A 144,179-nucleotide genomic window follows, 5' to 3' on the forward strand; every position below is an offset into this window, starting at 1 on the left:
AGACTTTAAAACTATTCTAATGGGAAAATAGCACATTGATCCATGCTACCTAAATCGTTTTTGGAGCGATTAAAACCATACTAGATTTATTATGATCCAAAACTAAATCAGTGTCGGACAAAACTGGCACTTTACCAATACCTTTTTAGTTCATTCATAAAATCATTGAGTACATTGGTGTACATACCAGCACAATAGAGCTACTATTTAGAAAGAGTCGACAATGCAAACAACCCCCGGCTTCTGTCGAAAAGGTAAACATGTTCAACCCACGCGAACATTCTACCCGAGTTTACTTACTAGGCAGGTAATATTCCTTAGTACATCCGGTATTTTTTCAGTGTATGGGATAATGTTTCATATTTAACCAAATATCAGTTTACAATACTGCAAGATCAAAAAGCTTTAAGTAAGTAAAAAACAGAGATATACAATGACAGGTCTCCCACGTAACAACTTTGTCGCCATCGTCCGGAACGTAGTGGCTTTTACAGCGACAACAGATTTCTGGTGTTCCGATTGTGACTGTGTATGTCTTTTAAAGAACGTTTGTAAATCTGTTGAATTAAGATAAAGTATCGCTGTTGTTATCAGCTGAATAATTACATCGTGTACAAAGTAAAATGCCTTTCAAGTTAAGCGCGACCGAATTTTGTAAAGAAATTATTTAAAGAACTTATCGAGAAAGATAGGAAACAGCATAACTTTGGTGGAAACACACTATTTTCATAAATATGAAATATCGGTAGAGGGACATGTCTGTCAAGTGAAGAGCAGTATTAAAATCACAAATATTTCCCGAAGCGTCATCCTCCCCCCACCCCCCCCCCACCCACCCACCATCTCTTTCTCCTACACCACTGCTTTTGCCCAGTCGTGTTATGTACACCTTGTTAGTTGTACATTTTACCCGTGATTAGACTGAGAATAGTCTTAATTATAGATTGTGATGTTTCTATATATATACGCGTATCCATTTCAGGACCATAATGGTTAAATCGTGATCAGCTTGTTGTTTGACATAAAACATCTGTTTCAGTACTGTTAACGATTTGGCTATTAATCACTGACGAGTGACGTCATTCCAATGAACCAACAGCCGATTTTTGTATTGTTTTCTTCTCGTCTATCTTCCTACGAAAGAATATCTGGACGTTAAAACGTCGGGTTTTCTCTCATTATACGATTCTAGAAGTGATTGGATGATTTCATAAATGGTAGATCAGTTATTGGTTGATTGAATGGTTTCAATTCTACCGATTTTTAAGGAATCGATATATCGAGAAATAGTGTTTCCTCAAGGTGGTGAGTGGCAGTTTCTTAAATGGCAATGTTTATCTGAAGGAGGTAATTTTCCGATCAACGCGATGCATGCCATCTAGACATCTTGCTAATATATACAGAAATCACGAGACAGGGAAAGTAACATGTGCTTGTGTGATTCTCCTATATCGATTCCTTAGTTCATACCAGCCACGTTAAAGAGCCCTAAAGTGTCCGACACAATATCCTGTTATCGGTCAATAAAACAGTCATGGTGCACGCATGCGTAAACTTATTGTTGTCCAGTTGGAGGATGAAACGACGCAGAAAGATATCGATAGTGGAAATTCCTGATCTGTGCAGTACGTCATCCACAATTTACCAGGGGTCAGTAAGGACGCTAGCGCTGTGGCAGAAGCTGAATCGACATGTTGCGAAAGGACTCCGTGATGTCAGCGTAGTTTAAGAATAGATCGTGACCATTTTGATAGAGCTGTCTGCATTTCTTTGATATGGTATGATTCAGTAACGCGGGTTAGTGATGAATAGCACGCATACGACCCTCCCGATGTTTGTATAGTCTTAGACGATCGAGTGAGGAGGGAGGGCAATATCAGTTCCACGTGTTTTTCGGACAATGGCACAGTTTGCTTATCACCAATGCGTGTACCGGAATCAAGGTTGCCTCACTTGTTTCTGCCACTGATCGTTTGATATAAACCTCCATTATTAAACGATCGTTACAGCATTACGCAGCTACCTACAGACATAACTTAGATATGTATAGACGTATTAATTTGAGGAAATATACCCTTATTATTAATCCTTATATATAGTTGATTTTAAATTACATGGACATTTATTCTTATTTTTATCATTCAAATTCGATATCTGATTATTTTAAAAAGATTAAATAATACGGTGGTCGATCAAACCGTTAAGTAACATCAAGCTCACAGTCTTTGGTTTCCCCCACAACTCGTTTAGTCATTCATGAATCTGTCTAATACACGAATACAAATAAAACCAAACAAGGAGATATTAGCCAATGTCATCTGATATCCTCTTTTCAATCGAACGCACTCCAGCAGACTGTGTTGGTCATGCCAGTCACGTACCATGTAGTGTTATGGAACATATACGTCTATAGATACGTATCTATTGTTCCGGATACACGATTCATTCACAAACCAATATCAAGGAGAAATATTACGAAATTCTGCCACTGTGATTCATGAAACTCTGTCCGTGTTATTTTACGGGTCAAAGTTTACGTCCTTTATCGGATCTGTATAAATAGGCATTGCGAAAGGTAAAATTTACTACCTGTATGATGTCACGATAGCCTCGCTTGTCGACATAGTGAAGGACAAAGTTAAACTCGTGGTATTACCGTATCTATATATGTAAGCGCACGTGTTTCCAGCATGCCTTAAAACCAACAAACCACGAGGACATAGAATGGGATGTCTGTGTCAGACCAACTGTCACAAAACCATAAAACAGGACGTGCCATATCAACTCATATCTATTGTCTTAAAACCATGAAACACAAGGCACATGACATATCTATTGTCACAAAACCCTAAAACACAAGACATGTATTATATATATTGTAACAAAATAATAGAACACAAGACATGTGTCATATCTATTGTCACAAAACTATATACGAAAAAAATTGTCATATTTATTGTCACAAAACAATAGAACATAAAACATGTGTCATATCTTCTGTCAAAAAAGCATATATCAAAAGACGTGTGTGTCATATCTTTTGTCAAAAAAGCATATATCAAAAGACATGTGTGTCATATATATTGTCAAAAACATATATCAAAAGGCATGTGTGTCATATCTATTGTCACAAAACATTTACCAAAAGACATGTGTGTCATATCTATTGTCACAAAACATATACCAAAAGACATGTGCGTCATATCTGTTGTTACAAAACATATACCAAAAGACATGTGTGTCATATCTGTTGTTACAAAACATATACCAAAAGACATGTGCGTCATATCTGTTGTTACAAAACCATAGAACAGAGTATGGTGGTATGTATTGTCGTAAACTCATAAAAATCAAGGTCATAAATTATATCGATTGTAAAAAAGACACATGATACAATATAGGTTCTCTCTAATGCCAGGATAAAGAACACCTTTCTAGTTCAAGAATGTTTTTAATAGGAACTAATATATTTAACTGAAACATTTATTTGCTATCCTTTTTAGGTAAAAAGAAAACGTACTGACCCCGCATGTGGTGTATTAAATCGTCTCGTTGTGAGATATGTAATCGGTCTGATATATAAAAAAAATATTCTGTTCAATGTTTCATTGCTCACACCAGAATAACTTAATAAAGTGACCGTTTCACCTACCGTATGATGGAAGTAAGTATAAGAGATATGACATCTTTTTGCTCCAGTTAACAAAAAAGCAATTTAAAATATGTTTACGTAAAGTACACACTGCCAAATTCTTAAGCATCACTTCACTTGGGAGAAATTTTCGTAAATTAAGGTTTATCATAAAATTGACATGGAAATAATTATTCGGTTTAAAATGACATAGATACAGTCTGCCCACGGATTTTCGAGGTAATAAGTATTTTATTGAGCGGAACAAAAAGCACTCACATAACCCTCTGTTTGTCGTACAAGGAGCATCGATTACCGCGACCTTGACACTCTACAAAACATATGTAAATGAGAGCTCCACTTCCGTTTTACGTGGGCGAATCAGCTGCTCGTAGTATCTGTGCGTTTCATTCATAAACACCCCTAGCGTTATTTCGTAATACAAAACACTTTAAATCAGATTATTCCGTTTAGATACACGATATGGATAGGCAAATATCGCGCATTCCCATTGAGTTCAAACTCGACTGGAGTTCTTGAAGGTGCGGGTGTAATAATCTAGGCATTAGTTTTCAGTTTATGAGTTATCGGATAGCTGTTTTCCCTGATGTTTATGTATCCATTTGTAATACTTCTGTCTAATATTTCTTTTTGGCAATGTATGTACATTAGTTAAATGATCTGAAAATGAAACGAGTTGAGGAACGTCAAAACAATTCTACAGTCATTCGGTGCTACTGTACTCATGAACAAGGGTCATGCTTAACAAACGAATTGTATATTGTATAAAATTGTCGCTAAATAAGGCCCGAGACGACAGTACTTTAACTGTTTTCCGATCATGCCGAGTAGTGAATGACATTAATCACCGATCTAGTTATGATCAAACCTTTTTTCAAACAATGGTTTCACTTTACATACGTTATTTTGTCACACGGTTACATATATGGGATATCTATACGAGTGCACTGCTATCACTATACACAACTGTACTGTTGTCACTGTACACACCGTGTACCTATATAACTGTAATGTTGTCACTGTAAACACCGTGTACCTATATAACTGTACTGTTGTCACTGTACACACCGTGTACCTATATAACGGTACTGTTGTCACTGTACACAGATATACACCGTGTACCTATATAACTGTAATGTTGTCACTGTACACACCGTGTACCTATATAACTGTACTGTTGTTACTGTACACACCGTGTACCTATATAACTGTACTGTTGTTACTGTACACAGATATACACCGTGTACCTATATAACTGTACTGTTGTCACTGTACACACCGTGTACCTATATAACTGTACTGTTGTTACTGTACACACCGTGTACCTATATAACTGTACTGTTGTTACTGTACACAGATATACACCGTGTACCTATATAACTGTACTGTTGTCACTGTACACAGATACACACCGTGTACCTATATAACTGTACTGTTGTCACTGTACACAGATATACACCGTGTACCTATATATCTGTACTGTTGTCACTGTACACAGATATACACCGTGTACCTGTATAACTGTACTGTTGTCACTGTACACACCGTGTACCTATATAACTGTATTGTTGTCACTGTACACACCGGGTACCTATATAACTGTACTGTTGTCACTGTACACAGATATACACCGTGTACCTATATAACTGTACTGTTGTCACTGTACACACCGTGTACCTATATAACTGTACTGTTGTCACTGTACACAGATACACACCGTGTACCTATATAACTGTACTGTTGTCACTGTACACAGATATACACCGTGTACCTATATATCTGTACTGTTGTCACTGTACACAGATATACACCGTGTACCTGTATAACTGTACTGTTGTCACTGTACACACCGTGTACCTATATAACTGTATTGTTGTCACTGTACACACCGGGTACCTATATAACTGTACTGTTGTCACTGTACACAGATATACACCGGGTACCTATATAACTGTACTGTTGTCACTGTACACACCGGGTACCTATATAACTGTACTGTTGTCACTGTACACACCGGGTACCTATATAACTGTACTGTTGTCACTGTACACAGATACATACCGGGTACCTATATAACTGTACTGTTGTCACTGTACACAGATATACACCGTGTACCTGTATAACTGTACTGTTGTCACTGTACACAAAGGGTACCTATATCACTGTACTGTTGTCACTGTACACAAAGGGTACCTATATTACTGTACTGTTGTCACTGTACACAAAGGGTACCTATATAACTGTACTGTTGTCACTGTACACAAAGGGTACCTATATAACTGTACTGTTGTCACTGTACACAAAGGGTACCTATATAACTGTACTGTTGTCACTGTACACACCGGGTACCTATATAACTGTACTGTTGTCACTGTACACACCGGGTACCTATATAACTGTACTGTTGTCACTGTACACAGATATAAACCGTGTACCTATATAACTGTACTGTTGTCACTGTACACAGATACACACCGTATACCTATATAACTGTACTGTTGTCACTGTACACACCGGGTACCTATATAACTGTACTGTTGTCACTGTACACAGATATAAACCGTGTACCTATATAACTGTACTGTTGTCACTGTACACAGATACACACCGGGTACCTATATAACTGTACTGTTGTCACTGTACACACCGGGTACCTATATAACTGTACTGTTGTCACTGTACACACCGGGTACCTATATAACTGTACTGTTGTCACTGTACACACCGTGTACCTATATAACTGTACTGTTGTCGCTGTACACAGATACATACCGGGTACCTATATAACTGTACTGTTGTCACTGTACACACTGGGTACCTACATAACTGTACTGTTGTCACTGTACACAGATATACACCGGGTACCTATATAACTGTACTGTTGTCACTGTACACAGATACACACCTGGTACCTATATAACTGTACTGTTGTCACTGTACACAGATATACACCTGGTACCTATATAACTGTACTGTTGTCACTGTACACAGATATACACCGTGTACCTATATAACTGTACTGTTGTCACTGTACACAGATATACACCGGGTACCTATATAACTGTACTGTTGTCACTGTACACTGATATATACCGTGTACCTATATAACTGTACTGTTGTCACTATGGAGATATATGTATATTTGATATACATGGCATAAACAATAGTGATATTTAAGGTAGCTGAACACTGATATGCTTATCTCAATTATTTACTTTCTGATATGTTTAATGTTTTCTTTTAATTTTGTTTTCGATGAATGGTGTTTCCTTCTATTTTTACTATTAATTGATTTTAATTGAACATTATTAATTCACATCCAGGTTAGTTTCATTGGTCATCTTCTGCCGATGTATTGTATTCAAACCGTGCAGGTCGTAAATTCCGTAATTTGAATGTCACGACGAATTGTCTGTGGAGGTAAGCCATTCAGCAATGTATAAGAAAATTTCTTCGAGAACGTTTCAATTAGGAAAGGCAATTTTTCTTCGGTGAAACAGAAAGAATATTGAGGATTACTGCTAAAAATCACCTCTTGATTGGAAACAGTAGATGAATCACAGAAGATCTTTAGATCTTGACAGGAACGTTTTCAAAAATGTGCGCAATTGCCAAGGAAGTGAGTATAACCATTTTTTCGCTATTGCAACTTGATTAATACGTTCAAGAAAGTGTTATATTTTTTATACAACTAATTTAAAACGTCACAGAAATTAGGAAATAATTTCACTTTTAGATGAGTGTCGATGACGGAATAGGACGAGGGATATGAGTACATGTAACCGAGGCGAATCCTCTCTGATTTCTATGGCCACCATAACTATACATCGTGCTAACTGTAGCCGTTTCTCTGGATATTTTGACTTTCTGTCTATCTCTTTTCATAAAAGTCTTGAGTCGATGAACAAGCCAGAATGGATAGATTGGACAATTCGTTATAGGCGACATTGATAGCCTGCAAAATGGTTAAATAAATCACTCGAAATACGCACCAAAGAAAAAGAACAAAGTTTTGAAACTTTCAAATGAAAATTAGAAAAAAAGACAGTGTAGTAGTTTAAAACGACTATATATTGTAAAAGTTTACATCGCCGTTACTATTACCTGCACATATTAAACAGGTTTCGTCCAGGTTTGTCAAATGCGAGTGTTCCACAGACAGTTTTGTTCATGATAACCTTATAAGGTTAACCTGTTTTAGAACAGACGTCACAGCTGTTGAATTGGAGACAGGTATATATAAAAACCTGATCGAAATTATCCACGTCTGTGGCTAGGCCGGGAATCATTTTACAGCCCGTTAACATGTCAATAAGAGTCTCAGTGAACTGTATCTCTGGAGTAATATGTTTTAAGGACATACAGCACGCTATTTACACTCTCAGATCACACAATATGACTTACGTAACAACGCTGTCCAAAGAATATAATATGATTGTTCGAATACAATTATAATGTTATGTAACACTACTAATCTGATAGTTCGAGTTACTGGCGCAGGATTTCGATCTGGATGTCTGTTAACGGGAGCACATATTATCATTACAAATGTGCATACATTCCAGCGCACAGAACTACTGCAATTGTTTCGTACAGTTTTTGCATTTCATGATCCACATCATATCCACAATTAATATCTATTGTTTTCCGTAAATAAAATATAGTAAAAAGCTAAGCAAAATTCAAAACTAGGACTGCAATCGTGCTTGTAAATTCCGCAATTTAAACATATGTCATTAATCAAAGACCAAACATATTTAAATATATCCTATCTACCCCAACCGAATCTAAAACTGACAAACCATAAAACGACCAACAGCAATGTGGAACAGATTCCAACATGGCCGCATGTCGCTATAGCATCTATTAATGAACTGACCATTGCTTCCGATACGAAACCTGTAAGGTCTACCTACTTCGGGTTACGGCATACTTACTCCATGCCAGACAACTGTCTTCGCTTAAGGTTAGCCATTAGTTGTGATATAAACGATAAAAGATATCCTCTCCAAATAAACTTTGTAAGTTTTAGGTCATTCACCTGTTACGAGAACACAGCCCAAACCAAACATTGTTAGTGTCTAGTTCACTCACCTGTTACGAGAACACAGCCCAAACCAAACATTGTTAGTGTCTAGTTCACTCACCTGTTACGAGAACACAGCCCAAACCAAACATTGTTAGTGTCTAGTTCACTCACCTGTTACGAGAACACAACCCCCACCAAACATTGTAAGTGTTTAGTTCACTCACCTGTTACGATAACACAACCCGACCAAACATTGTTAGTGTTTAGTTCAATCACCTGTTACGATAACACAACCCCCACCAAACATTGTAAGTGTTTAGTTCACTCACCTGTTACGATAACACAACCCGACCAAACATTGTTAGTGTTTAGTTCAATCACCTGTTACGATAACACAACCCGACCAGACATTGTTAATGCCTAGCTCCATCAACTATTACGATCACACAGCAATGCCTAGATCCATCCACTATTACGATAACACAACCTCAACCAGACATTGTTAATGCCTAGCTCCATCAACTATTATGATAACACAGCCCCAACCAGACATTGTTAATGTCTAGCACCATCAACTATTACGATAACACAGCCCCCACCAGACATTGTTAATGTCTAGCACAATCAACTATTACGATAACACAACCCCCACCAGACATTGTAAGTGTCTAGCACCATCAATTATTACGATAACACAACCCCCACCAGACATTATTAATGTCTAGCACCATCAACTATTAAAATAACAGAGCCCCCACCAGACATTGTTAATGCCTAGCTCCATCAACTATTACGATTACACAACCCCCACCAGACATTGTTAATGCCTAGCTCCATCAACTATTACGATAACACAGCCCCCACCAGACATTGTTAATGCCTAGCACCATCAACTATTACGATAACACAGCCCCCACCAGACATTGTAAGTGTCTAGCTCCATCAACTATTACGATAACACAGCCCCCACCAGACATTAGTACAGGGAAGTTTTATCAACAATGTCAGTGCATCGATCTTCATTGTGTTATGCATAACTTGTGTATAGTGTAAATATGTGTAATTGATGAAGAAACTAGTTCGGACTAATATTCCCAGCCTACACTGTTTACATACGTAAGCACCCTCAAGAGGTAGTTGATACCACTTGTCAATGACCTTTTAATAGTTATAACACTTGCACTTCCAAGAAGACCACGAGGAAGAAAAAATCAGCTTAACATTAATGTCCCTACATGGATTGGCTGACTATCGGATTGGAACATTCCACTTCCTGGCTACACAAGGAACTCACAGTAATGTGTTCTACATACACCTGAGGTGAAAGGGTTGACCCCCCCCCCTCAATCTGTGGACTATAAAATGACGACTTTATCAATTGTGTAATAAATACATATGTATAACTGGGTTATTTGAATACCTTTACAATCCAATATTCTTCTGATTTTTTAACACAATTTGACAACTGGATCTCATTGTTGCACAAATTGTTAGGTCTCAACATCATGGAACGATAGATGAGATAGCCTAGGGGATAAACAAACAAAACGAGTATTGACGGATGTGGCAAAGTAAATTTCTATATATCTATTTCAGTTTAGTTGATTCATTTAGTCAAGCAGTTGGTAACAGAAGTTATCTTTTCCTGGTTCTTGGAACCATAATAAGAGCATGTGATCTGAGGTAAATTCATGTACACTAGCCATATATTCATTTTGTCAGTTATTGAATAATGTCTTCTGCTCTCGGGCAAAAACTTTTTGAAGTTTTGAAGAACATAATAATCACAGATTTTGAAATATTGCATTCAAGACGGACATGGACATAGACAAGTTTGTGAAAAAGTGACTTTGTAGCCTTTCCTGCCAACCTAGAGTCTGCAACTCGTAAGTAGACATAAGGAACTAACTGAAATACTTCCTTATTGTATCTATTGAAACACTTATGATGCCTATCTGATCCCGAATCTCGACATTAACTATTTTGTTGCTGTGTCGCCCTTGAAAGTAACACGACCAGTACGTGGACATGTTTACGACTCTTCGCTAAGCTGTTGTAAATATCGACTTCACATTGTTACAGTGATGCACTAAATGTTTTAAGTATTATATTGTTGTTACTCTAGAGAACGCCTATTGTAGATATGTCCTCTAGAGTCTATCGAGAGAACAGCGTCGTCTTGCAGTCCTCTAAAGTACACACTGCAGGCTACACAGGAACCACCTCTTGTAAAAAGCATCACCTTGTAATTCCTTTAAAGGGTGTCTCCTTATTCAAGTCCCTTCTGACGACACCTTATTGTTCCTGTCGCAAGTTCCGCTAGAGGTTATGTTGTCAGTCTCATTGAAAGTTCTCTTGAAGACAGTCTCTTGTTACAAGTCCTCTTTGAGGACACTGTCTTCTTCATCTGAGTCAATTCCCTCTGGAAGGCACTAGATTGCTGTCTTTCCAGAAGACATCTTCTATTTGAAGGTCCCTCTGAAGGATAGATCTAGTTCTAAGTATATGTGCATCTAAAGAACAGTCTTGCAAGTCCATCTAGAGGACGCTCTTTTTTTTGTAAATCAAAAATAGAGGACTCTCTTGATGTACATCCATGTAGTGGAAGCTTTTAATTTTTTGGTAGTATCTTTTGAGCACATGCATTTGTATATGTATCTCTGGAAGTCAACCCCTTGATCAAAGTCTCTGTAGAGGACATTACTTGTAAGTCCCTCTAAAGGACATGGTCTTGTTGTAAGTCCCTTTAAATGACATGGTCTTGTTGTAAGTCCCTTTAGAGGACCCTTTGGGTCTGCTGACCTAAAAAAAAATTGCAATTTGCCATATTGATACAAACTTTCATGCACTCCTCCAAAAGATGCTTCTGATGAAATTTGGTGAAAAATAGTTCAGTTGATCAAGACTAGTAAGGATTTTCAATAAAAAGTTGATAAATGCTGGATGCCTAATTGATGATGGGATGCCATTTCCTTTTACACATATATAGTCAATAGTATCAGTTTGAGACACATTATTAAAGCAAGTTTTCATATTTGACTCGCAACAGCAGATGTCTTTTCACAGAATTCACAGTTTTGTGGTTATATTTCAACTATAGTATAAATTAACACATACTAAATGTGTAAAGTGGCCATCTGCCTTATTATGGGAGTATTTCAGACTTTCATAATAACAAATATTTTGAATGGTTGTAGAAAACATCTTCATGAAAGTGTACCTGTGATGAGAAGGTGAGAAGTGTAGGTATAACTCATTAACCTGTCATATAGAACCTAATTTAACGAATAGAAAAGTTCTAATTTTGAACATTGCAATCCAGGGATAAATAGGTATGTAAATGTAGAATTTGGAAATGTTTTAAGGTCCTTCCATTAGACTGGGATAAATGTTTTTTAACTAGTGTCTAATCTTTGTCGTAAGATTACATGGTAAATAAGACACAACTTATTTAAGTGTCTGTACTTAATGGCAAAAATATGTTATGGTCAAATTTAGGCATTCAAAGTTTTGACACCAAATGATGAAATTTGCACACGGCAAAATAAACTTGTTATACAATAAGAACATATATTTATGTCTATAGATATAAATTGGAGGTTTTAATACGGCCTCCAAGAATTGAATTTTGGATGCTGCATAAAAACAATCAAACGCCTAAATATATTTTCATTTTATTGATGACACCAACATCTTTGGATCTTTTTGTTTTTGTTGAAAGCTTTGCAACTTAATCAGAGACAAGGCATACAATCCATGTAAAAGAACAATACAAATATAGAAGTATACATGTATATAATATACAAACACAATTACACACGTCTTGACAATAGAGCTCATCCAAAACATCCACTGGACCCAATCATGGAGTCATCACTGTTATAAAGTCACTGGTGTCATAACAAAAATAATTTCTTAACCAAGACATTAAGTGAATAGCTTTACCTGCTTATAACATCAATACTGATTTCTTTAATGCATATCGCCATTTCTGACCTATAATGATAGCTCATTTCACACCATTGCTCAATTTTCACTGTAAAACTGTTACGCTTTCCCTGTCTCTTGTATTATATTCATTTTGTTTCTACATTAAACGACTTGCTCTGTTTTAAATTTCTAAGGTTTAAACCAATCCTTCAAACTTATTTTCCATTCCATTGGAAAAAAAGCACATTATTTAAAGTAATAGTTTGTTAGTATGAAATGCCACAGTAAGTTCACCAAGCAACATGTAGCATACAAAACTGTAAAATACAAAGGCATCTGATACGACTGCTATATCTGTTGTAGACTGGTAGATCTTTGATCACAAAGGCAGTGAAAGAGAGATGACAAATAACGTGATTGCACATGGCTTCTCCCAAAACATGGTGCTCGTATATATAAGATTTGGCGGTCAACTGAGTTTACATCCTGGAAGCATCATATTAATGTTGGACAACATCATGACAAAAAGTATTCCTCTAGGAATGTTACAACGAAGGGAGAGGTCAAGGTTATGACCTCAATCACTCTGTTTGGACAAGGCCATCAAAGTAAAGTTGACCTCTGTAGGGTCACGTTCCATGAACTTCTTTACAACAACGACAGCATCCTGAAAATAGAAAAATAGACAACTTATGTCTGGATACTAGTTGAAGACTTTTAATGGCCATTAATACAAAGAAGAGATCCCTTTTAAAAAGATGATTTCCAACATTTTAAAAATATTTATGTCTCTCAACAGTAAATAAATAATACACAAACAATCAACATAGCCTCAAACCAATGTAATAATGACTGTATGGAATTGTTAAGTACTATGTTGTTACATAATGAAGAAATTTGGGATCAAATTCTTATGTTAAACAAGATATCTCCATAGGAACTTTGAGCCCACCAAAGTTTCACCTTTATTTCTAAAATGTGGAATTTTTCCTGCCTTGTCTATTCTTTCCTGTGTTCTTGCTCCTAGGTGTAAGAAATTTGAAAATTCCTCTAAAGAAATAATGATAATGATATTTAATTGTCAAATCCATGGGTGTCAGCCATTTTGTTTTTCTGATCAGTCCCAAAACCAAACAGTACAACATGGGACCAAGGCACACCTACATACGATACCTGAGAAAGATCCATTTTGTATGTCTCCAAAATTAGGATACAACAAACCTTTATCGTAAACATCCAAGGTAGCTATCAGTTCACTTTTTCTGTTTTCCTGATCAGCCCCAAAATTATAAGGACATAACTAAGTATGGACCATGTGGAACGTACATTAGAAATTTGAGAAAGATCCATCTCATCTTTCTGAAGAAATAATGAGAATTGTTTATGGATGAACTAGGGACGAAAGGTGTTTTGAATAGCCCAACATCATCCACCATCAGATATGGTGGGCTAAACAGAATTATATGGAAAATAAAGAGGCATTTTCAAGTTATTAATGGGATGAAAGTATATACATTGTATATACTTTATTTCTTGATTAAATACCATATATTTCATTGAGCAGAGTGGAAACTGCAAAATATTTATAAAAAAATAAAATAAAAGAAAACTACCCAAAGCAATGAAATATAAATATTATTCATCAAGAAACAAGGAATATTTGATATTTAAAACATTTTTCTCACCTTTCACTGATGAAAGATTGAATATGCTTTATTGAGTGTGCTTACAATACATTGCAGTCTAACACACTCTAATAGTTCAACAGTGGGCTGGATCAGAACAATGAAGTTATCTTCCATATCAAATGGCTAAAATTTCACGATCTCTACCAGAGTTGTTGTTTCTGAAAAGTACCCTGATGCACGTTGGGAGAAATTGATATCTTTGTTACAAGTACTATTATCTAATTGGTCAAAAATAAATAATCTTTTCTTTTTCACTCATTGAAAATATCACTTATATCTTTTCCTAGAAACCTTTTATTTCATTGTGAAAAAAGTACAACATATTTCACTATTGATAATAAAAGATCAGATCAAGACAATACGACATTTTTTTTTTCATTATTACGTAATTATATCTTCACCATATTTCAAGGCTGTTTTTATAGATCATTAATTCAGTGTGTCCAATACTATGTTATCAGTAGGCACAGTAATCTGACATCTCAGAATCCTGGGGATCACATTCACTGACTGATTAGATAAGATCATAAGGGATTCATTAGTTTACCTAATGTTATTTAGAGGCTTTTGGTGGTTATCAAGACACAAATATTACATAAATTACATCACATACATAGAACATGAAACAAATATAAAGTTATAAACTTAAATTAAGAAAATGGTGGTGTAAATTTAGTTGTCTTGGTAATCCCTTTGAACGATGAATATATGCAAAGATTTGGTTTTCAACATCACCATTTTGACAGGTATTGTAATTGTGTTGTCACTGGTGTAAATTATCATGTGGGTGTATTCAGTGTAAAACATGGAGATCATTTGATAAAATGCAAATGTTTTACACAATAAATAGCCAATGTCTGGGGCAACATGTATATGTATAAGCATATCCTTAATTTCCATCACGTTTCCTAGAATTTGAATTTTAACCGAGACAGAGGTCAGGAGAAACACCTGAGCTACACAACAATAGCTGAGGTCATAACAATACTCTCTATTCTATCCTATACATTTTTTAAAAATAAGAGTTGTGTAAAATGAAATCTGAAATGTAATATTTATAAAGAAAAAGCACAAAGAAACAAGTTATCTTAAATCACAAAGAAACAAAGGAATTAAAAAAAAAAAACCTCTTTGAGTAGAAAGTGCATATGTCAGTCAACAGTGTGCCTTATAGTCAGTTACATAACAAACTGTATCACTTTCATGTGAACTTTTAAAGTACAGCCAATCATGTTGTAACTGATAATAAAAACTGACTAGCCATGTTGTTCAATAAACTGTCTTGCACCGGCTTATTCATTTCCATTATCCAAAAATAGTTTACACTACATTATAGTTTCAAGCTTGAATGAACTGAACTTTATGGGGTATAAAATTGTTGGCATTTTCACCTGGATAGTTTTATGTATAACACAATGTCCATTTACCCATTTACCCTTGTAACAAGACATTACTAATATCAATTGTATTGTTGAAATCCCATTCAGCAGAAATCCAATACTTATGTCAGGTATATAATTTAAAGTATGAATTACTTTTGCATGAACAAACAATATAAGTTACTGGTATATTCTCATATTTCCCCAAATCCTATGACCTTAATAATTATCATGATTCACATGACAAGAAGTCCCTTCACCAATGACTAAGGATCAATGTATTATGAAGACAACTTATTAAATTAAATCCGTTATTTGGAATTTTGGGTTACTATAATTAGGGGGATAATTTGCTTTTAGAATACCCCCCAGTGAGTTCTCAGAGAACTAGTTCACCTTGAAGTTGTTTTGAACATTTGGCTAAAGTTTGATATTTAGTTGGTATAAACAGCATATTTGTGGTTTGGAACAGGAAATAGAAACCACAGCTCCGTCAAGGCCTGCTAGTTCCCAGGGCTTGGGACAAAGAAATCCCTGGTTGTCAGGGGGTCCTTGTCATCTGCAAATCTCCCTTGCTTACAAACGAAGTATTACTGATAGCCTGGTCAACAATTTGATAACATAAATTACACTGATTTAAATGTGATTTGATGGCAGCTGTACACTGCTGGAACTATAGATAAATGTAAATTAGAGTTGGAATCTAAGTGGATTTTATGGATAAACTGATGTGACATATAAGGACCTGGTTTTTCCAGAATTTTTTAAACACAGGAAAGATTTTATAAATAGCTTCAGGTGATAGGTGTTCTATAAGGAACAATGAGTAGCTCACCGACTTTAGTTATCTGTAAGAGCCTTGTGAGGTACAAACCTACTCTGTGGTTTTTAATATTCATAAGATCATAAAATAACCTTAAGGACATTTTTAACAATGATATCTATAATGTAGTTGTACTATTGTACAACACCCCATACACCTGGTGCAAGTTGTCAGGAAAAATTCTTTGGTAAAGTTCATCATTTGTTATACAAATACTAAAAACTCAACACTTTATTTCATCACATCATCTTTGAAAACTGTTTAGAACAATACGTTCATATTTTTAATTGGAAATATTTATAATTTTATGACACACTGGATTTGATTAGAAATGAAAACTTTTGTGAGTGGAAGCACAATTTTTGATGGATGGGTTTGTTTTTCTAGAGTTTAATGACCCGTAAACAATCTAATTTGCCCAAGGTGAAATACCAATGGTATATCAACAGACCCATATGTTGAACACTATTTAAAAAAGCCTGCCTGAACTAGTCATAATAATCACCACCATGTAAATTCCAATCTCAGAAAATTATCCTTCAAAAATGACAAAATTGCACATTTCCAACCCCGGAACTCAATAAATGCTTCTTATAGGCTTAAGTTATGCTTTAGCGCTAACAATAGGAAATTTAGGCATTTCAAGTCACGGGTATTCTACAGATCAATATTTTGTAACCTGTAGCTATCTTTTTACTGATAAAAACATGTATGTAAACTTAACTTACAAAAATTGCGTAACAAGCAGGGCAACATGCATAAAAATGTAGAAGTCATTGCCCTTATCTTGTCAATCATTTTTTATCTTTATTTTCCATATGAAAGACTTGCTATCATTTAATCCATCCAGACAGAAAAAAAACAGGTACCATTGTATATAATATGGCCAACTCAGACATGCAAAAACAGTATGTAATGATATACGACCAAGTCCATGTAAAATGCATGCCTGTACATTGTGTATGAGATCGACAAACACTTTGGAATTTCCTGTTCTAGACATTTCTGTTCTTTAGAGACATATTGCTGATCCATCACATTCCTACAAGTCAACCCTTTTAAAAGCTTATTGTGATCTATTTTTACCACAGATGAGTGTACTGGTATACTGCACAGACATGGTTATATTGAAATCCTTTACTATAAATAGTCAAAGTGCCCATAATCTTCACCATGAAGTAGTAGACACAGCTTCTCTTTGATAGCGATTCATGCTCTAAACATTGTGGAGACAAATACTTTTCTTCTATGCAACATGCACCAATAAGAAATAGAAGTCTTGCTTGTATGATAAAGCAAAACAAAATTTAATGTTGTTGAAAGGTTTAAACAAGTGATCCTAAAGGGATCTGGGCACCCACCATTGTTTGATCTTTATTTTGTCTTTAAATATTGGATATTTCCCTTTTTTTCTACCTAATCTTTACTTTGTCTTTGCTCTTAATTACATAAAATTTTAAAATTCCTCTTAAGTAATAATTGGAACTGTTATCTTAAGGATAACTAATACCACCCCCACCCCTTGCCCCTTCAGATGCAAAGATCTCAAATTTCAACCAGTAAGAGGCCGCAATTTGCTTGGTATAGTTGTCATGACAATAAAATCTATACATTGATGTTTGACATCCCCTAATTAGCCTATCAATCACTTACAGAAAAAATTAGAGAATATGAAAATTTCAGCTACTCAGTGGCCACCATTTGCCTTAACATGGTTGTCATGGCAACTAAAAAAAAGGTATTTTTCGTCCCTTTATACCCCTATACATCAATTTTAGTCAAAATTAGATAATCTCTAAATTTTGACCAATCAGAGGCTAGTATTGTGTAGCAATAGTAACTGTTTCTCCCACACCTAATGTAACTATAGGTTGAAATCAGTTATACCATTTGACCATAGTCAAATAACAAAATCTGTTGAATGACCAATGAGTAATAGCCATTTATAGTAAACCTGTTCAGTTATCAGTAACCAAGGCAACCAAAATTTCTTGACAAAAATGCCAGGAAAAAAATCCCTGTATTTCATAATATATGTAAATATTCAACGAAAGTTTGAACCAATTTTCAAGTCAATTGGATGCCTGGAAAACACCTATTTCTCAAAATACACAGCTGGACAAAAAATTATGTTTATTTAATATATGAAAGGGGGATTATACTCTCTGAAAAGAGGGAAAAATGCAAAGTCACTTCGGGTGGGGACACATCTCCATATATGTACTGGCCATCCCTACAAAATTTAAAAACTGACTTGTAAAATTAGCCAATGCATAGCTGGACAAAGTTTGTCAACAGACAGATGAACAAGCTGATTCCAGTATTAAGCCTTCCAACTTCAATGACAGACCATGGACAAAGGACAATTTGAACAGATGGTCTGCTAAAAATGTCGAACACCACATGTAAGCAAGAAAAAAAAGCGATGTTCTGCTTGATTTGTGAAATACATTTGTGGATAAGCATCCATATAGATTCACAGTCACTATAAATGTAGACAGTCAGTAGAACAATCTGTTGTTTGTTAAACACCTTTATAGTTGTTAATGAATCAAGCTGTGAAATCTCCCTCCTCTGGTGTTTTCAATGTGGGAGATTTCCTGTGACATTCTCTTCAGGCATCTATTGTTTTCATTTACTCATTTTATAGAACAATTTTTTTTTGCTTTCTGTACCATCATTAAAGTTTACATAATTGAATTTATGTTGAGGTAACTTCATCTTGCTTCATAGAAAGTCTCTAGAGGAATGATGCAACACATTAAGAATTGATATGACACCATACAAAGCACTCCTGATATTCTTCAATGCTTTTAAGAGTGAAACCTTTCTAACCTGTTAGTTCATGGTGACAATTTATATCTAGCTTGCTTCCAAAAAAAAACAATAACAAAGGATGGGCATTGGTTATGATATTACTCAGCAGGTTTGTGAATAAGTGAGTCTGGTGTTTTCTTGATTATTTAGATAGCTTTCACTACAAAACACTACTGCTTCAACGCCCTGTGAAATTTAAATAAAAAGAAAAGAGAGACAAACACGAGAAAAATATCCTTACAAAAAATGTCTACTATCACACATGTAATCTCTTCTTATTGCAGGTAAAATTTACAAACACATCTAAAAGGAGAGATCTAAATAACTGGCATGTAAATGACAAACTCATTTTACCAACTGGAGCCAAAAATATTCAAAGATGAAGTCCGAAACGAAGCTGTAATTCCCAACAAATGACTTAAACCTATGGAAGTATTAATCAAGAAACAACTTGGAATGGTGAAGTTTAGAATTGTACCAGCCAAGAACATATAATTTCTCAAGGCCACTAATTAATGGAGAGGCATTGGAACAGCGACCAGTAACTGAGAACAATTCAATAGATAAACTAAGACAGGAGCTGACATTCAGTGATGCATCCTCTGACAGTATGTCCACCAGAAGTATGAGCAACACTAAATTATCAGAAAATAATTGTGGACTACAGGAAGCTGGCTCACACTTCAGAATCCAATGCCACAATATGCTTCAATGAGAAACAGTATTGAACATTCATATAAGAAACAAAAAAACTATTTTGATTAATTTCCATAAACTTGGACTTTTGAATTATGATTGATATTATTTTGCATATAAGAACACTGATATTATAATGATAAACTTTGTTTATTCTAAAACAATTGCAACGCAAGTTTTTCTACCTTGCATTAATCAGTCTTGTTGTCCTGGATGGAAGCGCGCAAGGGTCTTAATGTGGGAGGAAATTGGAATGCCCGTGGAAAACCCACCTGGTCGGGCAGGTAACCCCATACCTTTTCACTTCCTTTCTGGGAACTGAACCCTGGACGCCTAGGTGAAAGACAAGTGTGTTACCACTGTGCCACGCGACCACTCACTTGATATTTATCACATTTAAGAAACTATAATAATGTTACCTTCATGGGGTTTATCTGCCCTTACTACATAATCAATTTATAATAAGTTACAATAAAAATTGAACCCTAAAAGAGTACTTCAGGGATATGTAAAACCTATGCAAAATTGTCCTGATGAAGCCTGGACTGAAGGCAAAACTATTCGATGATAAAGTTGAGCGTTACACTGATTGGTGACACATGACCTGTAGCGATTACCTTTACCTTTCATAAATTTATACATTTTGTTAATTGCCCTGCATACCTTTTGGGTATCCAAGTTCATGTGCAGTGCCCAACTGAAGAACACACCCATCTGGTAACTGACCTTGGCTTTATATTCTAGTTTAATCCCTTGTCATTATGTTATATTTGTCATACACAACTGAAAAGTGTCAAATTCTACAAATGTCTAAAAGAGCTTGGCAGCAAACTGATCACATTAACATGACATTTTTGTCTTGAAGTTTTCCTCTCTAAATAACTTGTACTTACAGCTTACACTTTTCAATGTCTATCAAAAGTTTTCTCTCTTTAATCTTTTGCAATCTTTAAGTAATTTCATCTAAGCCAGAAAACCATCCAAAGCAAATGATTTCTGTGTAGCTGGCACTATTTACAGACAAGAATTCCATGGAATTGCCTGCCCAGAAAAGTTCCTGGAGATGAGTTTTATGGAACAATAAATTGTCAATTTGTTTGAGATGTGATGAGTAAACTTGCAGATAAATGTATAGTGGTCGAAGGGAACTGAATTCTGAGGATAGATTTTCCTTATTAATACAACATATAATGTTTTTATTTTAATTCTAATTTCTAAAGATAGCGAAAGATATGAAAATATTAATTTGCAATGATTTCCATGTACAGCGTATCAATATTTGTAATGTGAAGATGAGCATTTGCTATACATGTTAAATTAAATGTATAAAGCAAGGAAATAAATGTCATTTGCAGTACATTGTACATAGATTTCTCCAAATATTGACCAAACTCTGTATTAAAACTACATATAATGTTATGCAGAAAAAAAAACATTTTGAGGATTTGATTTTTATTTCTTCAAGGGGGTACTTACAAAAACCAAAAATGAATGCAGAACATGCATTATATTTAGATAAGAATTATTATAGTACAAATTAAAACCAAATGCAAACTTTGCATCGAACTGTTGACAAGCTTACTATTATTCCACTGGGTATTCATAAACCAGGGATATGAATTTACAGGTGAATGATATTGTATCCATTTTATTTTACTCTCTGCAGACTCATCTGATGACTACCTAGATCTATAAACCTCAAATGCAATTCCATGGAAGTGCTTTTGGTAAGGAAGAAATGTATAAAGTTTGATGTTGATTGGCCAAAAGGAACTGAAGTTATCAAAATAAAAACAATCCTATTCAAAGCACCAGTGACCTTGACCTTTGGACCTGCAAAGCAATCCCATGCAAGCACATTTGGTAAGGAAGCACTGTATGAAGTTTGAAATTGATCTGCCAAGGGGTACTGAAGTTATTATGAAAAAACTAATTTTCTATTTATAGTAACAGTGACCTTTAACTTCAACCTTTGGAACTGGAAAACAAATCCAAGCCAGAACTTTTAGTAATGAAGCATGATAAGATAAAGTTATCCTGAGAAAACTTTGTAAGGATGACAGCACTGATGCCACCACAGTCTTACCTATATGTTGCCTTTGGCAGACAGATGACACAAAAATGTTTTTTCCCTTAGGTTGTCTGAGCTAAAATCATGGCTTTGCAGGATACAGAAGGCAGACAATGTCCATTACGAGTGACATCACATCTCATGCGGCACGAGAAATGCTTTCACCTGAGGGCATTAAATCATACAACTCTATCTCCCACAATGTGAGAAGTGGCAATCATTCTTCTTGGAGACAGATAAGATAACATGTAAAACACATGTTGCATGTCTATGATATTCCTGGAATATTATTGCGATGAATTTTAACTGTATTTCAACACAACATTTAAAAAAAATTTCTACATGGTACGATATGGGCACTACTTCTTGACTACCAAATCGTAATTTGTAAGTTTTGTTTGTGTGTTGGGTTTATTGCCCCGTGACCAGCCAGGATCATTTTGAGGCAGTCTCCTTGAAGAAACTAATTATCTCACTAAACTAAACACAGAGGAGGACCATAACATGCCATCAACAGCAATTAGGATAAAGTATCCCAGCCAAGGCAAACTATGTCGTGCATCAATTTTATCTATAATTAATCATTTATCTTCAAACTATTTTTTTTTTAAATTTAAGGAACGTTAGAATATAAATAAAAGACCAATGTGTATCAAAATGTTGATATGCATTTCCATCCATCTGACACCATCAAAGAAATATATTTAACATGAATGTGAATTTGATGATGGATTGACATATTCTAGCAGAGATTAATCTAGAAAAATTTTACTACTAGAAAAGAGTTAGTGCATGTATTTCCCAAGTGGTATGTTTTCCTCACTTATAAACAGATTCCCTCTAAGAAAACATACTGAAAACACAGGGAAATTTTCCCCAAATCAGAGCTAATTAGAGTGTTTACTTAAACATAATTTCAAATCATGAAAAATACCACTCTAGCCTTGACATTGTCTTATATCATTCATTAATTTTCTTTTATGTCATGTATATTAAGTGTATTTTTCTTTTTTAAATTCTGACCAGAAGGGCTGTCAGAAATTTCCCATTTCTCAAAATTGGCCCAAAATTCCCGTTTTCCACAATGGGTAGTGTTCCCCATATTCTAGATTAACCCTTTCGGCACCAAATATCTCTCACAATGTACAGCTCAGCGCCAAATATCTCTCACAATGTACGGCTCAGCGCCAAATATCTCTCACAATGTACGGCTCAGCGCCAAATATCTCTCACAATGTACGGCTCAGCGCCAAATATCTCTCACAATGTACAGCTCAGCGCCAAATATCTCTCACAATGTACAGCTCAGCGCCAAATATCTCTCACAATGTACAGCTCAGCGCCAAATATCTCTCACAATGTACAGCTCAGCACCTAATATTATAAAAAATATATATAATAAAGATATAAAAATTGTCGACCAAAGTCGTCTATGGCGGCCTGTCTGCATGTCGACTTTAGTCGCCTGCAGCGGCCTGTCTGCATGTCGACTTTAGTCGCCTGCAGCGGCCTGTCTGCATGTCGACTTTAGTCGCCTATGGCGTCGAAAGGGTTAATCCATGTGTATGTGAGGAAAATGCTAGAAACAAAAGTCACCCAAAAGTTTATAAGGAATTTATTTCTAAGGCACTTCAGGCTCTGGGTGCAACCTTGTATGGGTTTTACTCATTTTCTAACAGCCGATCTGACCTCAAGGAATTAGGAATGTGGATGACCAGTTGATTAACCTATATATGGGAACATTCTTAAGGTCAGGAAATTAACTAACTGACCAAAACTATGCATGGAGGGGGTGCTATTGTAAACAACTAGAGGGGAAGTGATGGGACCTTGACCTCTTCTGACTGTCCAGATGCCAACATCCATTCTACGTGGGTGGAGATGGTCTTCTCCCATACTCACTAAATAACTTGTAGATTTCAGAAATGTTTGTGAAAGCTGACCAAATTCCATCCAATGGTGTTCAAATCGAAGTTTAGCTTGAAGCAATTCACTCTGCCATCACTATCCTTAAGGTAACTTCATCTACTACTACACTAAAGTACAAATGTATCTCTCATTCCCTGCCTAAATCAAGGAATGCTCAAATCAACCACAGAAAAATTATTCTTTCTTGTTTTGTGTTTCATATAATCACCGATAGATTGAGACATAGAAAACTGACATGCAGCTTAGGTTTGAAGCAGGACCAGGAAGTCAGAGAAGATGTTTCTCATACCTAGATAATATTGGTAATGAATGGTTATCTTTCTTTTCTCTAAGTTCAAATACTCTTTTTTCTAGCTAATAAAATTGCATCTTTATTTTTAGAATACATGTAATTTTTCTTATCAACTTTTTGAAAAAACGTGATAAAATAATGTGCATTGCCTGATCATAAAATTTCTGTCTGTAGTTTATTCTGGCTCAAAGCTGACAAAATGTTCTACTTGTACCAAACGTACCTCATAATTGGAAACAAAAGTGCCAAATAATGACATAGATATGGGGTTAGTATCGGTTACGATTCTGGCAAGTATGGCATTCTGTATCAAGTACACCTCTTAGCATGTATGACTCACAGATCATAATCACAAAATCACCCAAAAAACATGTAGAATTCTCCTCTCAGCTGGGACCTGAAATGTTGGGTTTTTCCAATTTGGCGTACATACGTAGAATCATGCTTGTTGATAACTATAAGAGTTCCAACACTCTTTGAAGTTTACTTAACCACATTCTTTTACATGTTGGAAAACCATAAAATAATAAAGTTCTTAATCATCCAAGAATGGGATTTGAAGTCAATACAGAAGTTTCATAATAAAAAGTGTGATGAATATGTTACATTTTTTGACTGCTGATGCTGGTTATATACAGGTCAATGAGTGTAGAAAGCTCAAGCTTGGCAAAGCATGTATTTCTACTTATAAATATTATTCATCATCTTGATAACTAATTTGAAACATAAAAAAACAGTTACTTTTTTTTATAAAATTTAAGTATTCATTTGAGTGGTTAGATTCTGGGCAATTAGTAATCTTGAAGACAGGAGAATTCTTATGAGTCAGATTCACCATTACTCCAGGGACGGAACCAACTGATACCATTTATCTTATTAAACTGAAGACTCAGTTCTTCAAAAGTAAACCTACAACTTAATTCTATTGTTTCTACTGTGACCTCAGATTTCAACACAAACTATAGCTGACTAATTATCTCTAACAAGTGAATTCAGCACAAATATTATTGAAGTGGTTGTAAGAAATTAAAACTCAAAGGAGTTGAGATCCTATCTAAGGGTGATGTCTTCCGTTTTACAGACATAATTGAAGGAGTTGAAGACGACTTATTTCCAACTATAGGCAATCTGTGACTGGTACAATCTATACCTTTCTATCAATTAAGTGCTTCTCAATAGGACAACTTACACTACAAACACTAACACATTAACAATGCAACAGATGATGTCACCAACATAAACGCAGCTAAATATGAACATGCAGCATTTTGTTAAGTATGTAATAATCAACACTGCTTCAATCTAAATAAAATGATGAGAAATAAGCAACATTCACCAGCCAAATAGCTCCCTGTAGAAATGTTACAGTGTGAAACAGTGTTTCATATACAGTGGACTCTGTCTTAACCGAACTATGTGCAAACCAGATATCTGTCTTATCTGGTCAAATAATTAAGTCCAAATTCCAGCAATATTATAAAAATGTACTCTCTATAATCTGGTACTCTCTACAAACTGGCCAAATTATTCAGTCACAAAGGTGTCCGGTTTAGACAGATTCCACTGTATATTGGACATGCATCTAGGTTGAACCCAAACATCAACAAGTATGTCAGACAGCACTTTTGCATATTGCATTGTGTACAAATAAGACATGATTACTCTATCAGTTCTGGATCTTTAAATGTTGTTTAAGACATTAGCCTCCTTCAATAGCAGGTCTAGACTTGATCAGGTCCATCCAACGAGAAACTACATATGTATAAGTAAGCAATATAAATTTAAGATTTTTGAGTCTCAATATTGAATCTTGACAAAAGATTACATTTTTATATAAATAATCTGATAATTTTTACCTGCTAGCTGAAGATAGTATTAAATACATTTTTCCCTTCCTGTCTTCTTTTCTAAATTATGAATGTTACAAAATGTATTTATAAACATCTATTCAAAACAAGTCAAACAAGATGGGTTATGCTCCCCAAATGGGACAGAATTGAAGTATGAATATGACAAAGGGCAATAACTCCTAAATCATGCAAAAGAGAGTGATGCACTGCACATCTCCTTTTTGAGATCCATCTACCTATGAAGTTTTATGTTGATATCTCTTAAAGTTTTTGTGTTAACCTTCGGAAAAAATTTATGATGGACTGACAATCGGACGGACAAACAGATGGACTGATGGATGGACAAAACGGTAACAAAACATAACAAAGCATAACAAAATAATGAAACTAAATGATGAAATAATTGATAGCAGATATTATGATTTTGCTGAGGAATTTGCAATAAATGAATCAATCAGTATTAATGTAATAATCTACAATACATGACTTTGTAATTTGTACTTGGTTTTTAACCCACTATCACAAAGAATGATATCACACATCACTGGTACACATGTTCAGTTGTAATTGTATTATATGTTATTATATATTGTGCTTCAAAATGATCTTGGAAGTCTTATATGTCTCTTTGGTTAGAATTTAATATGTTTTATATAAATCTTACTATTCAATATACTGTGCATGTACAATATTCAAGTTCCTGATAAGCTGTATGAAAAAAGATTTTCCTCAGCAATTCTTGAAATGAAAATCTTGATCAAATGATGTTTTACTTGATAAAATCTCTGGTTCATGATTCCATACATAAATACGTTATCATGCTTTATAAAGTGATTTAATTTTGTTTAATATAGAACATTCATTGATGACTTGTGGTACTCCCACTATTCTGGCAAAATTGTGCGTCACCAACATCGGATCGTGGGTCATGAAGTGCAAAGTTTAACTATAAAACTCCAATGAAAGGGAGCAAACTCTTATGTCTGTATTATTTACAATACAACAAATTAATAAACTTTCTTAACACCAGTTTCTATAATACCGAGAATCTGGGGTAATATATGCCTTGAATTTGATGTTTGATTTTCAAACCTACTTCATTGATTAGATTTTTTTTTTAAATAAGTGAAAAAAGGAAATTTTTCATTTGATATACAAGCTTATGGTGGAAATATTGGATATATGTAACCCTCTCTAATTACTTTTCAAATATTATCAGTATCAACATAATTCCAGAAGAAAATCTGGACAAAGTATTGTAGAAATGCTCAATTTTTGCAATCAGACTGCATTGATAATTCATCACATGATGGTTTTGCAAAGAAAAACCAGAATACTGATGTCTGATCCAAGAAGCAGTAACATAATGTATGATATGGAAAAAGACCAAATTCTCTCATTAGACTTTTAAAACAGGTACAACACATATACTGCAGTTTTACTGAAAAGTAGTTTGTTACTAAATTACATTATAAAGACTGAATCCAGTAAATAAACATATTTGTCTTGAATTGCACAGATACAAGCTTGCGATGCATTGAGGACCATTTTGTAAATCAATCAAGCTAGACCCATTAAGAATTCCTACAATTCAAAGATCACAAATTGCTTATTGTGTCCGATTGTAAGTGTCCTTAACATGAGTAGATATCATTGTATAAAACAAATTGCTTTTTGTGTCTGATTTTAAGTGTTCTTAACATGAGTAGATATTTGTATAACAAAATCTTAATTTGTCTGGAATATCTCTGTAAAGAAAGAAGGCACTGTTTTTGTAAGGCAGCAGTCCCATTGAAATCCTCAAAGTTTTTTACAACACAATTGTGTATACACATGTAAAAGAAGAATCCCTGAAGAAATCCTTTTTTAATTCAACTGGGTTCCATATTTCAAGCTAGTGCTCCTAGCTAAATGCCATCGTTGGACTCCTAAGGGATACATTCCTGTTTTTAACACATGGAAAGACCTTAATTGGTACCATTTTCTTCTCAATTCAATCTACAGAGACAATTGCCTAAGGCTGTAATTGAAAAAATGCAGTTTCTCCACTGTTAGATTGCATTTATAGCCACAATGGACTCCAAAGGACACCAGAACCATATTCCAAATAATGCACAACTGGAGACTTCTCTACAGAAGGGAAATGTCCTATCACAGGCACCAGAGGATATCTTACTAGTATCCGTCTGGTAAAATTCAGTGTGTGTGAAACAGAAAAAGTCGAAAATTCCACCTGTGCCATATTGAATATAACATTCTTGTATGTATTTTGCAATTTTGTTTGTGAATACTGTATATTATCTTCTTGACCATATGTAAGATGAACGTATTGCTCAACATGTTATCAAGAATACCGTGGTAGATAAGCCAATTATTATCATTATTACTAATATAAATCATTATTCATGAAACTTTACGATATTTCAATATTATAATTTGATAATGTTTCAATGCATCCATGAAACACAATTTTGTTCTGAAACCTCTGCTCTTGTAATAATAGAATCCTTGCTTGATTTCATTTGAATTCTAAACATTGTTTGGATATTTCACAGTAATAAAGAAACCAAGCATTCTGATATCCAATGACCAATGTAAGGTTCAGTTGTTATGCTATGGTCAGCAGTTTTACAAGACAATTTTTCTTACTTTATATCTAAAATAAAAAACAGCTTTCATCATGGCTTGGATCTGTTATGGTCACTATCAGATTGTTTCATTGACCAACTTAATAAGAATATGTAGATGATTGTTAACATTACATGGAAACTGGCTTTAACTCCTTTAATCATTACCGGTAGTACCCCCTACACCCAAAATTGGCATTACTTAATAAAGATATTACCATGCCAAGATATACCCTCACTTGTGGTATTGATTAATTAATTACATGAAACAATCGTTCAGATATGCTATGGAAACCTGTATTATACTGTTTACAGTCAAGGTCAATAGCCAGTTAGAGGTCAACATTGATCACATATCACATTCTTATGCTCTATTGAATTCTAGATTTTATGTACATACTGGAAACAGTGACTGAGATTTGCTAGAAGAGGTTGCAGTGACCTACTTTAGTATACAAACTGGATTTCTTAGCTAGTCAAGCTTTGATGTTATGAAGTTCAAGGGACTACCAAAAACATTTTGATACATCAAAACTTTTAATCATTTGTGAAGGGTTATATTGACGTTTTCATGTTCATAGCCATAGTTGACGTCAAAATGTTTCTACCTAAACAAACTCAATAAATACCAAAACACAAGTTTAAATGAATAGATGTATTTTTATCTTAAAGCATTTTCATTCATGGGAAAATAAAAACAAAACTTTTAATAGAAATCAATGAGACATCAACAATGCGTGCTTACTTTTACATTTTTGCTTTCATGTCACATAGTGTATGTATTTTACGGATTGATTTTCAATGAAACGACGCCCAGCAATATAGTGGTCGTCATGTGTAACAGTGATTATTTTAAGACTGGAACATACACATTATAGGCATAAATGAATTTAAAAGAAAGCAAATTAATGTCATAATGTATTCTGTCCAGAAATGACAGCACTAACATCACACATCTTTGGTCGCAGAAATTACAAGAGTGTTTGCCGACAACTAGTCTGAATCAAAAGAACGCATGATTTACAGATAAATCACCATGTTTCTAATGCTTTTATGCTTAAAACTGAAAGGTGACGCTTTGGGAATGAGTGAAATCATCATACAAGTGATCGGATTGCCTCCGATTGTTTTCACAGTCTGATAAATCAGTCTAAGTTACATGCCATTACTGCAATGGGGGCAGTGAACATCACACAATGTCCCATTGTCTTTGATTAAATGTCATAACTTGTAAGTAAGCAATCAAACTTTAATCTGTGTCCTGTCATTACTTAACAGTACTACTTACTTACGGTAACTCACAAGAAATAATATGGGACTTATAAGAATTTTGTCACCAGGCAAGGGCCTTCGCTAATATTTAACAGTACAGAGACTGATGGAGAAATTTAGTAAACCACACATAACGTCAGGCCCTACATCTGTGCGTAGACAATCTCTGAAGGCTCCCAAGCCAAAGAAGTTAAATAATTGCTTTCTTAGGTTTTTGGAACACCTCAGTAAAATAAAGAATTATCTGTGTATAATTCATTTGCAAACTGATGATCTTAACAAAATGCCTTCCAAACTTTGGTCAACATAACCGTTACCACATCATAAGGAAGCGCTGCTTATTTTTCTGTGCAGCTAATTTGTGGATCAAATTGAAAAAAAAAAGTTAAAATGTTAAAAATTGGCTCTGCAGCACATATATCAGTGCAATTTATAACCCGAATACTGTAAGTGTCCTGGATGTAGCATGCTGACTTTTCTGTAAATGTTACTAATGTGGTATCCTGGTACTATCCTGTCTTACCTGTAACTGTCCTAGTGGTAGTATCCTTGTACTATCCTGTCTTACCTGTAACAGTCCTGGTGGTAGTATCCTGGTACTATCCTGTCTTACCTGTAACAGTCCTGGTGGTAGTATCCTGGTACTATCCTGTCTTACCTGTAACTGTCCTAGTGGTAGTATCCTTGTACTATCCTGTCTTACCTGTAACAGTCCTGGTGGTAGTATCCTGGTACTATCCTGTCTTACCTGTAACAGTCCTGGTGGTAGTATCCTGGTACTATCCTGTCTTACCTGTAACTGTCCTGGTGGTAGTATCCTGGTACTATCCTGTCTTACCTGTAACAGTCCTGGTGGTAGTATCCTGGTACTACCCTGTCTTACCTGTAACTTGTCCTGGTGGTAGTATCCTGGTACTATCCTGTCTTACCTGTAACTGTCCTGGTGGTAGTATCCTGGTACTACCCTGTCTTACCTGTAACTGTCCTGGTGGTAGTATCCTGGTACTATCCTGTCTTACCTGTAACTTGTCCTTGGTGTGATATTCTGATAGTATCCTGATTAACCTGTAACAGTGTTTCAGTTGTGGTTTCCTTACAGTCAAAAGTAAAATGACTTACCTGTAACAGTGTTTCAGTTGTGGTTTCCTTACAGTCAAAAGTAAAATGACTTACCTGTAACAGTGTTTCAGGTGTGGTTTCCTTACAGTCAAAAGTAAAATGACTTACCTGTAACAGTGTTTCAGGTGTGGTATCCTGATGGAAAATTGGCCCATCACAACTTCCATCTATAAAAACAAATATAGACAAAGATAAGAATTTTACTTAATCATTGACTTACAGACAGGTATTACTGTATACAGGACCTAAGAAAAATGTTCAATTAATAGTGATAATTCTGCTGTACCGGTAAAAATTCCGTTCTTGTAGCCATTCTCCATTATAAACCCCATGAGGGTGAACATCTGTGAAAATATGTAATACAATCTTACTATATTTTCCTCCATACATTTGATTTTTGAAATGTAAATCAAATAGCAGTTTCTGTCAAAACAATACTGTTTATATAATACACCTAATACACCTTATATAAAAACCTAAGTGGTCTTTTTTTCTCAGGTGTTGGAAAAACAATGTACACAATGCTTGGGAAAATATCTGAAGTTTAATTGAATTTATACCTTTTATTGTACATGGAAATCTGATTGGATGACTAGACAGTCACTGTATAACATGCTAGGTACTTGTATCAAAATATACACCATCCTTAACATTGTGGATCTAGCAAGGGTTTCCATTCATAGAAGATCTATGAAATGAGTCATAGAATTTTTCATTTTACCATGCCTCTGGTAAAAAAAATAATGGTTAAGTAACACATTTTTTTCATTGGATAGTTTTCATGATCTAACCATGGTATGCTCATGATTTTTGCCGCTAGCCAAAGATGGCAACCATCTTTCTGGTTGAGGCAGATGATTGATATCAATGTTGGAAAAATTTATTAAAACAACGTTCTAAAATGTCACAGAAATGTGAGGGAAGAGTATGAAAATGATAATCTTTGTGACATATTCCAATTCATTTTTCTCTGCTTCCAGTGAGTTTGAAGGTAGGCCTAATGTCAGAATGTTGATAAAGACGAAAGTCATTAAAGTTGGTGATATTCTTAATCTAGGGTTCAATTTCAGTTAATAATGTCGCAACGAAATGAGAAATATGAGATGAGCATTTCATATTATATGAAATAAAAAAAAGATGACATTCTCAATCTAAGCTTCCTGTTATGGTGACAATGTATTCATGCATATGACACAATAAAGCAACATGGCATTACAATGGACCTAATGGAACATAGTTCAGCCAATCAGAATTGTGCTAAGTGAAATTACATGTGTCATAGAAGTTCATGTACCAAGGTAATGGGTGATATTAAACTGATGACAGGGTAATGACTAAAACAGAACAAATACTGTGTATTTGATTAACAGTCATTAACCATATTTAAAACTTAATGTTTTAGAGAACATATTTAAACTAATTTATGTTGAATGATGAAGGAGAAAAATATAATACTGAATTGGAACATGAGTCACTGATCCCTCTTGTGACCATTATTAGAGTTCTGATGTATTAACATGTACCAGGAAGTAACATGTACTTCTATAACCTTTATGCTCTCGTCTAGGTTACTAAATTTAGTACACAGTACTACACACCTGCCCCATTCTCAGGAGTATTCAAAATAATCTTTTACCTTGTACAAATGTCATGTCATTAGTATCTACAACTTTGATAGTGATACAGTTCAGAAAATACACATGTATTTATTGCTGTATTAAGATTATTGAGATAAATGAAAAATTATGAAATTTATAAAATCATCAGTTTATATGTTGTGATCATTCCGATCCAGATTTTAATTTTTCTTTCAATCACTTTAGATTTTCCTCATTAGTCACCTAGGCTTTGAAATGCAGCCCTTAATGCACTGACGAGTCCTTGAAAAGACAAAAAAGCTGTATGTTATTTAATTCCATGTTTGACTCTACTGTATCTAACTCTAAATTATGACTCCCAGTACACACTCACTGCACCACAAGACTATAATAGATTAACAATCTCCTTCAACAGCACAGTAAATTGTTCTAATTGTAATTTCAAGTTTTTCTAAAACAAATATATTTATGATTTTTTTATCTTATAGATTTTTTAAACCACAGATTTAGTGTTGAAACAGTGATAGTTTCTGGACATGTTGTGTTGCTATCAATGACTGTGATTTTGGTGTTTCTTGGATAACGTTCTTGACTCTTTCTTAATTAGGTCTTAATTTAGAAGTCACTGATGAATTTTCTGTGTGGGAAACGAAATAGTAAGATTTTCATGATTATAACCGTGGCAGTTCATATTACAGATTTTCAAATATGCTTTACTTTTTCTTTTCCTTTTAAATCCACTACTCAACAGGTACGTGGTTGTGCCCTATATTTAAGGATTAGAGGTGCTATCACGACAGTGGTAAAGACCTCTAACCTCATCTACAAGTTTAGAAGGCAAATGATCTTTGTCAAGGACATGTCCTGATAAAGAGACAATATCTGTTTACAAATCAGGTCAGAAACAGGTAAGCAAACATGATATGTTCTACATTCATAAATTTGGTCAGATCAAATACATAGATGATATCAGAAATTTGATCATCGATAAATGAATACTCACATGGAAGTGTTTGTTTTAATTATCAGTCTTTAAGATTGTACTACTCCCAGGTTATATATATTTATAGCTACAGAAACTAAGTTTTTTAATATTGCATTACATTATTGTAACTTGGTTCAAGCTATCACACATATAAGTTAATTTAACCTCCCCTCTCCCCTGATGTAACAATGATACAACTGTGAGTAAATGTTTTTGGACTATTGTAATGTTCTTACTAAACAGTTATGGTAAACCTTTGGTCAGTAAGAACAAAATTAAATAGATATTGTTGAATTTGTTTGAATTGAAGAAAAGTATCCTTGTGTTTGAACTACCACTGATTCAAACTGACCGGAGGTTAACAGGTTATGTATTAAAGCACACATTAATAAATTAATCAATCAATCAATCAAGATGTGTTAAGAATTACTTGACATTTCCACAAATTTGAACAATTCTGACTCATTATTATCTTATTAATTATAACAGAATGTCTCCTGACATTAAGGCTTGTAGAAACTGTTTGAGGATTGTAGCACCTCTCTGACAATACTGTTGTCTGCTGAGCTTTACAATTTCTTGCGCCATTATGATATCCAGGTCAAAACATTCGTATCAGTATCGATAGTCAAACCTGTTGTCACAGATACCTTGAAACAAAGGCTACATGCCTATAAAGGACACTTTTTTGGTTTCCTAGATAATGCAATTCAATTAGGTATAGAACCTCTCAGTAAAGCCAACTATTCACTGCCCCCCTGAGAATGAAGCCTTCTACAGACAGGTTGACTGTATTCAGACAAATTGATATAAGGTTTCATATTTCAGGTAACCATTTTTTTTTATCAATTCAATATTTAATTTGAATTAGAATATAGAAGTGCACATATAATTTGATATGATCCTTAATACTTAAGAGAGACTGAGACATCAAATATTGAGATAAATCATATCAGTCACCTTATACATCAGAACCACTCTACATTACTGCATCGGATATGAATTTCCACACTTGTCGAATAAGCATCTATGAACTCATCAGTACATTTTTAATTGTCAAGATTTAAACATTAGATCAATGGAAATTAAATAAAGAAGTAGTCATTTATTGAAAAAAAAAAAAGTGTAAAAACAATTCTGGTGGAAGATTACTTTAAAATGAAAATCTGCTTGTTTCAAACCCAAACATTTACTGTTGAACTATGAATAAGAGGTATAATAGATATCAACTATAATAATTATGAATAATGAAGAAAAGGTTGGTGCACACAAGACCCTTATTTTGACCCTTTCAAACTTCAGCTGGCCATGACCTGATATTTCACTCTGAAATAAACTGTTAAGAACAGGTACACATACTCATGGTAGATGTACCTGTTAAGGGCAGAGACAGGTACTCTCTGTACATGTACATGTTAAGGGCAGAGACAGGTACTCTCTGTACATGTACATGTTAAGGGCAGAGACAGGTACTCTCTGTACATGTACATGTTAAGGGCAGAGACAGGTACTCTCTGTACAGGTACCTGTTAAGGGCAGAGACAGGTACTCTCTGTACATGTACATGTTAAGGGCAGAGACAGGTACTCTCTGTACATGTACATGTTAAGGGCAGAGACAGGTACTCTCTGTACATGTACCTGTTTAGAGCAGAGACAGGTACTCTCTGTACATGTACATGTTAAGAGCAGAGACAGGTACTCTCTGTACATGTACCTGTTTAGAGCAGAGACAGGTACTCTCTGTACATGTACCTGTTAAGAGCAGAGACAGGTACTCTCTGTACAGGTACCTGTTAAGAACAGAGACAGGTACTCCTTGTACATGTACCTGTTAAGGGCAGAGACAGGTACTCTCTGTACATGTACCTGTTAAGAGCAGAGACCGGTACTCTCTGTACAGGTACCTGTTAAGGGCAGAGACAGGTACTTTCTGTACATTGTACCTGTTAAGAGCAGAGACAGGTTTTCTCTGTACATGTACCATTTAGGGTAGAGACAGGTACTCTCTGTACATTTACCTGTTAAGAGCAGAGACAGGTACTCTCTGTACATGTACCTGTTAAGGGCAGAGACAGGTACTCTTTGTACATGTACCTGTTAAGGGCAGAGACAGGTACTCTCTGTACATGTACCTGATAGAATAGAGACAGGTATTCTCTGTACATGTACCTGTTAAGGGCAGAGACAGGTACTCTCTGTACATGTACCAGTTCTAGTAGAGACAGGTACTCTCTGTACATGTACCTGTTAAGAGCAGAGACAGGTACTCTGTACATGTACCTGTTAAGGGCAGAGACAGGTACTCTCTGTACATGTACCTGTTAAGGGCAGAGACAGGTACTCTCTGTACAGGTACCTGTTAAGAACAGAGACAGGTACTCCTTGTACATGTACCTGTTAAGGGCAGAGACAGGTACTCTCTGTACATGTACCTGTTAAGGGCAGAGACAGGTACTCTCTGTACATGTACATGTTAAGGGCAGAGACAGGTACTCTCTGTACATGTACCTGTTAAGGGCAGAGACAGGTACTCTCTGTACATGTACCTGTTAAGGGCAGAGACAGTTTTTCTCTGTACATGTACCAGTTAGAGTAGAGACAGGTACTATCTGTACATGTACCTGTTAAGAACAGAGACAGGTACTCTCTGTACATGTACCTGTTAAGGGCAGAGACAGGTACTCTCTGTACATGTATCTGTTAAGAGCAGAGACAGGTACTCTCTGTACAGGTACCTGTTAAGGGCAGAGACAGGTACTCTCTGTACATGTACCTGTTAAGAGCAGAGACAGGTACTCTCTGTACAGGTACCTGTTAAGTGTAGAGACAGGTATTCTCTGTACATGTTCCTGTTAAGGGCATGTACATGTTAAGGGCAGAGACAGGTACTCTCTGTACATGTACCTGTTAAGGGCAGAGACAGGTACTCTCTGTACATGTACCTGTTAGAATAGAGACAGGTACTCTCTGTACATGTACCAGTTAGAGTAGAGACAGGTACTCTCTGTACATGTATCTGTTAAGAGCAGAGACAGGTACTCTCTGTACAGGTACCTGTTAAGGGCAGAGACAGGTACTCTCTGTACATGTACCTGTTAAGAGCAGAGACAGGTACTCTCTGTACAGGTACCTGTTAAGTGTAGAGACAGGTATTCTCTGTACATGTACCTGTTAAGAGCAGAGACAGGTACTCTGTACATGTACCTGTTAAGGGCAGAGACAGATACTGTAAATTTGCGGGTATAGTGCGCATTCGGGTATAGTGCGCAGGTACTTTTTTGGGGCGAGATTAAAAAAAAATTATATATTTTCTACAGAAAGATTAATTGATTACTGGTTACCGCGATGATTCAGTTGTGGTTTGATCCATTGATATTAGGAAACCACAATTATCGTGACCCTGACATATTTAATTACCTTATGTAAACAAATTAACACAGGTGCCTGACTTAACAAGCATGAAAGGCTTGGCTTATTGGATAATTAACGGTTCTTACCAGGTAACAAACACGTTGAGTATGAGGAGATTGATGACACCCGGCTTCGGCTGTATGCGTACTATTGCTCAGAAAACGATGTTGATTTAAATGTCTGAAAAGTTTCAATCATACCTTGTCCCCATATCTGTACCTACCGCACTATCCGAAGGTACTTAATTATAGATTATTTACACCGACTTCGACATGGGGAAACAGCGAACGCCATTGACTACGCCGAGAGACTTGAGTTTCGTGCCGCTGGTTGCCACTTCGACATTTCAGAGTGAAATATCAAGGCACAGAAGAAAAAAAAGACCGTCTAAAGTCCCAACCACTGACCAGAAGGGCTGACATAGGTGGGACAAGGAATCACCCAGAGATGGAGAGAGAGCTGTCCAACTTTGTATGCGATCGCCGAGATGCCGGCATTGCTGTCAGTGCAACAGAACTGCGTGTGCGGGTCATGCAGATCAAGAGAGGTCATGGGGTCGCCAATGCCCAAAAACTTCCGCACTCATTGAATTCCATTGATACATCAACAAAATGAGGCAGAAATTAGGACACTACTATAGCCCCGACCAATAGCAAGACCGTCACTATTCCAACGACGGGAAACGAAAAAAAAAAACAAAAAAAACAATTCACCGTAATGCTAGCATGAATGGCTGATGATTAAAACATTCGAAATTTATTTTATTTTATTTATTTTTTGTTGTTTTTATCTCCTAACTATCATATATGACTGACGACTTTTACATGTAACTATGTGAAGGGAGGTAATCCAATATGGCGGACGCAGAACTCGGGAATGATAACCCCAAGAATGGCATGTTCCTGCGTATAATGCGCACCCCCTTTTTGACACGACAGTTTTAGCTTGAAAAAGTGTGCACTATACACGAAAATTAAGGGTACTCTCTGTACAGATACCTGTTAAGAGCAGAGACAGGTACTCTCTGTACAGATACCTGTTAAGAGCAGAGACAGGTACTCTCTGTACATGTACCTGTTAAGGGCAGAGACAGGTACTCTCTGTACATGTATCTGTTAAGAGCAGAGACAGGTACTCTCTGTACAGGTACCTGTTAAGGGCAGAGACAGGTACTCTCTGTACATGTACCTGTTAAGAGCAGAGACAGGTACTCTCTGTACAGGTACCTGTTAAGTGTAGAGACAGGTATTCTCTGTACATGTTCCTGTTAAGAGCAGAGACAGGTACTCTGTACATGTACCTGTTAAGGGCAGAGACAGGTACTCTCTGTACATGTACATGTTAAGGGCAGAGACAGGTACTCTCTGTACATGTACCTGTTAGAATAGAGACAGGTACTCTCTGTACATGTACCAGTTAGAGTAGAGACAGGTACTCTCTGTACATGTATCTGTTAAGAGCAGAGACAGGTACTCTCTGTACAGGTACCTGTTAAGGGCAGAGACAGGTACTCTCTGTACATGTACCTGTTAAGAGCAGAGACAGGTACTCTCTGTACAGGTACCTGTTAAGTGTAGAGACAGGTATTCTCTGTACATGTACCTGTTAAGAGCAGAGACAGGTACTCTGTACATGTACCTGTTAAGGGCAGAGACAGATACTGTAAATTTGCGGGTATAGTGCGCATTCGGGTATAGTGCGCAGGTACTTTTTTGGGGCGAGATTAAAAAAAAATTATATATTTTCTACAGAAAGATTAATTGATTACTGGTTACCGCGATGATTCAGTTGTGGTTTGATCCATTGATATTAGGAAACCACAATTATCGTGACCCTGACATATTTAATTACCTTATGTAAACAAATTAACACAGGTGCCTGACTTAACAAGCATGAAAGGCTTGGCTTATTGGATAATTAACGGTTCTTACCAGGTAACAAACACGTTGAGTATGAGGAGATTGATGACACCCGGCTTCGGCTGTATGCGTACTATTGCTCAGAAAACGATGTTGATTTAAATGTCTGAAAAGTTTCAATCATACCTTGTCCCCATATCTGTACCTACCGCACTATCCGAAGGTACTTAATTATAGATTATTTACACCGACTTCGACATGGGGAAACAGCGAACGCCATTGACTACGCCGAGAGACTTGAGTTTCGTGCCGCTGGTTGCCACTTCGACATTTCAGAGTGAAATATCAAGGCACAGAAGAAAAAAAAGACCGTCTAAAGTCCCAACCACTGACCAGAAGGGCTGACATAGGTGGGACAAGGAATCACCCAGAGATGGAGAGAGAGCTGTCCAACTTTGTATGCGATCGCCGAGATGCCGGCATTGCTGTCAGTGCAACAGAACTGCGTGTGCGGGTCATGCAGATCAAGAGAGGTCATGGGGTCGCCAATGCCCAAAAACTTCCGCACTCATTGAATTCCATTGATACATCAACAAAATGAGGCAGAAATTAGGACACTACTATAGCCCCGACCAATAGCAAGACCGTCACTATTCCAACGACGGGAAACGAAAAAAAAAACAAAAAAAACAATTCACCGTAATGCTAGCATGAATGGCTGATGATTAAAACATTCGAAATTTATTTTATTTTATTTATTTTTTGTTGTTTTTATCTCCTAACTATCATATATGACTGACGACTTTTACATGTAACTATGTGAAGGGAGGTAATCCAATATGGCGGACGCAGAACTCGGGAATGATAACCCCAAGAATGGCATGTTCCTGCGTATAATGCGCACCCCCTTTTTGACACGACAGTTTTAGCTTGAAAAAGTGTGCACTATACACGAAAATTAAGGGTACTCTCTGTACAGATACCTGTTAAGAGCAGAGACAGGTACTCTCTGTACAGATACCTGTTAAGAGCAGAGACAGGTACTCTCTGTACATGTACCTGTTAAGGGCAGAGACAGGTACTCATTGTATGTGTACCTGTTATGAACAGAGACAGGTATACATACTCCCTGTTCAGGTACCTGTTCAGAGCAGAGACAAATACTATCTGTACATTGTACCTGTTAAGAGCAGAGACAGGTACTCCTTGTACATGTACCTGTTAAGAGCAGACAGATACTATCTGTACATGTACCTGTTAAGAGCACTGACAGGTACTCTCTGTACATGTACCTGTTCAGAGCAGAGACAGATACTATCAGTACATGTACCTGTTAAGAGCAGAGACAGATACTATCTGTACATGTACCTGTTCAGAGCAGAGACAGATACTATCTGTACATGTACCTGTTCAGAGCAGAGACAGATACTATCTGTACATGTACCTGTTCAGAGCACTGACAGGTACTCTCTGTACATGTACCTGTTCAGAGCAGAGACAGATACTATCTGTACATGTATCTGTTAAGAGCAGAGACAGATACTATCTGTACATGTACCTGTTCAGAGCAGAGACAGATACTATCTGTACATGTACCTGTTCAGAGCAGAGACAGATACTATCTGTACATGTACCTGTTAAGGGCAGAGACAGGTAACCCTTGTACATGTACCTGTTAAGGGCAGAGACAGGTACTCTGTAGATGTACCTGCTAAGAGCAGAGACAGGTAACCCTTGTACAAGCACCTGTAAGAGCAGAGACAGGTACTCCTTGTACATGTACCTGTTAAGGGCAGAGACAGGTACTCCTTGTACATGTACCTGTTAAGGGCAGAGACAGGTACTCTCTGTACATGTACCAGTTCTAGTAGAGACAGGTACTCTGTAGATGTACCTGCTAAGAGCAGAGACAGGTAACCCTTGTACAAGCACCTGTTAGAGGAGAGACAGGTAACCATTGTACAAGCACCTGTTAGAGCAGAGACAGCTTTTCCCTGTACATGTACCTGTTGCTTTCAGGTACTTTAATGTACATGAACCTATACATTTACCTATCAACCCAAAACAGCTTTTGTTGGTCACATAATCAATTTCAACATATTCAGAAGACACAAAAAATCAATTACACATGCAGGATAAATTGAGGTAACATCATGTTATTCTATTTTAGAGTTATTAAACTTGTAAGGATGTAGCCAATGTTTTTTAAGTTTATATTATCATTAGGTAAAGCTTTGGTTACCCAAGCACATTCTACTATAGATGAATGCAATATATCCAGTGATTGCCCAGTGAAATGAACCCACTATGTACCTATATAGAGACTTAATCAACAGAATGTCTTTTCAATCAAATAACAGATCTTTTGTGTTCTGCTTTCTTTTAAGTTATCTTTGGCAATGCTTGTAATTTGAGTCCACTTCTTTTTCATGTGATCTTAGAAACAGAAACTCTGTCTGTGGAGTGAACTGAATGGTTAACCATACATTAAATTCAGACTAACTATACTTACTCATTTCATAAAGTTTGTTGTTTTTACATACAAATGCCACAAAATGTGTATTGACTTTTTCATCTGCAGAAGGAGCCTGAAAAGAAAAGAAATGAACACATTATTCCAGAACTATTGACTTTTGATGGCAAAACTTCCAAGGTTTTGTTAATAATAAATGACAAAGAGGACACGAATTATATCAAAAGCCTTGCTGTTACCACATGAAAATTGAAATGAATGTCCCTTTTTTCCCCCAAGATAGCGAAGAGTCAAAATGAGAAAACAAAACCAAGATGCAAAATATCATTGTCAGGGCTTACTTATATTAAAGATTAAGAGAAATTGGACATTTATAAGCTACATTTCAACATCAGGACATAAACTTAGAAATGATCTGCATGAAAGAAAACACAAAAACACTGATGTTGAACTTTCAAAGGCGTAGAGGTCAATCACAACAGGCGAAGATTCATAAATTTATTTGTTGACCGGTTTCGCCCCTTATTGGGGCTTCTTCGGGACAACATAACAGTGATTTTGGGCACCTAATGTACATAAAATGTGGGGACATCTTCAATTGTCTACTTGTGACGTATGCTCAAGCGGCATAACGCCATCATGGTTATAAGTATGCAATGATGACATAACTGTTTGTTGTATATACAATATATATATATATTATGTTATAGATAATTATTAAATTATTAAATTAATCGAAGTCTATGTTATTTGTATGACTAGTGTAATAAAATGTCTATACACGTTCATCTAAAGTCCACCCATGTACTACCACTGGGTTCCAAGTAGTTCGCCTGTAGATGAAGTTGAACTTTGTGTTAATTTTGGTACATGTAAGTTTCAGTGAAATTGGTCTCTGAATCTGTATAGCAGGAAACTTTGGTCTAGAAGTACTTCTTAGAAATGTATTGATGTCATAATTTATTTTTCTTAACCATGTAAGCAGTGCCCTGAGGATGGCCTGCCCTTAGGTTGAAACATGTCAGCTACCAGCACAGTAGATGGAAGATGTGAGTGCATGAAACCTGGCTTCAAGAATTGCTCCTTTTCTTTACTATCATATATATTACATGCTTATTCAACAACATTAAGGTGGTTCTGTACACCACAAAGTATCTTCTGGAAACTACAACATCTAATAATTTCACCTTTCTGATTTGGTAACAAAACGGCCATGATAAGGAAAAGACGAAATTACAACCTGCCATTAAAAATGAGTGAAGTAGAGGAAAAGTATAACCCCAACGATTTCAGAGGAAAAATCTGGAATACAATTGACATATCATGAGGTATTTTATAAAACTGCATTTACAAGTCAATATTGACAAATGTTGGACATTCTAATCTACTTTTGGAAAAGTTCACATGATTTAGCAAGACTAGGAATGGTTTTCCCTAACAATTAGGCTATATTTGGAAAACTGAATTGACACCAGAGGTTCCATAGAGACCAATGTACATAAATGAACATTCCTGGGAAGTGTTTTAGTACCTTTTTTGTGACCTACATTTGTTTAATCATGACATTCCTCTGGGAGGGATTACCTTGCTTGTATGTCACAGGGGCACAATGCTGGAGCACTGTAACTACGTACTGGAAAATCAATATCTTACTTTGCAATTGTGTATAACTTGGGAAAGTTGTAGAATCGAATTTACATTAGTTCTATTCGTAACTTAAATTAAACTTCCTCTGAAATTAGACTACATTTCCTTTAAATTTTGAACAAGAACAAGCCAGAAAAGGACTCAATAAATTTTGTTATATGATCAGGTATGTAATTAATCACTGCCATTTTTTAATAGAAACCACATGTTTTTAATCAAATCTACAAAGAAGAGCTGATATAATACAACTCAACAGTGACCTACATCTGCATCTTTAATCACCTAAACGCATCTTCTTGTGTAACAAGAGCCAACTGGTTTTAAAACTAAATGGTATATCTTATTGTCTCCAGGAAAATCATCAATGATTTATAAGAAACTAGTTTCTTCCTGCGAATCTGATGCAAGACATGACATTTGAAATTTCCCTGGATGGCCTTGAACTTTGGAAAGTTAATTTCATTTTTATTTTCAGTTCTGATAATTTTTTTTTGTTAAAGCGACTATAATGATAAAAAACACTACGAGAAATATATAAAACTTTCTATTTTCTATTTTTCTGTTAATTACTAAAATAAAAAGTCACTGCAACCACTTTTTATTGATATCTAAAAAATAAAGAATGTAAACATTGCGGTCCTGATCTAATTTATATATTATCGCCCATAACCCTGATACTGCACATGCGTATAAGCCTAGAAAGAAGCAATATGGTGGACGAAATACGAAAAGGTGACACGGACCTAAAAGTTACCTTACAGAAAGTGCCAGAAAGCATGAGAGGAAGGAGTCAGACCAGAAAAGAGGACAGACAAGAATTTATATAAGACAGGAGCCCATAACCCTGATACTGCACATGCGTATAAGCCTAGAAAGAAGCAATATGGTGGACGAAATACGAAAAGGTGACGCGGACCTAAAAGTTACCTTACAGAAAGTGCAGAAAGCATAAGAGGAAGGAGTCAGACCAGAAAAAAGGACAGACAAGAATTTATATAAGACAGGAGATCGGTAGATGGTGAAAGTTGAAGGAGGATCTTGGACTGAATACAAATTCGGAATTTTCAAAAGCTGCTGCTTGACTGGTTAGCTAAATGTTAGCTTGTATTTACTATCGACAACGCGTGTTTGTTGTTGACTGTAAGATGGGGCCCAATTGGGGGTTTTCTTTCTAAGTGTAAAAATATGACGGTACTGGTGTTATTGTAAGAATAACAACCGCGATGATAAACATAGCCTTCATAATAAACAGTGCAATATCTATTAATGTGTACAGACAAAGTATCAATTCCTGTGCATTTCTGCACAAATGAGTTTTTTTCTTTTCCGATTGTATTTACCCCTTCTGGGGCCCCACTAATTTAGCGCCTGCGATTGACATTGATAATTCTCACACGACAAAGCCAAAACAAAAAGAATTACTAAGATTGATTGTTAAAAATCATATATTATAACATTATAGAATCATTTACTGCAAACAAGAATTAGCAGAAAGGCACAAAAGCAAGTGTCATACATAAGACATGTGGGTTTGTTTACCCCGTAATCCATTTTTTCTTTGCTGTGGATGAAAAGGACTTCGTCACGTGACTAGCTTTGTGACCCACTCGGTCATAATAAGACATGTGCGGCTCTCTTCATAATAAACCGAACGTGAACATGTTTATAAACAATAATCAAGATAAACAATGTTCTGATGCCAAAAATATGTACAAAAACAACGAGTGTATCGCTGTATTATGGACATATTTTATCATTCAGAAGCCAAATTCTCCATTTCCCATGTTGAGATCTAAGGTAACAGCCAATTTAAAGTGTAATAGTTAAAATACTTTTCTTTGTAATACAAGCAAACTTTGACCTTGGCATAAATTACCTAAACAAACGGACATCCGTTAGGCTACTTGACTGAAATGTTTTCAATTCAAGTGATAAATCTGACCTTGACCTTTCATCTAATGACCAAGTGCAATAGTAAGCTAAATCTTATTTTACTCCAATCATTTTTGTTTCACAACATGACAGCAATGATCATGGACCTCAGGAGGATATCTGTGCATTAATACAGCATTGTATTGAATATATTGAAATGAATTGACAGCGTGACCCAGTGCTCCAGATAACTTTTTGACATGTGGGGTTTTCACTCCTACCTTTATAAATTGAGGGGTTTTTTCACCCCTGCCTTCAACAAGTGTATGGGTTTTTCCATATTAGGGTAACACTGAATTTGTAAACATTTTTGACAGCGCCATATTTGCTATGCGACTGGTTTATAATCACGATCAAGAAAGCGCTTGTTACGAGTTTCGTTTACTTGATAAGTGTCTGTTTGACTTAGATTATTGAGTTTTCTAACTACGTAATATTGGAGCCGGACATTGACGCAGAGTCCGGATTTCGCACGGGTTAATGACGCAAATCTTATTTTTTTCCTAGGGTGAAATTAGAAATATTGTGCGTGAAAACGCATTCACGCAGGCTATCTGGAGCACTGGTGACCCATGTAACACTCTACAGTAACCCTCTCCAACCTTTAATCAGAGTTGGTATCTGAACACTGCGATACAGGAAAGTGTTCACATTGGACCATACGCTTTCATGAAATATGAAATGCTAACACTGAGACAACAGAAAACAAGTACTTTGTAATGTTAAAAAAAAATTTGATCATGTGATTCTTTCATTGAAGAAATTTGATCATCATAATATGGTTCTATTTAGTTTGTTTATATGACTTGTTTAGAAAGAACAGAATTTGTTTCACAACTCTAATAAGGAACAGATTTCTTTAACGAATTATGCAATACCCGTAGTCCTTCTTCATCCTCTATCAGTGATATTTTATAATCAAACCACAAGAATTTCCATGTCATACTGTAGCAGCGATATTTTAAAGTCTTGCATAGAAATCTCACTGACAATATATACAGATGTGAGAGGTGAAGGTCGCAATGATCACTTTTGCACCTTTGCACAATGTCTTTTACATGAGGCAGCTAGCTTTGTGCGGTGTTTTATTCATTACGATCATTAAGACCTCAGTAACATTACCATGTAAAGATAGATATCTTAGCCATATCTTAGGTAGGAACCTGATAATTAACCTAATAACAAGCACTAAACAATTATTATACAGTGAACATCTGTGTCACCCATCTAAATATGTGTACCGTGTGATAGCTCACATTGATTTTCTATGTATTTTTAGCTTCAGTATTGCTAGAGACTAACTTACACTGACACTCTTTTGCCCAGATTGTTCCGAGAGGGAAGGGCTGAGATCATCACTCTGGAGAGGGAAGGGCTGAGATTATCATTTTGTAAGTCAAATGTCAGCCGTTTTATTTCCCAGGTGGTATAAACAAAAAAAATCAAAAATGCCTGGTACCATGATGTTGGAATATATTGAAAAATAGAAGAGACTTAAAGGGAATATTCTGTATCAGATTACCTTGGTAGAGTGACAATTCTCAGCAACATACTGGACTAAAGACACATAAAATGTAATTCTAAACAGGTTTTAGAATCCAATCTTCATAATGCCTGGTATTATCTACTGAATGATAACTCAAAATGTATGTAAATAGACTTACTTTTTATGTTAGCTGTTTAACATCTGACCAACTGCTATAGTCATTTGAAAGAAAAAAGCTTTAGATATTGATGGGAATCACTCCAGTGTTATAACTCCATGACTGATCAAAAATATTTCTAAAATGATCAAAGACCAATCACGAATTGATCTAAAAGCTAAAGTCTTTAAAGAAATATATAATATCTACTGTATCATTTACCAAGAATACCACAACAGAGGAACAATGTATGCTGTCCCATTACTGTATACAATAAGGAATACAAATATAAATCTTACCATTCTTGTCCCATCCAAAAAGAAAAAAAACAAAACAATGAGAAAACTCTATTCATACCAGAGCAGTCTATCAAGTCTGCAAGAAATTGGTTGAAACTGATGAAGATGATTTTACGAAGACAAGAAAACAAGAGGCCTAGCGACCTTGACAGTCGCCTTTCAGGTAAGCAATACTGAATATAAAGGTTAAAGGGTAAATAGCTTTCAAGTGTCACGAAAAAAGAAATTGTGACATTAACGATAGTAAGACTTAAGGTCAGGCAGTGTCAATATATGCATACTATTATCCTCATGCTTCTTTCCAAGTTAATTCAAATGGAAAAATAACATTATGCTCAAAAACGCAATTTTCCTATATAGACTATAGTAAACTTAACCCCTCCTATCAAATTGACATTATTTAGTCATAATTTTAGCCAAGTCTGAAATATTTCCAATGAAAATTAAACAAATTATGCTCAGCCATGAAATTCATAATTTTGGATTAATTTCATAAGATGCTTGAATGCATGAAGAGCATTTGATTCTATCATGTGTTGGTATTCAGACGATTTTTGAAATTTGAGTCACTTTGACCAGTTTTGGCCCTGCCCCTCAGGCCCTTTGGGGGTAGGGACCATTTAATTCACTGTTTTGGTTCATCTTTGGCCTGGGAAGGTTTCTGCAAAATTTCAATGAAATTGGTTCATGTTTTGGGGGGTTCAAGTTTGCAAAAGCAGGTCGTAATAGGTCATCATGAGATTTTCTATGGAAGGATAGACAGACAATATAAAACTATACTATTCTTTCACATACCCTCTTCCTCCCATCCAATCATTCCCTTTCCCTGATCCCTGTTGGGGACTGGTAAGAGTAAGTCAGGAAGAAATGTCACAAGTATACCACCAGAGATCATCTGCCTTAAGAACAGGAGATTTTCTATTTATCTTGAAATACTCATTTCTTTTACATAATAAAAATGTTATTGAGTTCAATATCCTTCTGATAAGCAGCTTCTTGTCTGTTCACCTGACCTAGTCCATATAAAGAAGTCCATTGTTATGTAATCTTTTTAACTGATAAGGTTGATGGAGATCAAAGAGAAAATATGTTGGCCTAGCTACAGTACATCAGCACAACAAATCATTCCACAGAAATGGAAAGGTTAGATAGGAACATCTTAAAATAAAACTAATAGAATTATGTTGGTAATATACTGTCACTGACAAAAGGTAACGTGGGTGGATATTTGAGATGTTTTGTACATTAATGAGGCTAATGACAGAATATAGAATGTGGTATGTAACATAGTTAACAATTAAATAGATTATATGCTTGAATATTTCATTATTCTAATTCAATGCAAGCAATTAAATGTTTTGCTTTAGACACGAAATTATAACAAAGGGCAATAACTGGTGGAACAGTATTTTAAAGAATTGGTTCCATTTCCCCTATCTTTTTAATCAGTGTTATAAATAACAATGTCAATAAAACACCAAAGTAGACCACAAAAATTAAACACCCACAACAGTAAGGATTAAGGGGGAACCTCCCATGAAAATTTGAGAAGGCTCCTTCAATACTTTTGAAGGTATAGTGATAGAAAAATCTTAATTGACAAAATCACTCAATTATTTTCTTTTTCAGATCAATTCAAAAATCAAAAATACAAAACTGAGGACCATGAAAACCTACATATAAAACTGAATACATTCAAAAGGAACAGCGATAACAAACTAGATCTTTGCAAATCCACGATGGTCACCTGTTGGCCATTTTGTTTTACAAATTGGTCCAAAAATTGATATACACAAGAGACCATAAGGAAATAAACCTATCTAATAAATTGGAAAATGAACCTGTCAGTACTTAAAAACCAAGACTGCACCTATTTGGGATTTTTTTCTGATTAGACCCAAGATGAAATATGCATAATGAGGTCTACACAGAAATTTTGGGGATGATCCATCAATCCATTATGGTCGGTATGCCATTTTGTTTTCCCTACGTACCTAAACTGCTTAGGCACAACTAATGAAAAGGGGTAACAAACATAAAATATATATCCAGTAATTATCAACTGTTAATAATAAATCACAGTTATGGCAATCCCATCCGCAACTTCATGGAACACAATGACTATCAATGTGTCAATTGTTGAAACAAAACAGTCTATATATAGCTTGATTCTAAAGGGCATTGTTAAACATTCTATTTGGAAAGATGGTTATATTTAAAGTAAACCTATATTGCCGTGAATATTTTGGTACCAGTTCTACTGCTTTTTATAGTATGCTGGGGCGATGGTTATTGATTTCTACTATATATGATTTCCAAATCTTTTTTTTCCCCACATTTTTGCCAGTGAATGTAGGAATTAATTTGATAATCAAAGTAGCCTGAAAGGATAAACAGGTTGATAATTCATATTCGTAACTTTTAATGCAAGACATAATCCATTACATGCAAAAAAAAAACTTTTCAAAACAATGAATATCAAAAGCCAAATAAGAAATTTTGCATAAACTTTCCATCAAATATGTGAAATTTGTGCAAACGTACAATTCACTAAAACAATTTAATGTCCCATATTAATAGATTGCAACTGGCATTGATATCGGAAATTGAACCAGAACAATATCAAAACTTTACAATAGATTATAAAGTGACTGTTTAATTATAAAACGCAGGGGTCCGGAAAAGCACTCATCCGGTCGTCATGGACGAGTGAAAATTGTCTCGGACAACCATATTTATCTTGGTCAGTCATCCGTCGGACAAATACTTTTTTCCAATGATATTAATGTAACAACTTAAATTTCAATAAAAATGTAAAGAAACATGTATACGGTACTTTGAAAACAAAATATTTCAGTCTGCTCTCTAACTTTCGATTACACCGAACTCCCATGAAGTCAAATATAGCATTCGGAATACTTTAGTCATTTTCCCGCGGTCATACTGATTCCAGGTGCTCTCATTCTTACCTAGCACCTAGTCAGTCAGATGTAAACAAACACTAAACCAAGCCTAAGTCGAACACAATGTCTGAAGCAAAGCAGCCATCACTGCATAGTTTTTTCACTAAAACTTCAAATAAAAATAGAAAAAAGTCACATGTCACATCCTCGCTGATTAAGTCGCTATTTCATAGCTCAATTTGGAGAAGTAAAATTTCCATCCGGATGAGTAAATTTTTCATACCACCAGTCCTGTGCCTAGTGGTTTAAAATATTTTCCCAGACCCCTGAAACGTTGCAAGATTCCATAAAAGTTACAGATCTGTTAGTGACATTGACCTTTTAATGTATCACATTATCATTGTATCCTATTTAAAATATATGTGAAGGCACATATGAAAATTTTATGTCACCTAAGTTGTTTTTCAGTTTTTGTGATGAGAAATATGATTCATCCCACAAATTGAATTGCGATCTTCTACCGGAGACCTAGTCTAAGATTTTATAAAGCATGTGCGTTCACAGATGAAACCCATTTCTGGCACACTTGCACTGTTCTAACAAAAATATTTTGCACCAAGACTCCGAGTCAAGGGTACGTGGACACCAAAACTCAGTGTCAAAGGTACGTGGACACCAAACCCAGTGTCAAGGGTACGTGGACAGAAATACCCAGTGTCAAGGGTACGTGAACACAAAACTCAGTGTCAAGGGTATGTGGACAGAAATACCCAGTGTCAAGGGTACGTGAACACAAAACTCAGTGTCAAGGGTATGTGGACACCAAAACCAAGTGTCAAGGATACATGGACACTAAACTCGGTGTCAAGGGTACGTGGACACCAAAACCCAGTGTTAAGGGTACGTGGACAGAAATACCCAGTGTCAAGGGTACAAACACTTACATATATCAGATCTTTCTATCCAAGAGCAGCATGAATACAAAAACAATATCTTGCTCTTGCTGAGCCCCACAATGCACTATTTAACAGTGTCAAGTACATATCCATTGATATCACTAGCTTAATAAGTATCTTAAGATATCTAGTTGGAAGAGTGTGATACATTATGTACAAGTGTGCAGCCAGCACCTGAGGAAGATTGAACACTTCATTACTCTAACAGTTTTACAAATATGGAACTAGGTACAAAGGTATGTTATGATGGTAGAACTATATTATTTAAAACAAAAATTTCTGAAGAGTCATTATAATTGTCACTTGCTCATTATTTCTAGATATACCACTAACAATAGAGTAAGTGATATATCCTATCATCTGTATCTATACCTCGTCTCCGAGAATTAACTTCAAAACAGCATCATTAGTTGGTGATTTATGCAACTCTCAATCTGAATTGTGTCAGGAATACCTAGTCTGTCACTTCTTGAAAGTTTTTAATATGATAATTGCTTGTCTCATAGCAACCATATATATGCATAACACTACTTATTTGAACACAAATCCTGTGTATATTTTGGATTTTCTCGAATTTGGATAATAAAACAATTTTGTAATAAAATCTAACCAGATAATGGCATAAAACAGTTGAATACAACTGTTGCTATTCAAAATGGAGTCATCTCGTCAAGCATAACGTCAAATTATCTGGTCCCTGTTGCTGGAGATAACCGGAGGTTATAGTAAAAAAATTTTCAGAGTGAAATTGGCACTCAAGAACATCAATAAATTCTATCTCTTACAAATCTACTTTTGTAATAAAGCAAAAAGTAAACTCATCATTACAAGGACGTTTTGTGGAATATGTCTATATGTTTCGGTTGCTATGCAGCCGTCATCAGGAACTACTATTGTGTAATGGTAAAAAATATAGAAATATTTCCAATTTTGTTTATTTAATATTTGAAAATATTCACTTACCACTCAAACTAAGCTTTGAACAACTGGAATTTGCCGTCAAAGAATGTGTAAATATGTCCAGAACTTTTGAACTCCAGCATATTTTATGTTAGGATTGGCTTTTCTCTATTTACTTTGCCTTTCAAAATGTAATGAAAAGACAAGAGGCCCATAGGGCCTGAATCACTTACCTGACAAAATTGATTCATCATTACCCAAGAATGCTTAAAACCAAATTTAGTCAAAACCAATCACTCTTACAGGAAGAGTAGGATTTTCAAGAATTTGCTCTTTTTCCCCATATTTGTTCCCACGCCATCCATCTAAGACGGCTGATATCCACCATTTATACAAGTTTGATACTCCTCCTTCTAATGCATCAGACCAAATTTGGACCAAATCCAATCATTCCTACAGGAGGAGTAGGATTTTCAAGAATTTGCCCTATTTCCCCATACTGGGCCCTGTCCCTCCTGCCAGAGGAGGTCAATACCCACTGTTGATACAAAACTGTTTCCCCTTCACCTAAGATTGATAAGACCAAGTTTGGTCAAAATCCTATAATTTTGACAGGAAGAGTATGATTTTAAAACATCCCCTTTTGGGTCCGTTTTCTCAGGATCCTAGATGCTTTACCCTTTTGGCCAGGTGAGCTAAAAAAGGAATAGTTTCCCATTAACCTTCAACCCCCTTCCTTTCATATCTGTACTGTAGGGATGTTCTGGTTCTGCCTCTCTTCACAAAGACTCTTTGAGAAGTCTAGTGGATTTGGGAATTTTGTTAATGTTTCACTCTAGCATGTCCATCACATGCTTTGTAAGTCATCAGTGACCATGTAAACAAAAGTAAGGCGCTCTAACACCTGAGATCAGTACTCGATAGCAAAGGTTACAGGAACTAGGCATTTCGTCAATCGGAAATCTCCAGAAATAAGGAGCAACAGAAAGACCTGTTTCAAGTATGTGAGGTCATTCCTGATGTTAGAGGTATATCTGAGGTCCTAGAGTCCTAATGAAGAAGGGTGTCTGTGTTTATCTGAAACCTCAGGTACCAGCCTGTGTGAACTTTTAAATTTCACCTTAGGACAAACATAGGAAGGAGGATAAATACAAAGTGATCTACAAGATTCTAGGTGCTACCTGACCTTCTTCTCACAAGGACTTCTACATCCAACGCCTCTGCTGTAACCAAGCACGCTCTGTAAATCACATGCCCTGGAAATCAGTCATGTAATTGACAAGCTCAGAGTATCCATCATTGACAGAGAGCAAAACTCAGAACTTGATGTGATAGAGGATAAAGGAAGCCATTCACATCAGACTACACTCCACAAGCCAGGAGATACCATCATGCCCTATATAGGTTTGTGTGTGGCTGCATTACTCCTTCATGCCTCACTTTGCATTTTTCAAAAGAGTGACCAAGATGGACAGCACTGGTGTCAATCATTCTGGATTCTCCAGAAAAAACCCTAGATATTTGCGAAGTTTAGCCATTTTCTCCACTGTGGCAGTTTTCCAAATACAGTAAAATAAACCCCATATTTCAGAAGCCAACCCTGTAAAATCACAAATACCCTAGAACATGACCATCTCTGCACCCGTTGTGGGGTGTCCAATGCTAATGCAGTGTTGACACATGTGAGTTCAACAAGGGTGCCTATTGTTTGAGCTACTGGTTTGCCACTCTTTACTTACTAGGACAAAGGTTAAGTCATTCACACATATGTACAATGATATATATCTGAATGGAAATGGCACATTTTTCAAAGCTGGTAGTTCTCCTTTTTCTCATAAGAAACTATATGAGCTCATGCACCTTTGTACTCTTCACCAAACTTGTTAAAAAAATATTTTCAGACAGTTACTTTGCAAAATCATTTGCATGGAGCAAACGGAAAAACAGTTTCTCTCCAAATCTGAGCAAGCTGACTTTGATATATCTAATACTGCCCGTCAGCAGTACTGGTCATGAGAGACTATTTTCCACATGAAAAAAGTGAAAACTCAGTTTCGTTCAGAATTTGGACTTGATACAATAGATTCAATATTATGTACAAAACATGCTCACTGAAGGCACTGACTACTCCGCTGCGAAGACAGCTGATTTTTTGTGTGATGCAGAACACAAATAGTTATTGTATCAAAACATTTCAGTTTGACTAGACAACCATGAATAAATTACATGTATCAAAAGACCAAATCACCGTTATTTATTTTCATATCATCAAACTGGATGAAAATTCTTTTCCATGGAGAGTAAAACACTGCAAAATTTTTTACACATTTCCCCCCTGATTTGGGATGTGAAATCAGGGTAATCTCCTTGAATGCAGGTTGACACAGAAGTTGACACATTTGGGACAATGGCCACTGAAAGCTGTTGTTGTAACTTAATGCGATATGATTATGGCAAGTATGTAGCTTCTTTTTTCCTTATATATCACAAACAGGTTCTTTTACAATAGTTACAACCAAAATGAGTGTGAATTGATTCATTTTAAAACAAACTAAAGGTTAAGAGATTCATTATTTAAATTATCAGGGTAAGAAAGAGTAGAACATCAGTCTAAGGGAGATAACCTCATCTTTCTCACCAGTGTATCAATTGTTTACCACGATAACTCTGGAGTGTGTAATGATGGATATGGATAAATGTTACTTTTACTTTTTGATGTCTACAAAGACAACTTCACAACAGAGAACTGAGATATCAGTTATGATAGCATTTCCTTGAGAAACAGACTATACATTGTGATGTGCTCATCATTCACAGTGATTCTGCTAAGGGATCCACACAAGGTTCTATACCCTTGTACAACTAAACCTCTTGATTTACTGATTTTTCAACCTGTTGCATGACAACATTTCATAGGCAATTCATTAGAACTATTCATACAGGTTAAAATTCAGTAAAACCTTGTTAACCAAAACTCAGATGACTAAAAGTACTTCTCTCCAGTTCAAGTGAAAAATCCTTCATCAAAGTATTACTTACTATGAGTATTATGTTGTCAGTTTTTCTTTCACAGTACACTGAAAACTTGCCAATTAACCGATAAAAAAAACCCCAACCAAACAAACAAAAGCTAAAATAATGCTTTTTGACCAAGACTATGTCCTTTTTATATTCGAAAGTCACAAATTTTGTATAATTACTATGGGTTAAAGTAATGTGACATTCCAAATTCCTAAAATGTTTGTACATATATATGTATTATTCTGACACAACATCACAGTTACTTGTTCATTTTAATAAAATCTCTTTATTATTTGGTAGAAGTGAATCCATGAATGAACCCACCGGTTGATTATCACATCAAAAGGGAAATCATAATATTACTTTTGTCTGTCCTACATTATAGTCAGTATTTGATCTAATATAAAGATGATTGGAACACCAAATATGGACAACTGTAATTAAGATATCACTGTTCTGAACAAAGGCTTTTAACAATACAATAATCAGAATTTCTGTTGGTGAAATAAAAGTCTCTCTAACCTAAAGAGACCTTACTGTAAACCTATAACTGTCAGTTTCAATAGGCAAGTACTACAAACAAGTAACATAATTAAGTGCACACTAATAAACAACAAGAAAAAAAGACAACAACATTTTGAACAGAGAATAACTGCAATGTTTGTCAGAAAATGTGCAAACAGTACTTTATATAATAAAACAATATGTTTTTAATGGACAAATGCATGATTAAAATGGCAAATTTAATAAAATAAATAATGTTTCAGGTTTCAGGTAAATTAATGTATTGTAGCCACAGTGTGTGAATGGAAGTGTATAGCTTTTTTTCCCCATTTCCATACTGACAACTCTGTGTAACAGTACTCCTGTCACTTACTGAGACAAGCAGAACACATGGCAACTTTTGGATATTTTATTTCTACTGCATGTAAATTCTGTCAGCTTGAGACATTTGAAAGGCTACTTGAATTATCAATGAATCATCAAAAGCAGAATGTTGAACAGACTTTTAAGAGATTTTTACACTAGAAGATGCACAGTGTATTACCGATAAATGGAGGCATCTACCTTGTCTATTTTCCATTATTTTAGACACACTGACAGTTTTTTATTACTTAAGATAGCATCATGAGTTTACATATTTATCAAACACTTCACACGAACCTTATATCTGACTACAAATGTGATATGTTTATAGCAAATACATTTTGAAGACATTGTTTTCTGATGAAATTATATAGACACTTGAATTGTTTTGAAAATGGCTATGTATAGGCACTTCCAAAACATGCCACATACATTCTCCAGTAAAGACACCTATATCTGCATTATGAAATGTTTGGTTTGTCATTTAGATCAAAATTTGGAATGACTACTAATAACGAAATGGTCCACCATGAAAGATACTTCACATTCAAAGCAGCAAAACACTATTATGAATACATGCCTCATTTTGATGTAAATCACTGCTATTAAATGTAAATTCTTATTTACTATCCAGCTTGTCAACCAGGTAATACTCATAACATTGGGCACATATTTGTTAAGAGAAATCATGCAATATCATATATCCCTTTGTTTTCAAAAATGGTAATATGTGATATTTTACCAACCTGCATGTAATACTTGTGCCATTTCCTCTCACTTTGGCAGTCACAATTGTCAGTACAGATAGCAACTTAGGATTGTACACTTCTATTCATACACTGTGATAACATTGCAGATCTGCTGATTTTATCAATGTTTTCAAAAAGAAAATTGTTTACTAGCACAGGCCAAGTATTGCATGGATTTTTTGTTATTCACAATTTATAATATAACTATTATGATCCATTATTTAGAGGGTTTGATTCTTTTATAGTACAGCTTATTTTACTTGTGATGTGACTTAAACTCAAACAAGTATATCTGTGGCAATGTGTGTTGACTACTTGTATAGGTTTCAGACTCATTTAATTCAGTTTATTAACAAAAAGTACAGTTATAAGTAAACGTGAAATAAGAGCGAAAAACAGTATTAACATGACATACCACAATGCACATACGATATCACATATAATTTCAAAAATTGTTCCAAGACCATTTAGACAGCATTTAAACTGTAGTTTTGAAATAAGTGTATTAAATTATTTAAAACATACCTGAGTCTGACCCTTTTGTGCACTGTCTTCATGGGCAGATCCCATATCCTGCAAGAAAATACATCAGATGGTCTAAAAATCTGCTTAATTTTACATTCTATTTGATTTACATGTTATGCAATCACTTACCTTAAGTTTTTATCACGAAAATCAGCTGTTTTAAACATTTCATTGACAAAGTATTCCAAATAAGGTCTGATACAAAATGTTACCATAGTAACTGACCCTATGACCTAGGTACTATTTCTTATAACCTGATTGGTTTGTAACAGGTCTTTATTCTATCTCTATAACTGTTGTTTCCTGTTAAAACAAATTTAAAAGTTTGAGCTTTTCCATTCTTTTTTCTGCTTTTTGCTCTTAATCATATGAAATTTGAAAAATACTCAAGAAATAGTGATAATATCATTAACTGCCAAATCAAAGATGGTTGCCTTTAAGTCATTTTGTTTTCCTGATCAGTCCCAAAATCAAACTGGCACCACTAGGGACCAAGGGGAACCTACATATGAAATTTGAGTAAGATCCAGTCTGTGCTTCTCTAGAATTAGTGTTAACAGGTGTTGTCTACAAATAGATGATGGACCACTGAAATTTGATTATATAATCAGCTGGTGAGGATGGTGAGCTATCAAAAACAGTGACTCTTTTTCAAATGAAGCATTTTTTAAAGACCAGGCTAATGTATGTAAACCAACTTAAAACAAAATGCTTATAGTCCTAATATCTTTCATGAAAATTATCAAATTAAACTTACAGTGTCTGATTCAAGGAATTCTGCTCTCTTCTCTGGTGAAAGATCAATTGTCTTTTCCATAAAATGAACAAAATGTTTTCCATCTGAAATACAATAAACAATCCCGATAGTAGTTAGAACTATCATAAAAAAAAACAACAACAAGAGGTCCACGGGGCCAGTCACGATCAATATAATCATACCATCTAGCTGTTATCGCCACTTTTAGCCCCGCCCATCAGCCCCTGGGGGTCAACCAGGATCAATATGGTCATACCATCGAGCCGTCATCCTTCATTCATAATTTTAAACAAGTTTGAAATATTTCCAATGATAATTTAACAAATTATACTCAAAAATCTAATTTTTCTATATAAACTACAGTAAACTCTACCCCTACCATGTGAACCACCTTAGACTGCTTCCATCAAAGAAGAGCTTTTGATTCTACCATATCTGGGTGTTGAGAAGAAGATTTTTGAAATTTGAGTAAATTTGACCCTTTCTTGCCCTGCCCCTCAGGCCCCCATGGGTTGGGGACTATATAATTCACTTTTCTGTTTCATCTTAGGCAACGGAATGTTTCTGCAAAACATCATTGAAATCACTTCAGGAGTTTTTTGAGAAAACGTTGAAAATATTTAATTGTTTACTGGCAAAAGACCCCGTATGAAGGTCATTACAAAATGGTGACCTAAAATTTGCTACAGAACAAACTTGGACAGTATGAAAGAAGAATTTTTAATACATTTTCCCAATTGGGACCGATCCTTCCCATCCAAGAGGGCCAAGTTCATCGTTTATATTGAATTTAAGTTTTAAATTGATTCTCTTTCATCTAAGAAAGCTTCAGACAAAATTTATACAATATCCATTTATTCTTACAGGAGGAATAAGATTTTAAATACCAGGGCTCTCACACCCCATTTTGGGACTGGGGCCTGGGGGCCTTAGAATTGGGAAAAATAGCGGCGTTTTCCTTAGAATTGGGAAAACTTGGGGTCTAAATTGGGAAAAAAAGATACTATTTTGCATTGGGATTCTGCCCCAAATCTGGCAGATTGAGAGCCCTGAATACCTTGCAAAATTTCTTATTTTAGGCCCTGCCTCTCAGGCCCCTGGGGGCCAAGAACCAATAAATGCTTTTGACTGAAATTCGGTCAAAATCTGTTCAGTTATTCATGACTACTATAAATTTTTAGTAAAAGGTTGATGGAAGCTCACACCATACTAAGACATAAGCTCAATGGTCCTTTAAACCAGGTAAGCTAAAATTTGTTGAATAAATACAAACCAACAGAATATCATCCCTTAATACTCAAATTATCTTACTTTAATATTCTTATCAGGAGAGATAATCATAATTATAAAAATAAGATTCAAAATTGCGACTGTGGGTTCCCTTAAAGTTTATCTAATAAACGAGACGCCTATGGGCCTTAATGGTCATCTGACTATAAAGGGTCAAGGTCAATCAAATCAACAACTTTGAAACAGCTTCCCTTACAATGCAATAGGCCAAATAACAGCACACTGTGCTTTTTGGTTATTTAGAAGAGGTTGCTTCAAGATTTTGACATTTTTTACCACTTGTGACCCTGAAAGTGGGTCAAGGTCAATAATATGAACAAACTTAGTGGCCATTTATGCCAGCATTTGCTAGAGTACCTATATCAGCACCCTGAGTCTTTTGGTTATTGAGAAGAAGTCATTCAGAGATTTCACACATTTGACCCTTGTAACCTTGAAAGTGGGTCAAGGTTATTCATTTAACAAACTTGATAATCCTTCATCCCATTATGCAACAGGCCAGATATATGAAGCCTGAGCCTTTTGGTTATTGAGAAGAAGTCATTTGAATAGAAAGTTTATGCATGGAGAGCGGATGGTGTACTGTGCACCATGCCACTACAGCTGGAACATGATGGCTATAGGTCATCCTGACCCTTCAGGCCATATGACCTAAACACTTCTAAAAATGTACTTCTGAATTTTTATGGTAGTTAGTTTCAAAACACTGCATTTTAGATCCCAGAATGAGCTAAATCCAAAAGAATACAAACATTTTCAAAAAAGGTAATATCAGTCACACTTCAATACTTTTAATACCGTAAGAGTACCTGTGTTCTTACTTACACAACCTTAGAATCTTACCTATGAATTTTATTTCATCCTTGTTATTAGCTAGGGCATGTACGATAGCAACTGTACCACATGCATTCCCAATGGTCTGTTTAACAAAGTAGGCATCACTGGACATGTCAACCTCTCCTATGGGTGTAGCTTTAGACTGGATAAAACACAATAATCAAGCTGTTAAGATATGATATTTTCCAGTGTAAAAAGCCTTAAGCATGTGTTCAATATGAAATATTTGATGCATTAGTGATACTTCTTGTCATGCAAGGTGGCCTACTTTGGCCATTTTAATCCCATAATAGACAGTGCATAACTAGGGACTAGAGGGAATTGATCTAATTTGAGAATGATTCATCAGTACTTCTCAAGTAAAAGTGATATAAAAATGGACTTTTCAAAAAATCAGCTATGGCTGTCTGTCAGCCATTTTGTAACCTGTTTTTTTCCATAAATGAAAATTTTATCAAAGCAAAATGCATACACCAATAATAAAATAAATACAGAATGGAGTAACAATGAATTTCAATACATTAATTTATGTTATGCTTACCAGGTAACATGTTGAACTTACCTTTTCTGTGATTGGAAAGAGCAACATGACGGCCAGCACTGGTTGGGGAACCATCGTAAGTAATTCAGGTTCCAGTCCATAAATGTCATAAAACTGACATGTGGAGGGAACCCCCAAGTTAGCTATATACTACAATAATAAAAATAAACCATTCTAACAGTTATCTTTGTATGTAAAGCTGAAAAAATAAATGATAAAAATATCTACATGTACATCAAAGTGTCAAAGAAGCCTCCAGCTTTTAGTTCGAATTTAAGATACAAATTACAAAGAAATCTTATTGCTGGTAATTTCAAACATCCAATAAGTGTATCAGAAAAAGCAGCTTAAAACAATCAAGATTAACACATTCTTGTTTTAAGGTGTGCCAAGAAAGCAGTCTACCAATGCAGCTTTCAGAGGCTCGAAAATTTGAATTCTTACCTAGGAAGGAAATCCTGAATTTTCGGTAAGAGTGGAATTCAGAAAACTTGTTGCCACTTATTAATTCAGATTTTGGGTTTATCTAACTTATCAAAACTATTTTTTATATATATATGCAGGGTTTTCCATAAGAGCCGGTCGCCAGCCAATTTGACCGGCTACTTTGATCATTTGGCCGCCTACACCAATCCAGTTCCGTAATAATGTTCCGTACACGACTACACATCACGGCAGACCAGCCTCCTACTTTCACTACACAGCCTACTACTAACAAAATTATAGAAACCTGTATCAAATGAAGCAAATTATTATCTGAGAAATACAGACATTTACCCTTAATTAAGCTGTCAGCTGACCAGATTCTGATTTACTACCTGCACCGATGTATATAAAACTGGTATATATGTCTCTGCTACCTGACCTTCTAAATGTATAAAAGTAAATAAGTATAAGAGGTCAACACATATACGTGATTCAATATCAACCATTGAAATAAGAATTTTTTTATATCATTTGGAACACTAATCAGTGTAGATATCAGGAATTTTATTACTAGACATGAGTTTATTACTGGAAAGATAAAAAAATCATAAAAGTAAGTTATATTGACTGATCTGAACGTTGTATTTACAAAACCTACAATGAAATAATAACTAAAAACAAGTGTCCCTCTCAAATCCTGTTTCTGTTTTGAATATCACAGTGCAAGTCCTTAGAGGAAGGATTGCTGTCACAGTGTCAAAATTAAATCCTATTTTGAATATCATCTATGATTTTATTCCCATCTAGATAGTACTAAATTCTCCATATTGCTAAACAGAATCACACTCTGAAATTCAGAATATCAAATGACAGGTTAACACCATTTTCAGGTCGTAATCTTAGTAAAATATATATTTTCCTCGTCAGCTGAGGAATGTCACATTTTTTGTCCCCTTCTATTTTATAAATCTGTTTGGTATATTGGTACTTATTAATTAAATGCTCTGACAAAATAAAACCACAAATAATTTCAATTTTATATGACTTCAGTTAAAGTGACAGCACTACAGGGTAATGAATCAATATAAGATTAAAGAGAAGATGAAATTCCATCGTCTCGATCCACACTGTCAATGCATTATGAAAAAACAAAAACAAATCTAAACTAAGTATCATTATCATGTCTATGAATTATGAAGAAAACAAAATTTATCAAATGAAATACATAATGGATTGACGTTAATTTCTGTCTGTGAAATTGTAATGAACTTATGACTCAGGCTCAGGTGATTGGATAACTTATGATAAAGAGCATATCGGGTCAAATGTTTCCTGCTGCAGCATCTGCAGTACTGTCATCACAGAAAGAGTTGCTTCCCTTCGTACGAAATCTGGACCACTCACCTTGTTTAATACCTACAATACAAACAGAAAATGAATTTTAGGTGAAATAACACACATATAAATTGATGTCACAAAAAGACTTATGAATTCATAACTTACGTCCGGGTTTGACTCTAAGGGTACCCATCTCTGTTTTCCTGCCATGATAGTTACTCTGCTTCACTACGCACGTTGGTAAGTCTGTCGGTCTGCTAATCAATGTCCCAGGATGCAACTGTCGACTTCCGCCTTATTAACTGCACGTGCGAGGTCAATTTTACTGACACTTAAAGTTGATGAATTCATACTTTTAATCAATTTAGATATTTATTTTCTTTCGATTTAACAAAAGTATGCGTCATTACAATTTGTCAAGTGAACTTGCAATTTGCAGTCGAAAAAAACATCCCATTACGTCACAAAATGGCCGCTAAATAAAAAAAATACGATCAGCTGTGAAATGTTCGGTACTGGTTTAGATTGCTGAAACCACTATCGGTCTGTTTGAAGATGGTGGAGCGTTGAACGGTAATCAGATCAAATAGATTTATTATAGCTTACTCTTTGAAATGACATCATGACGTTCAACAGATTGATACAGTGTCTTTATTATTGTTTATTTTGCACCGAAACGGCGATAAGTCCTAACCAACGTTTGCGGTTTTCCAAAGAGTGAGGTGGAACTATAAAAGTATCTTGTTAAATATATATCATCATGCAATACTTTAGATAAATGATTTGTATACAACTAATCTTACGGAACTCAATATTACTTGAATTTCTTGTTTATTAACACTTGGGTCTACATGGAATATTGATTTTACAGCGCTGATGATGGTTACGGATTTTTGCTGACCTGACGCGCTTTGCCAAAAGAAAACAATATACAGGATGTCAGTAGAAGAAATGATGGCATCTCGAAGAACTTTCATCGTCATGTATTTAGGCAATGCCATACTTGATAGAAGATATCCTCCCCAGTTTGTCATGCCTTGGGTTATGGCTGAGGTGAAACGACGAAAGGAAGCATTCAAAGAGATTCGCCTGGATGTCATGACCCACGTTCTACGAGCGACCGGCTGCCTAGACAATACTATCATATTTGAACATACTCTGCCATCACTATCAAAGTTTGCTAAAACACACCAAGATGCACGCTGTTTTGCATACCTGACACGTCATGATCTTTACTGTGATTACGAGTGTCATGTTTTTTTGGCACACAACGAAACTATGGTAAGTACAGTGATATCTGGTGAACATGTGCATCTGGTGATTCTGCACACCAAAAATCACCTGCTTATATCATGCTAATTGTTACAAAAGGAGAATCACTAAAATATACCGACATTGTGCCTCGGTATTTGAAAACAATCTGTTGTGCATGTAGACTCAAAATATATCACATATTATTACTGAAAATGAGGCTACTTATGAGAGATCACAGAATGTGCAGATTCACCAGACTTAGCAATACAAATGTATTATGAACTGATCATTAAAATTTGTCAAATGATGGCTAATGAGAATATGTCATGAAGCAAACTTCAGGTTGTAGAAAAAAAAACATTGGTACATAGAAAAGTTTGATTTATAAAACTTAAAAGCATAAAGGGGTAAGTTAGAAGTCATATATAGGAATAAAATGAGTGACGGTCCATCATGGTTCCAGTTAGAAGTTTTTACTCTAGATCTTACTAGATTGATTTATAAATATTCCTGATTGCATGACTCACCACATTTTCACCTGCACAATCTACTGCAAACTTATAAGGCAAATGATTGGTTTTAATGCATATTTTGTAGCTAAAAGTGACTTTTCATGCATTTTTCATTATTTATGAATGGTTTATGTAATGAAGTACACATGTTTCAGATAAATCAAACAAGAGAAATTGAAAATTGGTATAGATGTTATCATATGTTGATGTCATGATACATCATGATTATAGAAGTAAGACAACAATTTTATGTTTCAGTAAAAACTTGCAATTGAAGCACTAGGTCTGTATCAGAATATTGATATATCAGTTTGTACCGATAACACTTTAAATATATCCATTACATAAATCTGTGGGTATCTGAACAGTTTGGTACAGTATATAGGCATACAGCATGTCTAAAACAAGATGAAGAGATATTCCCATTGACATGGTCATTAAAAGTTTTGTAAAGTGTTCAATAGCTGCAAAACATCTTTATAACCATGATTAAAAATGTCTTGATCATTAGGATAAAGCATTGCAGTCATTACTTATACATGTACTTCCATCCGAATCATTGAAAGCCAACAGTGACAAAACAACATGTTTACTAATATTATATCTGATATAATGGTGGGGACGGGTAGGGGGAGGGGGATGGAAAGTAATGTTGTCACAAAATATATTTCAAATATTCTGGGAAGGTTATAAACATTTTCACAACAATTTAGCAATTGCTGTGTGTCAGATTTCTTCACTGGTATTTTGAAAATGAACTTAGGAACAAAGTATATGACAATATCGTGATGCAGATTTTCCCACAATAATCACTCTAGATATTGGTCTTCTTCTTGTCAACTTGTATAATTTCTGTCCTGTTGATTTTAAGACTTATAGATCATGCTTAAGAACACCTATGACACAATGTTGTAAAAGCATTAATCTGGAATCATAGTCTCAATCCACACCCCGCAAACAAAACTGTCATATTATAACACGCTTATTCATTATTCAGCAGTATTTCAAACAAGACATTGTCTTTACAAATTTGAATTTTCCTCTTTGTTAAATAATGTTTTGAAAGATTTTGTTATCAATTTTGATTATGTTGACTCTGATAGTTCAAACTTTGGTTTATTTTCACAATGAAATTTTGTATAAGAGCCAAAATTTTGCATCATAAAATATTTGTCACATTCAGGACAACCATTTTTGAAAATTTAAAACAAGATAAAACACCATGATGTAGTAGATTTCACATCATGAGAGGATGTTGCATCCTGAACAATAAAGGAGAAGAGTTCTGCTTTTGAATGATGGAGAAAATACAGCTGTTTATATTGGAGTTCTTGGATGTAACAGGACACACAAGGCTGTTCATTTGGGAATATAATTCCTTCTAAAGTACATGTATTGTTAAATTCATGAAAAATTACTCTCTATTTAGATAGGTATTGCAATAAATGTTTGTAACTTCAGTTTTAGGCCATCAAATAAGTTTTGTTTACAAAAATAATTAGGTAATGGGACACTGATTTTGTAAACAACAAGTTTGTTTGGGTACTGTTAGATACTATATTGTAGCTGAATAGATAATGTCGATAAAGATTTTCAAAATAATGTTTAAAGAGTTTCATCTCTTGACATTTGCAATCACAGTGTCCTGTGTTACATCCAGTCCATGCTATGTTTCACACATATATATTTTGTTAAAAAAATAGTTACCCTTGTCATACACAAGAAGTTTTAATGCTAAGTGTAATGTCATGCCAAGTAGTTTTACATAGAGTATTGTCTGTAACACTTCATCATCAAATAGCAAATCTCTTGTAGAATGGAAAGAAGCAACAAGACAATAAATTGTTTATGGTGTCTGGTACGTCCTAGGAACACTAATGATATAATAAGTCCAATGGTTCGTATCTGCCATGTGTTAAATGTAAAAAGGTCCTTTTTTTGTACATTTTGGGTTTTCTTGTGTTATATGAGGCTAAGATTCATACATATCGGTCACATTTGAAAATAATTCATCTGGATGTAACGATAGACGCTAGACCACATGAAACATGATGTTAAATGTAAAAGGGTCTTTTTTTTTTGTATATTTAGGGTTTTCTTGTGTTATGGAGGCTAAGAGTCATACATATCGGTCACTTTTGAGGGTAATTCATCAAGATTGCATCAATTAATATAGCAAATCTTGGCTAAAATTTATATTACAGCATAATATTTAGTTGGTGGTTGAATGTCAACTGTCATTTTGTGGTAAAATATATCAAATATTCAATGGCTTGTAATATTAGAATTGTTCCTGATAAATTCTGTCGCTTCAAGCAAAAAAATGGTTGGCAAACATATTCATCTAAGGTTCGAGACGTAACTTTGGATTTGCATCACTGCCACCCCAGTATAAAGGTAATCTTTCGCATTGTGGTAGTGCAGACACGTGTTAAACAGCCAGAAATTGATCTATGATACATGCCTCTAACATTTTGTTGTAAATAATATACCAGGTATAACAATGTACTCAAAAGTGATAAATTGCTTTTAGTCTGAAAGTCCAGGACAGTTAGTAATAGTTATCACATGATTTACACAAGCACTAAATGATTTAATTTTTTAAAAATGTTCAGAGTTTTTTCATCTGCTATTATAGGAACAACAACCTCTTTCTCCAGGATATACACAACCATAAGGTGGAAGTAATATACATTGTCGATCTAAGCATATCATTGGACGTAACATTTATGGCACGAAATGTTATGTCCAGGTGATAATTTTTCAAAATGTTGTAAATGTAAATTAATTTACATTTTTGAAAAGTAAATATGTTTCATCGATCTTTTCAATTTTAATCCATTCACATTGAAAACTAGAGGGGATTCACACTGTTGCTAAATGGAAAATTAATGCTTTTATTGAAAAATTCATATGCTGGAACTACCTGTCTATTCAAACTGACTGTAGGTTTACCATATGTAACGTTTACATAATGTTACCAATACTAAAAATTCTAGTTCATTTCTACCAATACTAAACCTCAAGTTCAGTGTTGCCTATACTAAACCTGGAGTTCAGTGTTACCAATACTAAACCTGGAGTTCAGTGTTACCAATACTTAACCTGGAGTTCAGTGTTACCAAAACTAAACCTTGAGTTCAGTGTTACCAATACTTAGCCTTGAGTTCAGTGTTACCAATACTTAACCTTGAGTTCAGTATTACCAATACTTAACCTTGAGTTCAGTGTTACCAATACTAAACCTGGAGTTCAGTGTTACCAATACTTAACCTTGAGTTCAGTGTTACCAATACTTAGCCTTGAGCTCAGTGTTACCAATACTTAACCTTGAGTTCAGTGTTACCAATACTTAGCCTTGAGCTCAGTGTTACCAATACTTAACCTTGAGTTCAGTATTACAATACTAAACCTCGAGTTCAGTGTTACCAATACTAAACCTGGAGTTCAGTGTTACCAATACTAAACCTCAAGTTCAGTGTTACCAATACTTAACCTTGAGTTCAGTGTTACCAATACTTAACCTTGAGTTCAGTATTACAATACTGAACCTGGAGTTCAGTGTTACCTTGAGTTCAGTGTTACCAGTACTTAATCATCAGTTAAAATCATATAGCCTTTCTGATGAAGTTAGTCAATTACATAAATAGCTGACTGTGTTTTCAGTATTGAAAGAAAGTAAATGCATGCTACATGAAGGTGATATTTTCTTTTTTGTAACTTTTAGCTAAGCTATAACTTAACTTACCCTGAGTTTTACCTTTACATTAAGAATGAATATTAATGGCAATTAGCATCTTTATTTTGCATCATATAAATTTTGATTTTAAACACAAGAAAATATAAGGTACCAATGATTGACTATGAAAAATAAATTGATCATCACATCAGATGAAGTTAAATGATTAGATAATTGATCATAGTAGGTTAATTACTAGAGAATACTTGGAAGATGCAATTTTGGCACATTTCCAGAATTTAACATATGCAGTATGGCTAACATTGTGTTCAGTAGAGCTATCTGGACAGTTATATACTTCTGGATTATTTTTTTTCAAGTAAGATAAAACAATTCAAATAAATAATAAATGCAAAAGTTCAATCATCATGATCTGAGGTAGATTTAGTATTTGGATAGTACAGCACACATGCCCAATCTTTTGTGGATCAATATGTATGTTCAATTCAATAGCAGGCACTGATCTATAGACATCTATATACATATATATACTGTCTAGAGGTCACCTCGATGTTAGCCTGCCAGACAGACTGTTAACCTTCTGTCCTCTGTAAACCTGTTAGGCTTCGCTTTAGCACAAGCGAATATTTTAGTCTGTTGCAGTGTTGGTTTCCGTATGGGTCATTTATTGCTGCAAAAAGTACAGTTTCTTTTAACCTAAGCATAAATCAACATCATTATAAATAATTGTGGAAAGTGACATTTCAGTTTTCAGAAATTAAAGCCGTAAATACCCTGGTACATGAATTTGTAAGTCCTTTGTTAGATATATATTTTAGAACCAATCTGAAGGGGATTCTCTCCAAGAAAAATTAATGTTTCTGCAAGCTATCAACTCTTAACTACTTGAGGAAATTAGATTTTTTTTAGGTCAGTTATGGTTTCAGCTTATTGTCACAGTCCCAGGAAGAAGATACTACTACCAATCCTAGCATTGTGATTGGTACAAATTGCCAGGTATTTACTGGTGACCTCAGATGGCAGCTGTGTACTATAAATGTTATGCCACCATCTTTCAAAACAGCATGTATGCAGGCATACAGTTACAATGAGACAAGCAAGTATTATACTAAAACCTAACCAAAAGTGACCAGCCTGGTGTTCTTGACTCTATTCAGATTGAGATATTTGATGTCAGGCCCAAATTAGCTTTGTTTTGGTTTAAAGTTAAGAGATGGAACAAGATGGCAGAATGTATAGGAAATTTTTGAATCGCTGACCTCAATCAGCAGTGTGTAAAAACCATGTCAACCAGCGACAGTCAGTGAAAGTAAGAGTCATCATACCCTTCAAAATTATCTTTTAATATGATATAGCAGCATCATAGACAAGATTACAATACACCTTTGCAGAAATTTCATGTTGATATTTGTAAATTGGTTAACAATTGGAGAGTTTAAGTTTCTGCAGTCGCTGACGGCACTTGTACATACATTGAGTATCACACTCAAAGGCACCATGTCAAATTTGAAAATTCTTTATGAATTTAGAGACATCAAAAGGTATACACTCATAAGTTAATATGTCTATTATATATGATATATGAAGTTTCAGTTTCATATTGAATTTGAGTTAAAATGATGATTTTACTCTGGTAAGATTGACAGCTTGGCATATGCATGTTAGTTTTATACAAATAATGGTAATAGTGAAGTGTCTTCAGACACCAATCTACTCAAAGAAGATAGAGAAATCACAAGATATATTGTTGGTATTATTAAAATATGTCCTTGTACCAAGTTTCATTCTGATAATTATAAAATTAGTTTAGTATTGGAAACATAGTTTTTCTTGAATGCCATGTTGTTCGGAGTTGTTTCAATTACAAGAAAGAATTCACCCAAGTATCTTTTTTTACGAATTTTTTCAGATACATATATTACTCATAGATGGCTAGACTTTTATATTCCTGGTCACATGAAAGTTATACATTACCTAAACAGGTAATTACATGATCACAGTGAGTGGTGTTTTCCCTCGTATCTTGCTTATGGGGTGCGTGCCTGCTGACAGTAACAGAGGCCCCAAATCTGTATTGCAAGCAATCAATATGCGGAGCGCAGAATGTTGGCATGTGTATGTCGTCAAAGATTAACAGTGTTTCACTACGCATTTTGATCAGATAATCCTGCCAAGACTATTTCAATTTATGACAAATAGGTAATTGTAGACTAGTAGATGTGCTTCATAAACAATATTTAGACCTATCTTAATAGATGATAAATCCGTAGTTAGGTGACACAATCCACACTCTGCATACAAATATTTCAACACTAACTTTCGTCATTACACATGCAGATATGTGCTCATGACTTCTTCATTGCGATATTCTATGTGAAAGAGAACACTTGAGAAACTTGTGATTTCTTAATGAACAGTCCAATATGTAAAAAAGATGATCTTGTGTAAGGGACATATTTTTTCAATGTTTCACATAGACCACTGTGTTTACCGATCGGTAGTTTCCTGTCTTGCTACTAGCTGTCATGATTAAAACACTTAGTCGTGATTTTGGATGAAGTCTAAAAAGATAATATGCATTAATATATAGTTAAATGTTTATCATTGTTGGTCGTAAACCATAAGAAAAAAATGAATAAGTAAATCCTTCCTCTGTCAGGTTTACAAACCAGATAGTCCTGATAATCTGGACCTTTTAATTTTTCAAGAATAACTGTGCAAATAAACCCTTCTGTTGTAAAGTTTAAATGTTCTAGATGCATATTCATTATCCAATACCAATGCCAGGGGCAATCTCTTGATTTGGAAATTTAAATTGTTTTCTGCAAATTTTGCACAAATTTTCCAGATTTGGTTGAAAATGTAATCAAAATTTCAAATTTACATGTAGCAGTGTTTGTTAATCCTGTGATGGATGATATCTCACATTTAAAGTTAGTACTTTTTTCTGGTTTTTATTTCCTTATATGATAGCCGGGATAATAAGAGGATATATGTCTGATGAGAGACACAAAGAGTGGATAACATAACAGCAAGACACAACAAACAGGAAATCAAGGAAGACCAAGATCCCATGTGACAAATTTATAATGAGTGCTGTAGACTGAGTCATCTGTTATATATATATATATATATATCACATATATGCTTAGTGTCTAGAGTGCAAAACAATCCTAGATTTATGTAAAACATTTTTGATATTTTAATTACCATCTCACATACGACAACTTGGGATGTTTTTTGTCCATTATAAAGGGCCTTCGGCATCCATTGGCCGAAGGCATGATCAACGCACCTAAATTTACACCACCTCTCTTGATTTAGATTTATAACTTTGTATTTGTTTCATGTTCTATGTATGAGATGTAATTTATGTAATGTTTGTGCCTTGAGAAACGGCAGGTTGCCTCGGAAATTTGACAATTCGCTTGGCCGTACTGTTGTCATAACTTAATTGATCATACATATATGTAGATTTATTAATATATATAGATAATTTGGTCTTACTGATTTTTCATCAAGATTCTTCCCTATTGTACCAAACCACCACTGGCTCTACCTTAATTTTGGAGCCTATCTGAAAACTGTGGAACTGAATCATGTTTCATATATTGAGTGGAGCATCAACAGGAGGATTGTTTACATCAGTGTGGTCTTGTTAAACCCGCAGATATTGCTTGGTCATCATGATAAGTGTGTTTAACATGGGTGTAATGAAAACTGGAGTATAAATGATGACATATGTTGGATTGCTTAAGCTTTCAGTCATTGTTTTGAAATATATTCATGATGAATATTATGATTGACAAGTTCAATAGCTCTTACATGAAAATGACATCGATAATTAAAACATCAGGCAATTTTAACGCATATTTAGGTACTTTACAATAAGTTTAATCATATCCTGATGTACAGGGTTTATATTTTCATAATCCCTTCAAATTTTGAAACACTATGGCCAATGGTTGCCCTTGAAATAACTGATTTCTAGCAGTTTTGATGTTTTCTGGTAGCATTTAAAGCTGGAGACAAGTTTTGTTAGACTTACTATCCCAAGGACAATGGTTGTATTATCTCTCAGGGATTTAAGTAGGACAGCCCCTTATTGCTGTCAGCTGATTTACCATTGGAACGAAATGATAAAAAATTGTGCAATAAAACAAAATGAATATACAATTGTATCTGAAAATGGGTGAGGTGTACTAATTAATTAGGAGTCTAGCTGCCATATACATGTTCATAGTTGAATGAACTACACTGAACATATACTGGTATCACTATGAATATCCATATTACAAAGTTACTATCTGCTTTCATTAGACACCGAAAGTTCATCCACAGGGAAAGCCTGGTGTTTATTGTTTCTGTCTGTGATATTGGTATACAGTCACTACCTCCAGCCCTTTATAGCCTTGTTTACTTCACAATATGCATGAACTAGCTGGCTACATATTGCCTACCTGCTGCATCACCATTCATCACAATGTAGTGTACAGTACTGATATAAGGATAGGGAAGTTTGTGATATTCCACAGAATGAATAAGTAGAATTGTTTGTTGCACTGGTACTCAATTGAGTAGAGCAGCTGTTGATGGCACTAAAAAAACTGAGTCAAATTAATGTCATCCTGCTCTATCATTAAACAATTTTTGTTATTGTTTATTCTTGAAAGTCATGAAAAGATCTTTGTCAAATTTCAAATGAAGATTTCGTTTGTTCCCCAGCTTTGCCATTTTTTGTGTTGCCTGCAGAGCTGGCGGACTCTTAGAGATCACTTTGTCCGTCGTCATGCGTCGGCATCGGCGTCGACAGCGTTCGTACAAAAGTTTCTGAATTTTTTTTGGGTTATGCTTTGAGTTATCAAAATGAAATTTAGTATATGGCTTCTTGTTGGAAGGGAACATATTAAGTTCGATTTCCGGCTGTCTGTGACCCTTCTTGGCAGAGAAATGTCCCTTTGAACTTAGAAAATTCTCTGGGAATATTGTTTTCTGGACTTTTTTGGGGTTACCCTTTGAGTTATTGAAATGAAATTTGGTAAATGGCTTCTTGTTGGAATGGTTCAGATTAGTGTTGATTCTTAGCTGTCGGTGACCCTTCTTTGCAGAGTTATGTCTCTTCAAAAATCCTTTGAGAATATGTTTTTTTGTACAATTCTTTGGGAATATTGTTTTCTGAAATTTTCTTGGTTATGCTTTGAGTTATCAAAATGCAATTTTGTATATGAGTTCTTGGTCAAAAGTTACACAATGAGTTCGTTTCTTGGCAGTTTGTAATCCTTATTGGCAGTGATATTTCCCTTTGAACTTGGAAAATTTCTCAGAAATATTGCTTTGGGCAGTTTTCCCTTTATGCTTCGAGTTATAGAAGTAAAATTTGGTATTACAACTTTATAGTTGAACGTTGCACATCCAGTTCGATTTCTGGGTGTTTAAAAATTTTGGGTTTAATCAGAAAAGCAAAATAGCTGTAGGCTTCCATCTTGGATTTTGACAATGAAAAAATGTTTTCAGGAATTCTTCAAAAACGATCATGGATCTTTTTCAAATGTTAGTTTTTAAGAAAGATTTTTTTTTATGGAAGTTTACAGATATAACTGGTAATCATGCATGTAAAATTTTGTTTCTTTGTTTGACCTTTAAACTTGCACATCATTTAATACTTGCTGGTGCACATAAATGCATGTAGGTTTGTAATAAAACAAGAGTAAGTGATCTTCACTTATAAATAGGTGTTATCACATCACATTATATCATCTAACAATAGGTTGTAGCAGGCCTTTTATGCCCCTTTATGTACGATTTACTTAAGTAGGAAGTCTACACATGTTGAACTAGGATTATATTGGGCCACACAGTGTGTGTACATGTAACAGCAATCACTGGACACGATAAAATGAGTGGTCAATAGTAATATAACGTCAAATTGTACTGACCATAACAGCTAGTTATTACACTTCAGTTATTGTGTACTGGTCAGCGCAGAGTACCTAGTAATTAAAGATTGCCTGGCTTGAGATAAGTGAAATTGGATAAATAATCACAGATTGTTCATGGTTCTTGGTCAAGTTAAAGCTTGTATACTGGTCGCAGTGTAGCAGAGAATTATCACAACACATTAAGTCAATGTTCATTGAAGGATTAATGTGACCATGATCCAAGACATTCCTAGTGTATATAAGTGTCTGTACGTCTATCATGACAGTAGCAGTCATATTCAGCTCATTGTCTAAATCATAAAATTGCAGAAATATGACTTCTCAATAAAAAAAATCTTTCAAGTTTTAATGTTAAGGAGGCAGATTTCTGAATTACAGATTATGTACTCTGTTCACTAAATTTGAACTACATGTGTATATCTTTTATAACAATTCTGGTGAAAATGTTGACTATTTTAGGGTGTTTTCTGCCATATGCACTAGTTTGGAGGTCATTTTAAAGACAGGGTTGGTAAAGGATTTATTAGTCGAGGTTTATAATGCCAGACAGAATTTATACATTTATGATAACAGTAACATGGACCAGACCTGGTGTGTAGACCTGATTTACATGTCAAGCCTAATGTAGATATTAATTTTGGATTTCGTCTCTAAAAAAATCGATGGACAGGGATTAGGAAAATAAGCTAAGTATGAAACTTTGAATTTATTGTTGTGTACCGAGATTCTTCTCCTTACAACACCCAAGGGCTGTTTTGACAGTATGGCATTTTCTCTTGGTTGTTTTTACCATAATGACGCTACTGTTCATGTCAGCCCCAAGCATTTATCTTCTAGAGATTGAGATTTTTTTGTTAATCAAGAAATTTCACTTTCCAGATCCACTAGAGTTACACGTAGCTGAAGATGAAGGAAATCCTGTCACATGCTTTGTAAAATAATCTCTTTATATTTTTTTTTGAAACACCCACTTACCAAAGCAGAATTGAGTCATAAGATTCCATATAAAGGTCAATACCAGTGCCATCTGAATACAATAATTGATGAATTCAGATATATGTACTTGAATCTCCTGTAGCACTTCATGTATTTATTGTATAAGGAACATAACCTAATGTAAAAGTGTACTTGTACATTTTTAGGTCATCTTACCCAAAGGATCTAGATGACCTATAACAATCCTGTTTTGTTTGTCATCATACGCTGTACACAATGCGTTGTATGCAGAGTCTAAACTTTTCATATTTTTATCACACATTTCAAATCACCCTACATGCATTGTCTGTCCATTTGTACAAGTGCTAGATGGATCTTTCTCAAATTTCTCTTAAAGGATTACAAGTTGTACATGTTTGATTTCAGGGGTGGACAGAAAAACACAATGGCCAACAGACGGCCATCTTGTATTTAGACGATGAAAGATGGTTATCTCTATTTCTCTAGTTCCCTACATGTGTTTGTTTGATTTTGATACTGATAAAAAAAAAAATGGCTGCCAGGTGACCATCGTGGACTTTGGTACTCAAAGATTGAATGTTGTCACTGTTTCTTGAGAAGCACTGGATCTTTCTCAAAATTCATATGTAGATTTCTGTTGGTCCCAAGTTGTGCCCTTTTGACTTTGGACAAGAAAAACAAGAAAGGCAGGCAGTCATATTGGATTGGGTGGTTACAGATTACTTTTGCTATATCTTAGAGGAATTTAAAAATTTTGTATAGATCAAAGCAAAAACACAGGAAAGAAGAGAAAAAAGTGAAAATATCCAACTTTCAAAGGACAAATCATATGAGGATCAAACAATGGTGGGCACCAAAATTCTGTTGTAAAATTTTTCTTAAGTAAAGTTTGAGGTGAAACTTTCCTGAAATAATCCCAAGATGAACCTGACTAAAGTGTTGTAATTTTTTAGGTTGGTCATAAGTCCAATATGGCCACCATCTTCAAAAACACATTTTAAACTTCTTCATATGTTGCACAGATGCCACAGAGCTGAAAATTGGACAGGATGATTAAGAAAGGAAGCCTTAAGCCTGCAAAGTATTTATTCAGCCCATCAAAAGTTCAATATGGCAGCATTGGTAGCCATTTTGTATCATGATTGTGCAAACTTTTACACTTATTGTAAACTTCTTCTCAAGTACCGTGAGTAGGATTGAGCTGAAACATGTCTGAAATGATCCTTCGATGGTTCTGACCATGCAACTGTTGTTATTTAATGGGGCTGTCTTAAATCTATGGCCATCATATATAGGTCTTAAGGTTCATAGGCCTCTTTTATGTGTATATAACAATACAAAACTTCAATATTTGTGAAAAAGTACATGGTCATTTAAAATGTACAAGGATCTTTATGGATTCCCTCATTATCCTATTTCAAAAATGAGTTATTTTGGCATTATATATATATCTAGAGGATGTCGTAGTCACTTATACTGTTCTTTACATTTACAGGGATTGTTTTAGTATCTGTTTAAGCAGTACATGTACTTTTGACCTTTTGTCAAAACACAGTATGACTATCTCCTCAAAGATACTTAGGTTATTATTAGAGTCTTCCAAGGAGGAAATTTCTCAGCAGAAGTTGACATACAGAAGGCCTTTCACATGTTTGGCAAGTTATTTATCTTTACCCAGGGATTGAGATTTCCCTTTCTCATCTATCTCATCATATTTCTCTTTAACTGCTTTCAGTTCCAGTATTTTTTGTAACAATTTATCCTGTTTTATCAGGCAAGTTCAGAACATGATTTCTAACATTTTTGATGAGTCCCATTACTGATAGATATAATCGTTTCTTGAGATATGGACACAAGTCCCGCACTAAAAATATGGAACAAGGATTCAAAAAGTACCACTGTTCAGTTTATGTGATAATTTCATGTCTGAATATTGTTGATGTGAGACCATACAGTTGTTATGATAGAGAATTCCTTAACACCCCTTTATCTCCACTTCCAAGTGTTTACAAGTGTGGATTCACTTTATCAAGGTTAACCGTACCAGAATGCTAATATTTCTTGGGATAGTCTACAGTAACATATCAAGCAACTTCTGTACATAAGGCAACTGTCAAATCATGAGATAGCAAGGGAAAATCTTTGATTTTCACATGGTGTGTTTGTAAGATTTTCCCGTCCTGGAGTAAAAAAAAAAAAACGATTCAATGACTAAGTATGGAATAGCAGTATATTGATCAGGCTTGACGTGTCGTTACCGTCTCTGTGTTTCCAGTCCGTGCAGCTATTGATTGACAATTTAAGCTGCTACAAAATTATGCAATGTGGTTTCAGGTCTTCCTCTGTCAGAGGGACATATTTGGTCCTTCAGCAAACAACAACCAACCCATTTGTGCATACAAACACCTGTCCCGTTTAATAAACAGAATATTCCTTAATTATGTAAGAATGTATTAGATACTCAAGGTTATATACAGCTGACTTGAATATATGAAAATATTGAAATATTAATGAAGAATAATATTAAAGTTGACGTCACAATCATGTAATAATGAGAATATTGTTGCTAGAACTATTGATTAATGAATGTGAGACCACCATTTATATGGGTAACAAGAACAGAGTACTTTGATGTGTCAATAAAATTTATGTATATAGTCCTGATATAGACCAGTTAGGATATACAAAATGGTAAGAAGGTTATGTTAGGTACCAGGATATAACAAACACATACAAATTGGATCAATGTATCAAATATGGCTTAGTGTCACCAAACATACTGGTATTACGATGAATTCAGGCACAATGCTAGAAGAAACACTATCAATAGACAAGCTACAAAGTATTCTGGCAAAGTGTCGAGGATAGTCACAATCACCAACCATATTGAATGCATCTAAGCACACAGCCTAGGCCAGAGACTATTACCAAACATGTTACAATGCGTTCAGGCACAGTGATAAGGACAGACACTGTTACCAAACATGTTACAATGCATTCAGGCACAGTGATAAGGACAGACACTGTTACCAAACATGTTACAATATATTCAGGCACAGTGACAAGGACAGACACTGTCACCAAACATGTTACAATGCATTCAGGCACAGTGACAAGGACAGACACTGTCACCAAACATGTTACAATGCATTCAGGCACAGTGACAAGGGCAGACACTGTCACCAAACATGTTACAATGGTCAGGCTTAGTGACAAGGACAGACACTGTTACCAAACATGTTACAATATATTCAGGCACAGTGACAAGGACAGACACTGTTACCAAACATGTTACAATATATTCAGGCACAGTGACAAGGGCAGACACTGTCACCAAACATGTTACAATGCATTCAGGCACAGTGACAACGACAGACACTGTCACCAAACATGTTACAATGCATTCAGGCACAGTGACAAGGGCAGACACTGTCACCAAACATGTTACAATTTAGAATACAAATTCTTATAACATAACCAGTAGAAGATAAGGGTGTGATGTTTTGATGACTACACAGTCACCTTGTTCATTGAAGCGGACCCCAAATCTCGTGCCTGTTTTTCCGATATATGGTTTTTGCATCCGATGTTGTATACACATTCTGCGACATTTTCTTTGGGTGATTTATCCTCAGGGTAGACTAGGATATTTTAGAGTGTCTTGTGAGGTTTCATGGCCACTGCAATGCCAGGACCACAGTTTATGCTCTGAATGGTTTCTGACAAGCTATTGATGTAAGGGATGACAACTTGTCCTTCCGTTAAGACAGATAGTATCATGAAACATATTACAATGTTTTAAAAGAATATTGCCTGAGACAGATATATGTCTGATCATTATGTTACAGTGTATTTAGATGGAGTGCCTGAGACAGATATATGTCTGATCATTATGTTACAGTGTATTTAGATGGAGTGCCTGAGACAGATATATGTCTGATCATTATGTTACAGTGTATTTAGATGGAGTGCCTGAGACAGATATATGTCTGATCATTATGTTACAGTGTATGTAGATGGAGTGCCTGAGACAGATATATGTCTGATCATTATGTTACAGTGTATTTAGATGGAGTGCCTGAGACAGATATATGTCTGATCATTATGTTACAGTGTATTTAGATGGAGTGCCTGAGACAGATATATGTCTGATCATTATGTTACAGTGTATTTAGATGGAGTGCCTGAGACAGATATATGTCTGATCATTATGTTACAGTGTATTTAGATGGAGTGCCTGAGACAGATATATGTCTGATCATTATGTTATAGTGTATTTAGATGGAGTGGCTGAGACAGATATATGTCTGATCATTATGTTATAGTGTATTTAGATGAAGTGGCTGAGACAGATATATGTCTGATCATTATGTTATAGCGTATTTAGATGGAGTGGCTGAGACAGATATATGTCTGATCATTATGTTATAGTGTATTTAGATGGAGTGGCTGAGACAGATATATGTCTGATCATTATGTTATAGTGTATTTAGATGGAGTGGCTGAGACAGATATATGTCTGATCATTATGTTATAGGGTATTTAGATGGAGTGCGCGAGACAAAATTATATTGCAATAAAGATAAAATAGATTTCTTTTTTTGAGAAATTCATCCTGACTTGAATTACAATAAGCCCGCTTGTCAGTTGATTACTTCTCCAATGTAATGCATTTTCCCTTTCCTTTAATGTTATATCTGTACATTAACCAAACAAAGAAACTTGGATATTAGAGCTTGTCAGATCAACCATACACTGTTGTATACCTGGTGAGAATAATTTATTTTGATAAAAGTACGATAACTTTATAGAGATTTTGTCCCGTGTATTTGGTCATGTATGGCCCTGAAATTTTAAGATGACTTGCACATGACATGTCTGCCTGATGTTGATGTGATGTAACATATTGTGTTATCTTTATTTGTTTAAGGTAGTGAAGATTTGAGATTAATCAGTAGATTGTCGGTGTAGCAGCCTGCAGACTATGTATTACATGCAGGTTTTACTTTAGAAGAGTGCATCATTACGGTATAATCAACTACAGAAACTGTAGTTATAACCTGGTTAACCTTTACATGTTCTGCAGTTAGTGATGCTGAAAAGGCCATATTAGGAATTCCAATTTATTTAATTGGGAAATCATTTAAACACTTCAGTACTAATGAAAACACAGAATCCTTTTGTCATTAGACAAATAATTATTTGCCATAACGTTTTGTGTTGCAGGTACCTGAGTTGTTCTGTAGCATTCAGGAGGCTACAAGACGAGATATTACATTAGACATGGTGGAGACAAAAGCTTCAGAGCCAGCAAAGGCCTTCTACGAGGTCATGTACGTGGGTCGTGCCAAACTCAACACTAAGAAGATAACTTGTGTCCACATCGATGAACTGTGTCACAAACTATCAGAAAAGGAAAAGGAAAGAAAACAGAAGCAGGACGAGCAGAATGAAAGACGTCAACGCCATGCAAGTGGTGCCAGTGTTAAAAGTCTGCCAGCAAGTCTTGATGAAGTTGTGTCAGTCACAGAGAATGAACTTGGGGCGCAGAATGAGCGCCTGAAAGGCAGCACCATCCATATAGATAGTCCATCCAGTAGTGCAGATGACCTGTCTGGATGTAGTGATGGTATAAGTTCTTCTGAAAATGTGCTAGAAAATTCAGGACACTTTTCTCATTCATATTCAGCTGGGGGTCTGTCGGGGTCAGGTGATTCTCGTGAAGAGATATGTGAATTAGTTGCAAGGGATCATCTTAGCAATAGTAACAGTGTTGACCTTGATCAAGGTCATAAAGAACTCCATGTTCATTTTAGTGAGACCCATCACTGTGAGTCACCAAGAGACAATCCCAATAAGACAATGCTTTTCTGTTTGGGAGCCAGTGATATTTCACTTATCAGTCTCGACAAGAAGTCAACTATCCTTGATCGACGATTCAAAGACATATCTTCAGTCTCACAGGTAAGGTATTTGTACATATATGCACATAACAGTTTTTGTACCTGTTCTATCAGAACTTTGTACGGTGAAACCTGCTTAATATCATGCTCTACTTGTCAGGTGTGATAATAAGTGGAACGTGACATTAACAGTTGATGCATTTTTCCTGACATTGAAAGTTTTTAAAATTTTTGTCATATAATTTATTCATTCATTACTATTGGTAAATATGCAGTGTATATCTCTGCAACTTCATTAAAATGGGCTCTGAAGATTGCAACTTGATCCATGACGACGAAAATAGCCAGGAGAGTGAATTGTTCACCTTTGAAACATCTCGTTTCATTGGTCGTTAAATTAGTGGGTTTTTTTAATGGCCGATCAGATGTTGTGAAACACAGCATAGTGAAAACTGCATTTCAGAACATTTCAACGTCACCTTACCAGTGCTCATGGTAATTTTAGCAATAAATGATTTGAAGAAATATGAAAAACGGTGATATTTTGATATTTTTATGACCAATTGGGTTTCCAATCTTAATTACATATGATACCTTTTTTACAATGGTATCCCATGGGTCATTGTAAAAAGAAACAAAACAAACACAAATTTTCGTAAATTATGGTTCATGGTTGATTATTCTCCTAAATGTCTATTGCAAATTAATCTTTTTTGTTTTGAAATTGATCCTGGTCTGCATGCTAAAGTCTTATTTTCAAGAAGTTTCGACAGCACATTGGCATGTTCCAAGTGACAAGGGTTTTAAACCTTTAAAATGCTTGGAATGCATGAGCCAATAAAAAACAAATACACTAGGCTTCCTTTGACTTAGCTGAACCGTACAGGTAAGCAGGTCAGTTTTATTGTTCGGGAGTTGCAAGGTGTGAAAAGTTGGCCAGTAGGGCAATGGCAATGTTTACATAATGTGTCCAGGTATGACGTATGACATTTCAGGCATGACTCCTTAGGTCCTGTCCTCACTTAACTGTAATTAACCTGTGTTTTTTTTTTTATGATGGTCGGAAAATGAAGTGATATTTAGCATTGCCCACATAAGTGACATTATCAGATGCTGGAAAATGACATTAACAGATGCTGGAAAATGACATTAACAGATGCTGGAAAATGACATTAACAGATGCTGGAAAATGACATTAAGAGATGCTGGAAAATGACATTAACAGATGTGACATTAAGTGGGTTCTACTATATTGATATTTTTCAAAGCAAACCATTCTATAGAAATTAAAATGACTGTATTTACTATGAAATTGTATTTTCCAATAGTTTCCTTTTTCTATTTATATGCCCATTGATGACAGGTTGTCTATCCATTAACCTCTCCTTATTAGTGCTTACTTTACCTTTATATGCCCATTGATGACAGGTTGTCTATCCATTAACCTCTCCTTTTTAGTGCTTACTTTACCTTTATATGCCCATTGATGAGAGGTTGTGTATCCATTAACTTCTCCTTATTAGTGCTTACTTTACCTTTATATGCCCATTGATGACAGGTTGTCTATCCATTAACCTCTCCTTATTAGTGCTTACTTTACCTTTATATGCCCATTGATGACAGGTTGTCTATCCATTAACCTCTCCTTTTTAGTGCTTACTTTACCTTTATATGCCCATTGTTGAGAGGTTGTGTATCCATTAACTTCTCCTTATTAGTGCTTACTTTACCTTTATATGCCCATTGATGACAGGTTGTCTATCCATTAACCTCTCCTTATTAGTGCTTACTTTACCTTTATATGCCCATTGATGACAGGTTGTCTATCCATTAACCTCTCCTTATTAGTGCTTACTTTACCTTTATATGCCCATTGATGACAGGTTGTCTATCCATTAAATTCTCCTTATTAGTGCTTACTTTACCTTTATATGCCCATTGATGACAGGTTGTCTATCCATTAAATTCTCCTTATTAGTGCTTACTTTACCTTTATATGCCCATTGATGACAGGTTGTCTATCCATTAACCTCTCCTTATTAGTGCTTACTTTACCTTTATTTATGGACCGATTTCAATGAAGCTTACTACAAATATTCCATACTAAAACTTCTAAAAGCATTTGCATCTCAGAATTTTGCAATAATCCTTAGCAGAGTTATTGCCAAATATGGGCATTTGATAGAAAAGGCAAGAACTTTTAATTCTATTTCTAATTCTTTTTAATCTGATTTATGATGATACAAAAAAAGGACGGATTTTACATTTAGTAAAGGTTTTTTATGTGACCTCATATTTACAGTAATTACATGAATCTATAGCTCAGTGCCAAGTCGCAAATTCATGGATTCACGTTGGAATACTGAAATAGCTTCCTTAAAGATACTTGCATAGATGCAAAGAGATGTCTCCTGTTACATTGAAGTTAATCACCAACTTTACATGATCTCAATATTGCTTATTTTTTAGGTAGGTTTGACAGGGCTTGGTGCACTGTTGTATTTTTGGTAAAGGATTTTTTAAGTACATCATTCTTATTTTAAATTGTAAATTATTATAAATTCTACAGGAAATGGAAATCTTTTACTAATATGTAAGATTATACTAAAACAGTCTTCTTTCTTTGACAGGGCAAGGAAAGACCAGAGGTGTTTGGATTTATAGCCCGAGAAAAAGGAAATGCCTTCATTTGTTACATATTGAAATGTCACTCCTGCACAGTGGTAAGTCACATCAAACATAAATAGGAATGTTGTGACCAATGGTGCATGTCACCTACTGCAAAATATTTTATCTTTGTCATTGTTATCCACCAATTAAGTTCCATAGTCACATTTGTCTGACAAATCCAAATTACTTTTGTTTTACATTTAACTTTTGGGTACAGATTGTATAGACCATGTTATAGATCAGGCCCCACTTGTATAAAACATCTCAACTTGAGATTTCCTCAAGTGGAGATTTTCCTCAGCTGATATCTCCTCAAAAACGGCTTGTATAAAATTTTCTCAAGGAACAGGAGGAAGGCATCGGCTAGGATGTCCTGAAATTCCTTGAGGAATTTTCATACAAGATATTTTCAAGGAGATATTAGCTGAGGAAAATCTCGACTTGAGGAAATCTCAAGTTGAGACGTTTTATACAAGTGGGGCCAGGGCTGTAAGTGATTTGGTTCAGTATTGTGTCATATGTTTACTCATGGCTGAAGTTACGAGTTTGACTGTTACTATGATGTACATAGTTCAGAATACATGTAAAGAGATACAAATGTAGATTAAACCGGTGATAACTGAAAAAGATTATCCCAGTTATAATTAATGAAGTTAGGGATTGATATGCTGGGGATGGATGGGTGTTGATGGTTGGATGGGTGGCATGGATGGGTTAATGTTTAAGAGGAAAGGATGATGATGACTGGTGGGAAGTTATACCTATTTTATATGACATCCTTTTGAAAAGGATCAAGAGGCATTATTCCTTATCACTACTTGTTGAACAGGTTTTAGTCAAATTTTTTATATGTATTTTTCACAGTATGCATGAGAAAATGAAGAGTTAATACATATTATAGTTAAAGAAGAAAACCTTGACTATTTCTGTTGAAAATAGGTCCATACATATGACAATCACTTGCAATTTGTTTTTCCATCCCACTGACTTTACCTACGCCCCTTTCATCATATACATATATATATATATGTAAAGATTTATGAACTGAACTTAGTGGCTGCAGATTTCCAACAGCTTGTAGTATGATTTATGATTTGTAATTATTGTACAAATGGCTAATTTACAGATAAAAACACTTCCTCATATTGAAGAGTCATTTCAGCTGCTAAGAACTACACTAAATTCAATAAATAATACCATTCATAATGTTCATGATATCATCAGAACTACATTTTCACAGAGTGTGAAGAATGAAGTGTTGTGATTTAAATGTTTCTGACGGACAGAAATGTTAAAAATCTTTCATCAAAAGTTGTGTATGCCTTAATTAGGTTAATTTTAATAGGCTGATGTACATGACCATTCATAACCTAGTGGTCTGGGGTTTGATTCCTGGAATGGACATGAAAAGGTAAAGGGTCACCTGCCCGACCATGCATGTTTTCCCCAGGTACTCCGGTTTCCCCTACGATGGGACCAATGGCGTGCTTACATCTGGGCCAATAAGAGTGATTAGTATAAGTTGAAATAACTTGTTTCGCAATTGTTGTAAAAGTAAAGTTTATATTATATTAAACTGATTTTTTATATCTGATTAAAGTCAGGGATAATTACGTACTCGATATTTGCCCCATTCAGGACCCCTAATACACTATATACTGGTCAAATCCCATACTGATAATGGCACTACAATAATCATATCAGATGTTCTGTAGGTAACTTATCAAGCAAAGACAGCTTATAAATTATTTTCTGGAATGTGGTATTCCCCAGAATATTCTTCCTTATGATATCATCACGGGGTTATTGGGTACACCAGGTACATTTGTCTGCAAACGATCAGGAATACCTAATGACTATACCTGACAGATCGAGACAGATTTGGATGAATAATTATAGGAATTAAAACATGGATTAGCTGGAGTTTATATTACTAACAGTAAGGATAAATATAAAAAATACTCATCAATGAATAATCTTGTAAAAAAAAAGTCTACTTATTAAAGTAAAGTTATTAATTATTAGTTAGCTTGATATTGATAGCCAAGTAGTGTATCAGCATTTATTCTATGATAGCCAAGCAGTGTATCAGCATTTATTCTATGATAGCCAAGCAGTGTATCAGCATTTATTCTATGATAGCCAAGCAGTGTATCAGCATTTATTCTATGATAGCCAAGCAGTGTATCAGCATTTATTCTATGATAGCCAAGCAGTGTATCAGCATTTATTCTATGATAGCCAAGCAGTGTATCAGTATCAGCATTTATTCTATGATAGCCAAGTAGTGTATCAGCATTTATTCTATGATAGCCAGGCAGTGTATCAGCATTTATTCTATGATAGCCAAGTAGTGTATCAGCATTTATTCTATGATAGCCAAGTAGTGTATCAGCATTTATTCTATGATAGCCAAGCAGTGTATCAGCATTTATTCTATGATAGCCAAGTAGTGTATCAGCATTTATTCTATGATAGCCAAGTAGTGTATCAGCATTTATTCTATGATAGCCAAGTAGTGTATCAGCATTTATTCTATGATAGCCAAGTAGTGTATCAGCATTTATTCTATGATAGCCAAGTAGTGTATCAGCATTTATTCTATGATAGCCAGGCAGTGTATCAGCATTTATTCTATGATAGCCAAGTAGTGTATCAGCATTTATTCTATGATAGCCAAGTAGTGTATCAGCATTTATTCTATGATAGCCAAGTAGTGTATCAGCATTTATTCTATGATAGCCAGGCAGTGTATCAGCATTTATGCTATGATAGCCAAGTAGTGTATCAGCATTTATTCTATGATAGCCAAGTAGTGTATCAGCATTTATTCTATGATAGCCAAGTAGTGTATCAGCATTTATTCTATGATAGCCAAGTAGTGTATCAGCATTTATTCTATGATAGCCAAGTAGTGTATCAGCATTTATTCTGTGATAGCCAAGTAGTGTATCAGCATTTATTCTATGATAGCCAAGTAGTGTATCAGCATTTATTCTATGAAAGCCCAGTAGTGTATCAGCATTTATTCTATGATAGCCAAGTAGTGTATCAGCATTTATTCTATGATAACCAAGTAGTGTATCAGCATTTATTCTATGAAAGCCCAGCAGTGTATCAGCATTTATTCTATGATAGCCAGGCAGTGTATCAGCATTTATTCTATGATAGCCAAGTAGTGTATCAGCATTTATTCTATGATAGCCAGGCAGTGTATCAGCATTTATTCTATGATAGCCAAGTAGTGTATCAGCATTTATTCTATGATAGCCAAGTAGTGTATCAGCATTTATTCTATGATAGCCAGGCAGTGTATCAGCATTTATGCTATGATAGCCAAGTAGTGTATCAGCATTTATTCTATGATAGCCAAGTAGTGTATCAGCATTTATTCTATGATAGCCAAGTAGTGTATCAACATTTATTCTATGATAGCCAAGTAGTGTATCAGCATTTATTCTATGATAGCCAGGCAGTGTATCAGCATTTATGCTATGATAGCCAAGTAGTGTATCAGCATTTATTCTATGATAGCCAAGTAGTGTATCAGCATTTATTCTATGATCGCCAAGTAGTGTATCAGCATTTATTCTATGATAGCCAAGTAGTGTATCAGCATTTATGATAGCCTAGTGTATCAGCCAAGTAGTGTATCAGCATTTATTCTATGATAGCCAAGTAGTGTATCAGCATTTATTCTATGATAACCAAGTAGTGTATCAGCATTTATTCTATGAAAGCCCAGCAGTGTATCAGCATTTATTCTATGATAGCCAAGTAGTGTATCAGCATTTATTCTATGATAGCCAAGTAGTGTATCAGCATTTATTCTATGATAGCCAGGCAGTGTATCAGCATTTATTCTATGATAGCCAGCAGTGTATCAGGCAGTGTATCAGCATTAATTCTATGAAAGCCCAGAAGTGTATCAGCATTTATTCTATGATAGCCAGGCAGTGTATCAGCATTTATTCTATGAAAGCCCAGCAGTGTATCAGCATTTATTTTATGATAGCCAGGCAGTGTATCAGCATTTATTCTATGATAGCCAAGTAGTGTATCAGCATTTATTCTATGATAGCCAAGCAGTGTATCAGCATTTATTCTATGATAGCCAAGCAGTGTATCAGCATTTATTCTATGATAGCCAAGCAGTGTATCAGCATTTATTCTATGATAGCCAAGCAGTGTATCAGCATTTATTCTATGATAGCCAAGCAGTGTATCAGCATTTATGCTATGATAACCAGCCAATGTATCAGCATTTATTCTATGATAGCCAAGCAGTGTATCAGCATTTATGCTATGATAACCAGCCAATGTATCAGCATTTATTCTATGATAGCCAAGCAGTGTATCAGCATTTATTCTATGATAGCCAAGCAGTGTATCAGCATTTATGCTATGATAACCAGCCAATGTATCAGCATTTATTCTATGATAGCCAAGCAGTGTATCAGCATTTATGCTATGATAACCAGCCAATGTATCAGCATTTATTCTATGATAGCCAAGTAGTGTATCAGCATTTATTCTATGATAGCCAAGTAGTGTATCAGCATTTATTCTATGATAACCAGCCAATGTATCAGCATTTATTCTATGATAGCCAAGCAGTGTATCAGCATTTATTCTATGATAGCCAAGTAGTGTATCAGCATGTATTCTATGATAACCAGCCAATGTATCAGCATTTATTCTATGATAGCCAAGCAGTGTATCAGCATTTATTCTATGATAGCCAAGTAGTGTATCAGCATTTATTCTATGATAACCAGCCAATGTATCAGCATTTATTCTATGATAGCCAAGCAGTGTATCAGCATTTATTCTATGATAGCCAAGCAGTGTATCAGAATTTATTCTATGAAAGCCCAGTAGTGTATCAGCATTTATTCTATGATAGCCAAGCAGTGTATCAGTATTTATTCTATGAAAGCCCAGCAGTGTATCAGCATTTATTTTATGATAGCCAAGTAGTGTATCAGCATTTATTCTATGATAGCCAAGCAGTGTATCAGCATTCATTCTATGAAAGCCCAGAAGTGTATCAGCATTTATTCTATGATAGCCAGGCAGTGTATCAGCATTTATTCTATGAAAGCCCAGCAGTGTATCAGCATTTATTTTATGATAGCCAGGCAGCAGTGATAGCCAAGCAGTGTATCAGCATTTATTCTATGATGTAGTGTATCAGCATTTATTCTATGATAGCCAGCAGTGTATCAGCATTTATTCTATGATAGCCAGGCAATGTATCAGCATTTATTCTATAATAGCCAGGCAATGTATCAGCATTTATTCTATGATAGCCAAGCAGTGTATCAGCATTTATTCTATGATAGCCAAGCAGTGTATCAGCATTTATTCTATGATAGCCAGGCAGTGTATCAGCATTTATTCTATGATAGCCAAGCAGTGTATCAGCATTTATTCTATGATAGCCAGGCAGTGTATCAGCATTTAGTGTATCAGCATTTATTCTATGATAGCCAAGCAGTGTATCAGCATTTATTCTATGATAGCCAGTAGTGTATCAGCATTTATTCTATGATAGCCAGCAGTGTATCAGCATTTATTTATGTATAGCCTATGATAAGTAGTGTATCAGCATTTATTCTATGATAGCCAGGCAGTGTATCAGCATTTATTCTATGATAGCCAGGCAGTGTATCAGCATTTATTCTATGATAGCCAGGCAGTGTATCAGCATTTATTCTATTATAGCCAGGCAGTGTATCAGCATTTATTCTATGATAGCCAGGCAGTGTATCAGCCCAGAAGTGTATCATTTATTCTATGAAAGCCCAGCAGTGTATCAGCATTTATTTTATGATAGCCAGGCAGTGTATCAGCCAGGCAGTGTATCAGCATTTATTCTATTATAGCCATGCAGTGTATCAGCATTTATTCTATGATAGCCAGGCAGTGTATCAGCATTTATTCTATGATAGCCAGGCAGTGTATCAGCATTTATTCTATGAAAGCCAAGTAGTGTATCAGCATTTATTCTATGATAGCCAGGCAGTGTATCAGCATTTATTCTATGATAGCCAAGTAGTGTATCAGCATTTATTCTATGATAGCCAGGCAGTGTATCAGCATTTATTCTATGATAGCCAGGCAGTGTATCAGCATTTATTCTATAATAGCCAGGCAGTGTATCAGCATGTATTCTATGATAGCCAGGCAGTGTATCAGCATTTATTCTATGATAGCCAGGCAGTGTATCAGCATTTATTCTATGAAAGCCCAGTAGTGTATCAGCATTTATTCTATGAAAGCCCAGCAGTGTATCAGCATTTATTCTATGATAGCCAAGTAGTGTATCAGCATTTATTCTATGATAGCCAGGCAGTGGAAGTGAATCCGCATTTATTCTATGATAGCCAGGCAGTGTATCAGCATCAGCATTTATTCTATGATAGCCAGGCAGTGTATCAGCATTTATTCTATGATAGCCAGGCAGTGTATCAGCATTTATTCTATGATAGCCAGGCAGTGTATCAGCATTTATTCTATGATAGCCAGGCAGTGTATCAGCATTTATTCTATGAAAGCCCAGTGTATCAGCATTTATTCTATGAAAGCCCAGCAGTGTATCAGCATTTATTCTATGATAGCCAGTAGTGTATCAGCATTTATTCTATGATAGCCAGGCAGTGTATCAGCATTTATTCTATGATAGCCAGGTAGTGTATCAGCATTTATTCTATGATAGCCAAGTAGTGTATCAGCATTTATTCTATGATAGCCAGGCAGTGTATCAGCATTTATTCTATGATAGCCAGGCAGTGTATCAGCATTTATTCTATGATAGCCAGGCAGTGTATCAGCATTTATTCTATAATAGCCAGGCAGTGTATCAGCATGTATTCTATGATAGCCAGGCAGTGTATCAGCATTTATTCTATGATAGCCAGGCAGTGTATCAGCATTTATTCTATGAAAGCCCAGTAGTGTATCAGCATTTATTCTATGAAAGCCCAGCAGTGTATCAGCATTTATTCTATGATAGCCAAGTAGTGTATCAGCATTTATTCTATGATAGCCAGGCAGTGCATCCGCATTTATTCTATGATAGCCAAGTAGTGTATCAGCATTTATTCTATGATAGCCAGGCAGTGTATCAGCATGTATTCTATGATAGCCAGGCAGTGTATCAGCATTTATTCTATGATAGCCAGGCAGTGTATCAGCATTTATTCTATGAAAGCCCAGTAGTGTATCAGCATTTATTCTATGAAAGCCCAGCAGTGTATCAGCATTTATTCTATGATAGCCAAGTAGTGTATCAGCATTTATTCTATGATAGCCAGGCAGTGTATCAGCATTTATTCTATGATAGCCAGGTAGTGTATCAGCATTTATTCTATGATAGCCAAGTAGTGTATCAGCATTTATTCTATGATAGCCAGGCAGTGTATCAGCATTTATTCTATGATAGCCAAGTAGTGTATCAGCATTTATTCTATGATAGCCAAGTAGTGTATCAGCATTTATTCTATGATAGCCAGGCAGTGTATCAGCATTTATTCTATGATAGCCAAGTAGTGTATCAGCATTTATTCTATGATAGCCAGGCAGTGTATCAGCATTTATTCTATGATAGCCAAGTAGTGTATCAGCATTTATTCTGTGAAAGCCCAGTAGTGTATCAGAATTTATTCTATGATAGCCAAGTAGTGTATCAGCATTTATTCTATGATAGCCAAGTAGTGTATCAGCATTTATTCTATGAAAGCCAAGTAGTGTATCAGCATTTATTCTATGATAGCCAGGCAGTGTATCAGCATTTATTCTATGATAGCCAGGCAGTGTATCAGCATTTATTCTATGATAGCCAGGCAGTGTATCAGCATTTATTCTATGATAGCCAAGTAGTGTATCAGCATTTATTCTATGATAGCCAAGTAGTGTATCAGCATTTATTCTATGATAGCCAGGCAGTGTATCAGCATTTATTCTATGATAGCCAAGTAGTGTATCAGCATTTATTCTATGATAGCCAAGCAGTGTATCAGCATTTATTCTATGATAGCCAGGCAGTGTATCAGCATTTATTCTATGATAGCCAGGCAGTGTATCAGCATTTATTCTATAAAAGCCAGGCAGTGTATCAGCATGTATTCTATGATAGCCAGGCAGTGTATCAGCATTTATTCTATGATAGCCAGGCAGTGTATCAGCATTTATTCTATGAAAGCCCAGTAGTGTATCAGCATTTATTCTATGAAAGCCCAGCAGTGTATCAGCATTTATTCTATGATAGCCAAGTAGTGTATCAGCATTTATTCTATGATAGCCAGGCAGTGCATCCGCATTTATTCTATGATAGCCAGGTAGTGTATCAGCATTTATTCTATGATAGCCAAGTAGTGTATCAGCATTTATTCTATGATAGCCAGGCAGTGTATCAGCATTTATTCTATGATAGCCAAGTAGTGTATCAGCATTTATTCTATGATAGCCAAGTAGTGTATCAGCATTTATTCTGTGAAAGCCCAGTAGTGTATCAGCATTTATTCTATGATAGCCAAGTAGTGTATCAGCATTTATTCTATGATAGCCAAGCAGTGTATCAGCATTTATTCTATGATAGCCAAGTAGTGTATCAGCATTTATTCTATGATAGCCAAGTAGTGTATCAGCATTTATTCTATGAAAGCCCAGCAGTGTATCAGCATTTATTCTATGATAGCCAGGCAGTGTATCAGCATTTATTCTATGATAGCCAAGCAGTGTATCAGCATTTATTCTATGATAGCCAGGCAGTGTATCAGCATTTATTCTATGATAGCCAGGCAATGTATCAGCATTTATTCTATAATAGCCAGGCAATGTATCAGCATTTATTCTATAATAGCCGAGCAGTGTATCAGCATTTATTCTATTGTTGTGAAGAGCCTTCAATTGCAAATAAAGACTTTTGTGTTTCTCCTGCGAGTACCAATCGGATATATTCGAAGCAGTTGTTATAGAATCACTTATTAGGTAATTTGCTCTGTTTTATATTTTTGTAGTACCCGATCTTAAAAGATACATTTTATGTAGAATTAATTCGAATATCAGTTAGGAATGGAAATCAATAGAAATGTGGAAATGTTCCTTATTTAAGTTTGATTGCATGCAAGAAGGAATTGAGGTTGTGGGTAGGAGGTGTTGTTTGTGATTATGTAGCTAAGTCAAATAACAGCTGATTTAGCTGAAACTTTCATGTTTTATCAAGGTGCACTCATTAGTATGATAATGTTAAGTGCAGAAAAGCACGAACTTGCTGCAAGGAATGCTAACTGAGTGGCAATATTTTAATCCAGAAAATTAGAAATTTTGAGAAAAAAATATACAGTAGATCGTGAGGATCTAGGCCAAGATAAATTGGTCTTAAAGACACTTTATTGCCTTAGCTAGCCTTAAACTTAATGATTTTGTGTACATGTCCATTCTTAAAATATTAATGTATCAGCATAAGTGAGAATCACTCTGCTAACTTTTAATGGAGTTTTAATGGAAAAAAGTGAATATTTTCTAAATTGTTGAAGTTCTTACTAGCTCCAAAAATTAGGTACTAGCTTAAGTTTTTTCTTTTGTTTTTTTTTTATTTTTTAGCCATATTTGGAACTAGTTTAATTTTGTTGCATTTGTAAGTTGTCTCAATGAACAGACACTAAAATTTTTTAACACATACAGTACATAAATATGTTCTTTTAAATAATTTAGAAAGTATTCACATTTTTTATTTCATACCTTTGAAAAATCAATTCTTATATGATGTACCCTATCACCTTGGCATATTTCCACCCATTGAAATTTCAACGATATAGATATATGTACTTGTTTAAGCAGATTAAGTTGCCAATAACTGCCGTGTGGCTTTTTCTGTGTAAGATTGTATATAATAACTAATTGTGGTGTCTTTCAGGTTGATGAGATCATGGCGGTATTGAGGTCAGCATTCCAGTCAGCTTATGAACAAAATCGCCAACAGATCTGTCAGATGTGTCCCCTTCATCAGTTACATCGACTCTGCCAGGAGATCAACAGTAAGTTGAATTCCCAATCTTGATTACATGTCAACTATAGCTTAAGGATATATTGAAATTATAAATAAGGTTTCTTTTTCAAGCTGTGCAAAACAAAATCATGATTAATTGTCAGTTTGCATATTTATATAATATTCATGAAGCACTCGGATATTACTGGAATCAGAGGTTAAACTAGGTGACATTACGATGGACTGTTAGAAATCACTAAAATTTCCTGTATATAATTAATGATACATTTATTTCATTAAACTGAATAAAATTCACTTAGTTTAATGGAAACCTTATTTTCTTTAGATTATTCAGCCTACAACAATTAGAAAATTGGAAACAAACTGAGCGATTAATTAGAAAATGTTGAACTGAAGTACATGTATAAACATTTGGTGTTGTGTAAGATATTGTCATATCACATCTGGTGTTGTGTTGGATATAGTTACAGAAATAAAATTTAGATCTATTGATTTCAATTTAATTATTGATATTGATGTTTAGGCATTTTTAATGTCATAATTTGTTAAATTCCTTTTAAAATCCTTTTAAATGAAAATGATATCATTGATATGAGCTAATTTCTTAAATCAATGATCAATATTACCAATACTCTTGTGATTTGGAGCTTGTAACTTTCAGGGATTTCATGTATTCCTTGTTTATTTAAAAGCTGTTAGGTTGTCCTTTATATAAAAGTGTTTCTGTAATAGTGCTATATCATCAAAGGTATCTTTCCTCATAATTGCCTAAACACCACTATTGATTTATCTATGCATGACATATATAGCTGGGTATTGAAATTTCCATTTGCAAGTGAATTTACTCATTGCTTTCATCTTGCTTGTAATTGTCATTCTGGGAAAAAAGTGATGACCTTTTCCACAAACTTGTATAACACACAATACTTGTATGTATTGGTAAATTTATTAGCTTGTTATGGCGTATACACGTTCCAGCGAAGCCATATATAGCACACTGTGTTGGCGATAGCAGACCCCCCCACCATCATTTACATGACCTATTGGACGTGTCAAAGCAAAGCTTGCAGAGTTCTGCTTATCACATGTTAGAGAATTATGACTATGAATCTTCGTCTTTATAGACTTAAATGGTGATTGGCTAGTAAGCCAAGCTAGCTGTTCTGCTGGAGTTACAGTCTCTTTGCATGTCAAACAAGCTTTTAAGGGTGATGAAAATTCTGAAATTTTCAAGAGAAAAGGTTTTACATGATATTGCAATGTTTTTGGATATGATAACTTACAACAAGCTGTTTACCAGTATAAGTGTCAGGACTTGTGAAGGAACCTTACTGAACTGAAGATAATTACAGATTGACATTGAATGAAATAGTGTAAATTATTGTCAAAAGGAGTATGCGCTTTTAATCCATATAAGGGAGTGTGTATTTCCCATTTATTCAATCTACATGAATGGAGTGCATGTGTGTATAAAGATACAAGGAATGTGTATTTTCAATTGATATAACAGAGAGTGTACTTCCCATGTATTCAATCTATTGAATGGAGTGTGAACTTCACGTTTATAGAAAAAGGAAGTATATATTTTCAATCAATATAACAGAGAGTGTACTCATTTATTCAATTGATAAAATGGAATGTGTACTTCCCATTTGTATATAGAAGCAAGTATATATATTCCTTCTATATAACAGAGAGTGTCCTTCCCATGTGTTCAAGCCATATAGTGGAATGTATACTTCCTATTTATTTGTAAAGAAACAAGGGGTGCGTAGTTTGATTTTCAGCCATGTTTACATTTGGTGACAATTTAGGGATCATCCATATCTTAGATTGGGCTCAATTTCATTCATTGTATTTCAAAAAAAGAATTGGATAGCAACCCCAGAGGAATATGGAAATAATTTCTGTAGGCTAATGGGACTATACACAAATGACACAAAAAGAAATTTGCAGAACTGGAAGTGCTGTATCATTTTAAAAAGACTTGCTCAAAAAGGCATTCCCAAAATCTAGAAGAAAGTTACGGATTAATTGTTTCTTATCAACAGACACATCATCAAATCAGCAAAACCAGTTACTTGATCAAGAAAATATAATCAACAAGTTCTCTTGGGTATGAAAATGACATTTATAGAGTATAGCCACCAAACTTTAGATATAATTCAGCTTGTTCCGGGGAAACCCTTGCCACTCCTAATCAATGCTACCAGTACCCAGTTTCATGAATCTTTCTTAACTTGGGGAATTTTCCTTAATTTAAAATTGTCCGTAGAAAAGCATTACTTCCTCATTTTACTTTTCCCCTATATTTCTTATGTGTTTCTTTGTGAGTAAATTAAGTTAAGGAAGATTAATGAAAATGGGGCCTGTACTTTTATTGTTTGGCAATTTGGAAACTGCAATGATGTTTAGTTTGAGATAGTCCTACACATGCTCAATTGGGTCCATGTCTGGTGACATTGCTTGCCATTTGAGTACCTCTATCACTTGTTGACGATGGTCTTGCACTAGGTGGGCTCTGTGTGGTTTATCATTGTCATCTGTTAGGATTGGCTGATTAGCTAATGGATGGGCATTGAAGTGTGAAACCACTAAAGGTCAAAGGATCTGATCATAGTGTTTATGTCCATTTAAAGTTCCATCAAGGACATGCTAGAGAAGCTTACAGTTTAGAGAAAAGAATCCCCAAACAGTTACTCCACATCCAAATGTGTTATTATTGTGACCAGAATGTGATTTTAAGGTCATCTGACCCAAAGGGTAATGATGACCTATAGTCATTGTGCTTTGTCCGTCGTCAGACGCTGTACGCCATCCACCGTGCATTAACTTTTGACATTTCAAATTTCTTCTCTAGTTCCACCAGTTGGATTGGGCTCCAACTTGCATGAAATGATCTTGAGATGATCCTGACCAAGTGTTGTTATTTTTTGGGTATGTCTGAAATCCAAGATTACCGACATGACTGCCAGCTTGAAAAACATATTTCAAACTTCTTCTCCAGTTCCTCTGGTGCCATTGAGCTAAAAGTTGGTGGGAATGTTAAGGAAAGGTAGCCAACAAAGTGTTGTTATTTCAACAACCTTGACAAAACTTCAGCAGCCAGGGAAGCCATTTTAAAACATGATAGCCGATCATGGTTTCACTGTGAAATACCTATTGAAAACTTCTTCTCAAGTTTCACCAGTTTGATTAAGTTTCAACTTTACTGTTAAAAAGTAGGTTACACTTGTTACAGTTACGTACTCCTCACCAAAACTACAACTGCATCTTGGAAAACAGCTTCTTAGTAAGATTTCATTCAAAGTAGACAAAAGAACCGTTCTCCCTGCTGAAAGTTTTTGTAGTCAGATTACCGTTAAAGTTTGTGGACCTCTTGTTATGGTATGCCATAATTTTTGATCTCCAAACATGGATCTTGCTATCTGTCAGACTAAGTAAAAAATCACAATTAGACCAATATACTCTTCACCAAGATCTCATATTCCACGTGCCCACTGCAGTCTTGCTTGTTCGTGCCTTCAAGTCAACAGAAGATGTTTACTGGGTGGCAAGTCGCTTATTGTTCAAACATTTGTTCAAGGCTATCTTGCTTACATGAACGTTGACATTCCATTATCCTCTGAATCTATTGGCAGAAGTGAATGAAGTCTTTTTTCTCTTTCTGTTGTCTTCTGAGGTCTGCCAAACCTGGGATGCTCATCAACATCCAAGTTTAGTTCAGATGCTTCATTAACCGAGAAACAGTAGAATGGCTGACATTAAAATGTGCAGCTGCCTGCCTGTGTGTCAAACCAGCTTGAACAATTCCAAAAGCTTGCTACTTTTAGCATTTTTTTATGTGCCAATTTAAAGTAAAAGCAGTTGTGAGATTTACCAGCAATACACATGTAAATGCTGCTTTGGATGAGAGAAAAAGAATTGTGGGTACCCAAGCTTAATCCAGGTTATCATTAAGTTTGACGTAGCAATTTGTGGCAAAAGGCACCAAACACAAAAGGAAAAGCCTAGTGGAGTACAGTTTGATTTTACAAAAGGAAAGTTGAGTTTGGAGTAAAATCATCGAACTGAAATTGATGGTCCCATAATACTTATGTATGGACTTTATACTTCTCATCCATATGTAAAGAGTGTGTATTTCTTATTTGTACTGTAACATGAAGTGTGTACTTCTCATCCATATATAAAGAGTGTGTACTTCTCATTTGTACTGTAACATGAAGTGTGTACTTCTCATCCATATATAAAGAGTGTGTACTTCTCATTTGTACTGTAACACGAAGTGTGTACTTCTCATCCATATATAAAGAGTGAGTATTTCTCATTTGTACTGTAACATGAAGTGTGTACTTCTCATCCATATATAAAGAGTGTGTATTTCTTATTTGTCCTGTAACATGAAGTGTGTACTTCTCATCCATATATAAAGAGTGTGTATTTCTCATTTGTACTGTAACATGAAGTGTGTACTTCTCATTTGTACTGTAACATGAAGTGTGTACTTCTCATCCATATATAAAGAGTGTGTACTTCTCATTTGTACTGTAACATGAAGTGTGTACTTCTCATCCATGTATAAAGAGTGTGTACTTCTCATTTGTACTGTAACATGAAGTATGTACTTTCCAATTATATATTAAGAATGTATGTTTCACATCCATGTACACAGTATATATCAATCAATAGACAAACATGGAATGTGTCCCATCCGTATAAAAGGGGCATGTACATCACATCCCAGATGGATCACAAGAGATTAGATTGAATCATTGAATTGATCATATCAGTAAGAGACATTAGTGTTGCCAAGATAGGGCCCTAAAACAGCCCTCATACAGATATAACCTACTTACTCATTACTGAAACAGTATTTTATCATAATCTTTCAAAGAAATTGTTTTTCATAGTATAATGACAGAGTATTACAGACCTCTAAGGTAATTCAGGTTATATTAATGTAATGATAATCCTATGTGTCACTTTGATCTGACAAAGCTTTCTGATCATTTCACAGGCCTATCTCCGCAGGATGCGTATGAATTGCTGGTCAGGAGAATACAGAACCTGCCAGAGAGGGATACAGCTGTAGTCTACAATATACTCAAGGTCAGACCTTTTTTCTTGTCTACAATATATTCAAGGTCAGACCTTTTTTCTTGTTACAATAATACTGAAGGTCAGATCTGCTTCACTTGTTTACAATAATACTGAAGGTCAGACCTACTTCCCTTGTATACAATAATACTGAAGGTCAGATCTGATTCCCTTGTTTACAATAATACTCAAGGTCAAACCTACTTCCCTAGTTTACAATAATACTGAAGGTCAGACCTACTTCTATTGTTTACAATAATACTGAAGGTCAGACCTACTTCCATTGTATACAATAATACTGAAGGTCAGACCTACTTCCATTGTATACAATAATACTGAAGGTCAGACCTACTTCTATTGTTTACAATAATACTGAAGGTCAGACCTACTTCTATTGTTTACAATAATACTGAAGGTCAGACCTACTTCTATTGTTTACAATAATACTGAAGGTCAGACCTACTTCCATTGTATACAATAATACTGAAGGTCAGACCTACTTCTATTGTTTACAATAATACTGAAGGTCAGACCTACTTCCATTGTTTACAATAATACTGAAGGTCAGACCTACTTCCATTGTTTACAATAATACTGAAGGTCAGACCTACTTCCATTGTTTACAATAATACTGAAGGTCAGACCTACTTCCATTGTTTACAATAATACTGAAGGTCAGACCTATATCTCTTGTCCACAGTGATACTCTACTTTTCATCTCTCTGGAAGATCTTTCATCATTACTTCACTTTTAAGTCCATTTAGTTTTAGTTTCAAGAAAATTATTGGTGTTTCCCCTCTACAAAACCAAATAAAGCTGCTTTGAGTGAAATTTCTCTTGAAATAGCTTGTGGTATAAATGATAGTTCCCTTTTTTATGTCATTATATTGTGACGTGATGGTGGGTCATGCTACAGGCCTTATATTTTGCTGATGTTGTACTTACACCTGTTCCTCAAATGATTGTGTAGACAGTCTTTCTATGACCTTTCGAGATTCAAGGACACAAAATCAAACTTGAAACAAAACCAAATATCAGTACTTGTGCCAAAGCATTGCTGTACACAGATGTTTTATTTTCATTTAGAAGTAATTGGATTCTAACTTTGTTGATATTGATTTTTACCTCTAATGTTTTGTTAATGTGCTAATGTATATTTTTAAGGTTATTTGCTGTGATTTCAAAGATCACATTTCAAAATTTACATAATTTGATTGCTTTTGCGTATTGAAATTGGTGATTTTATTCAAGATTTTGTGTTGTCGTGACAAAGCAGTCGTTATTGAAACCCCGATGAAGCTTGTCCTGTCCGTCCCAGAAGGCTGTTCACAGTATCAGGAATTGAATATATTTCATGTGTCTGTAACGATGATAATCTGTTTTAGGTTTTTTGTGTTGAAAACTTGGTAGCCAATTTCCTATGCATAACTTTTTGTTAAATCAATGAAAAATAAAAAATACACAAATTTTTCTTAAAAGTAATATATCAAGAATTATTACTGGAAACGTGAATTGTTTTTGTGTATATAATTTGAGATTTTTATTTAACCATGTCCAAGGCTTTCCATGTAATCCGACAGAAGTCTATTGATTGCTTGTCATTTGTCCCCTGTAATGTCCTGGAAATAAGAGAGACATCTTTGTTGCTTATAAAAAAGAGGAAGTTTATCTTGTTGTTATATATCTGAAATATACTCGAACATTTCTTCAGTTTGGGTCTTTGATTCGAACAGAGAAGTGCTGTTTATGTAGCAGTGTTTTCCAAGATTCACTAATCTAGATAAATATGGTTTATTTTTACATGTTTCTGGAGTATGATGATCCTAAGTTTGTATACCTGGTAATCCAAAATTGTTGTTTTCAGATGGAAAATCCACAGAGCTATGATGAAATGGTGGAGATAGTTATGATTGGTCTTAGGAAACTCTGTGAGAACAAACAGAAGGAACACTCCCATATATCAGACAGCAAACTTGTCCATAAAACTGAGGTAAGGGGAGACTACTTTGTTAAACCACGGACTTATATACACACATATATATATACATATACATGTGTATATAAGTCCGTGGTTAAACACACCAGGCATTCCAGGACAAGGGAGACAACTGTGTTACATACTAAGCATTACACACAAAAAGGACACGAAAGACAACAAAATATCCCAAAAATGTGTGGTAGCATGACAGAAAAAAAAAAAAAAAAAGATGGGAGATAACTCTATTGCCATGTGTCCATGTAACTCCAACGAGCTTATAGACACTTATGTGAATGATATTGACAAAATAAGTAAGGTTTCACAATGGATACTTTATTATTTAGATACACACTTCTTGTACTGCAGTTCGGATAAGCCACAGAAAAAGTATATGTTTTGTATAAGGGAATCAAAAGCTGATGGTTGATGTGATAATAATATTCTATTCAGAAGTCTTGTTTGTACTTCATCAATAGTTTATTATTCATCATTTTAGAAGGAACCTATGTAATAAAAATTATAATAACCAAATTGAATTTTTTTTTCCAGTTCAATCTTCTGGAGGGGAAAGGAAAGGCAGCTTTGGCCTTGGACAATTTAAAGAATCGATGCAAGAAGAGTCTTGCTCACTCTTTTGATAATTTACTGGTATATATCATAATTTATTTCATGGGGTTGCTTAACTTAATTACAAAAATGCTGACTGATTCTCATTTTACTCTGAGCTTTTAAAAGCTATTTCTGATTAATATTTCTATTAATGATTTATTTTATATTCACACACATTTTGTTAACTTTCAATAGATATATGCTTGATTACTTCAAACACTGTACATGTTTATTAAAGGAAACAGTCACATTGATATATATGTTTTAACTGTTTTCTTAACTGAAATTGATTTCATATTGGAGACTTTACAAAAATTTTCATGCTTCTTTCCTTGAAATTTTAACTAGAACCCTTGTAATGTGTAAAATTTCAAAAAAATCTTGCTACGGGTACTTAGCTAATATTTTGGCATTGAAAACTAGAACATTTTCTTTACACATGCATTATTTGATAGTTGAACTTGACCTTAACAGGGCAGGAAGAAGGAAGAGGCTAAGGAATCATTCAGGCAGAGAAGTGAAACAGCAGACAGTGAGAGCAGCATGACACGCTCAATGGTAATGGCCTATCTCTTTCTGAAGACACTTGACATACCCTATCTGTAGCAGCCTTTATTGCAAACAAGATACTGTTTATATTATATAAAATAATGTGAAACCAAAGTTGACCAACAGGTATCAGATGTAATAAAAGTTGGTATAACACTTTGTGATGCACTATAATAATGTAATATCAGTGTTTTCATTAACAATGTTCTTCTATTTCTTGTTTAAATTCTCTGTTATAGTAAGTGCACAGTGTCTCCACAGATTGCCTTATGTTTAATATCTAAATTATTACATAAAAAATGAAATAAAGCATTTTTATGGTCTGAGATCAAGGTTGCGGAGAATTTTGTCTTTGGTCCATCTGTCGTTTGCTTTTTTGTATGATAATCTGTCCAGCAATTTCACACATATGTTATCAATGTACAGAGATAATGATTTCGTATTAGGCATGTATATTTCTTAGGACAACCCTTTCATTTGGAACAAACTTTTATGACCTTGACTCTTGACTTTGACCTTATTACTCCTAGGGTACCATCAAATTCTAAAGATAGATAATTTCTTTGTTTCCTTCAATAACCTTATTTTTTACCATTAGTTTTTAACCAAATTTTTTATATATTGCTTTTTATTATTGGGATCTCTAAAAATTTTGAAGTTTGTCAAAATCTGTCAATATTTGCAAGAGCTACAGGGTTTTAAAAATGATAAAATTTATAATTTCTCTGTTTTATTTACATAACCTTAATCTTTATTGTCAGATTTGAATAAAATTTGATATATTGGTTAATATCAAATGACACCATTGATAGGTTCCATAATGGTTTAAGTCTGTATATGCAAGAGCTATGGGACCGACACACTCTATCAATATCTTCAAGAGTTAGTAGACTTTTATTATTGCCTGAATTGCAAGGAAATGTTTACTGCAAAAACTATTTTGACTGAACGTCTTAGCCCTTGTATTTGCAAAGCCTTCATAAATTGCAAAACTTTTTTTACTTTTGTGCAATATGCATTAAAAAATGATTGCCACATAAGCAGCTTGGAAATATATATGTGTATATATATTTGTCTTTGGTATAACTAAATGGAGATAAAGAGCTGAACACAGATAAAATCAATATATAAGAAATCATGTGTTCATAGTTATGACATCAGACACACCACTCAATCAATGCAAGAAAATGTAAATACTTATCTCATGTTTATTTGTTATCAGATGTAAAACAAAGCTCTGCTTGCAGCCATTTGTACCAATAATTATGTGAAAATGACTTAATGGTTTTGTTTAGCAAGGGAATTTACTTTAGAAGAAAAACTGTATTGTATTTTGATATTTACATAATGTTATTTTAAACAATACCTACAGTAGAAGAAAATATATAGAATTAAGTTATTGTTCTTCCTTTACCAGGATTCTTCTGCCACATCTACACCTGAGGCCTCTCCTATGCCATCACCAGCGTTCACCAAAGATGTCCATTTCCAGTTTCCAACGGGCCCCCAAGTTCCTGTTGAAACTTCTCCACCCTCGTCTCCTAAACTAGGACGTCCTCGCAGTTCTACTGTTGGGGCCATGCCTGATGCAGCCCTCAAATCCCGCTACAACAACAAAGGCCACTTAGAGTCCTCACAGGAAGACTTTAAACAGCACGCCTCACGGAGGGCTAGTACCAATAGTCCTATGAAACAAATGTGAGTTGCTAAGCCTCAGAGGTGAAATTGTCCTTTCTGTTTTCTTTAGTCCACAGGTACTGGAACCATAAATAGGTAAATAAAGGTTAAGGGTATACAGAGGATAAGATATTAATTATAGGACTAATCGTTGGGACCATTAGGGGTTGAACTGAATTGTCACACTGATTTGGGATCACTGCAGATACAGTACGACTGCTGTCAGTTGGTAGGTGATATTAGTTGTCCATGTGTTCTGTTTATGGTGATTGACTTTGCTTCTTACTTCTACAGGTTCCTGTTTGTGGGGAATGTATCCAGACGAAACACTCCTCCATCTTCCACAGATAATACCAGCAATGGGACCCCACAGAACTACACCCCCAAGCGACGTGGGTCCTGGAGACAGGCCATCTTCAACAGAGTTGTCACCCCTGCCAGAGCTCCTATCAGCCCTTCTCTGCCTGGTAAGATTATCTATAATGTTACAATCCCAATCTTCAGTGTCCAAATGCTTTACTGTTGTAAATACTTCAAGCTTTTTCTGCTGATATGCATACAAATCTGCTGGAGACTAGTTGACCAGGAAAATACTCTTCTTAGCACTAGTATGAAAGCACTATGCTGAAGGGAATTATATGTCACCTTAAATTTGAACAAATTTTACAGATATTTTTTGTTGAAAACAAAATGATGAAAAAATTATTTTGAAGTAAAGAAGGCATTAAACTTTAATGTTTACATTAAACTTAAATGTCTACACAGTAAACAGAATCTGTTGTTCATAGAAAACAAATGAGACAGTTATGAGTACCAACGAAACATTAAGCATACAATTAAATGTTTTTAGACAAGCAACATCAGATTATAAAAAAAGGGGCCACATTATAGTGAAAAATGGTCACACTACCATTGTTTCATTGTATAATGAAAATAAATTGTTCACCACACAATTTGAGATACTCAGAACGTCTTTATCATTAGCCCTCCATCTGTTGGTTGCATGTTTGATGCCTACGTGGGGCACTTGCCAGGTACTGGCCACAGGTCAGTGGTTTTTCTCCCCTGAGAATTCTGGCCCTCCACCAGTAAATTCTGGCATGTCCTTAAATGAACTTGGCTATTAATAGGAATTAAAACAACAATAAATTAAACAAATATAACAATTGCTCAAGCACTAGAAATCTGGCTTTCTCTGATTTCTTAACACAACTAACCGTTACTTCTCAATAGAAAACATTTGAAAGTGGTTTGAGTTTATTAGAAGATGATTCTGTTCCATTACGATTCAATTTTGATTCCAGATTGTTTTGTCAGTTTTTAAGAAGTGACAGTGGTTATCAAAGAAAATAAACCATTAAAAGTTACTTTTATTTTGTAGATATTTCCATTCTTACCAGATTTCTGAAACTGTAAATTTTCACAAGTTCTGTGACTTTTAATCGTGACTAGGGAATGGATAAAGATCGGATATTATGCCTAAAATAATCTGAATATATCTCAATAAGTGAAGTGTTGAATTATTGATCTTTTACGTATTTCCTGTGCACAGCTGTAGATCTTGTCATCAAATAAATCACTGCATCAGCCATTCATTGCCATACGGTACATCGAAATGGAGTAAATGTTCTTTTGATTTGAAAGTTAATGATACATGAGAATGCTAGAATTTGAATTTATTTTTGCTTTATTTCGAGAACTTTTTTTAATGAATTGGTAATTTGTTATCTGTCCTGAGCTTAACAGGAGAAATAATCATACAGATGTGTATGGTTTTATTTACCTGTACCCAATTTCTTTTAAGCTTTTAAACTTTGTTAATGATGATCAGACTATAAAGGAATCCTGAAATCGAAATACATGTATATGAGTTTTCACTGATCTTATTCTAATCAACTGATTGTATGATTTTCCTTCATTTTAATTGGTTGCTCTGGGTGATACTGTCAGCACAGTGTATATATACAGATGACACAGAAAAAAGTCATGGAAAAGTGTGATAATAAATACATAAATTTCTAGATATTTTTATTACAATCAAGGAATTTTTTTGCTCTGATTAGCATAAGGACATTAAAACTATCAAATATTATGTTTATTTACCATAAACTGTTATACTTTCATTATACCAAGGATAACAACACACCTACCTGAGGACATGGTCTGTTTAAACAGTAGGGAAGTAGAAAGGCATGTGAAATATTTAGCAAATGTTGCTCTATTGAGACAGGTGGCATGCCTCTGTGATGCTGTGTGACTTAGATATTTAATATAATTCAGGTGAAATAATTCTTTCATTTACTCAAGAAAGAATCAGTTCTGATTCACAGAAGATGGTGTATAATACATTTTGTGTACTGGTGTAAAATACAGCCCTCTTCTTGACATCATGGACCATTAATTTTCTCTGGCATAATTTACCATAATCCTACCGGCCCAGATTCGACACATTACCAGTACTTAATACTTCAAGTGAAGGGATGAGCTATTCACTGGAAAATGGGACAGCATTTGTTTGTTATTCTCCTCAATAGCCACAGATATAGATGGACTTATTAGTAAGCATGGTGTTAGTATTGCTAGACAAATGTCTTGGTACAGAAAGTGTTAGCAGAGTCATATGGTAATGACATGTGTGACATACTTTAGAAAGACTAGGAAGAATGCTCTGACTTATTACAGAGAAGCAGGAGGAGATTGAGGTGGAAAAGCAGAAGGAGAAGCCACGCCTGAGTCAGCAGGAGATCCGTTCCCTGTGGAAGAAGGCTATCCTGCAAACCCTCTTACTCATTCGCATGGAGAAAGAAAAACAGGATATGAAAGGTGAGAACTCCAATGTGGGTTAGTTGGTAGGTCATTTTATTGTTATTTATTAACAGAGCAATATACATAGTCATAATGTTTACTTCCTATCATCGGTCTGTTGATAGGTATTTATCATGTCAACAAAGAGGTTTACTTAGTGCTTATATGGATGTGAGAGAGGTTGTTTAGGCTTGTGAAGGAGATAAAAGGCAAAAGAAGAGAAAAAATTTAAGTTGCTGCAAATGTTCAAGTAGACTGATTGGTATGCAATGTAATTTCGCACAGTAAGTTTAAACTCTATGACCACAGGCCCCACTTGTATAAAACATCTCAACTTGAGATTTCCTCAAGTCGAGATTTTCCTCAGCTGATATCTCCTCAAAAACGGCTTGTATAAAATTTTCTCAAGGAACAGGAGGAAGTCATCGGCTAGGATGTCCTGAAATTCCTTGAGGAATTTTCATACAAGATATTTTCAAGGAGATATTAGCTGAGGAAAATCTCGACTTGAGGAAATCTCAAGTTTCTATGTTTTATACAAGTGGGGCCAGGGACGTAAATTTGATGAGTAGACATAATCAAGATGCGCTTAAATCCTCTAAAATATCTGATATCTAGCGGTTTGGGCAGATCTGTAGATAGGCTGGTGTTAGTAATAGTGGTCCATTTAAACAGGTTTGTAGGCTGTATGATGTGAGTTACCTTGGTCTTTTTACACAGGTTTGTAGACTGGATGGTTTGAGTTACCCTGGTCTTTTTACACAGGTTTGTAGGTTGGTTGATGTGAGGTATCCTGGTCTTTTAACACAGGTTTGTAGGCTGGATGGTGTGAGTTCCCGTGGTCTGTTTACACATGTTTGTAGGCTGGATGTTGTGACTTATTCTGGCCTATTTGTAAAGGTTTGTAGACAGGTTGATGTGAATTACCCTGGTGTTTTTACACAGGTTTGTAGACAGGATGATGTGAATTACCCTGGTCTTTTTACACAGGTTTGTAGACTGGATATTGTGACTTATTCTGGTCTGTTTGTATAGGTGTTTACCCTGGATGGTGTGAGTCTTTTGTAACAGGTTTGTAGGTTATCCTTTTAGACAGGTTTGTAGACTGGATGTTGTGACTTATTCTGGTCTGTTTGTAAAGGTTTGTAGACAGGATGATGTGAATTACCCTGGTCTTTTTACACAGGTTTGTAGACTGGTTGGTGTGAATTACCCTGGTCTTTTTACACAGGTTTGTAGACTGGATGTTGTGACTTATTCTGGTCTGTTTGTATCGGTGTTTAGGCTGGATGGTGTGAGTCTTTTGTAACAGGTTTGTAGGTCATCCTTTTGGACAGGTTTTTAGGCCGTATGTTGTAAGATACCCTGGTTCTTTAAGACAGGTTTGAAGGTATACAGTAACAAAGCATGGGTGAGTTCTGGTTTTCTTTGTGTTATTCTCTGTTCGTTTTCAGTGTAATATTGCTGTTGTTAAATTGACAAAACTTGAAAATGAAACATTTTAGTACTGGACCTGTCATGTTATTTATTAATTCTATGTATTTAAGAAATCTAATATGATAGAAGTTTTTGTCTAGTACACATCCAGTATATATGTCCGAGTATACATAATGTATTGATTGTGTCCTGTCATTGTTTTCTGTCTCATATCTTTGTATAAAGCACCATATATTTATGTATAAAGTTAAACATGCATTTTATATGTTTACATGCATGTATAGTGTGCCTGATTTCATGTGCATTCATTATATGCCCTTCAGGTCATGACCTTTACTGCTCCATTAAGGATCCTGATAAAGGCAACAGTATTATTCACTGTATGCCTATTCTTATCTAGTTTATGTCATCATGTCTCCTTCCTGGTCTAGCATACATCATTCTTTGGTCATTCTTATCAGGCCTATGGAGATCATCATTACATCTCACCTCCTCTTGTAGCTTTCAAAACTTTGTGATATCCCTTCCCTCTGCTTCAAATTCCCAAATATTCTGATGGCCCTGCCTGATTTCCGAACTCACTGATACCCCTGCCTTTTGATTCCCAATCTCTTTGATACCCCATCCTCCATCTCAAACTTCTTGATGCTGTCTGCTCTCTTTCTCCTCTGCCTCCTTCTCAATCATTCTGATATCCTTTCCCTCTCTCATGCTTTCTTCACAATATTGTAGATGCACCTGCCTCCTTCACAATCTCTCTTATATCCCTTCCTCTTTTTCAGACTTTCTGATACCCTTGCCCTGTCCTATGCATCCTTCACAACCTTTCTGATGTTCTTACCCTTTTCCTCAAGTTTCCAAAACTATTAAGATGAACCTGCCTGATCCCCTACATCCTTCTGAAACTATGACCTGCTCTCTCCCTCAAGCTTCCCAGCTGCTCCCCGACCTCGCTAAAACTTTCCAAACTTTTTGACTCCCCTGCCTCCATCCCAAACTTCCTGATGTCCCAGCTCTCCCACCTCCTTAAAGATTTCCCAGCTTTCTGATTCCCCTGCCTCCTTCCCAAACATTCTGATGTCCATGCCCTCTCTCCCATGCCCTTTCTCCCATGCCCTCTCCCTTACATCCCTGAAGCTTTTCAAACTTATTAATGCCCTTGCGTTCTCACCTGCCTCTGTCCTTATTCTGGTTACGAGGCTTCTGTTATACCTCCTCATATTTACCACCATGTCTATCTGTCTTCCTCTGCATCAATGATAGGACATTTTGTCCTTTATGGACCACGCTCATTGGTTATCATCGAAGGTAAGCATCTACGGTAACTAGATTTAGAACTTTCATCCTTTTTGTTTGGATGCCTTTTAGCCATGTTTGATTCATGATTATAATTTTCACAATTTAATTGATACTTTATGGTTATTGATGTTTACAACATGCCTTAAAAAGTTTTAGTAAATAAAGCAATTTAGATAGAAGGATAAATAAATCTGGATGAAACTATGTGTTAATCCCTGTATTTGATTATGTAACTTATTGACTAATTTAACAGTAAAAATTCACTTCTTCATGCTTTGAAGAAAGGAGATATTTATTGGCCATATTATAAATAGAATTCATTAAATTAAAAACAATGAAAACAACATCTATCTGCCTGCCTGTCTTGAAATATTTTGGTTTGCCATTTTTGTTTTCATCAGTATAGAAGTAGAACGGTACCGAAAGTAAAGGCATGTTACTTGTTAATGAGGTCATTAGCAGAGTAGGTCACTGCCATCTAGTTTCTATGTTCACTGCCTATAATAATTTGAAGGGAACCTTTTGTCTTTGATTTAGCAATATTCACTATTCTAGGTTTTTGTGGTCAATATTTTTGCAGATTCAATTGTAGACTAGCTTAATATGCATTCTTTATGAAACTTACATGGTAGCCTTCTAGGAGACCGTTTTGCTGATATTGTGTTGTCTTTGGATTAATTTAACAACAAAACATCATGAAGTAGGTCAATGTGCCTTTTTGATGATACAGGACATCATTTTTGCTAGGAGTATCTCTGAGATAGACCAAACCTTCTTTACCTAAAAAAATCCAAGGAAATTTCAAATATCTTCGTTGACAATGATCACAGAGGCAGAAATTGGTGTTTACTTGAAACGTTTTTTTACTTGATCGTTGTTTTAATTTTTCAATGTGTGCATGTTAGTTTGATATATTATGATTTTATGGAGATTCATGCATGACCGATCACCATTGCTGTTTATTTTCTGTTGTAATTTGTATGGATTATTTATCAACATTATTTCCCAGACCATTTTTTATCTGGCTGTATGTGCTTTATGTATAGTTGAACCGAACAATGATGACAAAGTGTACAATATCAATCAGATTTAAATCTTTAATCACCAGGTCATTCAATCATACAAAATCTTTCCAGATACACATATTTTCCGAAAACACATTTTCCCCCATAGTATCTATCATTTATGGTACCCAGTAATTATCTTTGTACATACATATATATATATATAATGTTTCCTTCAAATGCATTTGAGGTAGGTTAGCATATCTCCAGAGCATTTGGGCTGTAGTTTACCTTTGTCTTCAGATGAAGAAGGATATCTGAGTTTATTGGGATTTTTATGACACCATGACAGAGAACGACAAAATATCTATTAGTATAAAGGCAGTATATATATCAATTTTGTGATCAAATCAATATCTAGCAGATTTGAAGAAATTTGTACACAAACACTCACACAATTTAAACTGTTAATACTTTGTTGTTTCAGCACGTCAGAGCAAAGCACTAGAAAAGCCAAGTCTGGACTATGAGGAGATAACTCCATGTCTCAAGGACATTACAAGAGACTGGGAACAGATGCTCCAGGCCACCAACCGCCACACCAATACTGTAGAGCCAAGGAAACTATTAAACTGTGTCAAACAAGGTTTCAGTATTACTATGTTAATGATTCATACTTAGTTTTAAGAAATAAGTTTGCAAATTCGTAATAAAAGAAATTTACAAAATAATCCATCAATAAGTTATTACATCAGTTCTTCAGTACAATGAATAAAGCACCTTAAAACAGGCCTGAAGGTACACAGGAACATTTTACTTCAGTGAATAAAGCATTCAGAAGTTACCAATGATTGACAGCAAAGATTCAACGAGAGTGATCATTCGTCCCTGTGCAATCACTTTTGAAGTCAATTTTACAAGAAAATAGTAAATGTTATACTAGGTAATCATGAAAATGAGCAGAAAATACAGTGTTAAATTTTGAATGTATATCAAGAAACTGGTGGTCAGATCAAAGCAATATTTTCAAATTCTTAGGTGTACCAAAGAACCACAGAGGTGACATTTGGTGGTTGTTGGTGGAACAACACCAGCTTCATTACCCAGGAACCCAGGCCAACATGCCGTCCAGGGACTACAATGAACTGCTGCGTGAACTCACGGAATACCAACACAACATTCTCATTGATCTCGGTTGGTACCTAGTACAATGTATCTCATAGATTGTCTTCTGTAACTTTCCTGATATATTAGTGCAGAATCTCCTATGTGTAAGTGACAGGTATAAACTACATTTGATAGATTTAATTACAAGATATGGTTTCAAGTCTGTTAGCAGTGTCTGTAGAAAGCTGAAGACAATGTTGGCATTATTGTGAATATTAGTAAAGAACAAGTGCATTTTATAATCTTCAGATTTAAAATTTTTAAGATTCAAATTTTCTTGTTTGATAAATTATCAAATTGATTTATTGTTCTTACAATTGAACCAAGAGTTAAGAGCAAGTGTTTATTTGTGTAATAGGCCGAACTTTTCCTGGACACCCATACTTTTCTACCCAGCTTGGACCAGGACAATTGATGTTGTACAACCTGCTCAAGGCATACAGTTTACTTGACAAAGAAGTTGGCTATTGTCAGGGCCTCAGCTTTATTGCTGGCATTCTCCTCATGCATGTATGTACACAAGTTTAGGGTTGTCGTGGATACAGAAGCCATAATTTCATCAATGTATCTTTCTGTTTATAAATTATTATCTACAATATTGATATAAACTTACCAGAAAGCTGTGTGATTTAAGTTAGGATAAACAACACCCAGCATGGACCCCTTATATACAGCCTATGGATAGGAAGCATCTGGTATTTTATTTTAGTTTTAATCAACGTGGTCATAAGTGGTTATAGTTTGTAATAACAATTCATATTTTGTATGTTTACTGCAGCATATACATGTAGTTGGTAAATGAGGTTTATGTATAATTGAATTTGCTGGTTACATAATAGTTGCACCCTTTATTTGTATAATTTTCTTTGGGATATTTCAGCTGTGGTACATATTCAATTTGGGCATTTTACTTCATTATGTAATTCGTAAGTGCCCCAAGAATTCTATTTGGCAGTAACTAGTTAAGTTGCCTTTCTTCAGGTACATAGCTTGGCCAGCAGCTTCGATATCTTGACGTCTGTTTAAGTATTTACTTGTTGGCTGGGTAATACTGAAGCTCTACAGCTGTTATAGCCCCTTAGCCCATATTGTTATAATGTAATAAACTGTTAAGATTCTTCTCAATGTGCCTCTGTGTAATTTGTTCATAAATCAAGGTATTACCAACACAGCATCATTCATTGGGAATGTAAATATCAGCTTTGAACATAGATGTTTGTGTTAAGTATGGTTTGTTTGTGTACAAAGCTCTTCGACCCTAAATACCATATTATGATAGTTCAGTGTTTGATAATAAAGGTGAAGGACATATACTGTATCACTGATATGCAAACAATTTGATATTTTGGTGTTTCAGTATTATCTCATTCTCTGACATTCTCCTCATGTCAATTCATATACAATTTGTATGTTGTTTCAACTCAGCATTTCCCACAATGATCTGTAGCACTACTCTGCCTATACCTAACCACTTTACACTACAGATGGATGAAGCTCATGCTTGGGAAACTTTACGTCACATGATGTTTAACCTTGGACTCCGACGACAATTTCAGCCCAATATGATGCCTCTACAGGTAAATTACATGTCCTTAGGATTACACCACACAGTGACTGTATATACAGGATGTCCAGCCACATATGTAACCATTTGAATTGTTGATGTCTTTTTCCTTTAATATTACTTCAGACATTGTTAACATATCCAAAATGAATTACCTGGTAAATTTTATTTTGTGAGTTTTGTACATTTTCATTAAAATATGATTAAATCGGCCAACTTGTTACTGAAATATATTGTTTACAGGATATGCTAAAAATGGCACCTTTTATTAGAAATTAACGACACCAATATGATGCTTGAAGTCTCTGATCAGAGCAGGACATGTCTCAACTATAACCTTTTGTATTGCATGTTTGACTGTGGGCTTAGGTTCACATAAAGAATCCGGTTGTGGGTTGCAGAGGATGACTTACAAGTATTCCCATATATAAATAATCTAGAGAGCTTAGATCAGGGGAGGAAGGACCCAATCATTGGTTGTTTTAATTTAAACGCCATTAAGATACACTGTATCATGTTTTCCTTAGTTTTATTTATATTATTAAATTCTGTCGACTTGCATTCCTTTTGAGGTATGAATAAAAAAGTTGGTTAAGAAATGATAAAGTTACTTAATATTTTTATACTTACATATATTACACCCTGTACACTAACAGAACACTGACATTTGTCTGGGGAGAGTCATGGAGATGAAAACCTGTAACCTACCAACCAACTAACTAACCAACCAACTATACTCACTCAGAACTATGAATTATAATTACAATTGTGCCTTGGTTTGTTGGTAGATTATAGCATAAAGTCAGCAATGAAACAACTGAAAAATCAAACTGTTGTTGTTGTTGATGTTGATCAGTCCAAGCAGCTTTTTAAAAAAATGTTGGGTTTTTTTTCTTTCTTTTTTTTTGTTAAGTATTTTTTTTATTTCACTGACAACAAATCTGATGTTCACTCTTACTAATTAAGTCTATAAGTATTAAGTCAGTTATGTGATTTACCATTGATTTATTTGTCTGGCATCAAACCCACTCCTGAAAACAGGCTCCTTAATACTTACATCACTTCAGTAAGGCTGTTTACAAATGCTGTTCCATTGGGATAGATTCTTGAAACATGGATGTATTTAATAATAATATTTAATATCCTGTTTCGCTTTCATGATGAATACCTTCTTCCCAATCCATAATAGCCCCCTACTTTGAATCATAGTTTTTGTGCCCAGAACTTATTACAGGATAAAATGGTTCATTTATTGTCTCAAGAATCTCACAAAGTTTTACCACTTTGGATGAGATTGTTCAGTATGTTAATTCATTGCTGGTTGTTATCTCCCTTTGACCTGTGATTTATCGATTTACAGATACAGTTGTACCAGCTGACGAGGCTAATCCATGATAATTATAAGGATCTCCATGACCACTTTGAGGATTATGAGATAGCTCCAAACCTCTATGCCACACCCTGGTTCCTTACACTCTTCGCTTCTCAGTTTCCTCTCGGATTTGTCGCCAGAATGTTTGGTAATTATGAAAATCATGAACTCGCATCCAATTGATCATTTATATTCTGTGATGACAAATTTGTTTTGTTCAATTGGTGACAGTCTCTGTTAGGATTTAAGAGATCTCAAAGAATGGGGTAATAGTGGAAAGGGTTGGTTGGATGATTATTGTAAATAGTACCAATCATATGTTCTCTTGTCACTCAGAGCATTCTTCATTTCTTTTTTTGATAAAGCTGAGGATTCTTGTTGGGATACTCAGCAAGAATGTCTTTATCTAGGCAAACACAAAATACATATGTTTCTTGTTGCAGACCTGTTCCTCATGCAGGGAGTTGAGGTACTTCTCAAAGTTGCCCTGGTGTTGCTAGGCAACCACAAAGAACTCATCCTGCAGTGTGACTCATTTGAGAGTATTGTAGAGTTCATCAAGACAACACTTCCAGAAATGGGCATCATACAAATGGAAAGAGTCATCAACCAGGTAAAATACCAACATAGGGTACAAACATTATAATTATAGAATCTTTTATTGTCATAAAGGTTTTTAAGTACGTGTCTTCAGAGTCTGGTGCTTTGAGTTGTGGAATTATGGTGATGAATGCATGACAAAAATGTGTACATATTAAGAGAATTAATTTTACATGTGTATCATTCATTTACCTTGTATTTATTTTATTGAAAGCTGCTGTGTTTATAAAAGCTTATTGTGAAGTGGTTGCATATTGAATAGGATTTGAAATATTTTGTTTAACAATATACCTGGTAGAACATGGAAAGTTTGTTTTTGGTTGATGCTCAATATAGTGGTATGAATTGATGTAAGGAACAGTTTAAAAGTGGGTCTAATTATGGGTGAAACAACATAATTTTTGTCATATTCGATGTGTTCAAGTCAACTGTAATGTTTATGGCAGGTGTTTGAGATGGACATCACCAAGCAGCTACACGCATATGAGGTAGAGTACCACGTCCTGAGGGAGGAAATGCTGTATTCTCCTACCAAAGGTGAGGCTGATGTCATCCATAAACTCGAGGAAGTTAATCAGAAATTAAAGCAGCAGAACGTAGAACTACTGGAGAAATTACAGTACTGTAACAGTCATCAACGTAGTCTGGACAGCACCATACACAGTTTACAAACCAAAGAAGCCAAGCTCAAGTCACATATCAAGACTCTAGAAATTGAGCGCAAGGCTCTGCTTAATGCTGTAACCAAACTAAAACAGCATGTGTCGGAGGAGGAATTTCAAAAGTTAGACATTTGTTTGCCACCAATGGCTCCTAGTCTGCCATCATCACCCTGCCATCAGCCTGTAGGGGGTGCTAGTGCAGCCATGCGGACTATTAATAACAAATTAGCAGTGAAGCGTGACACTCACTGACCTGGATGTATCAGTGTAGTGAAGTGATGGAAAGTTAGATCAGATGTATGTGGAGTGGATGAAGAGAGGAATGGAAATTGTTTGATGATATGGTGAAATGTGATTATTTTTCTAAAAAGGATCTCTTTAGTGTTACTATCTCGTGTCGTTATAGCTGTAGCAATTGTTCTCTCTGGTTACTTCCTGATTAGATGTTATTGAGAGGATATTCGGGCAACCGACCATCAACACCAATAGTGTTGGTTTCATCTTCTCGGATTCAAATCCGCAATATATTATTAGAGAAATTGGAACTGAAACAAAATTGATGTGTTCTGTAATGAAGAAAAAACAAGCTGAGAATGGCAAACATTTGTCATATTAGTGTCCTTTACATTTAATTATTTATGTTTCACATAGTGCAATTTTATATAAATTTCCTGATATTTTCTCTCTTGACTATAGTGCAATTGTGTTGGACAGTAGGTATCATGCAAGTTTTGTAGTTGTCAGAAGTGAAATGTGAAACCATTAATTACATAACTCACCAGTGTGTTTGTTGTCTGTTCAGTCTGCTGAATCTTTTCACAATAGAATCACAATACCTGGCTACTGTGCACAGTGGTCTTTTGTGATCACTTCCTTATTGTGAGATGGGTTTGCGGATATATGCTAACTTTCTGAAACATGCAATCTTTGTTGAAGAGATTCACATTTTTAAAATCAATGAAAAGTTTCAATTAAATAGACTTCCCAAACCTACACTCTTGTGAGGTACCTAATAATTAAAGGGAAATAATCTTATCACAACTCACTGCTGTCAGAAATAAAGATATACACATTTTATTGAAAAATTGCCCATTCAGAAAATAGAGATGTCCATACTAGATTTGTTTACTGTCGGACATAATTCACCTTTTTTTTTTACCTATTGTATGTTAATTTTACATCAATGGATTTGTTAAATTACTCTGTTGTGTTTTATTCTTTCTTATCAATTTGATATTGTTTTGAAATATTCTGCTGAATTGAATGAATTTGTGCTATACCATCTGTTTTATGCATTTGATTGATTTTACTCTTACAAGTTATGATCGAAGGGACCTTCATTTTCAGGAAAACCTTGTAGTTTTGATATTTATATACAATGTCATCTCACTGTTGATATTATGTGCTGATGATTACTCATTTTCCAACAACTGATTTTTATTGTAGGAAAAATATTCAAAATTAAGTTATTATTGAAGTTTTAGTTATATTTTACTGCATTTTAGTTCGGGTATCATTATGTAGGACAAGTGGATTGATATTTTTGTCATAACACCTCGTCATCCATATCTTAATTTGTCCTACACATAACTAGAATAATCAGTTTCAGGTTATGATTTTTTGATATAATAAATTGGAATGGTACGTAATCAAGCATTTCCTGCTGTCTTAGGAATAAAAAAATATACAATTTAACATTTCATTCACAAGTCAAAATTTTTAAAAAGAGTGTGTATGAATGATGAATAGATTTCTACAAAATAAAGATGATGACCTTTAGACATAGTGAAAAAATGTGATGTGGTACTTGTATATGGAATATTTTAATTGAAATCTATGTGTTAAATTTTTTAAGTATATTACCTGTTAATAAATAATTTAGATTAATTTACTATCTACAAAACATGAAGTAGTCATATAAATGGTGTATAAAGTATGGTTACTTAGTAACTATGGATCAGAATCGTGACTCGTTTTTGTTGGATGTATAGATGAATCAGATTCTATGTCTAGGAATGTTACTTCCATATTTTCCAGCCTTTTTTGCTCAGCGGTCGGGCATGTGGCTTACATACCAGTGGGGCTTATATGTGGATCAAATGAAAAAAAAAATAGCTGAAAACAAGCCCTGCAGCGTATATTTGGGTGCGGTTTTTATAGGTCGGAAAATATGGTAGTTATAAGTGTACATTGTGATGGTATAGTACAAGCTGTTAGATATTAGGTATTACTGTTGTAGGTTAGTATAAGATTGTGTGTCAGTATGATTCTGTTATGCTTTGTGTATGTGTTGGTATGTGATGTCATGGTCTCTTTCTGCCGTCCCTGTTACTTGGATGTTAGTACTTAGTGCTAGTTACATGTATATATAGTCATATCAGGACCATTATCATTTCTATCAATACTGCAATAATTGTATGCGCTCCAAATTTAGCATGTTTCATCGTTTTCAGTCTAGCTTGGATATGTCGGTTGTTTTTTCCAAACAATATGTCATAGATCTCAGTTTGACTTTCTTGCATTCAGTTTTGTATGTTTACATGTATATATAATTTTCTTTTAATATTTTGATTCTTTTCCTTCCTAAACCATATTGGATCTCCCTTGTTTTTATTATTCCTTTTTTAATATTTTCATAGTTTACTGCTGAGGTTGTATCAATGCATTTAACATGCTTAAGTGATATTAAGTGATTTTTTATGAATTACACTCTACCATCATTGTCAAGTAAGTGTAAATTATCAGTGTAATTTGATAGTTCACCATAATAATATCTGTTGGTGCAGAGACCACTTTGATATTTTGGGGAAGCGGTATATGATAACAATATCTCACATATCATACCCCACAAGGTTTACGATAACATCTTATGAGTATATAATGTAGAGTAATGAAAGTCGCAATAAAAAATTGTCTGTCTACTTACCAATATAAATACATATTCATGTTTAAGATCTCAGCGGATGAAAGTGTAAAAGAATTAATTTTCTTGAGAGTTTCACTCAAGAATTATAAAGGTCGCAATAAAAATTGTCTGTCTACTTATCAGTTTAAATACATATTCATATTTAAGGTTTCAGCTCATGAATGAGTAAAATTATTAAATTTCCTGAGAGTTTTTTTAAATTTTCGTTTGGTAACCTTTCTTCATGAATTATTGGTCCACAAAATGATAAATAGTAGAAAAAAAAGACATTGGTTTATAGTACAACTGGTTTTGTAAAATTTTATTATCTCAGGAACTCAAGTGCCATCAAATTAGTTCTCTTTTGGAAAACTACATTTTTGACTCTCACAAAGTTCATGTATATGATTTTTCAGTCCCAGTGAGTAAACATTTTTTTAATCTGGAATGACAAAAAAAACAGAAAGAAAGAGAAAAAGAAACCAAATGATGCATGGATTTTTGTTTTCAATTCTAAAAAAGTAAGACAGATATAATTTTTAGTATTGAAATGTTTTAGGGATGTCAACAGAGAAAATCACTAAAACATTAATGATGCCTGAGACACTGAGAAAAGTTTGTGACAGAATATTCCAGGTTCCAGGGTTGACCTGCTAATCACAGTAAATCCCCCCTCCCAAACAAAAACAATGAAAGTAACAGGCAGCAGTTATGTCCAGGTCACAACACAATATACTGGCAAGTTAAGTATAAACAAACACAAAGTTTTCTGCACCAGAGAAGGATGGTAATATTAATCACTGTATCCTATTAATTTGCCTGGGAAGTATTCCCAAATCATTATATAAAACTTGAACTAATTACAAAAAGAGATTTCTGAAACTTGTTTGAAACACTGATACATTAACAAATACACCTTTACAAGATAGTTAGTGCTGAATCAGATAAAAACATGACACTATCTACTATTATAATGAATTCCTAAAGTAGTGAAGATGTATGTACATATATGTGTGTTGTCTGCTTCATTCATGTGTCTGTTGAAAAGTGAAAGCAAACATCAGTGCTTACACACTAAAATGATTTAATTTGGATCATGTTGGACACAGCAATACAAAATTGTCATGTGTTCAAATTTTTTTTCTTGTTTGTTTGCAAAACCTTTTTATTTTGTGTTCATTTTATCATGATAATACTCAAATTCTTTCAAAAGTGTTAACTTTTAGTCTTTGAATTCTGTTGTCTGTATGAAAACCTAGGACCAATCAGGTGTATATAGTAAGTTACATCTCATATCCATTTCATGCTGTAAGCATTCCTAAGGTTTGTGGTAATTTTTTTGATACTCATTGGGTGTTCACACTTCATAAACTAAACTCACATAATGCAGAATTGATTTTGGACATCATTTTGGTGGCTTCCACAATGTAGATCTTCTGTTTTATTGATCTGTTCTTACATTATGTTTATCATAAATTTAGGTCTTTTGATATCTTACAAGACATATCTTAGATGTCTTGATGATGTTATGCAAGATATGTCTTGATGATCTATGTTAGATATGGCATGATGATCTTATCTGAGATATATCATAATGATCTTATCTGAGATATGTCATAATGATCTTATCTGAGATATGTCTAGATGATTTTATCATAGTCTTGATGTGATCTTGAAATGCAAGTAATTCCAATGTATGTAGTAATTCATGGCATTAAATTCTTGTTTCATTTTAACAATTACTGGTACTGGCAGACGTAAAACATCAGTACATACATGTTTGTGTACGTTCATTCATTCATCCATTATGCCAACATGAAATTAGACATATAGAGTTACCTCCCTTACATGAACATCTTTAGAAGCTTCCATTATAATAGTACAATGATCACTTCTTTTAGGTAATTACAGTGAGATATCTGTACCCAATTAATAGTTGCATTTATGGTAGAGGATATTAATTATGATTTTCTCTGACAACATTTCTATAGCATTGATTTTTCTTTCTAGCCAACAGAGTCCATAAATCTGGACACAGTGGTATTTGGACTATCCGAATATAGAGTAAGTGTAAAGAAAATAGAAGTGTCAACAGATAGTTTGACTTTTTTAGATACTTAAGAGTAGAGGTGCACTGATTTCTGTGCTCAATTATTTAGACAACTGTAAATTAATAAAATATGTAACTGGTACCTGTTGTAAACAGATCTCCTTAAAAGTATGTAGATCTTGCTGCTGGACCATCCATCTTCCAACTTTCATACTCGATCATTTTTCATCAGAAAAATTCACAACAGTACAGTCTGTATCTTCCCTACACATAGGAAGTCATATGTAAGTACAGTCTGTGTCTTCCCTACACATACGACGTCATATGTTGGCTCTAAGTTTTTTCTAGTTTGTTGATCTATGTTCTAGTTTTATACCTACCTGACTTCTCATGTATCACTATTATGAGTAATTTCAGTTTCTGGCTGTAGTTGTACATTGTGAATGTAAACAATAATGCTAAAGATATAGGAAAATCATATGTATTGTAGTGGACTGCTTGTAATGAATGTCATATGAAGGGAAATGTGTAGAAGAGGAATTTGTCTTTTATGTGACTACTTGTAGCCATTAGGGACAATAAACTTATCATTATCAACATGGACTTTTGTTTTTTTTGTTCGTAAATTAATGACTGATGAATTTGTCAACAAGGTCACCTCTGTACATTCAGTGATAAAACCTGACATTTTGTTGTGTATTGAGACACCACATGGTGATGTGTTGTGTATGAGGACACCACAATGTGATCTGTTGTGTATGGGGATACCACATGGTGATGTGTTGTGCATGTGGACACCACATGGTGATGTGTTGTGTATGGGGACACCACATGGTGATGTGTTGTGTATGGGGACACCATATGGTGATGTGTTGTGTATGGGGACACCACAACGTGATGTGTTGTGTATGGGGATACCACATGGTGATGTGTTGTGTATGGGGACACCACATGGTGATGTGTTGTGTATGGGGACACCACAACGTGATTTGTTGTGTATGGGGACACCACATGGTGATGTGTTGTGTATGGGGACAGGACACCACATGGTGATGTGTTGTGTATGGGGACACCACATGGTGATGTGTTGTGTATGGGGACACCACATGGTGATTTGTTGTGTATGGGGACACCACATGGTGATGTGTTGTGTATGGGGATACCACATGGTGATGTGTTGTGTATTGGGACAACACATGGTGATTTCTTGTGTATGGGGACACCACATGGTGATTTGTTGTGTATGGGGACACCACATGGTGGTGTGTTGTGTATTGGAACACCACATTGTGATGTGTTGTGTATTGGGACAACACATGGTGATTTCTTGTGTATGGGGACACCACAACGTGATCTGTTGTGTATGGGGACACCACATGGTGATGTGTTGTGTATGGGGACAGGACACCACATGGTGATTTGTTGTGTATGGGGACACCACATGGTGATGTGTTGTGTATGGGGACAGGACAATGTGTTTTGTATGGGGACACCACAACGTGATCTGTTGTGTATGGGGACACCACATGGTGATGTGTTGTGTATGGGGACACCACAACGTGATCTGTTTTGTATGGGGATACCACATGGTGATCTGTTTTGTATGAGGACACCACATGGTTATCTGTTGTGTATGAAGACATCACGTGGCGATTTGTTGTGTACGTGGACACCACATAACAGTCCGTTATATACGGGGACACTACCTGATAATCTGTTATGATTACACCAGAGTAAAATAGAACTTGTTGAAAATTCGTGAAGTTGATTTGTCCGTCAAGGTAAGATATTTGAAGTCTGATCCTTAGGAAACATTACCGATCATTTCACGACTTACAGGTAAGGTATTAAAACATGTATATTACAATCGTCCGCCCCTTCTGGTCTGTTTAACTAAAGTATATATATGAAATCATGGAAAGTTCGTTAGAGATAAAATGCTGGGAACCCACTGTTACACAGTGTCCATCTCGTGAATGTGACTAATACAATATCAGATGTATCGCATTATGAACTTGAAACTGGGGACGTAAATCCTCATTTTATTGGCGAGACATAGCGCACTTACTGTGGCGGTAGATATTCTGTGTAAGGACGATGTGGTGTGATCTCACTGTCATCTGTTGATAAAGCTTCATAATGACTGATATCTATGATGTCTAAGCTTAAGTGGTTAGTCCAAACATCTGCCTGAACGGTTCAGTTAAGCTTTTTAAAAAGTAGTTATCTTATATACCGACACTGTCACTGTAAAAGTCACCATTTGAACAAGAAAAGTTTATTTCCGTTAAATCATTGATAGATATCTACTACCGTTTTATATTTCTACAACAAATGCAATCACTTGTTTTACCCGTTATCGCAGAAAACAACATCAGATATAATTGATTGGTACGAATTAATACGAATTTGTTTTAAACACGACGGATTTGTGACATATGTGTTTGTGAACATGACAAAACTGGTCTGTGTTAATGTCATATTCATTTCATGTCATTTTATCTTCTAGTGGTGTTTTGTATAGAAATGTTTGTACAGTTTCATTTCGTGACTTAGGTGCATCATTAAACATTTTTACCGTGTGGATCATATCGACCAATCAAATATAAATGGTATACACTGGTAAGACCAGTCTGAATTCCAGGATACAATCTGAGGTTTCATTTTCTTATTAGTAATACTATTAATAATAGCTAATACGTTTTGCATTAATTTTCTGTTAATTGAATATGAGAAACACTAAAGATTGCGATCTTTGAATCCCACTCAGAAGCAAACTTTGTTGTCGCCATTGTGATTGGGTTTGGAAATATACAATGTAACATCAGATCATGTTAGTACTAGGCTCACATAGGCATGTTTTTTCCTGAATGCGAAGATATTTTACCTGGCGTCTGTCACTTAAAAATGTCGGACCGCAGTGGCCGACTGGTTAAGGCGTAACCTCTGTGTCGCGGGTTCGAGGTGGACGTGGTGCAGTCACCAGGTACTGGTCACAGGTCGTTTTTTTTTTCTGGGGAAACTCAGGATTTCTTCTACCACCCAAACCTGGCACGTCCGTTAATAGGACGTAAAGCAGCAATAAAGGAAACGAAACTATAATGCCACTTAAATATCTGATGGCTGTCATTTAATTTCAATGTGGCATCACAAATGGCTGATAATTATGTGACGGCAGCCAGATCAATTATCTTAGCATTCAGAGAAAATATATTCCTATGTAAGTCTAACACGCTTTCGTACTCGTGCGATATGAATATCGATGTAATTTGGAATTCTTACATAAAACTGTGGTTTTATTGTCGGATCATTAGCGTCAATGAAACAAGAGACACTTGACCTCTTTGATCGCCTGGCCTAACATGCATTTAATTGTCACGTGTGTTTTCCTATAAATCGTTTGTTAATATTATACTACCGTTTCATCGAATTTGTGATATATTCTTTGTGTTTAAAAGTCGGCGACAGGGGATAGTGACTTCCCCAAATGATAGAATCGACAGGTACACTGTAGACAGTTGTAGTCTTCAGGTGAATGACAAAACTCCTTCTGTAAACGGCAATGTCAAACTGACTAATCAGTGTTTGTTCCTTGTAATATCTTATCTCACTGTGTCCAATGTAACACACAATGAAAGGTAAGTTGTAACATATCCATGTTATATCTCTGTCTACGGTATAAAGTATTAGAAAGATAAATGAGATCGAGTAAAGGTGAAAAGATAGTCAATATCACATCCCAAGCTCTGTGTAGGCGTTCGCGGCCAAAGTTGAGCAATCGCTGGGTACAATGTACTTGCCACAGGTCGGTGGTTTTTCTCCTGGAACTAAGGCGTTCTCCTACCACTCAAACCCGGCACGTTCTTAAATTACCCTGGCTGTTAATAGGACGTTAGCAACAATTAACAATAAAGTAGGTGATCAAAGTCTCGTCAAGCATTTACTACTCGACGATCAACCTCGTTCTGGTAATATCATGAACAATTTGGGGAAAAGGGCAACAATTGCATATTTAATTAACGTGCGTTCTTATAAACAAAATGCGAGCAGGAAAAAAATAGAGGTTAGAGACCTTGCAGCAAATCGAAACCTGGTCAATGTGCCATTCATTTGCGTCACTCATGTCTCTGGGATTCCTGACTGATTTTCTTAATAGTTGCGTCACACTAAGTGTCACATTACGTAGTCTATGAAACTTCCTCACAGATCTGTCCAATGCCGATCTGTCGAGTATTCACCAAATATACCTCCTTCCTCACAGATCTGTCCAGTGCCGATCTGTCGAGTATTCACCAAATATACCTCCATCCTCACAGATCTGTCCAGTGCCGATCTGTCGAGTATTCACCAAATATACCTCCATCCTCACAGATCTGTCCAGTGCCGATCTGTCGAGTATTCACTAAGTATACCTCCTTCCTCACAGATCTGTCCACTGCCGATCTGTCGAGTATTCACCAAATATACCTCCTTCCTCACAGATCTGTCCAGTGCCGATCTGTCGAGTATTCACCAAATATACCTCCTTCCTCACAGATCTGTCCAGTGCCGATCTGTCGAGTATTCACCAAATATACCTCCTTCCTCACAGATCTGTCCAGTGCCGATCTGTCGAGTATTCACCAAATATACCTCCTTCCTCACAGATCTGTCCACTGCCGATCTGTCGAGTATTCACCAAATATACCTCCTTCCTCACAGATCTGTCCACTGCCGCTCTGTCGAGTATTCACCAAATATACCTCCTTCCTCACAGATCTGTCCACTGCCGATCTGTCGAGTATTCACCAAATATACCTCCTTCCTCACAGATCTGTCCAGTGCCGCTCTGTCGAGTATTCACCAAATATACCTCCTTCCTCACAGATCTGTCCACTGCCGATCTGTCGAGTATTCACCACACGTTATACAGAACATGATAATCAATAACTACAAATCGAGTCTACTCTGTGAGCATCTCTAGTGCCCTTTCATGCGTTCAAACGAATTCTTAATGGTTGTTCTTACCCTAAGACGTTAGTCAAATTTCCTTTGATCTGGCGTAGCATCGGTTCCATCAGAGTAAGACTTCTTGGTTTCAACAGATATACAGGCCACCAAGCTAAAATAACTGGCATTGATACACCATGTACAGTATATCGAAATTCAAATTCCATATATGAATGAATTCGAAAAAAAACCTGGCACTTTAAGGGCCATTTTCGTTGATCCAGTTGGACTAGAGTTGTTAGTTTATAAAATACTTGTTGTCCTACTGGTATTATTGCGCTTTCTGATGAGCTGCGACACAGCATCGTGTTAATATTTCAATTCGACAGGTCCAAAAGTGCTACATTTAAAATGTTGACGAACGTTTTGAGCGCATTACGAACACGACTAATGAGACCGTACCGTACGTCCCTGTTTGTAGCCGTCGGCTTGGTATTTTTAGATCGCAAGATCACGGCGATCCTGTAATCGTTCTTATGTTACTTTTTTTTCTTGTGGAAACGATAATTTTAGTAAAAATGAATATGTTTATGTGAATTTTATTGCGGAGACTGATAACAATGATAAATTAGATGCCTTAAAAATAATTTATGTAAATATCGACGTGTATTTAATTGTTGTTGTAAAACTATTCTGAACACAGTCAAGCTTTCCAGACAAATGTGATATAGACTAGAAAAACCAGCGGCACGGTTCAGAAAATTCACATGTATCTGACGCTCGTCTGGAATGATCAGATCATAATATATAAAAATTTTAGTAAATCATCGAGCTCGAGCAACTCCACATCTAGATGTTGACTTTTCTTTCGATCATTTTGGATTTTCATCAGTGTCTCCTGGGTTTTAAACTTTTGGTCCTTGGCATCATTGTCGAACCCTGGAAGGAGGCAAGAACTGTGTGATGCAGTTTAGTTATTTAGTTTGTTCTACTGTATCAAATTCTAAATTTGTATCAGCTGAAATGCTATTCATTTGATAAGTGTCTTTTGTGCAATTTTCGTAGCTGATTTAATTGGCACCAAATATATGAATGGTTGCTATATCGCATCTACGCCATAAACAATGTGCTTGTGCAAATAATTGAACAAAGAGTACATACCAATATATACAGATAAAATTAATCACTTAACATGACAAACAATTATATCCCTGATTAATTTTCTATCTGTGTGTGTGTGTGTGTGTGTGTGTGTGTGTGACACGATGATAATAAGTGGTGTTTGTTATATCAATTTGACAGTAAAAAATAGTCTGCCATGAATTGAAATAGCAAACTTTTTTTCACCGACACGTGATATTCATTAAAAATTAAATTACATGCTCATCATACCAAACACGTTGGACCGGCCTGTATGTAGCCTTCTACCATTAAGACCTCGAATTAGTGGGGTCTTCTTCCCCGAACACCAACTCTGTATATGACAACATGTTTACATAGGAGGTCAACTGTGATGATAGTGGATGATAGGCTGTTTTAGAATTGTAGCACAGGTAACTTGCACAGGTAAATTCTGATAACTGTTCAGAAAATAGGTAAATCAGATGATTAAGTTCTGATTCTGATAAATGTTCAGAAAACTGAAAACTGTTAATAACTGTAAAATAAAGGAATCAAATATCTGTGTTAAATCTGTTTAAATCCCAAGCTATTCAATGGGAAATGTATAAAAGCCAAGTTCATTTTGGGAAATTATCATATTTCAATCTGCACTTTGAAAGATCAATATCTCAATCATTGCTTGATTTATTACTATACTTTTGTCACAGATATATATTGTCAAATCATAACTTTTGTCATATATATATATTAGTTAATCTTGTATTTTCTCTCAGTTTTTGTGTAAATTGTAACTTTTGTCAAATATTAGTTAATCTTATATTTTCTATCAGTTTTTGTGTAAATTGTAACTTTTGTCATATATTAGTTAATCTTGTATTTTCTCTCAGTTTTTGTGTAAATTAGTTAATCTTGTATTTTCTCTCAGTTTTTATGTAAATTGTGTTTAATTTGAGTGATATTATTATCTTTGTTGTTTGATACAAGGACAGTATGGCTAATGCTCAGATCAACGTTAAGTTCATCACCAACAGAAGAGGCGGACAGAACCTTTCACATAATGGATTCATCTTCAGACAGATTCGAAAGAACGGCAGCAGGACATTCTGGAGATGTTCGACCTCAGACTGCTCAGCATCACTCTCGACAATCGACAACATACCAGCTAACTTCGGAAGAAATCCACACACCCACGCCTCAGACCCAGCCAGTGTTGTAGCCAAACAGATCATGAACCAGATCACCAACAAATGCGTATAATCGGTCCAGCCTATTCCGTCCATCTTTTAGGAAGAGCTCAATCAACTCGACTGGGATGACCGTGGTCCAGCGACTACCAACATTCTACACAGCGAAACCGTCTCTTTACCGTGCTCGCCGCAAGCAGACTCCTCCACTACCAAAGACTTTGGCCGACATCACCTTGGATGGAAGATGGATAGAAGCATCTACAGGCGAACCATTTCTCCTCTTTGACGACGGTGAACAGAACAACAGGATGATCGCATTCGCTTCGTCGGAGAACCTGGCCGAACTTGCAGCATCTGACACCTTCTTCTGTGACGGAACTTTCTACAACTGTCCAACAATGTTTCATCAGATTTTCAGCGTCCATGTACAGAATGAAGGCACCATGACACCAGTCGTATACGCATTACTTCCCGGAAAGAGCCAGGCAATCTACAGCCGTTTCTTCACCCTTCTCCAGGATCACATGGCACACTTCGACATTCCATTCCGACCCACTACAGCCTTCGTCGATTTTGAAGTAGCTGCACACAATGGATAGAGGGAGATCGTACCACCTTGAACCACTTCTCAACCGAGGGACCCCGGACTACCAACCATCTGGAAGCTTGGCACGGAAAACTGAAGAAGGTACTGCATGCCCACCCCAACATCTACACCATCATCCAGACGTTTAAGGACATACAGAACATGAACGACATCAGCCGGATTCAGAGAGACGCAGGAGGCACCATTCAACCCCGGAAGAAGAAATACGCCAACATTGACAGATGCCTGGCCACCTTGAAGGACCGTTACCAGACTGGGACAATCGACCTGATGACCTATGCCGATTCAGCATCCGAGCTTCTGCATCTTGGATAGAGTGTTTAGTGTTTTCTGGACTTATGGATTACTTGATTATCACAGGTTGTAAAAGGACATAATATCTAGATAAATGGATAATGTATTGTCATACATAGTGCTAATTCAGTCATTTAGGGGTTTACTATTTATATTAGATAATAATTTATTTAATGCTAAGATGTGGATAATGTTGCAACATACATTTATATATGTAAAACAAAAAAAACTTTACCTATTTCCTTATTGATATGTACGTATCCTATTTACAAGGACAAGTTGACATTCTTAGTTGAAACAGACTATAACTTTAACATCAAAGGATTCCCTTTATAAACACCCTCCTTTCAAGTTGGCAGAGTTGGTGTTCGGGGAATGAGCCGAATTAGTTCAACAATGGGATCTGTTTGTGTACATTTAAAACTTGAAGGTTTTAGCTGTACAGAAGAACATTATCGAAAAGGATAGAATTCATGCGCATTCGGATTCCGTGAACTCACAGAAATGTATCCGTGTAGTAAAGATTCTGAATTTGACCTTCACCGACTCAAAAACTGAATCAGATTTGATGTAATTTACGGAGTTTATAACTCTTTGCATTTCAAACTTTGATTGAAATTAGTCAGGTGATCATTGAGACTCATGGGTCTCTTGTTATTGCATGTAGATATATAGATGAAGGCCTAACTCCGTTGTGAACTGGAGTAATCTTATTGCACATGCGTTCGTCCGTGGTCTCCGGATCAAAACATATTTCAGTCACTGCCATGTACATAATACTAGTTATGACAAGCCACAGTGGGGAAAGATTTTTATGGATTAAACAAAAGACATAAAGGCTTATATAGATTGAATGAAATTATTTAAAAAAAATGATTTACTAAGATTACGACGCTTTTTGTCTCTTACTAACGTCTTCTGATAAACTCCGATACCGCTTTTAATTGCTCCTTGATTACCAAGCCGCTTCGAGCTCTCTCGTACAAGGGCCCTTTCGTTTATGCAGTTGTAACGTACAAACCGGTGGAACCTATAAACGATCGATCTGGTTCGTTTCCGTTGCGGTTTGACTCTGCTCTTTTATACTGAACGAAACCGTGCCACCTGCGTGTCGATGCGATCGGATAAACGAAAGTAACCCCAAAGAGTTGGGTGATATTAACTACAGTCCGGAATTCCCCGGTACCACCCGGCACAGTCCGCCACCGCTCGGGAATTATACATTGACCGTCCGGACTTTTATTTTTTTATATTAAGCGTTAAACTGTCACACATGCAAAAATATTGACAAAACCAACATTTCAACACAGAAAAAATCGTGATATTGCAACAATGAGCTCGGTTCGTGTTCTTTGCGAAATCAGCTGCGCACGAGTTTTATTTCTATTCACGTATCGATAAATTTGTATTATCTACATGCATGTGAATAAAATGAGTATCATAATCAAGAAATAATGCAAAAAATATTTTTAAAAATGTCCTCCCGGGCTTTTATTTCTATTAAAATAAATATGATAATTCAGAAACAGCGAGAAAATTTGTTATTGAACTGTATCACATTCATCAAAAATAACCACTGATATATCATGAAAAGATAACATAAGATACAAAATACATGAATCACGTGCATTTAAAATTAGAATGATCGCAATAAAGAGATTGGATTGTGTTATTGACTTTCTTTCTATGCTTGTATCCATTTTAAACTCTATCACATACTTTATATTAACAACACGAACAAAATAATCGTGAAATGGCAACAAAATACCAGAGACGTTTATATCACACGTGTTATCAGGGACGTATAATACAGTATATATGTATGTATTATACGTGTCTGGTGTTATATGTCTCTGAAAATACTAATATGAAGATAGAAAAATGACAGAATTATTACTATTTAAAACCACTAATAAAACAACGGTACGGTCGGGTTATTTACAATCTGGGTCACCCATCCTTATGTCCATTCCCGTATCTATTTAACTTATCACATAGATTTATATATATTACAACTGGAGTATATATTAATCAAGTAATGGCCATAAAAGTCACATATCAGTAACTTAAAGGTGTTCTTGTGTTGTGTATTGAATCATAAATTAATTTTAATTTCTATTGAGATAAGGATAAGAGAGTGTATAACTCGAGCGTCAACGGGACTCCATTTGGAGGATTGGTTGCTCTAAAAAATGCCTTTTTGTTTAGCATCGTTGAACTGCAAACACGACACTGAAGAAAAACTTCCTGGTTCGAACTTTACCATGAACCCCGTTTTCCCGGAAAAGGCTGCTCTTCATCAACTTGTGATTCAAAAATGGAAATCACCTTGGCAAGTGTACTGTTTCCATATGAAGTTGACCTTCTTCTTGTTGTTGTACATAATCGCCATATTTGTATCTGGGCTTTAGTCTTGGAAAAAGGGACCCAACAACCACTGGTTGAACTCCTAACTGCCGAAAGTAGACTATTAGTTCAATCAGTTGTGTGACTATACTCGCGGCTGTTCTAGAAAGAGAGATGCCATTCGATCTATCCAGGAGAAAGTCCACGTCTGACGGAAGTTTTCTAATAAAGAGGCAGAACTTAGCTCGCATGTTCTTTATCTCCCTACCCCTAATTCCGTATGCATGCAGTCCTAGAAATGGGACGGTGTTATTTTCCTGTCTCTATTCTGACAATCTTCTGACGAAGCTGTCCTAAAACAAGTACTGATTTCATTTTCACAATGATTTACTCTTGGTTGGTCGCCAGGTTTTTCGTCTCCTCCCTTGTCCGGGTATCGTCTCGTCGACGAACTTCTGTGCTCTGGCGACGTGAGGGGGCGACTTGCATCCCACTCAGTGGGATGGAACCGTCTGTAGCGGCGATCATTTTAGCATAGTAATTTTAGAACACTCTTGTTGTGTCTGTCAGAAAACCTGAAGCCGGCCATGCCTTCAACGGGTCCTATCCCGTGAATTTTCGTACCGAAGAATTTTCGTCCCGGGTATTTTCGTACTACTATTATTTGCGAGACAGCCGAAATGATAATTAGAATTTTACGATTGTAAAAATAACAATAAGATCACCAGTCTTGATTTGTAAGCACAGTTCACAGTATAGAGATGTCATCTAAACTCATAATCACACCTGTGCCAGGCTAGGTAAGTAGCGCCTCTGTGGCTTGAAAAAAACAATGGGGACGTGTGAGGCGACACGCCTGTCGGCCAACAACAGACGCGTACCAGTACTTGGGTAAAAATCATTGTGTAAACTTCTAAAACATCAAATTTTCATTATCAACACAGCGGAGGGTGTTATAATTGGTTATTTACACTCTGTCTATCTATATCCAGAGTGCTACGAACATTCCCCTCGGACGAAAATTCTTTGGTACGAAAATTCCCGACACCCCTTCAACGCATGAGACCGTTTATTGGTTTCATACTAGAGAGTTACAATTTGGGCGGGACCAATTACAAAGCCGGAAGACGTGTCCCAAATTCCGGAAATAACAAAAATAGTAAATACATAACAGCTCTAGCACCAAATAGTTTTTCATACATTTCAACAATGCAAATAACAGGATGCGAACGCATTATTGCGATATCGATTATTTCAAATAGTAATGATTTTGTCATTTTTGAAATATTTTTTTCATTATTTCTGGATAAAGATAATAAATTTATTCATATATAAGGCAAATTTAACAATACGTGAATCGATATAAAAGTTCGGACAGTCCTGCTATTGTAAAAAACAAGATTTATGTAGAATTCTTGCGACATCACTGATTTCTAATACCCATAAGTCGAAAATTTCTGTTAATTTTGTTGTTAATATCTTTGCATATAACACAATATATAAGTCAATCTTAACTTGGCTTAGGTGCAAATGAAACCCGGACTGTGTCGGTTTCTCCGGGCGTGCTGGGCTGTAATTTGTTATACTACGGATGTGTCGTTATTGTTTTTCAAGTGATGGACATGTCGTTATTGTTTTTCAAGTGATGGACAGAGTGATGGACAGATTGATGGGGACCACAGAACCTTTTTTTTATCCCATTCCGAATTACACTGATCTTCTATAGGGTATGGCAACGTTTCTTTTGATGTTCCAGTCCAATAACATGATAATGACGTCTCACATGTACAAAATATTATAGTTTTCTGTGGCGTAATGATGGAGTTTCAGTTTTGTACTTGCAGTTTCGTCTTGTTTGTCATCAACAATTGCATAACAATGAAAATCAATCCTTAGACATAATTTTGTCGTATACAAATTTCAATTATTAACCCATGCTTTGGATTTTTCCCAATGTTTCTTCGTCGCTGCTAAGTGCACTACATAACGAAGGAGTTGACGGGAATCCAAAGGGGAATACCCTACATTCCATCGTAATAAGAATAGTTATGATATTTTATATGTAAAATAAGAAACATTTTCTGGTAAAATATAGTTTGAAGCTTACGCTTAAATGTACTCAGCACGACAGTCATATTGCTTTAGTATTGGCGATCATTGTTATCGAGACCCAAATGTGTTGTTTAATACATCCAGAGGTACCAGAGTTACGCCCCTTCTTACTTTGCATTTGGCACAATTGTTCATCAGTCACTTCTCTAGTTAACAAGTGCTGAGTGATTTTTTTCAAATATAAATAAAACCAAAATAGCAGATCCTGTATAATTTCATAGCTGTGAGTGTGTCCAGACAAGAAATAAGTATATTGTTAGTTAAAATTTTGCTTCACAAGTGATTGTCTTTTCAGTGACAACAAATGAAATATTTCACTAACCACTGGCAGAGATTTTTCCAGCGGAGCTGAGAAGGGTAGACAGGTGAGCGTGATCAAAACTGGTTGGCTGTGGAAATATTCCTAAATATGATTCTATGATACGTCCCTGAAGTAGGCCTATTATGATTGTATATGGTACTTACATTTTCTCTAAATCATTATCCCATTCCAGCTGTTTTATACATATTTGGATTCGCAAGGATGCATTAGAGAGGGTAGACATAATCTGAGCTCAGACACATAAAAAAACCCAGTAAATCATTAAGTGCCTTTTTAAAAAAAAAATGACCAGAAAAATGGTGTTATCTCTTTCAAAGACTGAGATATTTATCTGATATGCTACATTTGCCAACACAAAAATTGAAAATATGTGTATTTTATTTTACACAAATTGTTAAACCAAACCACTTCAATCTGGTAATTGATAATCATATAATAAAACCTAACTACTCAGTTATAAGTACAATACACATGTAACACAATGTGTTATGACCACTCATGTAAAAAGTGCTTGGTTGTGCCCATTTGATGCTGAGAAGTACTCCATGAATCTTTCTCAAATTTCACATGTAGGTTCCCCCTTTGTCCCTATAAGTTGTGCCAGTTTGGTTTTGAGGCTAATTAGGAAAAAATATGGCTGACTGGTAGCTTTCTTGGATTTTGACTGTAAAAGTTTGTTATCACCACTTTCAGAGAGGTGCTGGATGGATCATATACAAATTCATACATAAGTTCCCCTCTGCCCCTATTGTTGTGCCCTTTTCATTTCAGGACAGATCAGAGACACAAAATGGCTTACAGATGGTCATCTTGGATTCAGACCTTGTTTTTCTTGAGAAGCACTGGATTGATATTCTCTAAATTCATTTGTAGTTTTCCTCTGGTCCCTCTTTGTGCGCATTTGATTTTGGAACTGATGAGAAAAAAGGAAGTGACTGACAGGCGACCATCTTGGATTTTGACTATGAAAGTTTATTATTGCTATTTCTAGAGTGGTACTTGATCAATTTTTCTCAAACCTTGTATTTGTGTTGCTGTTTTTGGCCCCTAGTTGTACTAATGTACCCGTTTAATAAAAACCCAAATGGTCGACAGGCGACCATCTTGTAAGCGAAATATCATTGTACAATGTCCCAGTGTGGTCAGATCATCTAATGTAGTGAAGATGTACTCAGATCAGTAGTTGTTTAGTGGATATGGTCATTAACATAGAAATTAGGAGTATTATATAAATACTTATTTAATTGTTTTATTGTCAATGTTTCTGTAGGAAGAATTTTCAAATACAGTAACATGATGAGCAAAAATGGAGGAAAGGATGAAAAAGACAGGAAAAGTGGTTGTTAAAATCCCTTTGGGATCTGTTATTTGTCTTGGTCATGGTCACTTTTGCTAAGGTATGGAACTGCTTAAAGAATAAGACTGCTAGGAAATTTAATACACATTAGCAGATTAGACTGTATATACTCATATAGTAATAGAAAGAGATTCCTGTTTGTATAAAGCTTTCCTTATTGACTCAAAATGTGTTCTAATGTCTCAACTTACACACTGTTAGTTCAGGTGGAAATAGAAATTTGCTTTCCTTTTGCTGCTAAATAATTTGTCAGTTAAATAACACTCTCTCTGTTACAGATTGTACTGACAAGAGAATTTCCAGGATGGGGAGGAATTCCTTATCCTTGTGACCATGGATTATGCTCCCCCACCTCCAAGAGAAAGATATAAACATCTAAGAGACCCAGAGCTACGCAACAAGAGTTTCTATAAATGGCCTAGTATCGGTGAATCTCTCAAGAAGGAACTCATTGACGAAGGTTTTTTCAGTATTGATGAGGAAAAACGGAAAGTACAATGTGTGTATTGTGGTGGTGTGCTTGTTGGTATAGAAGAGGGAGACAATGTTCATATAAATCACTACAGACATTTCCCAACATGTGAAAGGTTCAAGTGGCGTGAACCTAATTTTGAATCACTGTTTAACCATGGTATTGTTAACGGGATTCATGCCATGACATTGGCGGACGGAGCAGCATCTAATGATTCAATAGATGAAGGATATCAGAGTGTACCAATCAAAGATCTTGAAGTGGATGGTGAAACTAACCAATATTTAGATGGAAGAGACAGAAACTCATCCAATCCTTTTTACACAATAGGAGAAGAAAAATATCCCCGTCATATCTATTATGCATTGTTTATAGATCGACTGAAAACTTTTAAAAGGTGGCCTAAGGATTCAAAACAAACTCCTCATGCTCTTGCAGGGGCAGGACTATTTTACGCAGGTAAAACTGACTAAAACTGACAAATGTTCCTTAAATAATGAAATAACGCTTTTGATCTCATTTATATAATTCATTGAATTGTTAAGAATTTTTACCTCAGACTTATTAGGAGGCACATGTAAGGCAAAAATAAGGTTTAATGTCCTTTCTTTTACCTTGATATTAATTTACTTTTTAATAGCACCCTGCATACCATTTGGTATCCTTCTAGAACCTAGAAGACGATCATTTCCTTATCTACACTGAGTTCTTGTTTTTAGTTATCTCCCTTCGATCATAGAGACGGTAATGCAACTACATGCATATTATAAAATGTCGATTTTAGAAGGCTTCTACTATTGAAGACACAATAATTTTAAAACTTTGCTGCTCTACAACATAATTATCAAAGTCCTTTAATTTAGATTTTTTATTCTGGTGTATATACTTTATTAAATAAAATGATTGTTTGCCTTAAATTTAAAGGAAAAAATTAATCTTAACTTTAATACTATTAAGTAATTGCTCAATGGAATGCATTTATAGCAAAAGATGTTGTAAAAATAGTATATATTTAGGAACTAAATTAATTAGATGATTACCAGAAATTTGATACCTTGCTATATCCTGATAATCATTAACCATCATTTACTTTCCAGTATTTGTAAATGACAAAGAAGATCGTTTATAGTTTTCCATTGAATCATCATATCTATTGCATGAGTATGACAGAATTTTTATAATTATCTGAATGAGAAATTTGTGCATGTTCTGTAGGAAATAATCAAATTCTTTAACCATTACGTTAAAAATATCAATAAATAAAACCTTAAACGGAAAATATGTTTATCTGCAAAAGGTGTAAGAATCAGTGACATTAGATAGCATTACAAACTTTGTACTTCTAGATGCGGCATGTAATTTATGTAGCCAAGACATAGCAAAATAATCCTTACCATTGCCTTCTTTAGCTACATTTACAACAGATCAAATGGCCAATACTGAAAGTTTATGTTATCAGTGAGGAGTCATATTGATTCTTTCTGTTCAGTGGTATACATAGGCCTAACACCAAATATTAAACTTTATGTGAAGTACTTTTTTTTCTATAAAGCATCTGATATGTTGAAATTTGTGATTTGACATATATTTTTTAGAAAACAAATGTACTATCAGCAAATCATATGACAGAATTAATAACTAATGTATTCCAATGCATTTATAACAGATGAAACATATTACAGAAAATTGATTGTTTTAACCTTGTTTTGATCTGTATAAAGGCCATTAAGGAGAGGAAAGAAATATGACCTTTATACACAGGTGACCCTTATATGGCAGTTAAATTACTTAAAAGTGTAGTTTTACTACATTAGGACTCAATTTAGTAGCTGTTATAGACAAGTGGATTTGATGACCTTTAAGACAGGATTGTACATGAAGACGATGCATCTTGTTTAATTATTAAGTTAAATATATCAATCACAATGGCCTCAGAGTGTATGGTTCTTCAGTCTTTATAATGTTGTTCGTCTACCGGTTTCGGCAACTTGATTTGGTCTATTGATCAATCACCGTGCATATCATCGGGTATCCGGCTGAGGAGTGTAGAAACCACCTACCCACTCAATTAGAACGAACAGTGTTGGCTCTACTGCCTGATCTCTTTGTTTAATTATTATATTTTGTATCTTGAAGGTGTGAAAGATGTTTGTGAATGCTACTGTTGTGGTGGGCAGTTGGAAGGCTGGGAGCCTGATGACATTCCACAGAAAGAACATGACCAGTGGTTTGGTGATAAATGTCCCTTAACCTTGGCAAAAAATGGAAAGCTGTGATCACATCATTGTAGAGGAAGGTATGATATCAACAAAATAATCATTAGTGTCCGAGACCTCAAGTTCAAGCATGAAATTTGTTAAACATATATTATTGTAGGTATGTTTTTTCCAGATACATATTCAAGAAAGAAAAGCATTAAACACAGAAAAAACAGTTGCAATCATACTACAGTATTCTGAGTGTTGCATTTGGGATATGTCAGATGTTTTTTTGACTTTGATATAAGCGACGTGGGGTCACCGTTTTCCTGTGGGACCCATTTCATATCTAAATATAAATATTGCCTTTATATGGACTTAGTATAATAAACACTTCTTTGTCTTGCATGCATTCACTGTCATTAAGAACTGATACATTTTATTGTGAAACTTACCATTTCACACAAAACTATGCTCAGTGTTCATTATTGACAGAAATTAATATGTATTTGAATTTCTTTTCTCTATTGCAGCAACAGACATATGCTGTAACAAGGCTGGTTATTACAAAACAAAAATGTGTATGTATTAGGAGGACATGTGGGTTGTGATGGTCACACTGTATTGGGCAGGATATGAACTACCAAAGCTACAGAACAGGAAATACCATCTAACACCCTACTTTTGATCACCACCATATAAATGATGAGTGTACATTAGGGTTGGGGTAAAACAAGCTACTGAGACCTGTCTATTATTTCAGCTTGTTTTCAGAGTCGGATCCCTTACTAGATGTCCTCCTTTTAAGATTTAAATGTTATGTATGATTTAAGGATGTACTCCTGTGACAAGTAAAAAAAAAATTGAGTACTAACCTTTCTTTTCGGTGTTGGATTTTTTGAAAGGTTAGTGTTTAGAAGGAATATTGTAACCAAAACATCAGTATGTTGCTGCACTGCTTTTTTTTTCGATACAGATGTCGGAATATGTAACAGGAAATAATCCGTTTTCATATTGTTCTTTATTTTTACTGGATAATGGACATATTTTTTTATTTTCATGGCAACCATTTTCAAAAGAATTTATTTTTCTTCTTTCATTAAAGGTAATACATGGTATGATACTTGGACATCTGATTTTAAAAGTTAAAACTGCATAACAACCAAAAAGTGAAAAGTTTTCAAAAATGACCAAACTATCTATTTAACCATCTTCATCTTATCATGGTTTGTCTGCCATATTTTATAGGTCCAATTATCTTTACTCTGGTCTCTTCACACTTGAAATATAGACTGTTTGTATATATGTCAGAGTTACAAATTATTTGTATACTCCATGTCATAGAACACAACTTGAGTGGTTGTGACTCCGAGCAGGTTACTTGTCAAAATATATTTGTCAATGTAAATAGTACCAGCTGCACTTGATGATAACAGAATGTACTTTTGAAGGTTTAGTATATGGACTCCGATGTGTTAGTAAGTGGATCAAAACATTGACCAGTTTACAGAATGTTACAGTACTCTCATAGATTATGTATTTCTAAAAATGTAATTGAGCTAAGGTAGGGAATCGCCATCAGATAAAAAGATAATGACTATTAAGATTGCCTTTGAAATTTTTATGTATGTAAATGTAATTTCATGTAATGTTAAATATTGTTTTGCTGTATATCATCATTTTCCATATAATATAATGACTTTGTATATTACCTGTTGGTGATTCAAAAAAATCTTCTTTTTTCCTAACATTTCCATTTAATTCTCAATTCAAAATCTGAAAATATCCCCATTTATGGCTAAATATTATCAAGTCACAGGTAACTACTCCACAGTAACTGTTCCCCAGAGCCCCCATGAGGTACCCCAATTTTGTTGACTTAAATGGTAAAAACAACACCAACTGCCATATGTGTTTTTAAGAAAGTTGGCGTAAAGGGAACACACCGTCTGCTGACAGGTGTACCTGCTACTTGATATAATGTAGGTGATATATGAGGAATGGTACATTTAAGCCGGTTGCTGCATGGGGTTGTCAAAGATATATGACACCTAGTGTTAAACACCAGTCGCATCTATGTATCAGTATTTCCCGATCTATGATAGATGTACCTGTTGTGTCCTGATCTAATAAGGTTTTATTTTGTATGCAATGTTTACTGAATATCTTACTGTAAATTAAGGGTAAAAATATTGGAGGGAAAAAAGATTGACATATGATCCTTTACATTTTCTCTATCATTTTTTAGCTCACTTGGCCCTTTTGGTGAAGTGTCCGTCGTCCTTCCGTTGTCCATCCAGCATCACTTTTTCCTTTAAAAAACTTCTTGTCAATAAATGAAGGACCAAATGGTTTGATATTTAGCTGGTATATTCCTAGGATGAAACCTGATGCAGTTTGCAAACAGAAATGACTGTGACTTATATTCAAGGTCAAAGGGTTCAAATTTGTTAAAACCTGAAAACAACTTCTACTCAGGAACTGATAGGCCTAGTAATTTCAGGTGAGAGCATGCCAAGGGCATTAACATTATTATTGCTTTATTAGCACACCTGGCCCAAAGGGCAAAGTGAGGTTATGCCATAGCACGTCATCCGTTGTATGTTCGTCGTCTGTCTGTCCTGCGTCCGTCAACTTTTCAGTTAAACAACTTCTTCTGAAAGGTGTAGAGTTATCACATTTGGCTAGAAGGTTCCTTTGATGAAGCCCAACAAAGTTTGTGAAAAAAACCCTTTACCCATATTCAAGGTCACAGAGGTCAAATGTGTTAAAAAAAACCTTAAGTGTCTTCTTCCAAAATACCGGAAGGCCTAGAATCATTATATATGGCTGGAAGTTCCTTTGATGAAGCCCAACAAAGTTTGCGCAAAAATAACCTGGACCATATTCGAGGTCACAGAGGTCAAGTATGGTAAAACCTTTAAACGACTTCTCCCCAAATACATGAAGGCATAGAATCATTATATCAGGCTACTATGTTCCTCTTATGGTGTCCTACAAAGTTTGCTAAAAGAAATGACCTTGACCAATTTTCAAGGTCACAGGGGTCAAATGTGTTAAACATGGAACATATGCACAGATATAGTACTGTTGGTCATAAAGATCCAGGTGAGCGATACAGGCTCTCTGGGCCTCTTGTTGAAACATATAGCTTCTTAAGGTACAAATATCCTAGGGCACATCAAGCTCAGTACAATATTTAGCTTATCTATTCTAAAGGATTGGTGTGCTTATGCTTTGCCGCAGCATCCACCTTCAGTCAACTTTTCTTACAAATCGCTACTAGTCATAAATGTGCAAATTTGGCCAGAAGCATCCTGGAGGAAGGTAAACAGACTCTTACAAATAGTGAGTGTCGGCAAACTTTAAAAACTGACTCCTCCTGTAGGAATAATTGCATTCTGTCCGAGTTTGGTCATAAGTATCCTTGGTTGGAGGGAAATCAATTTTGTTTAAAAAGTGGGTCTTGTTTAAAGAAATAACCACTCCTGTAGGCATAATTGAATTTTGTCCAGATCGTCCAAATTTGATATGAAGCATCCCTTGTAGAAGGGAAATTGATTTTGTTTAAATGATGGGCCTTGGCCCCCTGGGATGGGAGTGATGGTGTCCAATAGAGGAAATTGAGCAAATTCTTTAAAATCCTTCTTATTTAGAGATACTACTAAGATTCTGTCACAATTTGGTCAGAAGTATTCTTTGATGAAGGTGAAGTAGAGGAATTTTTCAAAAGTCCTACTCCTGTAGGGATGATTTGATTTTCACCAAAGTTGGTCTGAAGCATTCCTGGGTAAAGGGAGAAGTGATTTTCTACAATTGTGGGTCTTGGCCCTAAAGATATTAAAATAATTGGTTAATATATTATAATATTGTATGAGGATTTAAAATCAAGGATGATTATCTACCAAACCTCTGTTTTGGTGAGATATTTTAAAACAGTTTATTTTGTTTTTGTATGACCCTGATTATATCTATTAAGTTTATTTTTAGTCCAGTATCATCAAATGGTCAAATTGCCTTTCCTCAGTGGTCTGACCTTTGTCTTTAAACAATTCTTGTTATTGTTATTTCTTGATAAGTACTGTATGGATCATTCTCTATTTAGTTTTTATCTTGTCCCCTACGCATGCCCTTTTGATCCTGGGACTGGTCAGAAAACCTGAATGGCTGACAGGTGGCCATCAGTAGTTAGGTATATATCTGATGATGTAGAAGGAACAAGAATAAAATGGGTTCACACTCTCAGTAGACACTAATGTACTGTTTCTGTCCAAAAAGCTTATTACCTGCTGAATTGAACTTACCGGATGTTTACACATCACACAGACCATGTTTTGTGTTCAGGGTGGGGGTTGTTGAATTTAGGTGTTACATTTTGTTTGATAAAGAGAGCATCTTCTGATGTTTGACCCATTTCAAATTTGGTATGATCCAATACAAAGGTTTATTATAAAGATATTTGATACCTAATATGATCATGGACTGTTGAGTTATTAGAGAAATATTCAGAATTAAAAACATTTGATAATTCTGTATGTATATTTCAGACGGACAGCTATTTTATAAGACTAATTCAACCTGGCAGGTATTAATTTTCATTTTTGACTTACCAAGATGCTTTCAGGTTCCTTAATTTTTCATATTTCCTTGTTAATTGTTTCAGATAATATGAGAAGTTCTGAACAGATGAGCAAAGATAAAAATTTTTCCCAAGTATTTGTTTGTTTATTTATTGATAAAAATGAAAAAAAAAATTACCTGGTACATTTAATGTTTTGTAGAGCTTGCTATTACGCTTTACCATGTAGCCTATGATTCTTAATTCAGTTCTTCAATACCTATTTATTAGTTTGATATTTTGTAAGTATTTGTAAACAGAAGACATTAATATACACAGTTTTGTGTTGTGAAGAACACCATTATGAAGAGAGGTAATCTAACATATTATTTGCATATATTTGTATAGATATTTATCTAATTTTAATTATATATGACTCTTTCTTCGACCTCAATGTATCTAATTATGCAATTTTTAAGGACGAAAATGTTTAGCTGACTGGCTAATAGATAATTCAAAATTTATTCCTGCACAGAAAAAAATGATAATATCCAGTCTTTGTTAAGACTTTCAATTTTCATCTCTGAGTTTTAGTTTATGAGTTGATAATTCTGAATTGAAGGAATATTGGTTACTTTTTTAAAGTACACTGTATGATATTTGTAAATACCAGTATCTATGTAAATCAAATAACATCTTTACATTTTTATCCCTCCATTGTCAGAAAAATTCAGTGGATTTTGATCAAAGTTAGTCAGAAGCATCCTTGTGGGGACGGTTTGATGAAGGGGACTCAAGTTTTGTATAAACGACAGGTCTGAACCCCAAGGGCCTGAGGTGCAGAGCCGAAATGGGAAATGGTTAAAATTTTATAAAACCCTTCTAATTATGCTGGAATGCCAGGAACCTTGTCCAATTCGGTCTGAAGCATTCTTCTGTAGTAATGACAGGATTTGGGTTGAAGCAGAAGGGACGTTCGTGGAACTGATTAGGCTGACTTTGAGGCAAAATAGCAGGACCATTGATATGTAAATGTAAATCTTTAGAATTGTTTTTCTATAGCTAGGAGAAAGCAAAAACGCTAGAACGAGGAAATATCGGCATTGTAACATGTTTCTTTCTTGTCAATTTTAATTTTACATGTTGGTTTTTATTTATTAGTAACTTTTCAATAAAATGTTTATTTAAAAAAATAATTTCAAGTGTGATTGATAAAAAAAAAATCTGGGTTGATTTGTTATTGAGTCAGGAGTGAAAAATATGATTCTTTATCGGTAAGAATTACTGTAATAAAAAGGAACATGTTTTTTATTATTTCCATTGTCTACTAGATCATGTTTTACCAGGTAAAGACATATTTATAACTCCTGTTGAAAAAAGGAAAAATCAATCCAGTATGAATCGTGTTCATTTTAATCACTGCAATGATGTGTACGTTTCATCAGTTCACCAATCCCTGGGACATCTACTTTGAAAGAAGGAAGTACTTGTTATGCTGAGGTCACGATATTGTTTATTATTTCCTTTTACAAAGGCAGTTGTTGTATCAGGTACACATGTAATTTACACGTAGTGAAGTTCCTAGTATGTTCCACTTCTTGTCAACCCGCGCTAGCTTTCCCAAGAGTGGGCGTTCATCGAACTTCCTGCTGAACTATTAAAAGTTAATATGTAAGTTAAATTAAACTATCCAAAACTGTATTCTACTAGACATAAGTCAGACGTGTTGTCCAGAAGCCAGAACATACTTTCTGTTAATAATCTATCACACATGTCCAGTATACATTCGCTCCCGGGTTAATTACATAAGCTTACCAATACCGTCTAGCAGGACAGGTCAGCAAAACCTTAGCTTGTCGTAAACCACCTAATCTACCACTATGTGTGTGCATTAGACCATGTAAATAACTCATGTGTTATCCACTTCTTGTTAGCAAATATGTAATATTAGATTATCAATGCCTACGACTTTTAGTATAAATACGACTAGGTTTTTAGCCAGTCGTCGATTCGGTTCCTGAAGGCATGCGAGTGTACCACCTCTCCATGTCTACACACAATAAATTTACATCAACCTGAACAGCGTTTGGATTTCTTCATCTCCACTCAACACTGCACCACTCTTCATTCTCAACAAAGAAGTTCACCCACTACACTTTATCGGACACCACTTCACTTTATTGGTCCCGTGACCTGTGACTTCACTTTATTGGTGCCGTGACACCACTTCACTTTACTGCCCTCAGGAGTCATGGATGTTCTTGGACTCGTTGCCCTGTTTTGTGGATCTTCATTATCTCGGAAATGTTGCCCTAGGAGTGGCTGTAATGTTGAACGTGTTGTTAGGAGTCTTTGTAATAGTGATCTGGTTATTTTAGTTTCTAGATTAATCAAAGACATCTTGTGGCTGTCACACTTTACATTACGGATAACAAAAACCAACTTAAGCATTGAAGCTGTATTCTAATGTGGAAATAAACGTTTAATTTCTGGATATAGTAACGCGTGACCTTCGAACCAAAGATGTATAGGAAATATCGTTATAATATAAGTTAATAGAAGAATGAGATACAGTAGAGTCGAATAATGAATGAAACTGCATCAGACGGTAGCTTCGTCCTTCTTGGACTCTAGTGACCGAAAATATATGTCAAAATTTAGATGGTGAGGTGCATTAGCCCGACAATTGAATAATTTTTGTGATTTTTATATTTCTGATAATAATAGAGCAAGAACATTAGTATATTCTGAGCCATGCCACTATTCGAATGAATTAAAATGTAGTATACTGTTCACGAGCATCCTTGGGAACTAAA

At 35.2% G+C, this 144,179-nt stretch overlaps 4 protein-coding genes across 4 annotated transcripts; 3 read left to right on the forward strand and 1 right to left on the reverse strand.

The window, feature by feature from the left end:
* Window positions 1–12,343: 12,343 nt before the first annotated feature.
* Window positions 12,344–60,524, reverse strand: LOC132545558 (ubiquitin carboxyl-terminal hydrolase isozyme L3-like). The gene is made up of 7 exons (XM_060209245.1): window positions 60,391–60,524; window positions 59,835–59,970; window positions 57,702–57,784; window positions 56,945–56,992; window positions 41,542–41,617; window positions 31,283–31,341; window positions 12,344–13,278 (listed from the first exon to the last, which is right to left on the reverse strand). The coding sequence occupies exons 1-7, from the start codon at window positions 60,442–60,444 to the stop codon at window positions 13,189–13,191; spliced, it is 546 nt and encodes a 181-aa protein (XP_060065228.1). The 5' UTR covers window positions 60,445–60,524; the 3' UTR covers window positions 12,344–13,188.
* Window positions 60,525–63,069: 2,545 nt separating this feature from the next.
* On the forward strand, window positions 63,070–119,369 carry LOC132545489 (TBC1 domain family member 1-like). The gene is made up of 18 exons (XM_060209171.1): window positions 63,070–63,414; window positions 79,722–80,459; window positions 83,029–83,121; window positions 92,991–93,111; window positions 98,101–98,192; window positions 100,046–100,203; window positions 100,705–100,807; window positions 101,243–101,326; window positions 102,735–103,015; window positions 103,289–103,461; window positions 105,677–105,817; window positions 110,027–110,185; window positions 110,578–110,733; window positions 111,065–111,216; window positions 112,191–112,283; window positions 113,631–113,790; window positions 114,086–114,255; window positions 114,689–119,369. The coding sequence occupies exons 1-18, from the start codon at window positions 63,070–63,072 to the stop codon at window positions 115,154–115,156; spliced, it is 3,687 nt and encodes a 1,228-aa protein (XP_060065154.1). The 3' UTR covers window positions 115,157–119,369.
* A 7,853-nt stretch (window positions 119,370–127,222) lies between these two features.
* LOC132545490 (uncharacterized) lies at window positions 127,223–127,696 on the forward strand. Its single transcript, XM_060209172.1, has one exon. The coding sequence runs from the start codon at window positions 127,223–127,225 to the stop codon at window positions 127,694–127,696; it is 474 nt and encodes a 157-aa protein (XP_060065155.1).
* Window positions 127,697–131,950: 4,254 nt separating this feature from the next.
* LOC132545552 (baculoviral IAP repeat-containing protein 1b-like) lies at window positions 131,951–140,507 on the forward strand. Its single transcript, XM_060209236.1, has 5 exons — window positions 131,951–132,071; window positions 132,752–132,821; window positions 134,414–135,066; window positions 136,744–136,903; window positions 137,339–140,507. Exons 3-4 carry the CDS (start codon window positions 134,469–134,471, stop codon window positions 136,881–136,883), a joined length of 738 nt encoding a protein of 245 aa, XP_060065219.1. The 5' UTR covers window positions 131,951–132,071; window positions 132,752–132,821; window positions 134,414–134,468; the 3' UTR covers window positions 136,884–136,903; window positions 137,339–140,507.
* Window positions 140,508–144,179: the final 3,672 nt, after the last annotated feature.

The sequence above is a fragment of the Ylistrum balloti genome, unplaced genomic scaffold (genome assembly GCF_031769215.1).
Source record: "Ylistrum balloti isolate Yb309-2 unplaced genomic scaffold, AGI_CSIRO_Ybal_v1 Utg369850, whole genome shotgun sequence".
NCBI lineage: Eukaryota > Metazoa > Mollusca > Bivalvia > Pectinida > Pectinidae > Ylistrum > Ylistrum balloti.

Excerpts from the sequence above, each read along its gene's own strand:
- LOC132545558 (XM_060209245.1), bottom strand. The coding sequence starts at position 60,444 with ATGGTTCCCCAACCAGTGCTGGCCGTCATGTTGCTCTTTCCAATCACA. Across the intron at positions 41,618-56,944 it reads CACAAAAGGGTCAGACTCAG|GCTCCTTCTGCAGATGAAAA; the intron begins GTATGTTTTAAA and ends TTTTCTTTTCAG. Across the intron at positions 31,342-41,541 it reads CAACAAACTTTATGAAATGA|ATGGAAGTTGTGATGGGCCA; the intron begins GTAAGTATAGTT and ends TTGTTTTTATAG.
- LOC132545489 (XM_060209171.1), top strand. The coding sequence starts at position 63,070 with ATGTCAGTAGAAGAAATGATGGCATCTCGAAGAACTTTCATCGTCATG. Across the intron at positions 110,734-111,064 it reads CAACATTCTCATTGATCTCG|GCCGAACTTTTCCTGGACAC; the intron begins GTTGGTACCTAG and ends TTTGTGTAATAG. Across the intron at positions 113,791-114,085 it reads ATTTGTCGCCAGAATGTTTG|ACCTGTTCCTCATGCAGGGA; the intron begins GTAATTATGAAA and ends TTCTTGTTGCAG.
- LOC132545490 (XM_060209172.1), top strand. The coding sequence starts at position 127,223 with ATGACCGTGGTCCAGCGACTACCAACATTCTACACAGCGAAACCGTCT.
- LOC132545552 (XM_060209236.1), top strand. The coding sequence starts at position 134,469 with ATGGATTATGCTCCCCCACCTCCAAGAGAAAGATATAAACATCTAAGA. Across the intron at positions 135,067-136,743 it reads GGCAGGACTATTTTACGCAG|GTGTGAAAGATGTTTGTGAA; the intron begins GTAAAACTGACT and ends TGTATCTTGAAG.